This window comes from Medicago sativa, chromosome 8, assembly GCF_051527215.1.
Source record: "Medicago sativa cultivar Bolivia chromosome 8, Bolivia_mono, whole genome shotgun sequence".
NCBI lineage: Eukaryota > Viridiplantae > Streptophyta > Magnoliopsida > Fabales > Fabaceae > Medicago > Medicago sativa.
Window position 1 is genome coordinate 76,339,073 of NC_140756.1, and position 142,107 is coordinate 76,481,179.

The window sequence follows — 142,107 nt, forward strand, 5'->3', positions numbered from 1 at the left end:
CCCATACAAATGTTGTTGCGATTTTTTATTTCGGTCATAAATATAAGGAAAATTTTTTAAATAAAGCTGATGTATTTGATTAAGGTTTAACTTTTATTTATTTATTTACTTATTTTATATTTGAGATTGGAGGAAATAAGAGTTAAGATCGATTGTTACTCTTAAACGGAAAGAAATTAAGTTGCAGTTTCAAAATTATTAATACAAAATAATTGAGATAAAATGAGTCAATTTTTACAACAACTTGATGATTCAATTTTGAATTCAAAAGTTCAATATTCACATCAAAGTAAAGAAGTTTGAGTCAAAAAAAATAATAATTCAAAGAAAAGAAGTTCAATTTCATTTTTGTTTAGATGGGTAAAATGGTCACACCAACACACTCACGGCATCCATTTTGGTCAAAATAGTTTCTTGCTAGCAATAGTTCATTTGTTTAATAGTACTAATAAAAAAGAATATTTGAACATGCGACTGAGATAGAGCATTATTTTATCTTTTCGTAATGAATTTATAATCTGAGCTGTGCTCGATTCATCGCATAAAGTCTCACCGTTGATCAGGTAGCAATATATACAATATTGTCACGTTGAAACTAAAGTGTCCGTTAATTTATTGTATATTGTATATTTGTATATGGGGTCCAATCAAATATTGCAATGTTCAAACACGCAATTGTGTGTGGTTTGCATTGTTTGTTTTGTACCCTAGCTAAGTCTCTTGATATTTTTAGGGATTGGCCAGCTTGTATTTTGATGCCGTTGGTCCATCGATCGTAGTCAATAATTATATATATCATTTATAACTAGCCCACTACCGTGTAACAACCAAAGTATGTGGTCATGTCCATGACACCAACATCAGTGGAAAAGATCAAATATCACATAAAAATATTATTTATTTTTTAAAAAACAATCATATAAAAAAAGACACTACTCATCTTAGTGACTAATTTTATAGAGATGAATCGGAAAAATATAAAAAAAAAAAAATCTAATAAACATAGTGTTAGTAGTTACCCAAGTTATTATTAGCTACCTTCAACTTGGGAAGCATGGTTGCATGAACCATGCCAAACATGTCTGTCAATTAGTGAAGGTCCCATCAAAATTAATAAATATCTATTTGTTGATGATAGCTTTTTGTTTTAGCCCATGTTTCTGTGTTTGTTTTCTTGCAATATTATGATGATGATAGTCTTGTTTTATTTTGCTGTCAATTTATTTGAAATTTTGTCACTAAATAATTAAGCTATTTTTTTGGAATGTGACAGACAATTTCAATTGAGAATGGAGCAAGAGAAAAGGAAAGATGATCCCAAATGGAAACTACTAGCAAGGAAGGTTGCCTCAGCTAAGGTTATGTTTTCCTTGTCTCTCCCTAAGAGAAAAAGAGATGAAGAAATGAGAGTGACCATAGACAATCGTGGGATCAGATGTTTTGGTTACAATGAATATTGTAACAATAATGTCTCGGACAATCGATGTGTTTCATGTTGATAGTGCCTTATCTTATTTTGAAAAGGGGTTTCAATTGTGTACGTAAGGTTATTGTTAGTGTTAGTGGCTCTTCAATTGAGGAATTAGCAAATTGAGTGTTTGCTTGAAATGTAAATTTTGGTGATTGTAGTTGTGCGCAAATTGAACCTCATTTTGCCCTCTCATAAGATTCTAAGGAGGTTCTAAACTTGTGTTACATTTGATTGATTATCTATGTAAAAAAAAAAAAAATCAAATGATCATTCATATAATTATTATAAATTTAGTGATTATTCGGCTTCTATTATATGTCATGACATGTATTTCTCAATTAATAACTATGCATGAAGACATTCTTATTAAACTTTTTTTTCAATCGATTTTTTAAGAGGATTAACATTGCTCTTCACTTCCTCTTCATAACTCGAACCCACAATCGTTTGAGTGTAGATGAAATGTCTTAACAACTAAATTGTGCTTCATTGTCTTGTCCCATTGATTTATTTTTAAACAAAAAACTTTGTTTTCTTTCTTTCTTTCTTTCTTTTCCTATTTCCTTACTAAACAACTAATAATTATTCATTTTAGACCCTATTTTATATTTCCTTCCCTTTTGGTGCTTAAGTGGGTTTGGCCTTTTCACATATCCCTGTTTATAATTTTTAGTGTTAATCCTTTAAAAACATTCAATTTTTTCAAATTCAACACCTCAACTCTAAATCATTATATTTATTCAACAAAAAAATAAAAGAAAATCATTATACTTATATATTTAATAGAATTTATAAATGAAACCTGCAAAATAGTTAAAAGAGAGAGATAAATCTTCAACAAACACCATTATATTGGCAGCACAACTTTTTATTCAACAATGAGGTCAAGCACCCTCATCGTGGACACTCCAAAAAAATTCCTATTTATACCTAAAAAAGAAAGATTTTGACATAATTATGAAAAGTCTTGCGAAAGGATCTTAAATTTGGGACACTATCATGGTGTTTGGTCCTGCATAACAGCACAAGAGAGCACAGTATTGTTAATACGATGATCACACTTTATTGTGAAATCTAAGCATTAGGCATTGACCTGCATAATAATCTAGTCCCACAGACGCAGACAATACTTAGTGGTATGAAAGACATAAAAGTGACATTTGTTCAGTGGAAAGAAGCACTTTGAGGCGTTTGTCAATTCTCCTTCACTAAGCATTAGACATTAAACAAAGAATCTTCCTTCTTGGAAATTTTCTTTTTCGTCCAAGTCCCCACAGATACCGTTCACTCCTTCAGAAAAATAGAATATAGTACATAAAACATTAGTAAATACTCATTACCCCCCTTAATAAATTAAATTCAATACACCAAAAGATTGGATGTTTTGAGATTATCCAAGGATTTTTCTCTTTATCTTTGTTGTGGGACTTCAAATAAGACCAACCACTGTTGAGGTTTAGTGCAAGTGATTGGTCAAAGTGTGTGAGTGTTATATATCTGGAAGTATCAGATTCGATTTCAAAGAATAAAAAAGGAGAATTCCACCTTGAGGTAAAAATTATTTCCATTTTTTTTAATGTGATATTCTCATATTAGATTTTAAATTGCTTTTATGCATAACTAGTTTAACATTTTTCATAAAAATGCTACAGAGAGACAATATTTTAATTTTTTTAATATTTAAAACATAACAATTATATAAAATATGAGCAAATACTTGTGAATTAGTACTATGCAACTACTTGCATTGGAAAGCCTTGTTGTTTGAAACTTAGTTTATCTCAATTGTGATGATGAAGCCTAATTGCTTATAAAGAAAGGTCAACATGGGAATCTATTTGCTAGAATTCTTGGCCTTTTGGTCCCTTATTCAATTAAAAATTCATCTCTACTTTTAAACTTGTCACCACTCACCAATCGATTATCTTCCTCCAAGCATATATAGGACTTTATTCTTTCTTTCTTAAATTTAGTCCAATTGTCCAACTTGGAAGAATTAACGGAATTTATTACCAAAACATGTATATATTATAAGGTTTGGAAGGCATACAAATCCGAAACTAAAGTGACAAATGGTTTCTTAATTGAAGATGACAAGCCAATTTTGTCGTGCTAATAGTTCTACATTCAATTCAAAATCACACAAGTGTAAGTTGTACCATGCTCAAGTGGGTGTAATTTGAATACCAACAAGTGGTTTGTCTAGTGGTGATGGACACTGATCTCTTTAATAAGAGTTTTATATATTTTTACTAAACTTAAATAAGAGTGTTTGAATCATGATCTATATGAAAAAAATGTGGTTGGCAACGTCATGTATATTCCTTTCATTACAATATTCATATAATAAAATGAGTGTTTGAATGTGATTTAAAATACACATTCAAAAACTAGATGTCCCACTGTTACTTTGATGATTAGTCTCATAGCTGTTTCAAAGGACATAGAACGTTGAGATACTTTGGAGCGCTAAAGAACCTAATTAGGGTGGATTAGCAACAAAAAACTCATTTAAAGATGCAAAACAACTCATGCTCTTAATGACCATTAAAAACCAAGGTTTTCAAAAGAACAACCTCTGAAATTGATCTATAACCGGGATCAAGAGTGTTCGAGCCACAAATCGACAAAAACAACAAGATGAAGCAAGTGAGTGAATGAATGTATGCGCGACAACCAACAAGCGAGAGAAAGATGAACGTTCTTGTTCAAATATCAAGTGAACCAACTAGATGGAAGAAAAAAGAAAGTGTTTCTATTATAATCTTCTTTATCTTGTATCCGTAATCCTATAAGCACCGAGAGAACCAAGAAGCAATTTCATAGTATCATTAACAAAACCAAAGCAACCCAAACATTAATAGCAGATTCCCAACAAGCATGAACAAAAACTATCAAGGCTCTTGTTTAAGGTTGAATGCAAAACCAGGTAAAAAGGGTGTTCAAATTTAATTAATAATAATTTTTCACATTGGCACATACAAGACAGTATCAAATAGCAAATCAGTGACACTGTCAAACTTGCTGCCCGCTAGTAACTTACTTCAAAATTCAAATTATGTAACTAGTCTATTTTCTAATTTATAAAAATGTTGCAGCTGGCTAATAACTTGTATAAACTCAATAGTCCCTACAGGGCCGGCCTAATAATTTTTAAAAATAAGCGGGGCCTAAAGCAAGGTTGAATGTATGTGACCTTTTTTTATTAGAATATGAGGCCTTTTTGCTTGTAAAATCTAATAAAAAATGATTTTTTTTGTTGGGAGGCCTAAAGCTAGGACTTTGGTGGCTTTACCCTTAGGCCGGCCCTCAGTCCCTATAACTTTGGTCTAAAATTGGCTTTTTTCAAGTCTAAACATGCTGCATCCCTAAAAAGCATGTTGCACCCTCACATTTTTCAAGTAAATGTTAGATCAAACTATGATCTATATGCGCAACATAAGTGCTTTTTCAGATAAGCTGTTTTAAGCAAGATGAGAAAATAGCAAACAAAACGTCAAACTGAGAGAGAAGAGAATAGAGAGAGTATGCTTGCAATGTGAATCTCATTGAGAAGTGAATGTACACATTACAAAGCCTTTTATAGGCAAATATAACACTTGCTTGTAGCACAAGCTATCTCACTAACTAACAAGTTTTGTAACAAGTTTTGTAACAAATTTTCTAACTAACTTGCTAAGTGGCCGTTATGGATTAAATCTTAACAGTAAAAACATGTAACCACCTTCCCCATGGTGAGATATTTAACACCTCCCCAAGACAAATTAACAACCGCTTGAAGTCATGTTCATTTCCTTATGAAATTCATATATAAGAAGTTTTCTTACCTTGACAGTATCGTTTGAATTTGTCGATGCTGCATGAATCGAGTATGTTTGTAACATCGCACAATAACAAATTTAGACATGCAATCAAGTCTTATTTGTTTACATGAATTAAAACAATAATACCCTTTCAACCCTGATGATTCCACCCTCATGCCTTATTAGAAAAAGAAGCAAACTCATAGCATACACAAAAAGACTTGTTCCAGTAGTATAGAAAAGAAAAATAATAACTTATGTTCCATTATTTTCATCTTAAACCTTTTTTAAAAGAAATTTCAACCTTATTTTATAAAACAGTGAATTTTACTGTCCAATACACTTTCTTCTGACTACATAATCACCTTATTCCAAATTCCAATTTGCATACAAGGCAGCATATTAGAAAATCAAAATACTTGTAACCACATGTTCAACCAAAAATCTTATACCGGTACTGATGGGAATTCCTTTTTACACAGATTAAACTTTAACAAGTTATGTTAAAGTTGGTCAGTCATCTTGAGTTACCTGCAAGGACAGTGAGCTGCTTATCGGATTGTGCGCAACCACCTTAATGTCGGCCATGATGCAAGGGGGAAATAAAATACATTGATGCTGCTAGAATGTGAAATGCAGCGTTACAAATGACACATATTTATAGTGTTGTGCAGAGTTTGTAGTGAACAGGTTGGATTCCATACTCTCTTGCCATGGATTTCTTTCCAACTTTAATGAGTGTTGGACATATGGTAGTGAATTCAAAACCTCTTTAAAAGTTCATGCCACATGGACAACAAGCATATAGGAGCCAGTTATTTTTCCTGTTTATCCAAACTTATATTTAAATATTCAGGAAAATGACTAACAAATAAATGATTACAAGAATGTTTTAAGTTTTGTCTGTGACTTAAAAAATTAGAGATGAGGAGAAATTGATAATATTCAATTCCAAACACCGTTCTATAGTGAATTTCAACATGTGTGTGTTTGTTAATTGTTCTAGTTCTGAACTAATGTTGACAAATCTCATGGCTGTTTGTAGCTATAGTCCTCCTAGTGACTCTCATCAAAGGGTGTAGGTATATATAAAATGCATATGGAATTGTGACAAATCATTAGTAAAAAAAAAAATAGCTGTATAACTATTTCAACAATGTTTTTTTTTTTTTTTTCAACAATGTTATGACCCCTGATTCGCAAATATCCTAAATTTCCATTGAAAAAAAATATAGAAATAGGAAAATAGTAAAACCAATAGGAAGGAAATGAAAGCTGATTCTAATATATTAGCAAGTGGCAGCAACAATATGAACCCAAAACTGATGGTTCAACTCGCGAGTCCAGTGTCACGCTGCATGGTGGAAACGCCACAAGCTGGCAAAAATGACTTGTGAATCCAGCGTCACGTTGCATGGTGGAAATGCCAAAGCCATGTTTCATCGAGCCGCCACTTAAGTCACAAGCTGGCGCTATTCAACTGAACAAACAATTAACATGTTAGACCTTGAAAAACACTTATGTCATATTCTAGCCAATGTGGGACTTGATGGATCCAAGATTTTGTGTATTTTGGAACATAGTTCCTTAAATGGTTTACTGTGTAATCTTCAGCCACTTTTAACATGTTATGACACACTAACGAAATATTATGTGGCTGATTTCTCAACAAGATCATTTGTTACATTAGCTTTTACACAATAGTTACAAATAATGGCTCTCGATCCTGCCTTTGTCCATCAGATTAGTCCCATATCTCAACCACTCACTCAAACATAAAGTACATTCTTTAATTTTCAGAATAGACTTTGTCTATCATGCAGGAGTAAATTAGTCTTACACCATACACAAGTTAATAATTTCCACCATTGGATCAATAAATCTCCGATAAACTTGGCCTTAAAAATAATTTTGAACTTCATATATACAACATGATATCTCAAATAATGTACATATAATAATTTCTTGACCATACAGAGGCCTAGATTGCTAATACCATTGTTATCATATGCATACATTATTTTGAAGTACCAAAGTCATATTCAAAAGATGTATTAGATCAGCTCCAAATTTTTAATGTAACATCAAATTCCATAACCATAAGCCAACCTTGACTAAAATATGCCTCCCCAATTGCATGTATTGAGCATGATAAGATATCACTAATCTAAAAGTACTATAATCATAAATATTCAATGAGGTGATTCATCATCTCACCAGAATTTTAATGCAATATCAAAATCCAGAATCACATCACAAGCCTAATCTTGATCAAATAAATATCTTGAACATGATATGCTAGAAAAGATCGCAAAGTTATTCCAAACCATCTATCTAATTCTAAAAAAAATATTAAAAAAAACTTTCATTTATAAAAAAGAAACATGAAGAGCACAAACTTTGCCACTCTTTTCTTTGGATGCTTTTGACCCAACCTCACATGAAGCTTTATCCACAAATAGGAATGGTTTTTGACAAAAAGAGCGTTTGTAAAACTAAATAAGAAGATAAGTTGGATTTGCTTAGAGTGGATTTGATGGCAATGAAAGTGCAGAGTCGCTAGTGACCGCTAGTGGTGGTACATACAGACTCTGAGACTCACATAGTCAGTGACATGGTTATTATGCAAAACTTTGATTTTTGTTTTGAGCTCTATGAATTCAATTGTTGAGTTGTGGAAGAAAAAGGGTGAGTGACTCCAATATCCATCCATTATTACAATATACAAATCAGAATATGGAGGAAAAAGTATAGACTGAAGAATGACCGTGTCAGATGTCCCACATCGGTAGCTATGCAGAGAGGAGCTTTGGTTATAAATTAAAAAGCCTGTAGGCCTTTTAACTAACTCTAACTCACAGTCCAATATGATTTGATTAATGATTAAATGGACTAAGCCGCATTTGTTATCGTTAGTCATTCATAATGTTGCATTTCCATTTATAATAAAAATGCAACATTATAAATGATTAACGATATTAAATTCATCTTAATAATAATGTAGTTGAAGCTTGAAAACGTGAAATTGAGACAAAACAGTAAACCAATGACTTGCATTTCTTAATAGAAACCAGTGATGAGTAATACAAACAATCAAATGAAAACACACATTATTTCTATTTCTATGCGACACAATCCTAACTTAAGAACATCGATGGATACTTAAACATAAGAAGCATATATGAATTACAAACATTATTATTTCTTGTGGCAAAGGCATCATTTATAGCTCATCTTTCGGAAGTGAACTTTTTGTTGGGTTTTCAGATGACTTTTTGATTGGATAACAAGCCTCCATAGCTATGCCACATAGACCTTGCTTGTGAGATATGGCCCTTTGCATTCTAATGTAACCCTGTTCTCCCCATTCACTTCCCCAAGAGTTCTTCACTGTCCAATATTTTGTTCCATCTTGAGTTGCTCCATACCCCACAATTGCTACCCCATGATTCAGCTCAGTACCACAGTGTCCAGTAAATACTCCCTGTAATTATATTTTTGTAATTAAAAGTGGGATCAAGGTGATATACAAATTTATACAAAAATATATAAATGTGTAAGGGATAAAAATATATAAGTTTTACCTCTGAATAAAACTGGAAATCAGATCCACCAGCATCAATAGCTACAGAAATAGGTTGGTTGGCAGCAGCTTTCAACAATGATGCTTCATTGTTGGCAGGGACATTCTCATGGCCATCAATTGACACTGCTGGCTTATTCTCCTACATCAAGTGAAAATGTGTTAATACTTAATAGGATCTTTAAATTTTCTCATAAGTCAATCAAAATAAAATTTATTAAGTATATATTTGGTACTAATTATAAATAGACTAGTGTGTGCACCTTTTGTATATTACAGGTTCCCTCTTTTGCAGCATAAGGATAATTAGTTTCTGTTGTTATGCCATTTTGCTTGATGAACTCGAATGCATTTTCCATTAACCCACCGTTGCATCCTTGATTCACTTTAGTGTCGCAATCCACAAGTTCTTGCTCGGACAAGGATACTAGTTTTCGTGTCTTGATTTGGTTAATACCTTCAACAGCTACAATTGTTGAGAAAGCCCAGCAACTACCTATACAAGTTAGAAACAATTCAAAAGACCAAATCAATTCTACTTCAGAACAATCAAACATGTTAAAATCAATTTCACTTCTCCAGTTCTCCAGATCAATTTTGGATCCAAACGTATAATCAAATACAGACTAAGTGGAAGAACAAACTTAACTATCAAACTTCAAGCGATTTAACTAACATGGTGAGTATTTTGTAGATATCAAAAAACATGTTTTACGCAAATTATAAATAGTATGTGATTACTTAATCAACAAGTAAGCTTACCGCATTGGCCTTGATCCTTTACCCCGGTGACAGCACCTATCTTCCTCCAATCAATCGAAGAAGGAACATCCTCCACATTCTCATACATGAACGGTCCATTGTCATGTAACATGCCACGGAACATTCTATGATGATTAACCTTAGAATCAGCATAGATGCTCCTAAATTCATAATTTGTCATGTCAGCAAACTTATTCAACTTAAGCTTATAAGGCTTATCTAATTTATTGGTATTGTGGACATGCATAACATTGGCTTTGAACACATTAAAACGATTATTCTTCTCATCAAGACTTCGAGTAACTGTGTGGTGACTTCTCCATCTCTCGTACAAATCCCACAAACTTTTCTCTGATGCTAAGTCATTCTCCTGGAAATCAAAGCTCTTAGCTATTCCTAAAATCAAAGCTAGGGATAAGGAAACAAACAAGAGCTTCTTCATTTCCATTTTGATATGTTGTGTGACTTTTTTTGGTTACACTATGTTGTGTGACTTGTGATGGGAAAATAAGAAAGGCTTGGAATGCTTTATATAGAGAAATGAAAACCGACTTGGTCTAGGGAAATTAGTTAAAAGTATAAATAGAAAATAACTTAAAATTAAAAAGTTCCTTATGGGCATCAATAATTTATGTTGGCACTTGGCATGCTCAATATATGAAAGCAATGAATTCAATAATTGAGATCAATTCTTTTGCACATAAATAGATTCCGTGTTGTTATTGTGTCACACAATTATTAACATCAACTTCTACTTAAATTAATGGTCGAGATTATAATGCTTGTAACCGATTTAATACATCTATAATTGAAACTGTATGATATCAAACCAATATTTGAGATTGACTAATAACCGAGTGTGTGCTTTTAATAATACAAAGAATCCGGATGTGTTGATTTCAAATATAAGAAATGTTTGTGTAGACCGACTATTGTGTGATTTAGGCTCTATTTTGGCAAAAATTAGCAGATAATAGATAAATTAGTCGATAGGAATGAGATGACTTATAACGGCTAAATGATAGTAAATATGTTAATTGAAGTGTTGCATAAAATTAAAATTAGCGGTTCAACAAACAGATAAATATAAAACGATATAAAAGACATTTTAAGTTAATAATAAAATTTATATCAATTAATTGCTAAAAAAATAAAATTTATATCAATTAGTGTTAATGATATTTAAAAAAATTGACTCAATATATTTGAAGTTAGTAATTTAAAATTTATCAATCTAATATATATTTTATTTATGGCTATTAAATTAATTTTTGTTTGTTTAAGTTTTATTTAAATTTTTCTTAAATTTTTTTATTGCTTTTTTCAGGGTACATACTCCATTGATTTAGTTTTTACTCTGTGTCTTATTTTTATTTTTGTAACAACGCTAGCTGATCTTTTTTTTTTTTGAATTCTGGTTGATCTTTTGTATGCTTATAATATTAATATTTTGATTTTATTTTATTTGAAATTATAAAGAGTAAAAAGGTTTTTAGTTAAAATAAAAAGGATAAAATAGAGATAAAAATAATACGCTATAAGTTTTTTTTTTGTATGCTTATAATATTAATATTTTGATTTTATTTTATTTGAAATTATAAAGAGTAAAAAGGTTTTTAGTTAAAATAAAAAGGATAAAATAGAGATAAAAATAATACGCTATAAGTTTTTTTTTTGTTTTTGTTTGCTATAAGTTGAAACGCTGTTTAAAAGAATGATATAAGCTCCTTCAAAAAAAAATGATATAAGCTAGTGAAAAAATACTATAAGCTCATAAGATAATGAAAAATATCAAAACATATATATTTTGGTCACATATGAGTTAATAAGTTATAAGCTATCCACAACAAACTTAAAAATTTGTCTTCTCAATCATACTCTTAAAGGATATTCATCTTTAAATTATATGTCACACGCAAGCCAATACCTTAACGAGCTTGATACTCCATGCTTGGAAGACGGTGACAATGTTGGAAGTGGAGTACTGCAACTATTATGATAATAATTATTATTAACTGCATTTATCCATAGCTGACGAGATGATGGCTAATGAAGTAATGTAGTTCCATGTGCAAAGAAAGATGGACAAAAGTGTTCTACATCCCAACTGAACTTGTGTAGTTTCCCATAGTGCATGAGGACTGTAATAAAGGTGATGACGAAAAAATTGGTTGTATTTTATATACAAGTAGTTTTGCTTCAGTATACCAATATGATACCAATGATTCTGTTAGATATATGGACAAGACTATGATATACTCCTATTTGTTTTTAATTTTGAAATATTAAAGAATATTTAATCCTTATACACTTACTGTGTGTGTATTCAAACCAATATTGCTGAGCTAATGTTAAATAAGTTTGTTACATAATGTGCCAAAAGCTAGGATTTTATTTCTATGTATTGTGGAAAATATTGGATTTGGCAAAAGGAATATGAGAAAAGAATTTTGTAATCTTCAGTGTTATAATTTGATTTTTGACTCCAGTGTGACGTTCTAGCTTGCTTGTTGCTTGTAGTAAAGAGTTACATTAGCGTAATGCATATTGGGTTCTACTAATCATTACTTGAGAATGAAAAACACAAATATTAGCAATTCCTAATGAAGCATTATATTATATCACATTAGTGGATGAAGAACATCAAGTAGGGCATGGTTACCTAGTATGGTCAATTATGTGATGATCTATTTCATTTTATAAATTGATTAGAGATCGGTGGCGTGCCTTAATTTAATTGCATTGAAAGAGATTTTATTCAATCCCTTTTTCTTAGCCATATTGGAGGAGCTTCTTTGATTATACTTTGTCTATGACTTGAAAGTTGAAAATGTCTCTTAATCCACTTATATTATTGATATGGGGTTTTTTGCTGTAGCTTGGAAACTTAAATGTGAAAATTAATAATGGCATTTGTGCGAGCAGTAAAGGAGACATGTGGTGACAATGCCCTCTAAGATACTTGTACATTGAATTACTAATCATGTGTAGTAATTCATACTCAGTTCGTGTGTGTCAATAGTAGAATATTTTTTGGATAACAATGTCGTGGTGCGAAGTATCGACAGTCTATATGATGATTAATCTTTGTCAAGTTGGCCATCTTTAGTAGGATATCTAATGCCAACCATATTTTATGGATCCACACACAAGACTCGAACCCAAGATCGTGATCGTGCTCGAGTTTAGTTCCAGCCGAACTAACATGATGTTGGTAAAGTATAAATGCAGTGAGACTTTTTTTTTGTGGTGTCCGGAATTCGAACACCAAACCTTGAATATATTATACATTATCTCTACCAACTGATCTAAGCTCACGGGGATACGGTAAGACTCTTCTAAAATGAGTAATTTATAAAGTAAGAAAAACAAATATTATTTTTCAAACAAACGTGTGATCTCTATTGATGTACTTATAATACCCACATTTGATTTTCTTTAACAGATGGTTGAAAATACCCACTTTTACATTTTGCAGTTGTTCACTTTAAAAGAGTCGAACTCATATGGATATTAACAACAATTGCTAGACTTAATGATTTGTTTATGTCAAAAAAGCTTAACCCATTTGTTCGACTAACTTACCATAACTCTCTTAAACTGCCTAGACTTTACTCAGTTCCAGATTTCTATGCTAAGATGATGATTCAAATGAAATAAATAAATAAATAAATCCATCTTCATTTCATCCATCATACTTAAATGATAAGTTGTTAGAACTGGTATAACAACAGAATTAATATTATCCCCGAGTAATTATTCATTTATTGAGTAATTATAAGGAACACTTCCAGAAAACGGAGTAGTGAATGAAACATTAAAACAGAGTCCTCTGTTTCGGGAAAGAAAGGAAAACGGGAAGGGAAGTTACAACTGACTTTTACTCATGCAAGGCAATTCCTATCAAGAAATTTGAGAGTCTTGACCTCTCCCTTCTAATAGAGTTTTGGTCTCTCCTTCCCATGATCACTCAATAACTATCCCACAATCATTTTTCCCTTTCCTTTCTCTATTTATTCTTAAAAATAAACAACATAACTGGCTTAATAAATAAACTGGACATAACTGTTGAATAATTTATGCCATCTCCTCTTATATTGTTATCTAAAATAAGAAGTCTAACATAAATTAAAATAAAATCACTTTAGGAATTAGCTGTGGACTAGATACTTTGTGAGTATTAATTTCCAACTTCCTGTATCTCCCCATGAGTGTTAATTAACCTACAGATACTCGCAGTGTATGCAAGAGGTTACAGTTTAACAAAATGTCATCCGATGAGTGTACTTGTGTACACGGATGAAGCTAGCTATACGTAGTTACATTTTATTTTTTGAATAACTATGTGACAACTTGTAATAATAATAGGTAACAAGACCTGGTGATTTTTTTTTTATCAATACAAGACCTGGTGATTTATTAATATTAGTTTGGCCGCTGTTCCTAGGTTAATTACCACCTGCCAATGGCATGGTTAGATAAATTTTGTCAATTCAATATTTGTACTACAATATAGCTTCATTGCACACTAGTGCTATTCATGCTTCCCTTTAGATATTAAGTAAGACTGGTCTAGATGAAAGTAATTCGCTAAAAAATTGATATATACATCATTCAAAAAATTCAATGGTGTCCTGTCTAAACAAGGAACAACTTAATAAAGATTTCAGCCAGCCAATTTAAAAACTGTAAAATAGAACTTTTTTACCACACCGTCACTATGACCAGATAGAAACAATCTCATACCTGTTAGATTTTCTTAAAACTGTAACGTTGATCTTTACCACACAGCCATTATGACCAGATTGAAACAATTCCATTCCTGTCAGCTGAAGCTAGGGGTTTTCCCATTCCACTCCAGCTACAACAGAGAACAGAAGAAGTATGCTCCTTCAGAGTACTGATTATTTCACCTTTAGATATTGACCATATATGCACAGATCCATCAGCAGACCCAGCGGCAACATGATTGTTGTCTGGACTGATACATGAGCGACTCCAATTAGAAGCCACTCTGTTAACTGTGGCTCGTAATGTACCACAAACTTCCAGAGATCGCACATCAAACAAATTGTGCAAATTATCCCTTCCACTGGTCAATGCAATATTTCCATTTCGAGAAAGGGATATTGACGTGACGGCGTGTGAATGTGCAGCAACCTCACTTAGCAGCCTTCCACTCTGAATGTCCCATAACCGAAGATTACCATCGACATGTCCAGAAAATATGGTCTGTCCATCTGTGCTGAAGCAAAGAGCATTGCAGTTGCTGGGAAACATGATTGTGTTTGTGCAGTAACCTTTCATCAAGTCCCAAACTTTTATAGTACGGTCGTAAGCTGCACTGACAACAAGACGACTCGAAACCTTGCTAACATCAACCGCACAAACTTTATCCGTGTGTCCAGTAAGGGTATGACGGACTCGACCTGAGCTAAGATCCCACACATACAAGTTGTTTGAGCTGCTCGCAGCAATAACAGATCGATTATCATTGGTGATAGTGAGATCCAATACTGAGCCAAGGCAGCCAGTAAGACTTGAACTTAAGGATCCTGTATTTGTATCCCACACTTTAACTGAACGATCCTGTCCCCCAGTAATCAATCTACTAGAATTGTACTCGAACAATAAGGAAGCACAACCTCCTTCATGTGCATTTAGCCTGTATTTGCAATTGGAAGGGATGTTTGACTCTGAAAAGAATTCAGCACCTTCTTCACTTCGACGAACAATTCCATCCACTTGTTCCCTTGCAAGTTGTTCTAGACCACTAGCCCTTAGCCGCTGAACCATGTCTTCATATAGCGCATTTGCCTAAAGAGATGGGAAATGTATTATTAGTTGAATCGGCAACATAAGTTGTTATTTACAAATTACAATTATATGCAACTAGAACTTGTTCACATCATAGTCTTGTGAGGAATCTACATGTAAGAAATATAATCTACTAATGTAACTATCACAGTGATTCAAATATATTATGCACTACAAGTTTTGAAAAGAAAAAGTACTAACTAGTAATATTAAATGAAACTAGAATTTGTTCACAACACAGTCTCGTTAGGACTCTACATGTAAGAAATATAAACTACTAATGTAACTATTACAGTGATCCAAATATTATGCACTATGAGTTTTGAATAGAAAAACTACTAACTAGTAAGATTCAAATTTCAAAACATAAAAAAATTAGAAGTACATCAAATCCAATGTTGGTGTGAAATTGCTGAGCAGGTAAATGACACTTGCCAGTGGCAGGCAAACTAAGCTTCAACCTTGTAGGAGCTTCTCAAATAAGATAAATATTCAACATTTAATTACTAACTTATGAAAAAACTCTTATAAGTTTATAGGTGTTGATGCATAATTTTAAATACAGAACCTTCTGAAAAAATTGAGGTACAGAAACTAATTTCTACCTACAGTCAAACAACTATCTTTGACAAGGCAAATAACCATTGCAAATTCATTTCAACTTTCTTCTCCTTCAAGTGCTGATAAAAAAGTTCGATTAAACGGGCTCTAAGAGTATTTCCACCAAGATTGCACAACTTGCCAAAGCCAAATCCATTCACACGGAAAATGTATAGAAAACTAATATCTAGTTCCAAAAGTTGTATACTGGACGAGAATATGAAATTGTATTATACCTCATTTAGGCGTTCAGCATCCTTCATCTTTTCTAACATCAAGCGGTCAATCAACATCTTATTTTCAGCTTCAGCTTCATTGGCTTTAGTAGTCATCTGCTCCAGTTGTGTTTTCAGTTCTGAATTCTCGCTCATAACTAATTCTACTTCTTTAATCTTTTGTTCCAAATCCGTCTTTAATTGAGAGCACTCATCCCTGCATTTTGCAACATTAATTTAAGTAAAAAAAATCATTTATCACAAACTAAAAATGTTGGTGGCCGTTCCAAGTTCCAACCAATGTTGTCAATTGAGAATAGCACAAAATAGTGGATTGTTAAAATTCCGCTACACAATAGTTCTATAGCACCTATAACCGCTATTTGACAACATTTTGTACTAAATAGTGTATCTTGGAACTATAGCGGTTTGTCCAAATTCTGCTACGGTATAGCGGTGCTATAGCTGCTATTTAACAAGATTGGTTACAACACAGAAGAAACATCAAACAACCTCAATTCTGTCAACTCCTTCTGCATATCAGAAATCGCATTTTCTTTTTCTTGAAGCGAAGCTTTTGAAATTCTAGACTCAGCTACTTCCACAACAAGTTGCTCGGATAACCGAGATTGAGCTTTATAGCATTGCTGAAGTTCCACTTCCAAGTTCTCTGCTTTCTCTTTCCACTCAAAACCCTTCAACAACATAAATACATCACTTAATCAACAAAACAAAAATACAATTGTAACACATAAACAACCATCAACTATCCAAGCAACCAACTTAACACCAATATCGAGCAACATTCTGAAATATGACATCATCAAAAGCCAATAACTTTCCACAGTTAAAAATAGGTAAATTTGTACACAACTTATGAAACACAGACACTCGCGAGTTGACACTGATAATAATTTGAAAAAATGACATAATTCAATGTGATCACATATGGAGTGTTCGACACCCACACATGTCAGACACTGACACACATTCAATCAGAAGTGCCGGCGCTACAAGAGTTAATAACTATTAACTACTAAGCACTATTCTTTTGGAACTCATGACTGAACTAATTTCTTACGGACCCACAATAAAGGAAACAATAAAAAAAATGGATATTCATGTGTGATAAATAAATAAGATAAAAATCCCTAAAAAAAATGAAAATTGTTAATGAAAGGGTACGTACCTGAGAAACGATGGGTCTAGAAAGTGCGAGAAAAGCAGGAGCATGAGCGCCTTCTTCGAGAAGATGGCGTTTCTTGAGAGCTTTCATAGCATAATTGATTGCATCAATCGCAACTTGTTCTTTCGGTCTTCCAGTTTTCACCATTGTTGTTGTTGTGTTTGGTTTCAGAATTGATCACTAACTTGATTGAATTAGGGTTCTGAATTCTGATTCGAATGATTTTCAGGTGGAGACTAGAGAGACCGGAAATAGGTCCCACGTACAAATAAGTAGATCATTTTTACGATGAAATATTAAAAAAAAATGTCATTTATTCTATCAAATTTTATTCATCTTAAGGGTGAGGACGATTTTTTTTTTTTTTTTGTGGTAGTCTCGTATCATGCATATATTATGTATTGTCCAAACTAATTGAGCTCACGAAGACGGTGAAGACAAATTTAATAATAAATGTAAAGATCAAATTGATTTTTTTTTAGGGAATAAAGATTAAATTGATAAAAAGTGATTTGTACCCAGAAAAAATTGATAAAAAGTGATAAAAATTGATATTAAAATTAAATCGGTGATAAAGGGTTAAAATATAGGGATTTAATTCATAATAAGTGATTAAGTATAGAGGTCAATTTGATAGTTTAATGATTTACTCGATTTATATTTATCATTCTTTGATAGAAAATAATTATCTTGCTAACCCTTTTAAATTGTAAAATTGAGGTAAGAAAAAAAATAAGGATCATGACTTCCGTAGAAAGGACTTCTTACAGGATTTCGCCCCTCAAAATCCAAAATTCTATCGGTTTTTTAATTTTTCATATTCTCAGAAAAATCTAAAAAAAGTTTGCATTAGTTTTATTTGATTTTTAGATTTTTTTTTTTTGGTATTTTTATATTTATTTGACATATTTTTATCATTGTTTACTATGTTTTTTTGTTGTTTTTAAAATGAGATTCGCAACTGCTGAAATGAGAGAGATTCTGATTGGTGCTTATATATAAACATATTTCATATTACATAATTTGAACACATCTAAATTGTGTTGTGCTTGGATTATATAATCTAAAATTCCATGGATATTTTTCGTAAAATAAATAGAATGCGCGAGAAATGGATAGAGTGAGAAAAATAATAATTGTGTTTGTATGCATGAGAACGAACTGCTACCAAAATTTCATGGTTTTTTGGTTAAGAAAATGTCCATAATTTTAACACCCATTATTGTTGACTGTAATTTATGTGAGTTTTACTATTTTATATTTGAATTTTACTTAAATTTATAGAATTTCATAAATATTTTTTTTGAAGAAGTCAAAATGGAATATGTGATTCAACAAGCACAAGATGTGCCAGAAACAACCACCCAAAAGTAGTACAAAGTTATGAGTCTGTTGCCGTAAAACACAACGACGAAGAAACAAATAAAATTAGACTACTCCCTAGCACCCATACATAATAAAGGGCTCCGCCACCAGTCATTGTAACTGAAGGCAGAAGTGAGCAGCTTAGCTTTTAACCAAGAGAAAGACGTAAACTTAACAACATCTAACAACTTAAACACATCTTGAGCTTTGTTCTTAGAAAACCTGTTATTTCGTTCCTTCCAAATGATCCAAACAGTAGTGTGCCAAATCACTTGGAGATATGAATGAACATGTCGCGAAAAGCCTGCTAAACGGCCAGACTAATGGAAATGGTCGACCACCGATTCAGGGGATATGAAAGAAATACCAACCCACTTGTAGACTAGGTGCCAAAGAATGCTAAATATGTCACAACGAAAGATGAAGTGGACCACCGATTCCTGACTACCGCAGCCTCCTACACAAGCCATATCGTCCTGATGAAGTATCATCCTACGTACTAGGTTGTCTTTTGTCGGCAATCTGTTGCGAAGAAGTCTACATTTGTGACAGTTGTGGGTTTTTAAATTGGGAATTTTCTGTTTCTCCTCCTAATTCACACAATTATTACATTCCCTATTCTAATCTACGTCCATGGCTCACATAATTTTTTGACATAATACGTTATTTCAAACACATAGGCTGTGTTTGGTAACGCCGAGAAGCTAGCTTATAGCTTGTTGAATTAGCTTATAAGTTTGTTGGATCAAAACATAACGGCTGTGTTTGGTAACACAAACAAGCTAGCTTATAGCTTGTTGGACTAGCTTATAAGCTTGTTTTGATAGAATAGAATGTGTTTGGTAAAAAGCTTTTTCCACTAGCTTATAGCGTTTTTTGAAAAGCTATTTCAAGTAGCTTTTGAGCTTTTAACTTGTAGCTTTTTATATTTTCTTCCAATTTTAACCCTATTAATTTAATTTAATTATATTTTAATAAAACTAGCCACACCCATGTACCTATTTCATAACTGCCACGTTTTTCCCTTAAAAAAAAGAAAAACTGCCATGCTTTGTTTTTTTTTAAGGAACGACTTTATATATATATTTTTGAAAGAAATGCTTTATATTTTGTTATAATTATGTACGTTGTAAAATTTTATACATTCTTGCTCACATTTTTTTTCCACCTTGCTCTTATTTTTAGGATTCATTTTTGAAACCAAAAGAAGATATCATAAAAACATATTTATGCATAAATTAAAATATTAAAAATAAATACATTAGAAAAAAATGTGTGCATGTGTGTTTATGTGTGTGTGTCTATATATATATATTTTAAAAAAAAAATAGGTGTTTTTATGTCATTTTATACTTATTAGCCACTTCAACAACTAATTTTACCAAACACATTATTTTTAATAAGCGAGTTTTTCAGCTATAAACTACCAGCTATCAGTCATCAGCTATATGCTAGCTTTTCAGCTATCAGCTATCAGCTAGCTTATAGCTTCTTTTTACCAAACAGAGCCAACGTGTTTGGTAACAAGTTTTTCTCACAAGCTTATAGCTTTTTATGAGAAACTAATTCAAGTAGCTTTTGAGCTTAAAGCTTATAGCTTTTTATATTCTCTTCCAATTTTACCCTTATTAATTTAATTTTATTTATTTTTTAATAAAAAAAAAACTACCCACATTTATATGTAACTACCCACTTTTTCTTTAAAAAAAACGTAACTACCCACTTTTAATTAAAAAAAATAAATAACCACCAACGCCAGTATACGGTTACCATTTCTCATGTTGTAGTTTTTTTTATATTTTGTATGTTCCTTTTCTTATTACCTTGCTATTAGTTCATATAATATAATTATAATTTTAAATAAAATATACAATAAACATATTACCAAAAAAAAATATATACAATAAACAGTAAAGCAAATGTTTAGTAAAAAAAAGTTAATTGAATTCATAAAACCCATTTATCATTTTGGAGATGAAAATAATTTGAATATTTAAAAAGAAATAAATTAAGTAAAAAAAAATTGGATGTATATAATTTATAAAAAAATAAATAAATAAACATGTCCTTTTATGTCATTTTATATGTATCAGCCGCTTCAACAACTAATTTTACCAAACACATTATTTGTAATAAGTGAGCTTTTTAGCTATAAGCTACTAGCTATCAGTCATCAGCTATAAGCTAGCTTTTTAGCTATCAGCTAGCTTATCAGCTACCTTATAGTTTGTTTTTACCAAAAGCCATATATAATTTGTATTTGGCATTGATTTTTTTAGAACTTTTACTTATCTCGAATGTGCAATTTTCAAACAATTTTTTTTTTTTTTTTACAAAAACTTTTACGTATGCCATGTTTTGATAAGCATCTTAATTAGGTGTTTTTTTTTTTGAGCAAATCTTAATTAGGTGTTTGTAGTGTAATATAAGTGTATATGTATTAGCTTCTTTTTATGAAGTATTTAACGCTATGCATTTAACGGAAGCTAAAATCAAACTATGTATTGGCTTCTTCTCATTAACACTTAATGCTAGTGCTTAAACTAAAATAATCCCATTCAAACTGACTTTAATTTATAGAATTGAAAATCGCATGCAACATAACAAAATAATATCCCCTTAAAAAAACAAATTAATATTTTATTGTTAAAGAGTAAACAACCCATTGATCTAATATGTGAACATGATCATCAATTAAAAAGTATACACTTTTTTATAAGAGAAAACAAACCTTTGATAGCATAATTAAATATGCACAACCTTTGTGCTACATCCTAGGAACACAAAATAATACTTCCAAGCGCAATTTCATTGGATTCAAGTTTTGTCTAGCTCATTTGTGCTACATCCTATATTAATGACACATATTCATTCATAAGTCATAGCTAAACTAGTAGAAATATTGGAAGTGTAATTCATTTAGTTAAGATTCAGTTTTAATATTTGTTTTGATAGTTTGTTAAATAGCTTGCAGATAAAGTAACAACTCTAGGTTACTTGTATAGGAAGAAATAAGTTCGTTAGCATGTTTGTTATGGTATTGTTACATCACCTTGATGTATATATATACTCCATATCAGTTGTAAATAACACAGATTCATTCATTCAATAAAAACTTTTTAGAATTTACACATTCAACTTCTCTCTCTGAAAATCTCTAAAAACCATAGAAACCCTAAATCATAATTGTTTCAGTTGTAACAGCTTTTGATCTCAATTTTGATCAAGTTTTTCACCATTGTTCCATCAAATTGGTATCTTGAGCCCGGTTCGTTCTTTGTTGTTAAAGAATTCGTGAAGAATGGCAACTCATAGCAACAATATTCCTGCGCATTTATCGGTGTTTGAAGGCAAGAATTACGATCAATGGATCGTGAAGATGAAGGTTATCTTCAGGTTTCAGGATGTTCTTGAAGTAGTGAATGATGGTGTACCAGCACTAGCAGCGAATGCCACATATGTGCAACAAACTGCAAACAGGAATGCAAAGAAGAAAGATGGTAAAGCCATGTTCTTAATGCAATAGAGTGTAAACAATGAGATCTTTGAGAAGATTATGCGTTATGAAAGTGCAAAGGAGACTTGGGAAGCATTGGAGAAGTTATATTCTGGAGATGGTAAATTGAAGAAAGTGAGACTTCAAGCTTTGAGAAGACAGTATGAAGTTTTGACTATAGAGGAAGAAGAAACCATCAGTAAATACTTTGATAAAGTTGTGAATCTGTCAAATCAAATGGCCAGGAATGGTGAAAGTGTTACCGACTTGATGAAGGTTGAGAAAGTTCTTAGAACACTAGCACCAAGATTTGATCACATTGTAGTTGCTTTGGAAGAATCCAAAGATTTGGATTATATGAAAATTGAAGAATTACAAGCAAGTCTTGAAGCGCATGAGTTGAGATTGATTGATAGAATCAAAGCTAGAAGTAAAAGTGTAGCTTCTGATCAATCCTTGCAAGCTCAATATGAGAAGAAAGGAAAATTCAAGAAAGGGAAGAAACCCTGGATTGATTAATCTCATAAGGACGGTGAAGGTTCTAGTAAGAATGAAGAAAGGAATGATGCAACAAAGTCTGACCAGAAGAAGAATAAAGATAAGAATGACATTCAATTTTATTATAATTGTTAGAAAATGGGACATTATGCATCTGAATGCAGATCATAGAGAGTACCAAGAAATAAAGATGGTGCTCAGTTTGCTCAAGGTGAAAATTCAGACTCTGAAGAAATGCTTCTGATGGCAATAATCAAAGAAAAAGAAGAAAAGAGTGATGAATGGTATTTGGATACGGTGTTCTAATCACACGACTGGTAAGAAATCTTGGTTTGCTGAATTAGATGATTCAGTAAATAGAAAAATAAGGTTTACAGATAATAGCATGGTGAGTGCAGCAGGAATTGGCAAAGTGTTGATCCATAGGAAAGATGGGAAGAAAGCTAGCATCACTGATGTGTTATATGTTCCAAACATGAAGAGCAATCTCATTAGTATTGGTCAACTGCTGCAAAAAGGGTATACTATGAAGATGGAAGCACGAGCTATGAAGGTTTATGATTGCAAGAACAGGTTGATTCTGAAAGCTCCACTGTTAAAGCAAAGAACTTTCAGAATCAACATCAATGTAATTGGCAAAGTGTTGATCCATAGGAAAGATGGGAAGAAGGCTAGCATCACTGATGTGTTATATGTTCCAAACATGAAGAGCAATCTCATTAGTATTGGTCAACTACTGCAAAAGGGGTATACTATGAAGATGGAAGCACAAGCCATGAAGGTTTATGATTGCAAGAACATGTTGATTCTGAAAGCTCCACTGTTAAAACAAAGAACTTTCAGAATCAACATCTATGTAATTGAAGACAAATGCTTGCTATCAGAAACTGAAGGTGAAAACTGGTTATGGCATCAAAGGTATGAACACATTAACTACAGGGACTTGAACATGTTAAATGAGAAGAAAATGGTGCAAGTTAATTACCAAAAATCAAGTTAATTACCTAGTGAAGTGTGTGAAATGTGTTGTACTCGAAAGCAGGCCAGAAGCTCATACAAATCTCAGGTACCATTCAAGGCAACTAGGAAACTTAAGGTAATTCACTCTGATTTATGTGGACCCTTTGAAGTTAAATCAATAGGTGGTAATAGCTACTTTGTAACATTCATTGATGAGTTTACAAAGAAATTATGAATTTATTTGTTAGCTAAGAAAAGTGAGGTGTTTAATGTGTTTAAGAAATTCAGACTGCTAGTTCAAAATGAAAGTGGTGAAGTAATTAGAAGACTAAGAACAGATGGAGGAGGTGAATACACTTCTACTGAATTCAATGATTTTTGCTCTTCAGATGGCATAAATCATGAAGTTACTGCACCATATACACCTCAACACAATGGTATCTCAGAAAGGAAGAATGGAGCCTTGGTAAACTTGATAAGAAGTATGCTAAAGCAGAAGCAAATGCCTCATTATTTGTGGGGTGAAGCAGCAGCCACTGCAGCATACCTCATAAATAGAAGCCCTACAAAGAAGTTGCAGGATAAAACATCTGAAGAAGCATGGTGTGGAGTAAAACCAAGTGTTCAACATCTGAAGGTATTTGGCTCATTATGTTTTAAGCATGTGCCTGATCAATTGAGAAAGAAGTTAGATGATAAATCTCAAACTATGATCATGGTTGGATATCATTCAACTGGTGCCTACAAATTATATGATCCAAAGAATAAGAAAATAGTGTTCAGCAAAGATGTGAAATTTGATGAATCAAAATGCTGGCATTGGAAAGACAAAGCATCAGATAAGAATGCTAGCAATGTTTTATCTATCAGATTCAGAATCAGAAGCATATGAAACTGAAACTAAAGAACAAATAGAAAATGTTGAAACTACAGATGAAGGAGGTGCTGGAAGGCCAACAAGAAATATTCAACCACCTGCAAGATTGAATGATTATGAAAGGTTTCCAGATTCAGTAATTAATGATGAAGGTGATATGGTACAACTATCTATGCTTGTAGAAGCTGAGCCAATGTCTTTTGAGGAAGCACTTAGACAAAAACACTGGAAGAAAGCAATGATTGATGAGTTAAAATCAATAGAGAAGAAAGAAACCTGGAAACTAGTACAGTTACCCAGTATAAGAAGTGTATTGATGCCAAGTGGGTTTTCAAGACTAAACTCAAGCCAGATGGTCAATTTGCAAAGTTCAAGGCCAGGCTAGTAGCAAGGGGGTTCCTACAAAAGTATGGTGAAGACTACTATGAAGTCTATGCACCAGTAGCAAGGATGGAAACAATTAGATTGATTGTTGCAGTAGCAATCAAACACAACTGGTCAATGTACCAGTTGGATGTGAAATCTGCATTTCTCAATGGTGAGCTTGAAGAGGAAGTTTATGTGAGCCAACCACCAGGTTTTGAGATAAAGGGCAAAGAAGATTATGTATATAAGCTTGACAAAGCTCTATATGGTTTGAAGCAAGCTCCAAGAGCTTGGAATAAGAAGATAGACAAATTTCTTATTCAACAAGGATTCACAAAGCGTGTGAATGAACATGGGATCTACTGCAGAAACACCACTAATAAGCTAATTATATGCTTATATGTGGTTGATATGATCATTGCTGGAAGCAATGAAACTAAAATGGAAGATTTTAAGAAAAGTATGATGAATCAATTTGAAATGTCTGATTTAGGTAATCTCACTTACTTTATGGGTATTGAATTTGAAATGAATTCACAAGGTGTGATAATTCATTAAAGGAAGTATGCTTTAGATATTTTGAAGAGGTTTAAAATGTTGAATTGCAAACCAATTTCAACACAAATTGATGCAGGCGTAAAACTTTCTCTGACCAATGATGAGAAAGAGGTTGATCCAACACTATTCAATCAGTTGGTTATTCTAGGAATCAGAAACCAGTTGATCAGATGATAGCTGGTTATTCTGATTCAGATTGGAGTGGTGACAAAGATGACAGATTCATTCATTCAATAAAAACTCTTTAGAATTTACACATTCAACTTCTCTCTCTCAAAATCACTAAAAACCCTAGAAACCTTAAATCATAACTGTTTCAGTTGTAGCAGCTTTTGATCTCAGTTTTGATCAAGTTTTTCACCATTGTTCCATCAAAAAATACCGAAATTGTTAGGCTAAAAGTTGTGTACAAAAATGATGATAGTTTTCATCATAGGCTCAACCCTACGACACAAATCATAATATGTTTAGAATATATACTTCTTAATACTGTTGAGACCTCTATTTATTTAATGAACCTAAAATGTGAATTTGAATTGTCACTGATAAAAAAGAACGGAGGTAGTATTAGTTTGATAAGATTCTCTCATTAATACTTGATCCCATTCAAACCGACTATAATATTATAGAATTCAAAACCGCATGCAACATAACATAGCAAAATAATATTTTATCCTTAAGAGTAAACAACATATTGATCTAATGTGTACACATGATCATTAATTAAAGTATACACTTCTACTAAACTAAATATGAAAAATAATGTCCGTGGAAATTACCATTTTGCCCTTCTGAGGGGCATTTTGGTAATCCTGTAATTTGAGAGAAGGACATTTTGGTAAAATCAACAGGCATGTTGGTAAGAGAAAAGAGAAAAGAGACAGAGAAACGTGAACGAGAGAAAGAGGGGGTCGAGGGAGAGAGAGGGAGGAGTGCCGGAGAAGAAGTCGCCGGCGGTGGGAGGGAGTACCGGAGAAGAATTCGCCGGCGGTGGGATTGGATTCCCCACAACAAATCAGACTCCCTCCCCTCTCTCATTGTCGTCCCTTTCCCTTTCTTTTACAATCTTCACCAAAACTTCCCTTTTCCAACAAGATTATCAACATGCAAGTTCACAATCCTTTTAGTTGAGTGCTTTGGAGTGGTAAGCATGCATTAAAACTCAAATCTTTTTCCTCTTCCCTGTTGATCGATCCATTTTCATATCAGAAATGTCTCTCTTTGAATCGGTATGTTTCATATCAAATTTGTTTGGGTTTTTGTTTGATTTGTGATTTTTTTTGAAATTTTGTGCTGGGTTTTGATTATTGAGTTTTGATCGGTGGAAAAAATTGAGAATTGGTTTAGTGGGTCGGTGAAAGTTTGTTTTGTTGTTTGTTTTTGGATGATTTTGTATTATCGGTGTTGATTTGAATATGAATTTGGTTTTATGGGTTTCATATGTTTTTTTGGTTTGTTTGTCAGATTTGATGAAATTAAAAATTTGTAGCTTAAATTTTGAATTGGGTGTTCTTATTGAGGTTCAGTTGTTTGTTAGATTTGATGAAGATTAAAATGGGTTTATGAAATACACTATTGATAATAGTTCAATGTAAACTGAAAAAGATTTGAGTAGGCAGATTATACAAACTAAATTTTGTTGACAAGTAGTTGTAGATAGTGATCCTATGATAGAGGTGGTTTGGGTGGCTTGGATTTCTGACTATGTTATTGGGTAAGAGTTCATTTTCCAGAGGTTTTAAATGCTCAGCTTATCTGCAATTGTAAATTTGTGGTAAGGCATTTATTGTCATTTCTGCAGGTTATCTAAAATGTAAAGTGCATACAAGGATTGGTTATAGCAAGTGAAGAAGCTAAAAGCTAAATACATTGTAAAGCTGGGATTTTTTTTTCTGCTTCTGCTTGCTAGAGACAAGGGGTGTGTGATATATTCTACTATTGATGATTTGGTGAGCATACAAATTCTACTGTCATGTTTTGATGTAAACAATTAGGCTAAGTAGCGCTGCCGGCTCAAAAACCATAGTTGATGTCTATTATTGAACTGCGTGAATAGAAAGTATGACTAGGAATATAAGATGGTTGCCATTTAACTTGAACACCATAAGTGAATGACTGATGCTTTTGTAGGTGCAATGTACAGAAATGAATGAAAGCACTAACTGATGCTTTTGTTTTGATTGTTGAGTTTGATTGATCTGTTTTTATAGGCTGCAGTTGCACATTTTCTAAATAGATATAAAAATGTGGCATCGTAATTGGATTTGTTTTAGGTTTTTCTTGATGAATATTTGGGTTTTGTTTGTGTTTCAGTACCATCCAGATGAGTGCAAAGGAAGAGATTGTGGGGCGCAGTTTTACTTGATCAATGAGGCTTATGATGTGAGTTTTCCTAAAATTTCACTAAATTATCCTTAATTTTCATTGCATAGTTAATTTAGTTGTTATAATTAATTGGGTTGATTACTATTTTTAGATCCTTAAATATATGGACATTGATATTAGAGATTTAAGATCAATCGGTTCACATTTGAATTTGATCTTTACTAAATAGTAACTTTTAAACAACCTTCACCATTGATTTGAAATACACTATTGAAACCACTCACAGTCATGTTTTGTTCAAATGCGCAATTTATTTGGATGAACTACGCTATATCATGATATCAGACTTGAATTTTTTAGTAAGTGGACTAAAGTGCCCAATATAATGGATTAATATTTTACTGAATAAGGGTTTTGAAGTTTGTAGGATTGATGGTTCAGTGAGATTTAAGATCAATCGGTTCACATTTGATCTTTACTAAATAGTAACTTTTAAACAACCTTCACCATTGATTTGAAATACACTATTGAAACCACTCACAGTCATGTTTTGTTCAAATGCACAATTTATTTGGATGAACTACGCTATATATCATGATATCAGATTTGAATTTTTAGTAAGTGGACTAAAGTGCCCAATATAATGGATTAATATTTTACTGAATAAGGGTTTTGAAGTTTGTAGGATTGATGGTTCAGTGAGATTGGAACTATGATATAAAAGTGCAGGTCAGTACCAATGTTTCATTTTTTTGGTGACTATCATTATTGTTTCTTTATTTTGTTGAGGTTCAAAGTTTTTGCCAAAATTACAGTGGCACATTGTGAATCCAAACACGTGTTTAACTAATAGTGTGGATCAGTTGAAAACCTAGATATTAATGTTTTGCATTTTTGTGATTGGACTGTCAGATGAGTGGTGATTCTGGTATATCTGCTTTTCCTGAGGAAGACAACATATTCTTGTGGGAGGGAGTACCGGAGAAGAATTCGCCGGCGGTGGGATTGGATTCCCCACAACAAATCAGACTCCCTCCCCTCTCTCATTGTCGTCCCTTTCCCTTTCTTTTACAATCTTCACCAAAACTTCCCTTTTCCAACAAGATTATCAACATGCAAGTTCACAATCCTTTTAGTTGAGTGCTTTGGAGTGGTAAGCATGCATTAAAACTCAAATCTTTTTCCTCTTCCCTGTTGATCGATCCATTTTCATATCAGAAATGTCTCTCTTTGAATCGGTATGTTTCATATCAAATTTGTTTGGGTTTTTGTTTGATTTGTGATTTTTTTTGAAATTTTGTGCTGGGTTTTGATTATTGAGTTTTGATCGGTGGAAAAAATTGAGAATTGGTTTAGTGGGTCGGTGAAAGTTTGTTTTGTTGTTTGTTTTTGGATGATTTTGTATTATCGGTGTTGATTTGAATATGAATTTGGTTTTATGGGTTTCATATGTTTTTTTGGTTTGTTTGTCAGATTTGATGAAATTAAAAATTTGTAGCTTAAATTTTGAATTGGGTGTTCTTATTGAGGTTCAGTTGTTTGTTAGATTTGATGAAGATTAAAATGGGTTTATGAAATACACTATTGATAATAGTTCAATGTAAACTGAAAAAGATTTGAGTAGGCAGATTATACAAACTAAATTTTGTTGACAAGTAGTTGTAGATAGTGATCCTATGATAGAGGTGGTTTGGGTGGCTTGGATTTCTGACTATGTTATTGGGTAAGAGTTCATTTTCCAGAGGTTTTAAATGCTCAGCTTATCTGCAATTGTAAATTTGTGGTAAGGCATTTATTGTCATTTCTGCAGGTTATCTAAAATGTAAAGTGCATACAAGGATTGGTTATAGCAAGTGAAGAAGCTAAAAGCTAAATACATTGTAAAGCTGGGATTTTTTTTTCTGCTTCTGCTTGCTAGAGACAAGGGGTGTGTGATATATTCTACTATTGATGATTTGGTGAGCATACAAATTCTACTGTCATGTTTTGATGTAAACAATTAGGCTAAGTAGCGCTGCCGGCTCAAAAACCATAGTTGATGTCTATTATTGAACTGCGTGAATAGAAAGTATGACTAGGAATATAAGATGGTTGCCATTTAACTTGAACACCATAAGTGAATGACTGATGCTTTTGTAGGTGCAATGTACAGAAATGAATGAAAGCACTAACTGATGCTTTTGTTTTGATTGTTGAGTTTGATTGATCTGTTTTTATAGGCTGCAGTTGCACATTTTCTAAATAGATATAAAAATGTGGCATCGTAATTGGATTTGTTTTAGGTTTTTCTTGATGAATATTTGGGTTTTGTTTGTGTTTCAGTACCATCCAGATGAGTGCAAAGGAAGAGATTGTGGGGCGCAGTTTTACTTGATCAATGAGGCTTATGATGTGAGTTTTCCTAAAATTTCACTAAATTATCCTTAATTTTCATTGCATAGTTAATTTAGTTGTTATAATTAATTGGGTTGATTACTATTTTTAGATCCTTAAATATATGGACATTGATATTAGAGATTTAAGATCAATCGGTTCACATTTGAATTTGATCTTTACTAAATAGTAACTTTTAAACAACCTTCACCATTGATTTGAAATACACTATTGAAACCACTCACAGTCATGTTTTGTTCAAATGCGCAATTTATTTGGATGAACTACGCTATATCATGATATCAGACTTGAATTTTTTAGTAAGTGGACTAAAGTGCCCAATATAATGGATTAATATTTTACTGAATAAGGGTTTTGAAGTTTGTAGGATTGATGGTTCAGTGAGATTTAAGATCAATCGGTTCACATTTGATCTTTACTAAATAGTAACTTTTAAACAACCTTCACCATTGATTTGAAATACACTATTGAAACCACTCACAGTCATGTTTTGTTCAAATGCACAATTTATTTGGATGAACTACGCTATATATCATGATATCAGATTTGAATTTTTAGTAAGTGGACTAAAGTGCCCAATATAATGGATTAATATTTTACTGAATAAGGGTTTTGAAGTTTGTAGGATTGATGGTTCAGTGAGATTGGAACTATGATATAAAAGTGCAGGTCAGTACCAATGTTTCATTTTTTTGGTGACTATCATTATTGTTTCTTTATTTTGTTGAGGTTCAAAGTTTTTGCCAAAATTACAGTGGCACATTGTGAATCCAAACACGTGTTTAACTAATAGTGTGGATCAGTTGAAAACCTAGATATTAATGTTTTGCATTTTTGTGATTGGACTGTCAGATGAGTGGTGATTCTGGTATATCTGCTTTTCCTGAGGAAGACAACATATTCTTGTGGAAAAGAACAATAACCGGAAGCAAAGATACAGTGTTTGAAGCTAATAGAGTTTCCTCTTGAAGAAGCAAAAATATATATCCATGAAGGTCAAGTGTTTCAATATTTGTAATCTCTTTTTAGTGTTTCCGGTGTTTGTGTTTTTCAATTTCCAGTAGCAATATATGATGGATCAAGTGATGCATTTAGTTGATAATTGAAATGTAAATTGGAAGAGTAAAATTTAGTATCTGATTTTCTCAGCTGCTTTGGTAACTTCATAGTATCTGAACTTTTAGGATTGCTTCAATGAGGTTTAACTGAAATGTGTTCTTCATTGTTGCCTAATTGGATACTGTTGTGAGGAGGAGCAGAGGCTTTTGGTGTATGAGTACATGACAAGAGGGAGCTTGGAGAATCAATTGTTCAGAAGTATGTTGCATTTACTTTATTTTTACCAATACTATATTATATACATATATTAATCATGCTGTAAGGTCTGATTTCTTATTTTCTTTGTTGTGATTCAAGCAGGATACTCTGCTACATTACCATGGTCAACTAGAATGAAAATTGCATTAGGTGCAGCTAAGGGACTAATCGAGCTCTTTATCCTCAGCAACTGCAGCTCTCACAGCAGGCTCTGCTTAACAATCAACAGGTATGACCCAATTTGGATTAGTGTGCAGTTTATGCTGTTTGCCAATTAAAATATGTCTATGCTTCTTAAGTTATGAAAAAAGTCATTATAAGTTCATACGTGTTTGTTGAAACGTTAGAGGAGAAAGTTATAAAAGATTTGACATTTCTACCTGTACGAACGTATACGAGAAGCCATTATTTTAAAGTGTTTATAGATGTTATCACCCAAGCTTTATATGTTTTGATCTTATTTAAGGAGCAAAGAAGCAATTATGCTTTGCCAATCTTCATCTAGGGTAACATGCATATGCCGACTTTTTTAATCAAATTAATTAAAAAAAAAAGGATTGTGGCAGAATTATATATTTTATCTTGAGTACTCTGATATAGGTTGATGTATATATTTCCACTAGGGTAATTTTACGTTGTATGTTGTCATGTGACTGTAAGGTCACGGGTTCAAGTCCTTGGAAACAGCCTCTTGTGTAAAAACAGGGTAAGGTTGCGTACAATACACCCAATGGTGGGACCCCTTCCCGGACCCTGCGTATCAGTGCACCGGGTTGCCCTTTTTTATTCTTCAAATGTTTGCCAGGTTTGTCGTATTTTTTGCATAAACTCAATTTTATGTTTACAGTTTTAAAATCTGCAGGGTGATATGATCAAAGATGGACAAGTTATAGGTTATGTGGATCAATGGGGCACTTCACTCCCTGTTAAGGTGATCTTGCAATTTCTGTAACTATACATCCTTCCTAAGTACAGCTCCTGACTTTCTTTTTCTTTCAAACCTTGCAGTCAGATGTGGATGGAGGTATAATGTTTGTGACTTCTAATAAGATACATCAAATTGTTTGATATTTGACTTGAGTAGTTTGGGTCTTCTTTCATAAAAAAAATAGTACGGGTCTTCTCAAATAAGAATATTATAAGTATGCTTCCATTAATTAAGAGTGGAAAAAGTTATTGACGAAGATCAAAGAAAATGGTTTATTGAAATGATAGTAATTTCATTCCTGCATACATATGTAAAATAGAAAGAATTTCTATGTCCCAACTACTATTATATTTTATAGTAGTTGGCTAATCTTCTATTTATAGACTAATTTGAAGGCTATGGCCTTACTCTCTCATGTCCTGTTGATTTAATTTCTGTTGCTCTTTCTTAGCATGGTTCGTCATTATTTTCTGTATTCTGTGTCCAGTTGCAAATAGTTACTGCTTGAGCTATATGATCAAATGGCATGCTATATGTGATTATTTGATTCATAGCAGGAAAATCAGAATAGTGTTTGGTTTACATTTTACGATCTTTTGCTCGATTATTTAGATTTACATTTCATTTACATTTCAAATTGTGCAGGTTGAGATTGTGATGGGACTTGAGGTGGAATTTGGCATTAGTGTGTAAGAAGAAAGTGCCCAGACCATCACCACCGTTCAAGAAGCTGCTGACATGATTGACAAGCTTCTTGAGACCAAGGCTTAAACTAGCAAAGAGGAGGCCTTACATGTCAAAAGGGTAAATATCGTTAGACTGGAACGGGAAATTTTGACTGGCAATACTAATCCAAAAGCGTGTGTTGTGTGTGTTGTTAGAAACATTAAATATGTTTTTATACTAAATTTCAAATTTGAACCTACTCCAGTTTATCACTTGGTTAGTCAACCATTTTGATAATATTTTGATCCTTTTGGTATGCTTTTGGTGTTCAAAGTTGTTCTTTAGCGAAACATATTATAACCTTTAAGAATCATTTTAGATAATGTGTAATTATAAGTATTTGAATGCTTGATGTAAATCATCAATCCAAGAGTTTGTGTTGTTAGAAACATTATTATGATAGTTATGTTTTCAACTGGGTTAAAGGATCTTCATGTGTGTCACCTTCTCTGCCTATACTTTGTTCCATATTTTTATATTAATCAAGCCGAATTTTCCTTTTGGGTTAGCAACATAATGCACGTGGCCAATTATCTTGAACCATTTTCCGTTCTACATAATAATTTTGAAATGAATTTCCAAGATGATTAATATCTGCATTTATATGAATGAAAAGGTTATTTGAATTGTACACTATCTTGACGAGGAGATCTTCCTACATTTTGTATTCTTGCAGAGTGTTGCAAAGATGGGCTGGATATGTCATGCACAGCGAACATGGTATCTGGAGGTACCACTGTTTAATTTATCCTTTTTATCTTAACTCTACCACTATTCACTCCAATTTAACTCAAATGACCCAATGCAGGGCTCTGATTTTGTATGTTGCCGCTGGTGCACTACAAGAAGCATTGGCAGCTCTTCGTGAGGCTCAGCTACCCGATACAGCTGCAGTGTTTATCCTTGCATGCCATGAAATCCATGCAGAGATTGTTTCTGACTTGGGTATTACTGGCGATGAATCAAGTTCATCGGTTAATGATAGGATACTAAACTTGCACGCTTTACATCCTGAAAATGAAGATGTAGTTGCTGTTGATGAATACTTTGGGCAATACCAAAGAAAATTGGTGCATCTATGCATGGATTAAGGCTTCCATAAATATTTTGATACGAAAATTGTGTTGATTGTCTTAAAATTATGGCTATGCCCAGCCGATTTCCAAAATCTAGACCATGGGGGTGAGGGAGGTAAAGAGCTCAACGGACATTGACTGACTTCTAAACATTTTAATGAATAAAAAATCAGTTCACTTTCAAACTATTAGTGTGTGCCATTTCATGTACTGTGCATTTGCAGAACAATATCATTTGTTTGTTCAGTTTAATAGCTGGGTGCCTGATACTATGACATCTTAAAACAAAACACTTATTATGTTCCTTTAATAAAAAATAACAGATTGAAGCAATAGTTCAAGGAACCACTGCAGATGGTTTTATCTCCAGCATTGATGCTCTCAATCTTAATTTGGAAAGCAAGGTTATAAACTTTCACCTTTGAGAAAGGCATTAGAAAATATGATATGACTGAACAGTTGAATAAGTTGAGCAGCTTAGACATGAAAAGTTTTATTCCATTAGGCCAATTGGAGTATTTTATTTGTTATGTTTGGCATCTTGGACATTTTTCTGATTTTGTTTGTTGTTGGATGTTTTTGTTCTTTGGTTTTGATGATTAAACTGATTTGGGCTGTTTGGGGACTGTTTTTGGATGAATTTTGACATGTTTCATGCAGGGAAATTGAGTCAAATCTGCAGAATTGTAGATGACCTTGCTGTTCGACGGAATTCGCTTCCGCCGCTCCGGGTTTACAATCAGAAGGTAAGTAACTTGAAATCCCCAAATTTATGTCATCACAATCACATCAATTCGTTATTTGATTTTTGAAAATTGGATTTTGTCGTTGATGCAGAAATAGTTGCTATGTAATACCTTTGCCTACACGTTACAAATTTTCAATTTAGACAACCTTTATTTACATATTTGAGAAGGGCAGCAATGTTCCATGATTTCATTTGCAAAGAAAAACTCAGTCATTGATTATAATTGATTATCTTTTTGTATGCAATGAAGGAGATTAGTGCAAGCCGACAAAGACATCTGAAGAGAAGAAAATTGAATGTATGGAATTAATTGTGTAACAGAAAAGTTAAACTTTCAGTCATTTCTATGAGAGCTTGACAGTGCCATATTTTTTGTTCTTACAGTTGCATTTAAACTGTTTGACCTTGGGAAGACTGGATACATTGAGCATAGCGAGGTGAGTATCCTTTAACCTTTCCATTGTTCATCATTTTCCCTTTAACATTGAGTAATGCAGCTTTGGCAAAATCACATGGCAGTAGAATTAAATTTGTTGACAATCTGTGTTAATTTACCCTTTAGGAGATAGAGTGCAGGTTTGGATTCACGCTGAATTTGGCAAACTCACATTGATTTTGGTGAAATTTTAAAGTGTAGTTTTAGTTAAAATCGCCGTGATTCTGCCAATGCTGTCCCCAAAACCAAACCTGCATAGAATCAATTTATGTCTTCATCATAGTATTTATTATATGTTTCAGATAAAGATTGACATAATTATGGATATGTTAGTAAAGAAATAAATAATGCAGTTGATATTTAAGGACACAGAAAGTAGTAGTTTTTTGTGTGAATGCTCCTTCTCATGTAATTGTAGTAGTTATAGACTACGGTTAAATTTATGCATTTTATTCTGACTTTTTGAGTGTCTTATGAACCTTTTTTGTACATAATGGCATACTGAAGTTGAAGGAGATGGTCTTGGCTACTTTAATTGAATCAGAAGTTACAGTTTCAGACGATATTGTTGAATCCATTATGGAAAAGGTTCTTAACCATATGAAACCATACATTTATCCTCCTTCAATTTCTATAGTTTCCTCAGTTTCATTCTTTTCTCTTATACTTCTTCCTTGGCCTCATCTTTTTTAGACAATGAAGGAGGTTGACTCAAAAGGAGATGGGAAGATTGATATGGAAGAGTGGAAAGAGTATGCATCAAAGAATCCTTCTCTTCTTAAGATCATGACTCTGCCATATCTAAAGTAGGTTTCTTTTCTATTCAATGAAACTTAATCTTTATATATTGTACAGAAGTTGAGGAGTCTTCTGCATTTTCTCCCTTATACTGAACTGTCTAAATCCTTTTGTCATAATAATATGTTCAATTAGAGAACTTCAAGTTATATGCTTGACAAGTAAATTTGGTCTCTACTTTATGTTGACAAATGATTTTATCTTTAAAAAACTTTGATTCTACATTTGTGGTGTGCATGTAGAGATGCAGATTTAGTTCAAAGAATTGGAGCTGCAACATCACTTGAACTTAGAGCAAGTGGAACTCACTATACTTGTGCTCCTTATGTGGTTGTAAGGCATCACAACCAACTTCTGAATTTATTATGCTGATTAACTACAACTCTCTGTTAATAATTTTTTCTTATTATATTGTGCATAAGTGCTAAAGCTTGCTTGAAAGAAAGACAGGTTTTATGCATCAAGTTTGAAAAGAAAGTAATGGATGACAATCAATTTGAAGGTATAATTCTGGTTTTTAATCATGGCTTGAATTTCTAAGATGTATGATTTTCTATTTTGATTTTCATGCAGTAAAAGGTGGATAAAAATTAGATTTGTGGAATTTTGTACAAATGAGTGTTGTGTTAGTAGTTTTGGATTGATTTTGCTTCAGTTTTGTTTTTGATATTTTAAATATTTTGTCCACCGGTATTCGGGTTTTGTTTTGGTATTTGATAGTTAAAAGAAAGATTTATTTTGGTAATTAAGCGCTTTGATTTGGTCATGTTGTGTGCTCTGATATGTGAAGGCGGATTCACAATGCATCGACAAATATTTTTCATGTCTGTTTCTACGCCTTTCATTGCTTTGTTGGTGATAAGAGTTTTCCCACTGTAGTTTCTATGTCTGCTTTGGCTCATGTTTTGAATGTCATTTTATGTTTGATTGCAGCATTGGCAAGTTTTGTTGCGGTAGGATAAATGTCTTATAGGACTTGATTGGGATCATTTTTGTCAATCTAATCACTTCCAGCCAGGAGTCATCCGCTTCAAGGTTAGACTTACTTTCTTGCAATATCTCATTTATATTGATCAAAATGTCATTTTCCAGACAACAATATATGAGTAAATTTAATGGTGCTATATATTCCATACTATAGTGTAGCAGAGTTTGGACAAACCCGCGATACGCTATATAGTACAAAATGATCATCAACGAACAAAAAATTTATCTCTCTTTTATCGTGAGTATAGCTGAATCAAAGTGTGTGAGTGTGTGCAATATGAATAGTGTTTGTTTTTATATACCATATTTTCTGTTTTTGGTCATTTCTTAGTACTGGTATATAATCAAGTCTTGTGCAGGTATAATTCTATTACACTAGCATCATGCTATTGGTTGAATTTCACACTAGCATCATTCTATTTCATTCATTCATTCATTCATTCAGTAACATCTACTTTTTCTTATCATTTCATGCATACATTACATACATACCCTTTTTTTCTAATTTAAAATTTAAACAACCTGTTATTTTTTACAATATACCTTGCATACTATGTCTTTTGATCCAAGTAAATTCATAGTCACTTTCTAGGCTCTCTATATTCTCTTCCCTTTTCTCTTCCCTTTTCACAAATTTAAAATTCCTTGATTTATGAATACATCAAGATTGAGTATACCTAGACTTGGTTGGTTGTTAGCAATATATTTGTATCAAGATGATTATGAAAGTTAATGTTTGATCTTGGTATTTATTTGAGTGTTGTGAATAGTTCATTAGTTAAGTTAAACTTTTACTGAGTCTATGCTTGAACTATAAAATATTAAGAAAATGTAAATCATGTATGATGATGACTATACACATTATTTGACTTAAGAAAGAGTGCATGCATTAGGAAGTGAAATAACTAAGAGAAGAGCATAGGAGCTCTTTGACTCTATTTGGATTTTGGTTATCCCTTATGAGTTTTTGAGATTTGAGAGTCAGTTACGAAAATTTGTACACATATTTTAAAAGGATACAATCTTGTGGTGCATTTGAAAGGAAGCAAGTAAAACATTGAGTTTATTTGCTATATATAAACATTTTCTCTGTGTTTGCATGTGTGTGTATAGATATATTTATATATATCAGAATGTTAATATAGCCCTTTTATCATAAAGTGTGCTGATATTTAGAATCTAAGTCATTTTGTTTGGACTAATATATAAGTTTTCCTTTGTGTGTTCATCTTCAAATATTTGTTCTGTTATATGGGTAGCATCCTGTGTTCAAGTTTATAGAGACCTAAGCCATGCTTTGGAGGGTGAAAATATTACTATACATTTTCTACATACATATATAATCTTTTATTTGAACTGGCAAAAAGAATTATTACCAAAAGAGGAATACACTACTGTTGATGTAGAGTTAGGTGCATTTGTTGATCCACTCAAGTATTTTTCAACTTCCACCTTCCTGGTTCTTGGCGAATAAGTTTATTTTGCTGCTATTAGTATACTTGTGTTAATGCTATGATCTTGTGTTCTTTTATCATCATATGGTTTACCATAATTTAGTTGATCTTTTTGGAACTAGACCATGGCTATTTCTCTTCATTTTAGACAACTTATTTAATTTTCAACTTTCCTCTACACCTCTTCAATAAACTTACCCTGTCTATTTGGCAAGAAGGAAATAATGCTGACATTTTGTATGAAGTATCATTTGTAATTGTATTTAAAAGATGGTCTCGGATGATTTGCTGATACTTTGTTCACTGGAGACAGAGAGAGAAAAATCAGTTAGCTGAGTAGTCACACTTTTAAAGGCTGTCTATATGCTGTAACTCTTTGCCCATTGCAAATTGTTTAGGTTCCTTTTACAGATTCTGTTATTGCCTCTTCATTGATATTTGCAGATTCTTCTTTGCCGAATATCATTTGATATTTTCTGAGATTTTTCACATAACATGTATACTGTTTGACCACAATTTAAACAATTTCTCTCTTCTTCTAGGTCCACGAAGACGCCATAGTAATTCCAATGATTCTCAGGTATTTTCCTTGAAGTCTCCTTGTGCAGGAAATAGTTAAATGTTATGAACATCTAATAAGTTTGTAAGGATATCTTTAGCTATATATCATTGAGAAGCACGATATATGATTATCTAAGCTATTTTTCTATGTTTTGCAGATCATTTGGCAAGACAATATTGATCCCGACAACATGACCTATGAGGTTAGATTGAGAACCTTGGATTCCTTCTCTTTCTAAGGACCATGTAGTACTTCCTCAAAGTACATCTACTTTATATTTGATTTCCTTACAGTTAATCTTCTAGGATAAAAAAACTAAATCTTCTATATACATTATGTAGTATTTGATTATACTTTGCTTACTCCTTTATTTTATTTTTTTGGCACAATCTTACTCCTTTATTTCTATTATGTTGTTTGTTGTCTTGGCCAAATCATTTCACAAAACTCTTCACAGCTCATTATATGTGTCCTCATGATCCTGAAGGAAGAATAACCGTCAGAAATTTACATGGTAATGGTTTGAATTAGTCCTTTGTGTGACTGATTCATGTCTGTAACTTTTAACAGATTTCAGGAATGCTCACCTCAGTTCAATATCTCACCAGCATGGACAAAATGTGTCAGAGTCGACTGTCTAATCAGCCAGTAAGTCATTGAGTTCGCGCATCATTTTGCTGTATTTTAATTGTTTTAGGGAGCCTAGAACACAATGCTGGGGTTGAGCCTTGCACACGAGGATCAGAGAACTTAGATGCTTTTAATTTTTAATCTTATTTGAGATGTAACTTTGCCTTTTTTCTTTATTTAATTTTAGTACGCTAGCTCAGTGTTGGGCATGTTGATTATGTAATATGTATGGTATTTCATGTGACGTGGTGTGGTCCATGGATGGCATACTGACAATGTTTATGATGTTCGTGCTCATCAAAGCTTTGTTCTTTTATATACACTAATAATAGTAATAGTAATACACACAACCTTTCAAAAAAAAAGTAATACACACCATGTGCGAACTATAATTTAGTGCAAAGTAGCACTGGGGATAAAGACTTGAGAAATTTCTTTTTTTTTACCAATTATTTTTAATAATAACAATTTCTAATGATACACTATAGTACTAAATGCATCACTACCAAAAAAAAAAAAAGGCTGCAAATAGGAAAATATCGTAAAAGTAGAAACACCAAGAAAAGTTGTTCTGTCCGAAACTTTATATCAAAATCTCTTTATATATTATTATACATTGGCCAGTCAGATTTCACTTCCAACGTAGCAACCATTGGCATAGGGGATGTTGTTTCTTTGGTTCATTTTGTAGGATATGAATATTGGTGTTAACCCCTTTTTGGTAACCCTAGCGCTCACTTTTATAATTTTGCCTAATATGTAATCATAATTTACACATTATTGGTTCCTTTATTGGTTCCAATTAGTTTCATCTTAATTATTATGTTTTTTTTTTTGTTCTCATGAACAAAATATATCATCTTTTCATGAATCAAGACTTGGTAAAGCTTTCGTAAATATTTTTATAAAGATTTATAATGTTTGTGCAATATTCACTAATTTGCTATTTTTCTTTTGGAACAATTTTTTTTACAAGGTACATTATTCAATCCGTGCGAAGCACGGGTTTGGGTGTTTCATTATTGGTTCCAATTAGTAATTTCATCTTAATTATTACGTTGTTTTCCTGGTCTTATGAACAAAATATATGCTCTTTTCATGAATCAAAACTTGGTTAGGCTTTGATATGCTATGGATCATGGTTTTTATATTTATATGCATGTAATATCTATATTTGGAATCAGTTTACTTTTAAGCGTTAACAAATATGTGTTTGCAAACAAAATTATCCGAAAAAAAAAAAAAGCAATCCACCCCGTGCGAAGCACGGGTTTGTAACTAGTTTTTATAAGAAAAAAAAACATTTGATGGAATAATAAAATATGCATAACCTTTGTGCTCCATCCTTTGTGCTACATCCTATGAACCCAAAATAATACTTCCAAGCACAATTTCATCTAGAGAATGACACTTTTCATCCTAGGCCTGACCCTACGGCACAGATTATAATAGGTTCAAAATATATATTGACCACCCTTGCTTAATGCTCTTGAGATCTCCATTTACATGTTTGTAATATTCCAGGACTATATGATATAGTTTATTCTTCTTTGGTGGGATTCTACTGTATACACCAAACTCGTGTTCCTTGCGTAGGAATCCTAATGATGTCTAATGAAGGAAAATGATTCTTAGCATGCTATTATGTAGAAAATGGACTCTGATATAGCGTTAGTCCCACACCCCAGCACGCATATATGAAAGAGTATCAGCAGTGCGATTTTTTTTGGTTTAGATGATCCATTAGAAAAGTCTGATCCACTTCATTTATATGTGTGATTTTTAAATAATTATTGTTATTTTATCTACCTATAAAATAAAAAATCAATCTGACCATATCAAATTAAATGTGGTGGTGGTGGTAGTTTTGTAACCAAAAAAAAAAAAAGGATTAAATGTGGTTTAAATTGTTCTTAAAAAAATGTGGTTTAAATTGAAACAATTTTTTGAGTGATCCAATTCACAATTGTAAAAAATTATAGTAATACTAGGATTATTCCCTCAAAAAAAAAAGTAATACTAGGATTATAAAGTCATGATAAACTTACAAGCTCGATGAACTATATAACATATAATTTACTTAAAAAAATATTATTTACAGAATAATAATGATTGATTATATGTAAAACATAGGAAATAATAATAATAATAATAATAATAATAATAATAATAATAATAATAATAATAATAATAATAATAATAATAATAATAATAATAATAATAATAATAATAATAATAATAATAATAATAAAGTATACTGATAAGCATGAGATATGAGAACATCTTCTTTTATCGATTGACTCAAGTATTATTGTAGTAAACTTTCTATGTTTTTTTTTAATCGATTGACTCAAGTATTATTGTAGTAAACTTTCTATGTTTTTTTTTAAGTAGTATAGTGACTAGAATTTTATCCGTTAAGATAAATAAGTGGATAATTTTAGATTCAAACTACAATCTTTACATATTTTAATGTCCCTGCTAACTCAGTTATGTTCACGGGACCTTTCTATAGTTTTTCTTAACCTTTCATCTATACTATATATAAAGAAAGTAAGGGGTTTCAGGGAGATTTTGCGCTGACCTTTTTGTTATTTCAATTATACCCTTAAATAAATTTTTATATAATAATATCATATCGTCGGTGTTATTAAAAATGATAAAAAATTGTTATATTATTGTTGTCATTGAAAAATATAAATATGGTTTGTTGAGTTTGTTACATTTGAAAGTCACAAATATATATACTTATAATTTTTTTTATCTATATCAATAAAATTATATAAAATATTGTTTGTAATTTACACGCAAAATTTCTATAAAATATCGTTGATAGTCTACAAGGGTTAGCTTAATAAAAAAAACGGAAAGACGGACACGTAGTTACTATAGCTTTTAGCGCATAAATATGATTGATAAATTAATATCACTCCTTTGAAATGTGCGGTTTTATATCATTTATACACTGAAAAAAAGCTATAGTAAAAAAATCATCAATTTTTTAGAAATTGAGATCTCTACTCTAACTGTACAATGCTTGCTAGCTTCCTTTTGACACTCATTACATTTTGATAGACGTCTTTAAATGTTTAGAAGAACTAATTCGCAATTTTTTTACTTAGTAACTTTTTAACCTTTTGTCAAAAAAAAAAAAAATACTTTAACCTTTTTTGTGTGTGCATTTCTTGCTCTTATCAAAAAGAAAACACATAAATAAATGAAAAGCACTTCTACCAAAAAAAAAAATGAAATGCACGCAAAACCAATAAAACTGAGAAATAAAAGTCAACCAATTTTTTCAGAGACTTCGATAATATTTTTACCTTATGGGTACAAAGACTTCAATTCTTTTATGCATGCAATATTCTACAAGTTGGCTTTTAGAAATATTACATGAAAAATTTACTGAGAATAATATTCATCTTTAGTTTTGGACCATATATTTAAAATTTATTGTTTTTATGTATTATAGGGAGAGAATATAGTAGAAAATAAAGTCGTTATACTTTAATAAGAATTGATAGAATTTACTTGGCTGTATATTATGTTTGGTTCCATTGTTGGGAATAATGTGAGATTTCAATGAAAACGATACCATGATGTAAAAAGAGGCTTCCCGACGGGAGGAGAAATGGAGCAATAGTATCTATGAGAAAGGGAAAGATTTGGAAATACTAGTAAACAATGAAAAAGGTTAATGTTTGGTTCCATTGTTGGGAATAATGTGAGATTTCAATGAAAACGATACCATGATGTAAAAAGAGGCTTCCCGACGGGAGGAGAAATGGAGCAATAGTATCTATGAGAAAGGGAAAGATTTGGAAATACTAGTAAACAATGAAAAAGGTTAATTAAAGTTAATAAGTGGTAAAAAAGGGCAACGCATCAAAAATTTATTTTGATGTAAAATAGTAAAAAAGAGAACAAATCTTCACACTTTTAAAATAGAATAGTATTTAGCTCGTTATCATTACCGTGTCCATTTATATTTGAAATAATAGTGGATGGCCTATGAAGCTAATGAAATAGACATCAAATGAGGGCATTGTAATGCCTTAGCATTTTTGCAACTTCTTTTTGGTATACATTGTCAGCAGATATAGTCATGAAAACATTATGTCCGTTGACACAAATATATTCTCTCCCATGTTTTCTCATGTTCTTTTCTATTGTTATACAAAACAATTTTACAATTCATCAGCTAATAATTCAAATACACAAAATTATTCAGTAATCTAGAATTACTAGTGTGTTAACCCGTGCAATGCACGGGTGATAGACTATTATTTTTCAATCTAAAATTGTTTTATTTTTTTTTATTTATTGATGAAAAGCATCTACGCACCGTGAATTTTTAAATATGTTAGTATTTTTTTGCCGCAATGATGACAAATATATGTCACATGTTTTTATGTATATATGAAAAATATATTTATGGTTTCAGATCGTCGTCGATGAAGCGCCGCAGCGGCTGTCCTTTCAGAGTCTTGGTGTGTGTTGATTCTATTGTGGTCGTTGGTTTCGTTCAACATCGTCGTTGTCTTATAGAGCTATGGTGTTGACGCGATTATGAGTTAGTCTTGGTCTGGTTTCTGCAATTTTTTTTCATTTTTGTTTATTGGTGTTTGTTTTCGTTTTGTTTCGTGGAAATGAAGATAGATGGTAACTTTGTTTCAGCTCTGTGATTTTGTCTGAAAATCTTGAATATGGTTTTATGAATTGAAGGTATGAGTTCTTTAGTTTTGGTGTTGTTCTGTTGGATGCATATCTCGATTCAACATGACTGATTTTATACTGATGTTGCTCGAAATGGCTAGGTGCGTAGATGCTCCGTATTGACGGTAGTAGTCATTCATTATACCTAAAATATTGTATCCGTCGTGGTTGCTTCTAGCATCGTTGGTGGACAGTGGTAGATTTATGCCGTTAGTTCATCCCTTGATCTGGACTGCGACTGAAGTTTCAAGACCACTACCACTTTGTGGATTCAGTTTGTAATTGGTTGTTTTGACTCGAAAGGGCGTTTATTGTCTTCTGATACTTTGAAGATAGTTTTTGGAACTTGGGTCGTTTCTGTGTTGGCAGACGATCGTTGGATCGTCACGCCACTACGTGGGTTCACTGGATTGTACGTGGTAATTGTTGTTTAGGACTGTTCTATTTTATTACCATTTTAATACTGAATTGTTGGGTTTTGCTTTTGTGGTTTACTGGGTCAGGTCATTGGCCCCCAACCCAAGTCTTGTATTTCCTTCTCTTGATAAAATAATAGTCTCTTGTTTATTTCAAAGATATCTATTATTATTGAAAAATGCTTTCCCTCGATGTTTTTTTATATTTATCGGTGATGATATTTATCTCGTATTTTTTAGTTTTTTATTTTGACAAAAAAATTTCATATGCAAGAAGCAATGTAGTCATTTGAGATTGTAATTTTTCAATCAATGCAAAATATATCTTATAAATAAATAATTTTTTTTTACAGATTTAGTAAACTATAATTCTAGTTTTTCAATTTTGAAATTATGTCATTTTATATAATTATTTATTTAGATTATTTTTTAAAATTTTGTTGTTGAAGATTTTAATTTTATTGTTGGTTATACTTTGTTACTTTAGTATGTCATATGGTGTCATTAAAAAAAAAGTTTGTCTTAAATGGTGTAATTGGACTATGACTTTTATGATTCAACCTTACATTGCCACATGTAACTTTTCTTTTAAATTTGATTTTGATATGCCATGTGTATTGTTCATTTTAAACATTCTCAAATGTATGTATAGAGGATGTATGGGAGTCCCAGGTGAATGTCAGGGTAACAACGAATCAATGCTCTAAGACCATTAAAGATATATACCACATCTCCACTTCAGAAATTAGATATACTGAATATGGATTCGTAAGTAATGTGAGAACTCACAATTAAATCTAATGGTTTTGGAGTACAACTCACATAAACCATTTCCACAACAAAATGGTTTTGGAGTCCAACTCGCAGAAACCATTTCCACAGCAAAATGGTTTTGGAGTCCAACTCACAGAAACCATTTCCACTGCAAAATGGTTTTGGAGTCCAACTCACAGAAATCATTTCCACAACAAAATGGTTTTGGCATTCCGGTACAGTGATGATGATGAACGACAATGTTGATGATGAGATTGAAGATTCTGGAAACCATTTCCACAACAAAATGGTTTTGGAGTACAACTCGCAGAAACCATTTCCACAGCAAAATGGTTTTGACATTCCGGTACAGTGATGATGACGGTGATGAGATTGAAGATTCTGGCATAATTTACAATATTCAAGAGAGCAATATTTTGAGCTAAAACAAAACCAAAAGTTATGGCTAGGTGTTAATGATCATTCAGCCTTGGAAACATCGAGCTGCAATTCTTGTTATCATTATCACCATGAACTACTTCTTCATTTGTATCATATGTAATTATGATTTCCAATTTCTCGCAATCAATTATTTCCAAACTCTCCAACAGAAGTGGACAAGTTAAAAGCAGAAACCAATATTGGACATGATTTTAGCGTCACGTTCTTCAAATTGAAAAGATTTAGGCTGCTTTTGAACAACCTTTGTAAATTTTGACAACACTTGATGGTTAGCTCCTCTAAATTGTTCATAAAGTCAAATGAGATGGGATCATTGCATAATTCTTTTAAATTTTCCATTCCCCAAGATATAGTTCAGCTAACTTGGAGAATACATGTACACTTGGTACTTGAGAATCAATATGTTCAATGTATATGAGGTACTGTAGTTGTGAATCATATTTCAAATGAAGCTAAGTTAGATCATTCATACCATGATCTATTCAAGAGAGCAATATTTACAATATTTTGAGCAATATTCTGGGGTGTAGAAAGCAATTCTGTTGGATTAAGTGTTAATGGGCTGAACTTATGCAAGACTTATGCATGATGCATAAGTTATGGCTTATGCATGATAACCACACCCGTTGAAAAGATGTTTGCCAGCACTCTCAGTCGTACCTCAATAAACTTTCATCAATTAACAAGTGACACGTTGACCAATCTGATTCTCACGGTCCAACAAATCTTATATGGACCCCTCCACTCACTTTGTGTCCCACCATGTTTCTCCTCGTAGCATTCCTTTCTTGCCACGTGTATAAACTTCTGAATTTTCCACGTGCCCTTACGAGAATCCAGCCCAACCGCTACTTATGTTCTCTTCCTCAGCTACCCCCCTTTGTCTCCCTTCCCTTCTCCATTCTCCATCCATTATTTGCCTCACATCATCACTCACTCACTCTTTTTGCACTCTCTGTCTCTTCACCATAATGAAGAATGACTTCACCATCACCACCCTTCTCCATCTTCAACACAAACAAAACCCTATTTCCATTCTCAACTACCAATATCTCACTTCCATCAAAACCCTAACACCCCATATTACATGTCTCGCAGTCCACCGTAACCTTCTCTACGCCGCATCTCTCAACCTCATCAACGTCTTCGATGTCTCTTCCTCTCATTACACCCTCATTGATACCTTCAACGAAACCTCCACTTCAGGTAATAACCCTAATATAAAAGAGAAAATGAAAAAGAATAAGTAAGTAAGTAACTTAACTATTTTTAACAAACTTTATCTCTAATATAGGTTTTGTCAAGTCCATCACCTTCAACGGTTCAAGAGTCTTCACTGCTCACCAAGACTGTAAAATTCGCGTCTGGCTTATCACATCTTCACAAACACACCGTCTTATCACCTCACTTCCCACCGTCAAAGACCGGTTGCGCCGCTGCATAGTGCCAAAAAACTACGTCAGCGTTCGACGTCACCGGAAGAGTCTTTGGATTCAACATAACGATACAGTTTCTGGTTTAGCAGTAAACGAGAAAGAGAAACTCATGTACTCGGTTTCCTGGGATAAAACTTTGAAGATTTGGGACTTGTCTTCAGGTAATAACTGGTGTTTGGAGTCTTGTAACGCTCATGAAGACGCTATTAACGCTGTTGTTGTTTCCGATGACGGTGCTGTTTACACGGCGTCAGCTGATGGGTGTATCAAGGTTTGGAAGATGATGGATGATCAGGTGAAACGCTACACGTTGGTGAGTATGGTGGGGAAGCAAAAACCAGCCGTTAATGCCTTGGCATTGAACGGTCATGGTACAGTTTTGTTTTCAGGTGGGAGTGATGGTACGATTTGTCAGTGGGAGGAAAAAGAAAACGGCATCGTGTTGAAGGAAACGTTGAGGGGTCATAGGGGGGCTATACTATGTTTAGTCAACGTTAGTGATTTGTTGGCGAGTGGGTCAGCTGATCTAACGGTGAGGATTTGGCAGAGGGGAAAGGGTGATAGGTATTGTTGTAGGGGAGTGTTGGAAGGACATGAGAAACCGGTAAAGTCGTTGGTGGCGGTTTTGGGTGGTGGTGGTGGTGATAGTGATGATGAAGAGGTTGGGGATGGGGTTGTTACGTTGTTTAGTGGAAGCCTTGATGGTGATATTAGAGTGTGGGAAGTGTTTGGTTTGGTTTAAAACTTAATTGATTCTGCTTAATGCATGCCATGTCCACTCTACCCGTTTAAATTTTTAAATCGTGGTGTTAATTAATTATAACTAGATAAGTTGAAATTCTGACACTAACGTCGTGGGCGTTTACAAGGAAACCGGACGTGCCAAATAGAGCTGAAGATTAAGTTAATGCAAGCTTATATATAAGATATGATTAGTCTATAATTCAGCTTTTCGTAAGAGCTTAAAATCACGTTTCAAAGTTGATTAGTGGCTAAGCCTTAACTTGCTCTTGATCACTACGTAGTCGTGATAAGCAAAACTGTAACTAAAATAATAATTATAGATGTAAGTATGTATATTTTTGTGTTATCACAAGCTTTATTTGCTCTCCTTCCTCTTTCTCTTTTCTGCACTGGCCCATGTACAGAACAGGTCGTACAAAAATCATACAAACTATTGCACAAATACGATCAGTATTCACAGGTCATATCAATGTCTAATATAGATTCTTACCAAAAATAAATCTCTAGTATATATATTCGAAAATAAGAACGCTATTTTGCCCTAAAAAAAACCAAGCAAAAGTAGTTGACACGTGTGATGATTACATGATATCAGCATTCTCTCCACTAGCTCTAATAATAAAGTTTCTCTACAATCAACGGTGAATTTGTCATGAATTTGGACTAAAAAATCACACCAATAAATTTAAGAAAGAAGTAACTAATATTAAAGTAACTTCAAGCAATAAGGTGTTTACAAATGTTTTTCAACTTAAGGAACTTCTCAAGAGAACCCTCACCAAAAACGCTCAACTCTATAGTTATCTTATTTGATTCTCAAATTTTTCTCTCTTGTAGCCTACTCAAAACATGAAGAATGAAGTCTTGTATAACGCTTAGATCTTGAGAAAATTGTGCCCCGATTTTCACTTTAGTACACAATACAATACTAATGTTATCCACAAAATCATTCCCCGATTTCTCCAAATTGTGCCCCGATTTTTGTCAAATCAAAACTCCAAATTTTGAACCAAAATCGTGCCCCGATTTCTCCAAATCGTGACATGATTTTTGTCCAACCGTCAATCATAAATTTTGAGACAATTTTCAACAGAATTGATTCGAATTATAAAAAAAAAAAAGTAGACTCGTTAAACAACAAATTGCTAGAAGTTGAATCCCTCTATTCTTATGTATAAAGAAAATTCAGTCGAGAGGTGAGAGGACCTATATTATGTACCCACACATTCTCTGGCGGAGATTAAGTAATAATAGTGGAAATTTGTACTATATATGTGCCCAACACATTCTTCGACAGAGATTAAGTAATAATAGTGAAAATTTGTACTATACAAAGAAAATATATGAATTGTGTTATTTGAATAAAAATACAAAGGTGAATATGACATCACGCGTATATAAAGAAAGTATATATAGAGATATAATTTGTGAATCTAATTCTCTCTACGCGTTAAAATTCATCAAAGAGAAAGTTTTGCATACCCACCCATATGATGTGATTGCTGATTACATTATATCTCTGTTGACCACTGACTACAAAAACATTGTTCTTGTTCACACCTTGCAGAAAGGAAACTCTTGCGCCAATCGGTTGGCCAAATTTGAAGCTGCTCTTGATAATGAGATTATAGTTTTTGATTTTTGTGCCCCTTTATTGGCTTGTATCTACTTAATTGATATTATTGGGGTATAACCTTAGTTTTCTTTTATGTTTTGTCTTTTTTTTTTTTCCATTGATAGAAAAAAAATGTTAACAAGTGTCGACACTTGTTTAAAAGTTAAAAGAAGAAATTTTTTCTTGAAAGTTGTGTATTCAATACGTTGAAACTTCAAAAAGGAACTTTTTCTACAAAAAATCTTAAATTATTTCTTCTTTTGAATTCGCAACAAGTGTCATAAGTCTTAACAAGTGCCCTAAGGTCCTGTTTGGTTTGAGCTTATGAAAAATAGCTTATGTAAATAAATAAGCTTTTATTTTAATTTATAAACTCTCACTAACGAAAAGTGTATTTTCATAAACGGTTTTTTCATAAACTACCTTAAAAACTTATAAATAATACATAAAAACTTATTTATTTGCATAAGCTGTTTTTTATAAGCTCTAAAATAAGCTAATCGAAACAGACCCTAAATGCATAAGACAATTGTTAGCATAACCCATATAGAGACATATCCAATGAAATAACTTGTTATAATGAGAGACGAGAGTGTTAAATTATTACCGATAAATTTAATCTAATGGGTGAGATCTTATTCCTTAAGGTGCACCTCTTTTAAGATACAAATTTTAATTAAAGAGGTTGAATATGATAACTTTTAATATTAACTAATTTTATGGTGTTGTTCCATGAAATCAAATATTAAATTAAGACAAGATGTACCATACAATTATATTATTCTACTTTTTATTCTCAACACCAAATTGATACAAAATATACAATTTTTTCTTAATATATTTGAAATTTTTCAAGAAATACTACTAAAAATAGAGTTTTATTTAAAAATTAAGTTATTTTATTTTTAATTCTCTTTTTTTAAAAAGCTGTAAAAACATCGAGGAAAACTTCCTAAAATGATTTTTTTTATAAAACAAAAAAAAATGATTTTTGTTATAAAAGAAATCAAAAATAAAATTTTATTTTATTTTAAATCCTTTTTTGTAATTTAAAGATTATTATCTTTTGCCCGTAACATTTTGGTAAATTTTGGTTTATCTCGTCGTAACCAATCAAAATTTTTGAAAGGCCGTTCCTTCCTTCAACTATTGTGGCTCCTTTGTGTTTGGCTGATATGGAGTGAACGTAATAACAGAATTTTCAAAAATATTGAAACTCCAATGTTTCAGCTATTAGATAAAGTGAAATTTCATTCATTGTGGTGGTTGAAGGCTAATAAGGCCAACTTTGTGTATGGTTTGCATAGCTGGTGGTCGGACCCTATGTCTTGTTTGGGTATCACTGACCTGTTTTCCTCTTGTATATTCTTTGTATGACTCTTTGTTCCTTGGGGCGGTCTTCTTGGTACACCTTGTACTAAGGAGTACTCGCCGCCAGTGTTAATATATCTCATTTTTATGTATTCAAAAAAAAAAAAAATTTTTTTGAAAGGCCTAAAAAAAAAAACCTTTTATTATTACAAAATTAAAATCTAAAAAAAAAGTCTTAAAAAATTAAATCAAAACTCGATTAAACCACAAAGGTAAAAGTGCATTTTTTTTCTTCGTTTTTTTATAGGAGGAGTCAAGTGAAGGGAGTTTATTATTTTTGTTATTTTCCCTCCAAGCGAGTATCATTTGTTGTGTGTGAACTGTGCTCAGCGTCGTTTTCCTTTGCTGCAATCACAAATGGAAGAACCAACCTTCGAATCTGTGCGGCTATCCTATAACCCTTTCTTCTCTAATTCCACTCTTCATGCTAATTTTCTTTGTAACCTAATCTTCAATTTCTTCATTTAATAACAGGATCTAATCCATTCCATCATGAAGCGTATTTGGACATTGCGAACCTTAGGTCACACACTTTCTCTTTTACTTCTCAATTTATCTGAAATCGCTAACTATATCAATTTCTTTAATGAAATTATTTGTGTTTCTATTTGCAGAGCGTGAAAATGTTGCAACCAATGATGCTTTGGATTCCGAGGTTTTCAAATTTTTTGTTTTCGCAAATTTCTAATTCATGCACGCTATGTGTTTGTTATTTGGCTGAGCTGAAACCTGAGATGATATTCATGTCAATTTCTTAATGCTACTTGTTGTTGAATTCGGGGATTTTGGGTTAAGAAATTTGGCTAACAGGTTAATTAAGAAATTTGTGTGGCCTTGGAGCTTTTAGAGTTAGGTTTAGTGTATGCTTTATAAATGGAAGCGGGTTTTGTGTTGTCTTTTGTTATAACACCGACACTTCAGATTGGAAGCGGGTTTTGTGTGGCAATGTATTTTTATATCACATCCCATGTTACACTGACACTTCAGATTGAAGGTGTGTCCGGTATCCGACACGACACCGATAGCGACACATGTAGTTACATTAAATTACTTATATTTTTTAATTTACTACCTGTGTCACTACCGTGTATGAGTGTGTGTCAGTTCCAAACTGTTTCCATTTCAATCTTTTTTCTTCATTACTTAGGTATTGCAACATTTGTTTTTATGGTATGCTGGTTCTCACTTCTCAAACCATTTTACAGAAAACTTTATCTACAATATTGTAGTTTATAACTGGTTGGGTGCTATCGATAGGAGTAGCATATTAAGCATCCTTAATTTTCCCTACATTAAATATTTTAGCTATTATTATCTTTAGTTATAGAATAGCTCCTACTTAATTCTTAATCGTTGCACTGTCTGTATTGCAAATGGGTTTTACTGCTACAGGTAGCAGCTGGATCGTCCAAGAAGAATCGGACAACTTCTGGTATTTATGTGATTATCATTCTGTTGTCCGATTTCTTATTTGGTGGAGATTATATTATGTGATCATGTCACACTGTAGTTGTCTTGGCATTGCAAATTGGTCGCTTACTGAAACTCTTTTGTCCGTCTTTTCCCATGCAGCTAATGCCAGTGCTTTGAAGCTTACCTGTGAACTTCTCCGGGTTTTTGTTACAGGTTCACCCATATTAAACTTTAAAAGAGAAACACATTGATACTTGCTCAAGACTATAAGTTGCACATGTTCCATGCCATATTGACATAACCTTTCTGTTGATGCAGAGGCTGTTCAGCGTGCTATTGCTATTGCAGAGACTGAGGGTGATGGTCAAATTGAAGCTACTCATTTGGAGAGCATTCTTCCTCAGTTGCTTTTAGATTTCTAAAGCATTTGATGATTTGAAATACTCATGTGTAACTATTACTCTCCCTGCATCAACACATTGATTTGCCTCTTGGTATGAATGAGCGATTTTCACTTCCCATTCATTGAATTGATTAATGAAGACACTAAATTGATTGGCGGTATTTAATTTCAGTAATTAATTTGTCATAAGTTTGGAAGATGAAATTGTCCAAAGGGCCATACCTCCATCACCCCCCTTCAACCTATTATAGACCATGCTCCTTATCTTCTCAGTCTGGTAGACTGGAATCCCTTAATTCATCTGATTAGCCGTGAGGTCAATTAATGTGCTTAATGCTTGCTTCTAGAGAACATTCTTCTTCCTTTATGTGGAATACTTTTGTTGATGCTTCTTCTCTTTTATTCATAGCATTATTAGCACTGACTGATTTTAGGTGAGAGCTTCTTTTTTTTGAAGGATTTTAGGGGAGACCTTGTTCCCCTGTTGGTTCTGGCTCTTGTTAGTTTACTTTTTTTATTAACCAAAAAAGAAAGTCTCAACGTGACAACGAGTAATTTTATTTGGACAGTGCTTGAAGAGTGTGGTAGGAGCATTCATTGACATTTCTCTTTTTTTAAATAGAAAAAAAAATGTGTTAATTTTTTTTTGTATTATAGATTGTAATCGATAACAATGTCAATAAACGGTCAATTTAATACGCATACTATTAAAATCAACTAAAACATCTATAAACTATAAAAAAAAACAACTAATTTTGTTAACCATCATACTCAAGGAATGTTTGAATTGATTTATTTTTAAGCTTATAAAAAATATTTTATGAAAATAAATAAACTTTTATATTAATTCATAAGTTATCATTAACAAAAATTATATCTTCATAAATGAGTTTTTCATTAACCATCTTAATTACCTTATAAATAATATAAACTATTTTGCATCAGTTCAAAAATAAATCAATCCAAAATGACGTTAACGTCTTTAAAAAAAAAAAAGGTTAGATGAGAGAATGATCTAAAAACTTTTTAATTGATTTAAATAATTTATAAACTAAGGAGGGTGTATTGGATTAGGATTTCAAAGGACAATTTTTGTTTAAAAATGTCTTGAGGATTTTAAAAGACTTTGATGACTTTGATGATTTTAAAAGACTTTTAAGGATTTCAATAGATTTAATTCATAAGATTTTAAAGGATTTGAAATGACTTTATGGATTTCAAGAGATTTCAACAGATTTTATGAATTTTAAGAAATAATTGAAAAAAATATCATAACACATTCTCTTTCACAAAATCTCAATAAAGACTCTTTTATTTATTTTACTTTATTTTTTACGGGAGAGCTAGAGCTAGAGAGAGAGAGAGAGAGAGAAGGAAGGCGAGAGAGAGGAAGAGAGAGAGAGAGAGACAGAGAGAGAGGGGGGGAGGAAAAGAGAGAGTAAGAGAGAGAGAGGGAGAGATAGAAGGGAGGAGAGAGAGAGAGGGAGAGATAGTAAAATCTTAAAAGAAAAAAACAATCCTAAGAAATCTCATGTTTTCATGAAAGACTTTTTTATGCTAAAATTTCACTAGAAAATCCCACAAAATCCATCAAAATCTGATTTATTAAACAATCCTTCGAAATTTGAATGATTTTGAATACCACTAGACTTTTTTTAAGTGATTAAGAGTCTTGATTGAATACCACAAGACTTTTTTTAAATGACAAAGAATCTTGATTGAATAACACAAGACTTTTTTTAAATTGGAAAGAGTCTTGATTGAATACCACAAGACTTTTTCATGATAAAAAAGTCTTTTAAAATCCCTTAGAATCATGATCCAATACACCCCCCTAAATTAAAATACCAAAAAAAAAAAAGTATAATAATCGAATAAAAGCAAAAGCGTTTCCCATAGCATTTCCGGTTACAGCATCTCTGCGTAACTTTCACACAGCTGATCCGGGTCAACAAAGTTCTCTCGCTCTCTATAATGGAGGTAACCTCTCCCATTTATCGTAGTAATTTAATTTTCTTTCCGATGAGTTGTTATGGAATCCTTATTGTTCCGATCCTTACTTAGGTTTTAAACTAGCAACAAAGCAGATAATCATAATAGATACATCATGAGCTAATTTTCCTCAATTTGCTTTTAATTTGTTTTCAAATATAGATTTTAATTTTTGTTTAAAGTAAATGATGAAATTACTCTACTAAATCTGCTACTGGGATCCCGTGACACAATACTGACACGAGAGACAAATAATTGAAAGTAACCACATGAGCCGGTCTCGGTACTACATAATTTAGTACCTTGCAATGAATGAAATTTTATGGTATTATTTACAAGTAATTTAATTATTTTGGTTGTATAACTCTAAATGAAATAATGTTGCAAATAAATTACAGCAATACTGGTCTGGGAGTGCGATCAATAAAAACAAAGGGATGGTGGCGAATTTGCAGAGGTGTGGAATAATTAAATCTACAAAGGTAGCTGAAGTAATGGAAAACATTGACAGAGGTTTATTTGTACCCAACAACGGGGCCCAACCTTACATTGACAGTCCCATGGCTATAGGCTACAATGCCACTATATCCGCACCACACATGCATGCAATCTGCCTTCAGTTGCTGGAGAATTATTTGCAACCTGGAATGCATGCTCTCGACGTTGGCTCTGGTATACTCTCCATCACACTACACTTATCAGAAAATAGTGCGTGTACTTGCTTTGTTGTTTTCGTAGTTGTGAACGAATGATATGGATACTAGATAAATTGTTGAAATTATTAAGCAATGTTTGATAAAATTGATGGCAGTAGTATTGATACCATTTCATTAGAACTGCAATAATAAGGGTGTGCACAAAGAATGGTGCTTTGTTTCCGTTGCTTGACGGAGTTTAGGTTTTTCTAATAGATTTGCATAGCGGATGTTAATGTGAAAAAGTAGTTTTAAGATGTGCTAAACAAAGTTAAGTGATGTTCTGTTTGACTGTTTGACAATGTCAAGAATTTTGCTGAAGTTTTTCTCCATTTTCTCTGAATGTGATACTCACAATCTTTATAATTTGGGCCACTTTGCAGGGACTGGGTACCTGACTGCTTGCTTTGCCTTGATGGTTGGATCCAATGGTCGTACTGTTGGCGTGGAACATATTCCTGAATTGGTTTCCTCTTCAATCAAGAATATTGAAAAAAGTGCCGCAGCTCCACTTTTGAAAGATGGTTCCCTTTCTGTGCATGATTGTGGTATGATTTCTATTATCTCCATGAATCTGAAGGATTGAAAATTTTATACTTCTTTCTTGCACAACAATAGTACTGTTGCATTTTACCATGATAAGCCACTCAAGAATTCCGCAATCCTCCCTTTAAAGCTATGTATCGAGATTCGAGAGAGAAGAACTAAGGCATTTAAGTACTCTGCCAAACATCTTATGATACTCGATCTAGGGTTTAGGGCACCCCATAATACCAAAGTCCTAGCACCACCGCCACCGCTGTGAGCTAACGTCTCAACGGCTACACTCTATGATGCTTCGCTTAGCTTTTTTCAGTCATCCCCTCCATTGATATCCCTTTCAAAGACACCGTCAACACTCAATCAGGCATTGATACCATTTAATATGCACACAACTACTTGCAGAACCCTTCCATAAAAGCTAATTATCAAGAGGAAGAACCAAGCCTAAGTAGTACTTCACAAAACATCTCATACTTCTCTATGTAGGACTTAGGCACTTCATAGTATCCAAGGCACTATCAAATCATGACAGTTTAATCTAGTCCATATGTCTGTTGCGGGGGACAAAGAAATATGAATGATTGAAATTTTGATGAGCCCTTCCTTCAGATACGCAAAAACCATAACCTAGTGTCAGATTTGTGATTTTCATGAAGTGGTTGAGTCGGCGTAAGCTCAAAGTAAAGTTGATCCATAAGCATTCTTCATGTTATGTCCATCCAAGATATTTGTGTGTCTACATTTTCACTATCTGACGGTCTTTCTTCTGGTCCCTTGCAATATCTGCATTGTTATATTATTTCAGTTAAATAATAGCTATTGTAAGTTAGTGGATATTTAATTTCAAACATTTGTACGATTGATGTAACCAAAAAAACATTTGTACGATTGTTGTGCTGACAGACGGAAGGCAGGGTTGGCCTGATTTTGCTCCTTATGATGCCATTCACGTTGGAGCAGCGGCACCAGAAATTCCTCAACCACTTATTGACCAGTTGAAGCCAGGTGGTCGAATGGTTATTCCTGTTGGAAATGCACTTCAAGATTTAAAGGTTGTGGATAAGAACTCCGATGGTTCTATCAGTATCCGGACTGAGACTTCTGTTCGATATGTGCCTCTCACGAGCAAGGAAGCTCAACTTAAAGGAGAATAAGGGTAGCAAAGGGGAAGCAAAATCCTCAATTAGTGTGGCTTATACTTTCATGTGTCTTTGGTTTTCTGTATCACATGCCGCGTTCTGAAAGAATTTGTATAGTTCAAGTTAGTTTTATTTTCTTACCCCCAAAACAGGAACCCAATAAAACTATTTAAAATCTTATATTTATCCTCCTTTTTTTATGTCTTAATTATCGAGTATGTTTGAGGCTAAAACATGTAATTAAGTAAATTGTATCAATACAATAAAAAAAAAAGTAAATTGTACTCGATCAGTGGTATATATGTGCAACTTATATTAATTTTTATATTGCCAAAAATTAAAACAATGGCAACATGACTACTTGGAGAAGTTACATGCAAATACTTGAGAGAAAATATTGGTGCAAACCAATATCAAAAAATCACAATGATGCTTAATACTAAGAATAAACATTCAATTTGGTCCCTAAACTCTCACTCATTCACTCATCAATTTTGTCCATAAACTACTCAAATCAACTAAAATGTCTCTAAATTATTCTCTCATCCAACTATTTAGTCTCTCAGTTTACAAATTTGATTGTTTCTCATCAATATTGAGTTTTAGGCACTAAACAAAGGGTGGACACCAACGAATATCACTTGGGACATGTAACTGCATGGATATAGCCTCTTGAAGAGAACTTAAGACCTTGTGTTGTAGAATCAACAAGCTCGTTAATCCTCTCAATAATATTCTTCAACAAAATAGGGGTTTGGTCAAAGATAAATACATTCATCCTATACCAAAGAACTTCCAAGGTGATTCCAAAGATTAGAGTGCGGTCTATGGAGACTCCAATGTTGTAGCGGAGATTCTCCGACAACCAACTGTGAAATCTATATGCATGAAGAAACTTACTCCCAGGGTTGGCATATACTTTATGCCATAGAGAAGTAGCGAGAGGACAATAATGGATAGCATGAAAAAGAGACATTGAAGACCCGTTGCAAATAGGACAAACACTGGGTTGGAGCAGACCACACCAACCTCTCTCATCGTTCGTCAACAAGGATTTAGAAGCGACACACCAGAGAAAAATATGGTTCCTTTGTCTGATAAGGTTCATTGGCGATCACTTTTTTTGTCCGATGAACAACACCATCAATATTTCCTTCCAAAAGAATCATGATTGTTTTTCCAACGTGACATTCACTTTTTTTCCAAGTCTTCCTCTAACTAATGATAACTGCATATTTTTTTGTTGAAGAAGCTGATAACCGCATATTTTTAAGATAAATTAATAGTATTAATAAGTGGTATGTTTGGAAAAGGAATAATAAATACATTTAATAATTTGCATAGAGACTTATTATTTGAGAGGAAATGACAATTTAACTAGTCACTAGATGTCGATTAGTAAATGTATTTGTTTTTACATGAAGCCAAGTTATTAAATGCACTCGTCAGTTTTTCTAAAAGTCGTTTGGTTGAAAATTAGCTCTTCAACTTTGGTGATCATGGTTTGAGACGCATGTTGTTAATGAGGGGGGAGTACCAATTTACCTTAGAACATGAAAAATCAACATTAAAATCATTTATATATAAAGAGTAATTTATTTATATTGATATACAAATTGAGCAAAAGGTCTTATAAAGAAATCATACAACACTCACTTTAAAAGTAAGATTTCTTGAACTTATTACAAGTTACGCGATAACTCAACAACTCCCATGCTGGTGTATGCCCCTTTCTGCATTAATATAAAAAAAATTAATCACACATTTAGTCTTTCTAATGATTCAAATTTAGTAGTACTGGTATTACCATAAGGGTCATGCTAACAACATTCGTGTTGAAAAGACAAATTTTCTTTTAAAAGGAATTATTTTTCGACTTTCAAAACGTTGAATACACAATTTCTAATTTCCTTTTTTAATTCCTTACAATAAGTCTCTAGCTATACCAACATCGTTATTCTCAAAAAAGAAAAGAAAAAAAGCTAGCAACATGTTTGCTTCAGTTCAGCACATTTAATTACCAATACATGTTATGTTACCAATGATAAGTAAGAAATTAATCACTTGTTGCTTCAGTTGAGCAGATTTAAATGTATGTTGCCAATATTTACCTGACCGTGAAGAGCAGCAATGACATTTTTCATATCAGTCTCACTAGACATTGTAACAAATCCATAACCCTGTGATCAACCTGAGACTTTGTTACAGATTAACTCAGCACTCTCAACCTTACCATGTTTGCTGAATAATTGCTCCAAGTGTTCATTACTCTCAACACTCCGTGGCAACTGAGTAACATAGACACTAAAAGGAGAATCAAATGCGCGTGGCCGTTTTGGGAGATCAGGTAGTGTTTTTCTTATATCATCCTTACTAACAGTCAAGAAATTTCCAGCTAATTCCTGTCACACAAAGGATGAATTAGATCCTAAACAACTACACTACAAAAATATAAACAGGAAAACTTACATAGCCATTGAACTTCTTCATAGCCTTCTCAACTTCTTCAACGGTACTCATGGTTACACATCCAAACATTTCGTATTGTGTCCAAGTATAAATTACCTGAAATCATTTTATTAGGGAATTTACCTGAAAACATTTTGTACTGCGTCAATTAATTTAACTTTTTTCATTTTCAATGGTCAAATTTATTTGTCATGGATGTTAATTTATGCTATAGACTTAACCATTTTATTAGGGAATGCATATATAGTAATGTGATTAACAATCTTTCTTAATATACATAATTTGATTAACTTTTGCTTATAGTTTAGTCAGGAGAAAGTATAATAGAATGTAACACCAAAATATATTACACATAATCTATGTAATGAAATAAAAAAAGTTAAGGACTACTCACCTCAGCATGCACTACAGTCCCAGCCTGCCCAAAAAGTGTTTTCAATTCCTCAACATCGGTATCTTGAGTCAAATTCCCAACGTAAATCTTCAAATCTTCAGAAGAATTTCCAACATCACCAACCGCAAATGTGAGAAGAGAAGAATGGCGGGTTCTTCTCCTTCTGGCGGTGAGAGAGAGCGAGGGCGAAAACCTTGAAGAATTATCATATGATGAAGGGTTTTGTAGCTGCTTGAAAGGCTTAATAGCATTTGAAATAATAGGGAATGTGGTTTTGGTGTGCAAGAGTGAATTAGGTCGAGAGAGTAAGCTTGATCCTGTCATTGTGATAGACATGATATAGCTGAATGTTGAGAGAAGGATGAGAAGGAGAAAGGAACACCACAACACTAGGGTTGGATTTGCATATTTACACATTCTAATACTAGCATTGTCTTGTGGATAAGGCGTAGATCTAGAAATGTGTATAATTGAATTGAATTGATTAAACACGTGGGAGGGTTTTGTCTTGGATTTGGTGAGATATTAAACAATAAAAACAAAAATAATGCAGATATTCATATCATGATCATACTCAGGTGGGTCTAGCGCTACATGTTATGGGCCATGCCACTGATCATAGAAAATTAAGATGGAGGTGATAGAGGTTTCAATGAAGAAGATGCTATGGTGAAAAAGATGAAAAAGATGAAAGAGTAAAAGCTGGTGGTGGAGACTAGAGCTGGAGATGGCGATAGTGGCTCTGTTTTTGGAATAGGCTATAGTTTTTGCTAACCAAGATATCCAAGCACTCAATGCTTGTTTCGTAAATCATTACAAAGGATTATATAATATATCGTGTAGTGTATACTAGAACAAACTTAGTGTATACTTGGTATCATATGCTTGGTATCATACACGCCTTAATTTTGTTGAAGTAGTGTATCTTTTGCAAAATTTTGGTTGGAATAGTCCGTGCTGTCTATCAACATAGTATCTTAAATAAAGCCATTGATCAGAATCGTTAAATGAAGGTAAGATCGTTGATATTCTAAGCATGAGAAATGCTACTGTCACACTCTCAAACAAACTCCTATGACACACTCCAATAACATGAAGCCACATCACCCCTTTTTTCAACTCCTTTACCTTGTAACCGGTTCTACAGGTTGGAGGACAATAACATTTATTTATTTTTTTTCATTCAACTGTTGCTTCTTTTTCTCTATGGTTCCCATGACTGATCTGCCATGAAATCATCATAGTCATTCGTCACCGTTCATTGCACACTCTTTGGACTACCCCTTTTGTTGGACCTTCATTGTGACATGAATTTTGTCCATTCTAAAGAACCATTAAATTAAATCATGATATGGCGTTTTTGAATGCATACTGGTTTTATACATTGAAATCTATAAATGTTCGGCGGTGGTAATTTTAACAACCATTTTACACTTTCTTATACTCCATTTGATTTCATATCTTAAATTTTTTTATAAGTAAATTCACAATACATATCGATCCTCTATATTTCTTTTTCCATCTCTGTCACAAACAGATCTAAGAAGGAAACTCAAATTTATAAAGATAGTATTAAAATATTGTGAAGCTCTTGTGTTGTTGAGGGATAAAATTGAAGAGAGAGAAGCTGAGGAACACTTTGCATTGACAGGGGAAGAAATCCATGGACCCATTTGCAGATCGTGCGTTCTTTTTAATTTTTTCATTAAAAGGGGTGTTATGTTTTTGTAAAACAGGCAGATCCGGTAACTGGTATAGGATTTTAAAATGATGATGACATGGACCAATAGATGAGAGTGTGTTCAATAGAGTGTGACAGAGAGTTTGTCCTTAGCATTGCTATTTTAAGCAATTAAATTTGGTATGAAAAAAAAAAAAAAGTGAGTCATTAAATCTTTTATCCTAATGTTCTGATTTACGAATGCAGTGACATCAGCTTTGTGCTTAGCATAAAGTTTAGGATTTTCTTGCATGAATCGGTGAAGAATTATGCACATGTTTGGGTTTTTAAGCCAAATTTTGTAATATCCTCTTACGTGAAACTAACATTAAAAGTCTATGTACCTAAACAAGCTGTAATTTGTTTTAAGAAAAATAGCTTGATTTAGGGTGCACTTAACATATAACACTGAAAAGAATATTAATTAAACGTGTAATTGTTTTGCTTAAACTAGTACTATGTAACAATTTGACACTGCATCTTGGCCTGTGTTGAGACTTGAGAGAATAATCATAAGTTCAATGAGCCAAGTCATGGATTTTAGCGTTAATGAGGAAGATTATGATTTAAGGGCACAAATAATCTAACAATAGATTTGCTTTCCAATTCAACCGGTTGGACTTATCATTGTTTAATTTGACCGGCAAAAATTGTTTACAAGTCAGCTTAAACCTCAACCCATGACTGCCCGGTAAAAAAAAAAAGGGGAAATAGGGGGATTGAATATTGACAATTTCTCAGAATGTTCTCTTTATGTTCAAATCTACTAAAATACACTACCGGAATCGTACTTCCAGTAAGCTGCCTGCGTTTTGGAGAGGCGGATTGAGAAATTATCTTGACATATCACCCCAAAGGGAGAAATAAAGGGTTTAGTTGCCCAACTCAATGACAACTCTGGTGGTATTTTCTCGATGCCAAGTCTCGAACAGTGTACCAAAGGCTGAACGGTTAAGTTACAACTAAATGACCTCGCGAGAAACAGGCTAGGTGACATTCAAAAGTTAGACGGTAATAATGTAACAACTAACTGGCCAATTCCACTGCTAGGTGACATTCAAAATAATACAATTTGAACTTAAACTTTATAAGTAGGCAGATAATTTATCCGAATATATATCTCAAAACAATTACTATTACATTAAAATATGCAAATCTAATGTGAAACCAGCGGCCAAAAAGGAACATTTGAAAATAAAATAAAAAAATTGAAATTGTATCCTTAGCCGTTAAAAAGAAATCAGACAACACTCACTTCAAAAGTGAATTTCTTGCACTCAGAAAGAGCGCCTGGGCCTTTCCTCAGCAACATTCACTCTAATTGCCCTTCCATCCAAGCTCTGCAACATAAAAATTAATCGCACGTTAGTCCTTGTAATGATACAAACATATACACCTCTTCATAACATTGTCTCAAAAACTTTACCCAAGCCATACCAACGCATGGTATGTTACGAATGAACAAGTACGAAATTATTTCAGTCATACCTGACCGTCAAGAGCAGCAATGGCATCATTCATCTCAGCCTCATTGCTCATTGTAACAAAGCCAAAACCACGTGATCGACCGGTCTCTCTGTCATAGACTACCCGAGCACTCTCAACCTTACCATGTTCGCTGAAAAGTTGCTCCAAGCTAGAATTGTCAACGTCCCATGGCAAGTTACCAACATAGACTCTTAACCCGGAATTAAAGGCACGTGGTGGGCGCTCAGGCCGTGGTGCTCCTCTTGGAGCGGCCTTATTAACCGTCAACAATCTTCCATCTAATTCCTGTCACAGAAAGGATGAATTAGATCCAAAACAATTACGCAAACCACATAAAGAACAATTAGAAAAGAAATATTAATAATATACATGGATTCCTTCATGTTACTTTTCTGCATTTGTTTGAGAAAAAGAGAAAAAAACAAAACACTTTTGTACATGCAGAAAGGATTCCATCTTCAAACAAAGTGATAGGAACAAAATTTCAAAGACTTGGTTTTTTAATTTATTCTGTTCTGCAAAAAAAAGAAATGTACTCACAAAAATAAAATTGCATAATAATAGATACAGTAGCAAAGTATTCTAATCATCAAATGTCCAGAGGCAAAAACTACCAATTACAAGTTTTAGTCTTAACATTTTACCAACTCATGGCCACCGTTAAAATCTTGAAGCATTGTACTACGATTAGAGCAAGGCATTGTTAGAACAGGAACAATGTACAAAGACCAGCCTCAAAATGACTAATAATGCATTTCCCTTCTCATGAATACATCACAGCATCAATTTAGAGGCAGTTACAAGCTGTGTAATGCGCCAATATAAATGTAAATGACATTCTTCTTCGTAAAAGGATGAAACGTGATTGAAAACGACTACAACTCTAAATGAAAGAAAACTATCAAACTCTCAGATTGATATATTTAGTTTCCACTTCAAAGTATGTGTAGGATAAAATTCTCATGTTTTGTTTCTGTTGGCGGGTGGGAGTGAAGTTAGTAACACGCATTGCAGCTAGCAAATGCAACTTAGGACAACAATATGACAACCATGTACAAATTTATTTGTTTTTCAAAAAATTAAGGAAGCAATTATCATTTGTTAAAGTGATACTACTAATTGTCATTTTACAAAAATCCCCGAGAGAATTTGAACTTTGTCCTTAAGGTTATAATACCAAAGTTTTATCAATGAAGTCACACATCATGAACAACTATTATGCACACATTTGTTCACGCTTATCAGCGCTGATTCAGTCAAACGGTAAAACGATATAAAGGGGAAAACTTACAAAGCCACTGAATTTGTTCACAGCTCTCTCAACTTCTTCAGCTGTACTCATTGTGACAAATCCGAACCCACGACTTCTGTCAGTGTCCCTATTATAAATTACCTGAAATCACAAAACAGTTGTCAAATTACAAATTGCAATTCACACAATATAAGTTTAACAAATCTCTACAACAGCATCAAAACCACAATTTAGAGTGTTTTTTTTACCATAATTCAACATAACATCAATAATACACAACAATTACACACAATCTATGTTATTCTGTCAAACATGTTCAATGAATTAATTCTCTAACAATTACGAAATGGAAAAAGATAAGATTTTTTTCAAAAAAATAAGAACTGACCTCAGCAATCTCAACAGTCCCAGATTGCTCAAAAAGCTGAGCCAATTTCTCACTATCAACATCAAAAGGCAAATTCCCAACAAAAATCTTCAAATCTTCAGAAGGTTCTTCAAAACTGGCAACTTCAACTTCACTCTCGTTACTTTCAGTTTCACCAACCCATGTAGCATCCGCTTGATTCTCCCATGTAGCACCATCTTCCTTCTCTTCCTGTTGAGCCCAGTCAGATGTCTGTGCAACAAATGTAACGAAAGAAGAATGGCGGGTTCTTCTCTTGGCAACGAGTGAGACAGATGATGAAAATTTAGAAGAATTGTAAGATGGGTTTTGAAGTTTGAAGGGTTTGGTGGAATTAGAGATGAATGGGGATTTGGATTTGGTGTAGAAGAGTGAAGGTTGAGAGAGTAAGCATGATTCTGCCATTGTGAGAGATTTGAAGGAAGTGATAGACATAGCAGGTTAAGGGATGAGGAGAAAGGAACAACACAACACTATCGTTGTTTGTGGATAAGGATAGCTTTGTAGAAATGAAACTGAATGAACAAGTGTTAAGGGTTTTGTGTTGGAAATGACAACATAAATACTGCAGATATTATCTAAATTTTTTATTTTATTGTTGTGCTTTTTACATTTTTTTCATTGGGCTTTTTACCTTTTTACATGGGCTTCTATGAAAGTTGCTCTATGCCTCCATTGAATTGCTCATAACCTCCCTAATATTTTAAAATTCCACTTTATATTAAGCTCGGGAGCAGACCGTTTTTTGGGGAGTGTAAAGAGCTCAACCGAGCAGGGCCTCCCAAAGTGATGGACCTCAAGAAAAAATTATTGCTCAATATCTCCACCCGCACTCAAAAAAGAAAAATAAACATGTTTCATGTTTCAATTTCTAAGTAAAAAAATCATGTTCCATGTTTCTATTTCTAAGTTAAAAAACACTTCTTTAATAAAAAAAATTTGCTAATTTGTACCAAAAAAAATTGCTAATTTTGATTTCGGTGGCTAATAATCATTATGCGAGTGTTATTTTCAATTTAAATAGAAGATTAATCTTTTAAAAAATTTGTGAATTATTTTTATTAGGGGCCTATTTTTATTATGAGAGTCGAGCCTCCAGTTTCATAAGGACGGCCCTGCTCGGGAGTTACAATTCTCTCGATCTCTTTACATTGGAAGTTATGATCCGACCTGACATATGCCAAAACAAATGCCTTGTTCTCATATACGTCCAATTTGAATCAAAACGTTAAAAACTTAAGGTCTTGAAATTCAAGTATTCTCCTTACTTTAACGAGTTCAGGTATTGCTCCGTTTAGGCAATGCTCCATTTAGGATCTAGATACAAGACATGTAGCAATAAAACATCCAACGGTTGAGATCTAAAATTTAAAAACAAGTGTTTGTTTAATAAAAAAACAAAATGCGTCCTCTTGTTCTCGTTCCCTGTTTCTCTCATGGCCGCCATCAACCTCCGTCTACCACCTTCAATCACAGCGCCCCCTCACCTTCTTCCTCTTATTTCTGATCCCGTCGTCACTCTTATCATCCTAGCGTCGTCTCAGCGCCGTCGTTACTGTTTTGGTACGACCTGTTATTCTTTGAATGTCGTGGTTCTAACCTCCACCATCGTGCATTTTTAATCCAACAAAATTTGATACGAACCTCTGCAGTTTGAACAATCGTGGCTTTAAAAGTGATCTGGAATTTTGTTTAAAAGTCATCATTATATCAATTACATTTGGAAGTTGATAAAAGTGTCCCTTGTTTATGTAATTAGGCTAAGTTGTTTTGAGTTATGTCTTCTTAGTTGTTTTTGTGTATGCACCCTTCGCCTTGAATCATATCATGTAATGATCTTTGAAATATCTCTATTGCATAAAAACTATAGGTGGAAAGTGACTTGGACCATATTAGTATCGTAAAGCACGTTAAAAATCACTTTTATTCTATTTTGATTCCAATAATTTTTATTATGTGAAATATGATTCAGGTCCTTTTTCCTTCTATTATCTATGTGATTGTACGATTGGATTCATTTTTATAAAAGACAAAATTATTTGAATCATTATGATTCACGTCATTCAATAACAAAAACAAAATGATTCAAATCATTCATCTTCTAAAATTTTATGGTGTGGGGAGATTGAAATCAAATTACGACGATTTGAATCATTCTTCATCAGAAATGTGAAGATTCAAATCATTCATCATGTGTTTCGGATCATACTTCATGCAAATCCAAAATTCATTTTTTCACATATGATTTGAATCACAAAATTTATGATTAGAATCATACGAGACTTTTAAGTTTATTGTGAGCTTTAACTTGGTCAAAACTCCCACATCCATGAATACTTCTCACTACTCACTTTAACACTCACTGAAACAATTGTATACTCACTCTCTCAAAGTTCTCTCCCTCACTCCCTATTTCAAAAACTCTTACCGTAACACTTTCATGAGAATCATTGTATAGCTTTGATCTAGGTTGACAGAGTGGAAGTATGATTTGTAACAACTGTGTTCGTTCAAGGATTTTGATTGTTGAATCAAGGTTCCAAAGCAAAATAATTGGATATTTTCTCCTTTAAAGGGAATTGTGGGATTTTCTCAAAGTATCAAGGTTGAGCGAAATTAAAAGAAGTTTCAAGTCATTAAAAGATTTTTGATGAAGAATGCTCATGAAAAGCTTGAATTATATTTGAAAACCGAAGAAAACGCGACGCCACGGCAGTCCCTATTTCCACAACCCCAGATGGGGTGTTTGGGTGATGCAACCATGAGGTAAGAAACCACACCATCAGCCTCCAAATGGTAACGATAACAAAGAAGTTTAAATTAAAAGTGAGAACTGATAAAATAATTTTATAATTAAGAATGGTAACGATAACAAAGAATATTAGTCGGTCAGAACAATGGATATGGTCAATATTCAATTTCAAGCATGGGTGAGTCGCAAACATGGCATGGTGGTTGCTCATCGTTTCATTGAGCAGTGTCACGGTGGCTCTAGGCTACACCATGTGGTGATTTTGAAGCAAACTTTCAACAAAGAAGTAACACGACCTGATTTGTTTTTTTATTTTATTTATTTTGTATTATTTAATGTGTTGGATGCTTTTGATTGGGTGTGTGCAAAAATGAAGTGCTAGTGTTAGGTGCATTTCTATATAAGTATTTCTCTAACTATAAATAAACGATTTGCTGAATGCCTGAATTACTTTCGGCACTATCCATACCTAGACTTTTTTTGTTGAGGAATCATCAACCTTAACTTTTAATTTAAGAAAAGTTTATACTAATTTTTTATCAAACTATATTCTGTAAGTGTTGGACACTAAATGTAGACAAATCTCTCGGTCAAATTTCAACTAGTCGTTCGCATATTATAGGTATCTAACCTTCTTTGGCTAGACCAAAAGCGTGTTGCTGCGTACACCGTATTGTTATTAAAAGGCAATGATTTATAAGGTTTTTCTACATTACTCTGATAAATTGAGGATAATTTCATCAGATGATTAGGATCTGATAGATGTGCTATATCATTATTGTGATGATGATGATAAGGAGGATAAGTCATTTACTCCACATGTTTCAAATAGGCGGAAGAAGAAAAACAAATTGCAGAATCCCAAAGGATCGAAAAAATAGTGCATTCAAACCCGTGTTAAGAGTGGAATATCTAAAGCTTATAAATCATGATGTGTATGTCCTGGTTTAGGCTTTAGTTGTTATCCGATGTTCTTTGTTTCCTTGCTTCTTTGGATTTGTGTCATTTTAAAGTGACATTATACTATCCTTAGTAGCAGGGTATGTTCAGTGACGGATCCAGAATTTTTGACTAATGGGGACATCATATAAAATAATTATCTTATACTATTTTTTAATATCAATAAAAATATTTTTCTCTATATAAATAACTAAAAAATCATTTAACTGGTCATCTCCCACTCAATTTCGTATTCAATTCTTGATAATATAAATATTATCAAGAAAGGATTTGAGATATATGATGATAGGTGTAGGCCAAGAAAAAAAAATTTGTGATAAGTGTGAGCAATTTTGTCAAAATATCAACTATTGGTATATTATACAACTAAAAAAAGTGTTACTAAAAATTTTGTGTAGGCACAACCCACACCTAAAACAATATAGAACCGTCCCTGGGTGTGTTTTTCTTTTTATCTTTTAGGTAGCTCTAGTCATCCCTCCTTAGAAGTGGTCTTAGGCTACCTAGGAAGTGGTCTTAGGCTACCTGGGAAGTGGTATTTTTATTTTTTTCTTTTTTGTTTAATTTGTTTTGGCGTAGTCCCCAAATATTGTACTTTTCCTTTTATTCTTTTATTGCATTTTTTTGGCTTTATAAAAAAAATTGTATAATAAAATAATAAACCCCTATCAAAGAAAATCTTTCTTTTTCTTTTACCTATTTATTCTTACGATCAATTACTATTTTCATCTCAAGAACATCAAACTTCTTCATCATTTTCATTCAACATGTGATTTTCATCTACTTTGTTCCAAAATTGAACCCTACTTGTCATTGGCAGTAATTGTAACACCCTATTTCCGAAGAGTATTTTGTATATAAAAATACAATTTAAAATTATACACATGAGGGTGTCATACACATCATCGTTCAAAAATCACTTCAAATTAATTAAAAATATACAATCGAAAATAAGTTCAAACATCCTCGCATTGTCTTAATAAAATTAATTGAGTTCAAATAATGAATTCCAAAACAAAGTATAATAAATGAAAATAAACCCCAATCCCTAGTGTTGCATAATCAGAGCTTGACCCAAAATAAAATAAAAGACTCCAAGTAGTGAAAGAAAATGTCGAGAAAGGCTTCTCGTCGTCCTCCAACTCATGACTTCTACAGTTATTCACAGTTATTCGTCATGAATATCTACATCACAAGGGCGTAGGCGTCCAATCAGCAATCAGGGTGAAAATATATTCAAAATAAGAATCGCATAATCATAATGAATAGAAACAAGGCATAAAAGTCATCAATCATATATAAATTATTCGCATCGTTAGATAATCATATTTTCACATCGTTAGATAATCAACTTCGCATTGTTAGATAATCAACATTCACATCATTTAATAAATCACAATGAACAAATATCACTTAAACAAAGTCAATCATCAATTAAGGAGTTATCAACTCATCAACGGAACACAATAATGTATGCAATGCTCCTAGACTTACCTATATGCATGTGCTACCAAATTTACCATCATCATCATCAAATATTTTGGATATAAGAGATATGTTACTAATTTATATCCACGCCATCGTCAAATACTACATCTTTAAATACACACACTACATCTTCAAATATGCTTGACAATGAATGCATGAATGTCAAGTAATTACTTATCAATACACATCATTTAATGACTCGACGTTATACATCTTTAAATAACTCATCATTAGAATAATTAGATAACACATATTCAAATAGTTTAACATTTACACATCGTTAAATAATACATCAATTACAGATTGTCAAATAACTAATCAATTACATCATTAAAATAACACATCAACACACAACATCAAATAATTCATCATTATATCTTATCAATTTTATTCATCATCTAAAACATATTATATTAACAAATGTAAAAAAACATTATAAAATGACATTAAGATGTGATCTTACATTAAGGCTATTGCTCTTTCTCAAGGTGTGTTTGTTTCAAGTTTACCAAATTTTTTTCTTAGGAATACCATTTCTTGGAACATAAAGATGAGAATTTTATGCCAAGGTATATAGAAAAAAGATGTTTGTTTAACATTATAATATTTTAAGGAACCATAAAAATAGGGATTATAATAGGTATTTACATATGAAATTATTCTCATCTTCATGAAAACTTTATTCCCACCCTTTTCTTTGGGAAAATTTTTCTATTCCCAGGAACGTTTTATTCTCGGGAATAAATTTTGTAGTAAACTTGTAACAAACATAGGCATACATATTTCTATCATTTTATTCCCGAGAATCTACGAATATAACTTGAAACAAACGAACCTAAAAATAACTAAGACTAATACAAACATGAAAAATACTACTAGCATATCTTCGCTAAAACAATCGGTGATTTCCTAAAATAACGCCGAATACACAAATATTGCTAAAATAATAAAAAAGTCATTTTAACTACTCCAATAATATCTTGGTAAACTGTCCCTTCGGGGACATCCGATAATATCTTGGTAAACAAATCCAAACAATCATTAATCTGTTATAAATTCAACTGATCTGATCAGGTTACAATCATCAATTAACTTAATAAAAATGTGTACTAGATAGACACGGCAAATATCGTGGACAAAGCTATACCGCCCCTAGAAATATTTTCTGATGTACCAAGAAACGTTTTTATTAAAGAAAAATAGTTCCTTTTCCCCTACAAAAAATCAAAGAGAAACAGTTGTTAAATATAAAAGTAAAAGTAATAATAACATAAAACGAGTTTGATAAAATCCATATTTAAAAATGATTTTAAAAAATTATGCTACCAATCAGTTTACCAGTTTTTGTTTTAATTCAACCGTAATGGTTATTATTTATCAATCATATTAATTCAACCGTTAATATAAAAGAACACTAATTTAACAAAAATTCATCAAATGAATTAAAAAAAAAAAAGAGTCTGTTACATGAGGTTACCATAAAGTTGTAAGCACCAGTAACATTGTATTTTGAAGAGGCATGAAGTTGTCAAATTCATCTGTCATTCACATCAGCATGCAAAACAATAGGTAATAAAAGCGCACAACACTCACTCTTCAATTCTTCCTCCCACGCCAACAACCTCCTTTGCCATTTCCAAGCCTCGCCTCAACAAAAACATATTTGTCACGGTTGCCAATTTGTTATCAGAAAGATCATAAAGGCGATTGAATCTATCCTTAAAAATACCTCCCTCCAACGAAGGATCCCACCAAAATAAAGTTCCTTACTCCATTTCCCACCTCTCTCTCTCTAAGTGATCGATAAACCAACTACCAACCCCCTTTCCTGCACCACCCTTAATGCTAAGCATATTCTTCCACCACACTGAAGCTAATCTTCCCTCATCGCCTATAGACCCACCTTCGTTGCCATACCTTGCATGCATCTAAAGCTCTAGTTTATCTATACTGCCTTTATTAATCCAATGTCATTATCCCAATTAGCTAAATAACCCCACCCAAACATGCCAAAAATTGATTTAAGTCAAATAAAAATAATAATAAAATAAGGGAAATGTTAACCGGTGTCCCCGGGGCACTGGTTAAGGAATCAAATGTAAAAAGTATTATATTAGAATTTGTGTTGTCAACTCTTCAAAAGCATAAAAAATGTTATTTTCACTTCGAAATTTCCTTTTTTAGTTTCCTTAACTAGTGCTCCGGGCCACTGGTTAATATGACCCAATAAAATAATAGTGTCAAACAATCAATTAGGCTAATCCTTTTAGAAATATGTTTTTTTTAAAGCTTTTTTTTTATTGCAGCACCTTTATTTCCACTTACGTAATAATCTTATTTCATTTTATTCACATTATGACAAATTTACTATTAAAATGTCACCGGTTCATTTTTTTTATATAGAAAAATGTCTGAAAAATATTTGCAATTTGCCGGCATTCAATATTTTTCATCGGGGAATTTCTTCAGTTATTTTAATAAATTATGAACATTTGATTTGATCAATACTTTATTATTTGTTTTTGTGCAAATGATGGATATGCTCAATGAAATTATTCTGGCTGATGATCGCGTCCAGAAATCATCTTGACATTCGCCGTTTAGTCATGTGGTTATTATTATTGTGATGCTGAATTGGTCATACTCAATAATCACTCGGTGACATTAAAGTCTATATGCATGCGGGGTGACATTAAAGTCTATATGCATGCGGATATATAGTAATATTTTTCCTTTGGAAAATGTTTATGTTTAATCATAGCCAGTAACGGATTCAGAAATTTTGAAAAGTGGGGGCACTATTGTGTTGTTGTGTCAAGTGTGATTTAAGTGTGGGTCAAAAGAGAAATATTGTGTTATAAGTGTTGGTTATTTGGTCTAAATGTCAACTATATTACTATATTTTTCTACTTAAAAGTAAAAATTTAAAATATTTTGTGTAGGCATAAGCCCACACCACAACACACATGCATCCGTCCCTGATCATACCCTATAGGAGTGTCTACGTCTTTAAATAAAGAGAAAAAAAAGCGCGATGTTGTTAAAAAGTCTCACATTGAATAAAAGATGATTTGAACATATGTTTATATAAGTGCGGCCAATCCTCATAGGATGATTTAGACCCCAATTTTAATATAGTATTAGAACATTCATTAGACCACATGCTATGTTATCAGGTGATAAATATAATATGTTTAATAAAAAAAATAAAAATAAGATGTTGAATGAGCTTGTGAAAAATTAGGACATTCAGATATCATTGTTGTTTCTCTGTAGGGCCTCAGTGACATAGTGACATGATAATTTCATCGTATATATTTGTCTGGAGAGGAATGCGTCCAGCTAATAATTGGATGGCTGTTTCAATCAACAATAACAGAATTGAATGGCTGCTATTATCAAAATCAAAATCAGTAACCACTGAATTGCTGTCTTTTTTTGTTTGAAAGAGCCTTCTTTTACCAGCAAAAAGAGATATTTGGATAGAGGATTTGTTTTTTTCTTGACAAAATAGATAGAAAATTTGAGTAAAAAGGATACCACTCTCCCAATAACAAGGAATACGTGAATGGCTGCCTTTGGTAGTTCACCTAATCGTATATTTTTACGGGTACCTAAACGTATTATTTTGATGACAAAAAATGAACAATAAACCTTATAAATTGAACACAAAGATCAATTGTATGTTACTTTATAGGGTACTATTTATGAGGACTTTTTAATAATTAAAAGAAAAAAAATTAATTGTAATTTTAGTTTTTATTTTTATTATTTTGCGGAATTGATCCTCTATTTTAAAATTCATCTATCATATTTGAGTTTAATTAAGGGTGTTGTTTTAGGATACTTGTTAAGAAACATAAAAATGACAGCTTTATATTGAAAATAACATTTTTTTTAACTTTTAAAGTATTGATTATATATGTTCTAAGACATAATTATTATATTTGATTCCTTAACAAGTTTTATTAATGCACTTGTTACTTCTTCCGTCTCACACTAGGTGTTTCATTTGAGTTTTACACAATTATTAAACAAATGATTAATAATGTTGATTTTATTGACAAAATATGTATCATTTACTAAAACACTATTATTAATTATAGTTAGTGGAGTAGTTATAAATGATTAAAATACAATAAATAAAAGTGTGTTACTAGAAAAAAATAATTAATGTTGTATTGATAATATAAAATGGACAAATAATTTGAGAGAAGAAAAAATAAGTAAGATGATAATGTGAGATAGAGGGAGTACGATAGATGATTTTTTTTTTTTTTTGTGATGTCCAGGGTTCAAACCATGGACCTTGCATATATTATAAATTATCCTTACCAACTGAGTTAAACTCACGAGGACATACGATACATGGATTTTAAAATAGGGAATCAATTCCTATAATTAATAGAATTTGAGTTTGTTTTATTTATCTACCTTATTGTCCAAAAGATAAGCACAAATAAAAGATTAATGAGCTTCATTAATGAAGTCCATTTATTCTATTTTTTTGTTGATAGACGAAATGACAAAATCATTATAAACTTACACACATAAGTGGAGGTACCGGGGTTCGAACCCCGGTCATGGCATCCAACCTAACAATTTTAGCATTTTACCAGTTGAGCTAGGACTTCTGGATTCTATTTTTACAAATACAGTAGAAACTCTTTAAATTAATACTCGGTAAATTAATAAACTCTCTAAAATAATAAATTTGTCCGGTCCTGACTTGGGCCAATGTAAAAAATTGAAAAACTCGATAAAATAATAAGATAATAATTTTTCGGGAGATCCCTTTATAATTTTCGGTCCCAAGAAAATCATAAATTAATAATTCATAGAATCTGAAGAAAAAAAAAATAGGAAAATGTTAACCAGTGCCCCCGGGGCACTGGTTAAGGGTCAAATATAGTAGGATTTGCATTGAGAGATGTGTAATCAGTGCATTAAAAGCTTAAAAAGTGTGTTTTTTTTATTTAAAATTTCCTCTTTTGGGTTCCTTAACCAGTGCCCCGGGGGCACTGGTTAACAAGACCCAAAAAAATATTAAGAATACATTGAACACATTTGTTCCTCTTGTTTACATTTACTGTACTTCAAAAGTCATTATTGATTTCCAATGCATATGAACACAGTAGTTAATAATTTACGTTGAGTCCCAAGGTTCGCTGCAACGTAATTCTAAGAGGCATAGATTAATTTGCCTTTTTGTTTGGTATGTACACTATAATTACTTTTTTTTTTGAGGGAATACACTATAATTACTTAAAAACTCTTTAAATTAATAATTATTAATTTATCGATAAATTAATAACTCTCTAAATTAATAAATTTCTCCGGTCCTAACATTATTAATTTATAGAGTTTTAACTGTATTTCTACAACTTTAAATGCATTAGAAACACACCAAAACTAAAATCGACATAGGATTTACCTTGGTGAAAAATTCGCTAACGTTGGTGTGTGGTTTTGCATATTTTGCACGTGAAGTATCGACAATTTCTCATGTCGTAAACCTATCATTTACTAATCATTTTGATTGAAACTCGTGTCATGTGAAAGTTAGCACCAATCGACAATCAATACCTACTGTTATGAAGATCTAGAAATTAAATACTTTCAATTTGAGCTTTATATGATTGTTAAAAGTGAAATCATTCAGTTGTTTAGAAGTCTCATATTTAAGAAACACTTCAACCTTGTGAAAGTTCCATAATGGGAAAGACTAATCCCTTCCGTTTCTCCTTTTTCTTTATATAGTTAAGGTTTTTTACAACTTGAGAGATCCAACAACAATGAATTGTATTATTGCGACAAGCATAAGATTCTTTTTCTTTGGGAAATGTTAACTTGTGCCCTTGGGGCATAAGTTAAGGAACCAAATGTAGAAATTTTTTCTTAAAACTTGTGCATTCAATGCTTTGAAAGTTTCAAAAGTTATCATTTAAATATAAAATTTATTTGTTAATTCTATTTTAAGCTCCTTAGGGAACAAGTTAACATGACCATTTTTCTTTTTTTCCCTACTTCTCTAGAGTCTATTTTGGATTATTGCTATTTATATGAACTTCAAGTTAGAAACTCACGGACCGCCGTATATTGCTCTTGGAACTAATTCAAGAATAGAAGGGCACGTGGAGCCCTATGCATCATGTCTATAAAGAGTAGTCAGTAGTCACCTAGTACTCTCTCTCTCTCTCTCTCTCCATATATAAAAAATTTAAAATTAAAATTAGTTGTTAGTAGTAATAATTTTAGATGTACTAATTTTTTGTTTAGTTATCACGACCAGCCTTATATTTTTAGGACATTATAGTTGCAACAAATGTAGGGATCCTAGGTTTTTATTTATAAAAATTGGCTTATTATATGAAATAAAACGTCTAAAATAATGATGAACAAATAAATCTTTAATTTAAAAAAAAATTAAATTAGTTGTTGGTAGTAATAACCATTTAAATGTACTTTTTTGTTTAGTTATAACTTATCACGAGAAACAATTATATCTTTAAGATATCATAGTTGCAACAATTAAGTATATCCTACGTTCTTTTTTTTATAAAAAAAACATTATATAATTAATAAAATATATTAAAATGATACGTGACGTCTTGTTCAACCTTTTCGTTAAAATGATACGTGACACCAAAAAAAATAACTTTATGATCTGGAGACACACATCTTCAGTTTTGAGTTTGTTCTTGGCTTTCTAAATCACATAATGAATATTGATATCATAATATGGATGGAAAATGTTCATGGCATTTTAATTGCATTATCTTTCTTTCCCCTGTTGTGCACGACGACGTGCATCCTGGAGCAGAGCGGTTGCATCAGACATTGCGGGAGGAGTTGAAGAACCCTACGCTTTCTGATGTCACTGTTACGCTTTCTGATGATGTGGAAAACAATCGTTCGAGCCCCTGGGAGCTGGTGGAGAGTCCCAAGGGTTACCACGAGCGTGTACCACATTCATCCCTTCATGAGCACAATGAGGTGCATGAGGTGTCTGTAGAATCAGTTCAGGTTCAGACAGATAATGTTGTTGAGCAAGTTGACGTGCATTCTGGGTCAGGCCATTCCTTGGTGTCACCTGCTATTGTAGAGCGGTCCCTTGCTATAAGTGCTAGCATTCCCACGAGAATTCAAGAGGAGCAAGTGGTTACCGAGTTACAACAACAAGAAGTACATCCCAGCAAGAATATTCAGCACGATCTAGATTTGTGGGCCAGAGTTCGTGAATATGATGAAAGATCAGCTGCTGAAGACTTCACACCGGTTCTAACAAGGAAGCAGAAATAGAAAATTAAAATACAACAGGTCTTAGCAAAGCAGCCTACTAAAACCCGCTCTCAGGGTGGTAATCTTTTGACTGCTTCATGAATTTTCTCTATTGGAATGTTAGAGGTATCAGTAATTTTGATACTCGGATTGCTTTAAAGAATTTATATCTGTCTCATAAACCTTTCTTTCGGGATAGATGTGGTTTACCTAACTACAAATTTCCTTAATCTGTTTTTTGGTTGTTTTTGTTTTCTGCTTTTTTTCCTTTATGTTTTCTTTTGAGGGTTTTGGCCTAGTCTCCCCTCCTTTGTAATTATTTTTCCCCCTTTTTTAATAAATTCTCTAGAGTTTGGCGGCAAGATGGAGGTTTCTCTGGGTACCAACCTAGTTGGGATGTTGACGTTGTCTCTTAATGTCTGTCCTCTCTCTTTGCTTATAAAAAAAAAATTAACTTTCTCTTAAGAAAACATGACAGTTTTGAGATCATGTGAGAGTATATTGGAAATCAATTAAACTAATGATTTGTGATCAATTGTTTATTGGAAAAAACTTATGTACAATTTTATATGTTTTTCGTATGATTTTTACTAAAAATACACTATTTTTTTAGATATAACAAACCTTGAGAAAATTATAAATTATAAGAAATTATAGGAAAAACATTTAAGAAAATGTCCATAATTTTTTTTCTTTTACTTATATATGCGATTCGATGGACGCCTAATAAGTTTTAAACTGGCAACATATCAAAAGAGGTGTGTTATTTAAATAACTATGAGACAATCATAAATTTACAAAAAAGAAGTAGTTATTGACACAAAAACTAAAACAATAGAGAAATAAAATAAAAACATAATATGAGTATGAGAAATAAAATTATCATAAAATGGTTGTATAAATATCATTTCTGGAATTTTCGTATCAAAATTACTCCATCTTTCTTATACGTCCGCTAAAAACAAAAATGTTTCACCCCTTTTAGGCAATTATTGTAATCGACATTTGTTCATGGATTGAGAATCTTGTAAAGACATAATAATTTAATTATATATTAGATAAATTACGTCTATATCATCTCTCAATTTTATTTATAAAGATATATTTTCACTAACCTTTTTTGCACCACTAACTTTATTAGACCCCCCTTCAAAAACAAAACTTTATTAGACCACAAAAAATGCAGTCAAATTAGTCCCCAAGAAATAAAATACTGAAAATACTTTCATCTCATCTTTTCTTTGTTTCTTTATATTTTTCAAATCTAAGTTTGAATGTCTTCACTAAACGATAAATAATCCCACTGATTATTTATCTATCGAAATTATTTGAGTCTGACATAGACTTCCACTTTAGTGTGCTCCAACCTTGTAGATATATATGAGTACCAAACTCTTGTGTTTTTGGAAATTGGAATGAGTTAACATATTCACCATGGAGGTTGAAGGTAGAGCAAGCAATGATAACTCTCTCACTCTCAACCTAGAAAATGGTCAAGAAAACAAGAATATCCCAAATGATTCTCATGACCTTTCTACTGCTCATACTATTGACAAAGGTATATTACTCTATTCTCAGCTAAATTCTGTTTCAACTTTTATGTTTCTTTTAATTTTTTCATGTAAACTATTGTCTTATACATGATTCATACGTTCTATGCTGTTTTGTTAGTAATTGTTAACATCATTCATGAGTGTTTCATTCAATTTGCAGATTCATGGCAACAAGTGGGGTTGATGTTGGTAACAGGCTTCAACTGCGGTTGGATATTCAGTTTCTCTAACCTGATAATGGTTCCATTGGGTTGGACATGGGGTATCATATTGCTCTTTGTTATTGGACTCTACACAGCTTATGCTAATTGGCTCTTGGCAGCTTTTCATTTCATCGATGGTCGAAGATTCATTAGATATAGAGACCTCATGGGATTTGTTTACGGTCAGTTTTTCATTATTTGTTCATTACTATTAAATTCTTTGTCCAAAATTCTATATTGCAGAAATTGAGGCCACATGATCACGTCACAATCTTTAATATTGCAAAAAATTCCGATCATATGCAAAGGATGGACAAAAACATAAAATATTATGATGGTATGGACTAAATCATGTGACCGATATCTAGAGACATAAAAAATCATGATGTCATGGCCTAGATTATGTGACTGATGTGTAGATACATAAAAAATCGTGATGCGTATGACCAAATTATGTGACTCAAGTGCATAGACATAAAAAAATCACGAAGTCATGACCTAGATCATGCAACTTATGCGTTGAGACATAAAAAATTGAGATCTCTATAGCCAAATTATGTGACTGCATAAAAAATAGTGATCTATATGGCCAAAATCATGTGTCTGATGTGCATACAAAATTAAGGTTTCGAGACCTAGATTAAGATGAAATTGTTTCCTAAAAACACGCCTTTCTTTTTAAACTAATTAACATGTTTTTTTTTCTTAATTTCAAACTTCAATCATATATTCCTCTTAATTGAAACTATGAAAGAGATTCTTAATGGAATTATTACTCCATGATTTCTCTAGGAACGAAGATGTATCACCTAACATGGACTTCTCAGTTTTTGACCCTTCTTCTTGGAAACATGGGTTTCATCCTCCTTGGAGGCAAGGCACTTAAGGTAAATAAAATTTACAAATTATAAATGATTGGATCAATTAAATGAGTAACTTTTTAGATAAAGTGGTTGTTTTTTGTGATAGGAAATCAACGCAGAATTTAGTGATTCTCCTTGGAGGCTTCAATACTACATAGTTGTAACAGGAGCAGCATACTTCATTTTTTCTTTCTCCATTCCAACAATATCTGCTATGAGAAATTGGCTAGGAGCTTCTGCTGTTGTCACCTTAGCATACATAGCATTTCTTGTCAGTGTTGCAGTCAAAGATGGTAAACTAATTAAACATTATATATTCACCACCTTTGATTTCAAAATATATTTTTGTCCCTAGTCAAACCATAGCATTAAATTAAGCAACCTTATCCATTTATGTTGGCAGGAAAATCAAATTTGGACAAAGATTTCAACGTTAGTGGAAGCAAAGTGAACAAAGTGTTCAACAGTTTTGGTGCTATTTCTGCTATCATTGTTACCAACACCAGTGGCATGCTTCCTGAGATACAGGTCATATATCATATTCTATACTTCCATAATTAATAAATACTCCCTCTGGTCATTATTATAAGCAAAACTCCACTTTCTAGGTACATTGAATAATCAACGTATCTAGTCTTTATTATAGACAGAATACATTAATTATTCAATGTATCTAAAAAGTGAAGTTTTGCTAATAATAGTGACCGGAGTGAGTATTGAACTATTTTTCTTTAATTTGTTTCCATCTTTTGTAATTAATTTTTAGTGAAGTTGAGTTATTTTTTTGGTACAGTCCACTCTACGTAAGCCAGCAGTGAAGAACATGAGGAAAGCCTTGTACTCACAATATACAGTAGGAGTCTTGTTTTATTATGGTGTTACTATTGTTGGATATTGGGCTTATGGGTCAATGGTATCTTCATATCTTCCTGAAAACTTAAGTGGACCTAGATGGATCAATGTGCTCATTAATGTCATCGTTTTTCTTCAGTCTGCAGTTTCTCAACATGTAAGTATATGAAGCACGGACACTTCTCAGATTAGCTGTGTCTCGATGTCCGATACGTGTTGTGTCGTGTCCGACACCGACACATATAATTATATTGAATTATGTGATTTTCTCAAATTATTAGCGGTGCCGACGTGTCCGAGTCGTGTCTAGTGTCCGTCCTCATTTTTTGAGTGGTTAAATTGAATTTGAGTTTGAGTATATACATACACTTTTTTCAGCAACTTGAAGGGTAATTAAGTTTATTATTTTAACTTTTTTGTAATGCAGTTGTTTGTGGTACCAATTCATGAGGCTTTGGACACTAGATTTCTAGAAATTGGCAAGGGTATGCATTCAGGGGAGAATCTGAAACGCTTATTTCTCCTAAGGATGTGTTTCTATACTGGAAACACATTCATTGCTGCAGCATTTCCTTTTATGGGTGACTTCGTAAACTTGTTAGGCTCATTTTCACTAGTTCCTCTCACCTTCATGTTCCCAAGCATGATCTTCCTTAAGACAAAGGGAAAAACAGCTAGAACAGAGAAGAAGGTGTGGCATTGGATCAACATTGTCGTTTCATTTCTACTTACAATAGCGACCACAATTTCAGCTCTTCGGTTCATAATCAACAACGTTCAAAAGTATCAGTTCTTTGCCGATGTATGATTGTGGATTTTGCTATTTCATCAACTATATGCATTGCTATTTCATCAACTATATGCCTTAATTTCAGTAAGAAATAGAATTGATCTTACATATACATATGATGGGAAACCATTACAGAATTGAAAATGTAAAATCATTGTATCGTTGTGGTTAAATCCACCATAACTATTGTTATAAGGAAAGTTGTCGAGCAAAATTCATTTTGTTTTTATCAAATGTATAATGTACTAGTATTTGCACCCGTGCAATGCACGGGGGGAGAAAAATAATATAAACACACATATTATTTTTATTTACGTAGTTTGTTATACCTAATATAAAATATAATTACATTAAATAACATAAGAATTAGTAGAAATGTATAACAAAATGTCGACATTAACACAAAAAAAATTATATTTGATTTTGATATCATATAATATATCCTATAGCCCCCGTGTTTTTGAATGCATCACTTACATTAAAATTCCATAGCATATCTAAACTAATATATTTTTTGTTATTAAACCTTAGTTTACTATCAATGGTAATATAAAAGGAAGCAGGACAATTTTCTTTCCTTGTCAAAAAAAACAATTTTCTTTCTGATAAAAAAATGAGTTTGGGCCATGTGTTAATCTTCCTGCTACATTAGACATAAGTTTTAGTAGTCTTATGAGGAAAGCTACTAACATGTCAAGAAACTTTTATTAGAACAAAAAATGTCAAGGAACTTCTCCTGTTTTGTAATTGTTTTTAGTGTGAGCACGCATGAATTTCGTCATATGTTTTATTTGTGAAGTTCATTATATGATTTAGTTGATCATATGATTTAGTTTGCATGTTTTCTTGTCAATTCAAAGTCTTCAAATTTGTCGAGGAGCTAACCACATGTAAAATCCGTAGAAAGTCTCCGGTCACAAAAAAATAAAATAATGATTGAATAAAATTTGGAAAGCTTAAGAAAGCACTTGAACAATATATAGAAGCTCTACAAAATAATGTCAATAATATCAGCATACCATAATGGAGATACTCTCAACTAATGTTGTTGAAAAATGAAGAAAATAAATGGAATAAAATGGAACTGTCACACACAAGATACAGTGAATGCTTCCTCTTAGGTCTCTCCATTGACATAATGACAATGTGCTTGTCCAACGTCTTGAAATCTTTCTCAGATTTGTCCACTGAAAGAAAAAATTGCAAAGGTAAATAAAACATGAAATAATAACAAAACACCCCCAAGCAAAAGTTGTGCACATGTGGCTACATACAAACAGAAAGTTCACATAACATAATCAAACACCTAACAAACGCAATAAAGAAACCACACAACCAAGCAAAAATGCACATCTCATCTCATATCATCTCATTATGGTAAAGGAGAGTAGCTCAGGCTGAACCACATATGCTATAATTTATCATCAGCAAAACAGTGAGATTGAAGTATACACAGCCATGAAAACACCAAAACAAATCTATTCTAATAAAAAGGCAAGCTCAAACAATCTTAATATGGTTATCGCTAACCCAAATTCAGGCCAAAAGCAGCAAATTTTTATCACAAATCTTCAATGTATATTACATCTAATTTATGGCACATACAACTATCCTTCTAATACGTAATGAGAAATGTGTCTTATTAAGTAATGAGTAAATAAATTGATGATGTCTTTGAAATTCAATTAGTCTTTATTAAATATCAACTAATAAACAATAGTAAAATGTCAACAGAAGAGTGTGGTTAGTAAAAAAAAAAGTAGAAAGAGGGGGTAACTTGATCCAATTTGAATTGTGGAGGTGAGGAATCTTTCACAGACAAATAGGTGAGGTTGAGGAATCATACAACCTGTTTTTGTTGTACAGCTTTGAGGTGTATATGGAGAAAGATTCATGAAAAAGTAGTAGTAGCTCAAATACAGGATGTATGGAAAAGATGATCTCTAATTAAGTCAAATTGAGTCTAACTTGTATAATATAATTTGGGTTGTAATTGAAATGCAATCAGAGCCTCTTAGTAAACAATCTTTTCCTTTTTAATCCATTTCTTTTGGGTTAAGTAACTGTTGCCATTCATATTATGAAGACTAATCATCCAATACACAATTTACCATACTTTATGAGGCAAAGTAAAACTATCTTATATAAATTCATTATCATAAAATTATATACTAAAATGTGGTCACTATGATAAAAGGCTCATGTTTCAAGTTAGATTGACACCTGCCAAAATTGCCATACGGGTTAATGCGAACATGTAGAACTACTTTCCTTGTCCTAGTAATTTGACAGTAAGATCTCCAAGACATGAGAGTTTCATTCTAGAGCACATGAGCCTTTTATCATAGTGAAATTTTATTAGATAGTTTTACATGTAATTTATCATTCCAAACATGGAGTTCAAGCATATAGGCAAATAATTCATATATTATAAAAGATCGTTCAAGCATATTCACATTTATTCAAGGACCAATCCCAATTTATAAAACTCCAACATAAAACTGATTAAAGGAAAAATACCTTTGGTTTGATTGATGTCTGCTACATGAATTGATGTCTGCTACATGAAAAAGTAGAAAGCAACATAGCATCAATGGGATTGGTAGCAGAATAAAATCAAACAAATAAAGAACAATAGAAAGCTTAATCATTAAGCACGGACACTCCTCAGATTAGGCGTATCCCGGTGTCAAACACGTGTCGTGTCCGACACCGACACGACACCGACGCTTGTAATTACACTGAATTATGTGATTTTTTCAAATTATTAGCTGTGTCCGGTGTCAGTGCTTCATACTATAACCCTTTTGATTAATTGTCATTACAACAATAGAAGGCTTATAATTACAGAATGACATTAATTCAAATTTCTAATCAAAATCTGAGATTAATCATTACAAATATTATTAGGCTTCTCTACTGTGTTGTAAGTGAGGAATCGCTCTTTGATTTTTAAATTTAGAAATTTAGAATCATTATAAAACTTAAATATTTTATATTATTGAATATTTCTAATGTTAGCTACCAGGTTGGTTCAACTCACCAAGCACATGTCTGAATCACCTACCAAACATTAATAGAAAAAAATTAATGAAATAAAATTTAAAAGTATCCAACTTGAATTCAATGAGGTTAAAAAACATATGAATTATCAAAGGTTAGAGAGAGTTTGAAAAAAGGGTGGTTTGAAGAGAGAGCATGAACTTTGAGTTTTGAAATTTATTATTTCTTTTGATTCTTTGCTAATACATTATAATCAACAACCAATTACCAAAAGAACTTAAGACCTGAAACAAACAAAATTATGGTAAAACAAATTCAGTCAAGAATAAATATATTTATGGAAAATTCACCAACCAAACAAACAAATCTTTCAAGTTCACTCTAATCAATAATAGTGGCATGAGCAAATCGAAACATAAACACATCAAAATGGCCATATTCAATTATAAATTTGGACTAAAATCTTATATATGACAGCCACATCAAATACAATTTTTCCGTCAATTTCCAACTATAAATTAGATAAAAAACTGTAAAAAAAAAAAAAAAAAGACTTCTAATACCATGCTTTAAAATTAAGCCGGTAACAACAACAAAATAAGTCAAAAATAGGAAACAAAATTACCTCATGGTCTTTATTTCAAATACAAATATCTCATACCATGCTTTAAAATCTGCCAAAACAAAGAAAAAGAAGAATCAGAACACAAAAGGCAATGTCAGTTATAAAACAAAAGGCAACAATAAAACCCCCCTTTTATAGAATCTTTCTCTAATGATAGATCTTATAATTTCTAATAAAAATATAGAAATGATAATCTCCAACAATCAACAGTACAAAACAAATGTCCTTCAAAGAAGCATATTAAGGATCTCTTTAACAAAACGTGATACCATAAATCACACATATAAAGACCGACCTTAACAACATAAACTAAACTCAAAATCTAAAAACAACATAGCAGAATATGAAGTTAGTGACACATAAGATTCAAAACAATATAAAACTATTACTTCGAAGTAATAGTAGTAAGTAGAGTTATCGTTCCGCTAGGGAGTTGTTCAACTTAATTAACTTTTAGTGAATGATTAGAGGAGAGAAAGTTAATGAAAGAGAGTTTGATTGCTGAAGGTAAAAACAATAATAATAAAGGGCCTTAGGATCATTGGTTCATCATAATGACTAATCCTTCACTAGATAAAACCTAAACATCTAATTTCATGATTTACACACTAATTTCTAAAGACCGGTTTCCCTTAGCCCCTCACCTTTCCGATGAAAGTCCGGTGAGAGTTAACTTCTAGCAACCAAGCCTATTTCACTGACATGATTACTAGAAGATGCATAGAGGATTGAAACTACTCTTTGTCTCAATAGTTGCAAAGACTATTTCACTGTTTTGCAACTATTGTCTAGATTCACTTGTTCCAACATCAAGACTCCGCTCTCGCTTTATGAATTGATGTTTGGGATGATGGATTAACGATTATCAAACCCTCCGCTTTCGCTTCCACAGTTTGATAATTGTTAATCCACGTTAAGACGGTGAATCTAGATTAGAAATTAGGGTTACATAGAAATTAGGGTTTAGACATGTTTTGTTTAGGATTGAGTCATTAGACTCCCCAATAATCCCAAGACGAAGAAGTCTACTCACTCATGTTCATCGTAGACATGGGGGAAGAAGAGAGAAAATAACTGTAAAGTAAATTGCAAAGAAAGTAAAAGGGAAAATAAAGACTTTTATTAAAATAGCAATTGAAATAAACAAAGTAAAGCATGATTGTTTATAGTGGAGAGCTACTATATTTATAGCTTTACATCTGACTTAGAAACTAAGCAACTAAAAGGATAAAACGGTAAAGCTGCAACAGGGTAACTTGGGATTGAAGAAAAGCAGCAAAACAGGTCCTGGAGACGGGCATGGCCGTGCCACATGTTGGCACGGGCCATGCCAAGCTTCTGACTTTGGGGGGACATATTTTTGTCCCGTATCTTCGTATTCTTGCGCTGTATTTGTTCCAGTCCTCTTTCTTTTGCTCCAAGGCACCTTCCACCATACATTTATTCCTAAAATAAAATAAAACATAATTTGAAGTAAAATATTCTAAACTAAAATAAAATGCAATAAAATAAAATCAAATCTAAAATAAAACTAAACTAAATAAGGCAATAAATAAGACTATCTATGACTCATCAACTAATCTAAGAAATTAGTGTTTTATTTATAAATTGTCTAATGCTATTCCAAAGCTATCCAAAATTCTACTGCAGTTCCAATACTTGGAAGAAACAGGATACAAAGCAAATACCTTTTTTTTTTTTCTCTCCTGTACAAATAGAGACATTGAATCTGCAAAATAAAATGAAGAAATAGGGTTATCTTTCCATAGAAATCAAAATTAAAATTTTTTATTGTTACTGGTAAAGTGAATGCAAGGAAAATAGAGACATGGAACACAAATTGTTGCAATTGTTAAGATTCCTGAAATTTTTTTATTGAGACATTTCCTCAAACACTTGGTGAGTACTAAAATTTTTTCATAAATAAATCAAATAAGAAATTGCATATCAGTTTCAATGTTGAGACATTTTCTTAAACACTTGGTGAGTGTTCAATTTCACAAAAATAATTCATATGAAATCCAAAAATTAAATTACATGTAAACCATTAAAAACAGGGTTTTCATTTGTAAACAAAACACATTCAACCAAATAGATTCATAAGCAGAAAACATTAAGCAAAATTTCTGAACAAAATCAAATCAAAAGGCTAATAACATAAAACATTTGAATTAAAATGTATACCAAAAAGTTGTACCTTTGAAAAGAATCCCTGCTAACTCAGCAAATGCATCAATCACCTCTAATCATGCCTGATTAGGAGAAAGAAAGAAGATGTTCATGAAAATATAGCATATGATTTCAACATCAAAGAAAAAACCCAAGACAATAAAAGTTTTTCATGAGATTATACCTTAGTGAAACTTTCTGCTTCCTAAATCTGTGTTTCTGTAATCTGCTTAATAAATCTGTGTTTTCGTAATCTGCTTCTTTCAAGCTCTCGTTTGCGGCAATGAATGTGATGAACTCTCAGATTTAGGTTAGATTGAACAAAGACGGTGTGAAAGGATCAGAGAGACTGAAGGTTGAGAAAGAGAAGAAGAAAGAGAGAGTGAATTGAATATGAATTGTGAAAGAGAGATTGAAGGTGGGAGAGAGAAGAGTGGAGGATGAGTGATTCTAGGAACAGAGAGAAAGGGGTCGTAAGAGTGAATGAGTGAAGAAAGAGAGAGAAATAAACTTTTAATAGGGAGAAAAAAAAAGTTTGGAATGAATGAGAGAGATAATGTGACTTGAAAGTGATGTTTGTTGGGATAAGAGAAAAAGTAGGAGGGATGGAAGGATTTGAAAAATTTTGAAATTTGAATTTTGAATTGAAGAGGGAAAATGTGTGATAATGATATTTTATTATTTGTATTGTGTGAATGTTTAAAGTGGCAAAAATAAAATTATTTTTTAATGATGATGTGACATGAAGAGGCTTGAGGATGTGACACATTGGATTGATGTAAAAAAATTTGCTATTTGTTGTTCCATGCTTGTATATTATTAAGATTAAGATTAAGATTTATCATAAAAAAATTATTATTCCTCTCAAAAAAAATATTACTTTTTTTAATTAAATCGTAAAACGTTGTGTTCCCCACATATCCCAACGTAGGTCAATCATCTCTAAATCGTTAAATTTATTCTTATTTATTTGTTATATGTGTTATTTATATTGAAAATTGAAGGTATTTTTGGAAAGAGAAAAAGCCAGCCTAAAAGAATTGAAAAATGTTGTTTTCTTTATATGTATTATAGATGATAATATGCGAACAAAAAAGAGGTTAATTTTTTTTTTTTATAGGTAGCAATGTTAATAGTTATGTAAATTTTCAGATATCAAATTAGATCTCCTCCTTCATGTTGGAACAAAATGTGTTTAACAATGAACCTTAAAGAGTTTTGATGATAACAAGGTATTAAAAATTGTAAATTGGACTAGCTAATATTTGTTCAAGTGTACAGAACCACAGTTAAAAAGTTACATCATTAATTGGTTCTGAATGAGCAAATAAAGAGCAAAAGAAAATGAAGCTTAGACGCTTCTGAAGGCAATACGCTCTTGAAGACGGAAAGCGCTCTTGAAGTCAAGCTGCTCATGAAGAGAGTAAAGCGCTCCTGAAGAAATGGTGCTCCTGAAGATTACTGCTTCTGAAGACAAGAGGTCCAGAAGCCACGTCATCAGAAGCTGCGTTATCAGAAGCTGCATCATCAGAAGCTGTCTCATCAGAAGTCATTTCACCAGAAGCTAAAGATCAACTGGATTTGCAAAAGATTCAAAGATTGAAGAATCAACACTGCAAAAGTTGTCTATTGGATTCGAAAACATAGCAGAAAATTAGTGGAACATTGCAACGGTCATTTCAAAGGTGTTTGAAGGCATGTGCTTGCAATTTTGGACGAAAGCGTTGACATTGTACTTTGCACGAACTGTACAACCACCTTCTCCACTACTCTGTTTTGTGTCTACGCTACAAGACAAGAAAACGGCTCCAGAATACGGCTTCGCCTGCATAGATGTTCCTTTGGATAAGGAATGGATTTCAAATTGGTTCTTCATAGGACAACAACCAAATCAGGCAAAAGATTATTGGTGAAAGATCAAGCTTCAACAACGACTCTTTGATGTGCTGGCAATTTCACAACGTCTCTTTCACACCTCTATATAAAGGAGTGAAGACTTAGAGAATTGGTAATGCAAGAACGTTAATGCTAGAACGCTGAACGAAAGACTCACAACATTTTTACAAGTGCCAAACCTCTGCTGAAATTGTTCTGCATTCACTTAGAATTTATGTGTCTCAAAGTCATATCTTAGAAATTCTTAAGTCATTGAGTCTGTATCTGATTTGTATTATGAGCACCTCTGATTGTATATCAAGTGTTCAACCTTAAACAATTTTCTGTGTAATTTTGTTTAATTAGAAGTCTCTTGCAGTTGTGCTTGAGCAGGGAAGTCTCTTGATTGTGTTCTTGAGCAAAGGAAGTCTCTTGCTTGTGTGCTTGAGCAAAGGAAGTCTCTTGCTTGTGTGCTTGAGCAATTGTAATCAGATATTACTCTTAGTGAAATCTCCTTGGAAGTGCAAGGGGGACTGGACTACTTCCGGATTGTGGAAGGAACCAGTATAATTGCTTTGTGTCGTTCTTCTTCTCTCTCTCTGTGTTTTATTCCGCTGCATTTAGATTCTGATTACCACTTCAAAAGCTGTCTCACTTAGCTTCTGATCAAGTGTGTTCAGTTTTAGGAGAAACGAAGAATTTTTCAAAACACAATTCAACCCCCCTTCTTGTGTTTTTCTCACCTTCAATTGGTATCTAGAGCCTTGGTCTGTTGTGTATCACTTAACCGTGTAACAGTCAAAGATCTGAGAAAAACATGTCTGGTCCTATTCCAACTCCTACTCCTAATGGAACTAGCTATAATAATGTCTCACATGATTATAGTGATAGTAAGAGATCCAGCGTTGGAAAAGTTCCAAAGTTCAATGGAGATGCTGAAGAATTTTCTTGGTGGAAAACCAACTTCTATAGTTATATCATGAGCCTAGATGAAGAACTATGGGATATTCTAGAAGATGGTGTTGGTGACCTTGTCCTTGATGAAGAAGGAGATGCTTTGGATAGAAAGAAACATACTCTAGAACTGAAGAATCTCTACAAGAAGCATCATATTACCAGAGTAGCCCTTGTCACTGCCATACCCAAAGCAGAGTACATGAAGATGAGTGACAAATCCACTGCTAAAGCAATGTTTGCTTCTCTCTGTTCAAACTACGAAGGCAGCAAGAAGGTCAAAGAAGCTAAAGCTCTCATGCTTGTACATCAGTACGAGTTATTCAAGATGAAGGATGATGAAACTATTGAGGAGATGTACTCAAGGTTTCAAACCTTAGTCTCTGGGCTACAAATTCTAAAGAAGAGTTATGTTGCTTCTGACTAAGTGAGCAAGATACTCAGAAGCTTGCCTGCAAGATGGAGACCAAAGGTGACTGCCATTGAAGAAGCTAAAGATTTAAACACTTTAAATGTCGAAGATCTTGTTAGTTCTCTCAAAGTTCATGAGTTAAGTCTTAATGAACATGAGTCTACTAAGAAGAGTAAATCAATAGCTCTTCCGTCCAAAGGCAAGTCATCAAAAGCTCTCAAAGTGGTTGAATCTGAAGAGGAAGAACAATCAAGTTCAGATTCTGAACCAGATGCTGCTGAAATGGCCATGCTCTCAAACAGACTTCAATATCTGGCCAAGAAGAACAGAAAGTTTCTAACCAAGAGGAGTAACTCCAGAAGCTCAAGGAAAGAAGATCAGAAGGGATGCTTCAACTGTAAGAAGCCTGGACATTTCATTGCTGAATGCCCTGATCTTCAAAAAGAAAAGACAAAGGACAAGTCAAAGAGGTCTACTTTCAAACCAAGCAAATTCAAGAAGCAGATCAAGCAGAGTTTAATGGCAACCTGGGATGATTTGGGAAGTGAATCTGGGTCTGATAAAGAGGAAGATGATGAAGATGCAAAGATAGATGTTGGGTTGGTAGCAACAGCAACTTCAGAAGCTGGATCAGATTCAGACTCAGAAGATAAAAACGAGGTATATTCCAAAATTCCCAGAAATGAACTTGTTGAGTCACTTAAAGAACTTCTTACACATTTTGAAGTAAGAACTAATGAGTTGAAGGATTTAAAAGAAAAATATGTTGAGTTAATGAAACAACAAAAATCAACTCTATTGGATCTGAAAGCTTCTGAAGAAAGACTTAGGGGCTTTGACTTCATTTGTAAAACATACGAAGACAAGCTCAGGTTCTTATGTCAGAAGCTACAAGAAAAGTGTAATGAGAAACCTTTAAGCAACCATGAAATTGCTCTTGAAGATTTTATCATATCTGGCATTGACAGAAGCAGAGTGGCTTCTATGATATATAGCATTTACAGAAACAATGGCAAAGGGATTGGTTTTTCAGAAGGGAAACCAAATGAAATCAGTCTCAAAGCATGTTGTGAATGCATCAAGGAAGGTCTGAAAACAGTTTTTGTACCTGAAGGTGCTGAGTTGGAAACTGTTGTTCAATCAGAACCTGAAGCTTCTAGTTCTAAGGCTAAGATTACTTCAAAGCCAAAGAACTCTAAGCCAAAGGCAATGATCAAATCGGATTCCAAGACTTCAAAGATCAGGATCCTGAAAAGATCAGAACCTGTACCTCAGAGTCTGGTGAAACCAAAATCTGAGGTTCTGAAGTCTAAGTTTCAGAAGAAGACAGTTACTGCTTCTGAAGTACCAAAACCAAAGGTAATGATTAATCAGAAGCAACCCAACTCACAGCACAAGGTACAAGGAGTGAAGAGTAAAGCCTTAAGTACTAACCTTTCAGGACCCATAGGACAATGGGTACCTAAATCTGAAAATGTCAATGATGCAGTATGTCTAAGAGCAGCACCAAAGCAAAGATCATGGTACCTAGACAGCGGTCGCTCAAGACCCATGACAGGAGAGAAGTCCAGCTTCCTCAGCTTAACAATGAAAGAAGGAGGAAGTGTGAAATTTGGAGGCAACCAATCTGGCAAGATCATAGGTACAGGAACTATTGGTAATTCCTCTACCTCAATTAATAATGTATGGTTGGTAGATGGTCTTGAACATAACCTTTTGAGCATTAGTCAATTTTGTGATAATGGTTATGATGTGCTTTTTGAGAAAACCAACTGTACAGTAATCAACAAGGAAGACAAATCCATTGTGTTCAAGGGAAAGAGAGTTGATAATGTCTATAAAATCAATTTTTCTGAACTGGCTGATCAGAAGGTGATTTGCCTTCTATCAGTGAATGATAAGAAATGGATGTGGCACAGAAGGTTGGGACATGCTAACTGGAGGTTAATCTCTAAGCTTAGTAAGTTACAACTTGTCAAAGGGCTACCAGACATTGACTATCATTCAGATGCACTCTGTGGTGCATGTCAGAGAGGGAAAATTGTGAAATCTTCTTTTAAAACCAAAGACATTGTTTCAACCTCAAGACCATTAGAACTACTCCATATTGATTTATTTGGACCAGTGAGTACTGCATCCTTATATGGAAGTAAATATGGATTAGTCATTGTTGATGATTACATCAGATGGACTTGGGTGAAATTCCTGAAAAGTAAAGATAATACATATGATGTATTTAGTAACTTCTGCACACAAATTCAAACTGAAAAAGAGTCAAAGATTTTGAAAATCAGAAGTGATCATGGTGGAGAATTTGAAAATGAGCTATTTGAAGCTTTTTGTGAAAAACATGGAATCATCCATGAATTCTCTTCTCCTAGAACTCCACAACAAAATGGGGTTGTAGAGAGAAAGAATAGAACTTTACAAGAAATGGCCAGAACCATGATCCATGAAAACAATTTGGCTAAACATTTTTGGGCAGAAGCAGTGAATACAACATGTTATGTTCAAAATAGGATCTATATTAGACCTATTTTGGAGAAAACAGCATATGAACTCTTTAAAGGAAGAAAACCCAATATCTCCTACTTTCATCAATTTGTATGTACATGTTACATTCTAAATAACAAGCTCTACCTAAAGAAATTTGATGCCAAGGCCCAAAGAGGAATCTTCTTAGGTTACTCTGAAAGGTCAAAGGCATACAGAGTGTATAATTCAGAGACACTCTGTGTTGAAGAATCTATGCACGTTAAATTTGATGACAAAGAGCTTGAAGATAAAACTTCAAAGCAAGGTGAAAGTGTTGCAGAGATACAGGTTCCTGAAGCTACTCCAGAACCTGATCAGATAGCTGAATCTGAAGAAAGTCCAGAAGCTGAACCCACATCAGAAGCGCAAGATGAAACTGCTTCTGATGAAGCACAAGATGGCTCACATCAAGAAGATCCTCCCAGAAACACTTTCAAGCACAAGTCTTCACATCCTGAGGAGCTAATCATTGAAAACAAAGATAGTCCAAGAAGAACAAGATCATACTTCAGATAAGAAGAGTCAATGATTGGACTGATCTCAATGATTGAACCTACAACAGTTGATGAAGCACTTTCAGATGATGGATGGATCTTAGCTATGCAAGAAGAGTTGAATCAATTTCAAAGAAATGATGTGTGGGATCTGGTACCCAAACCTCAGCACAAGAACATTATTGGAACAAAATGGGTATTCAGAAACAAGCTGAATGAGCAAGGAGAAGTAACAAGAAACAAAGCCAGACTTGTTGCACAAGGGTATAGTCAACAAGAAGGCATTGATTACACTGAAACATTTGCTCCAGTTGCAAGATTGGAAGCAATCAGGTTACTTCTTTCCTATGCAGTTAATCATGGCATAATATTATATCAAATGGATGTCAAGAGTGCATTTCTTAATGGAGTCATAGAAGAAGAAGTGTATGTCAAGCAACCTCCTGGATTTGAGGATATTAAATATCCTGACCATGTTTTTAAACTGAAAAAATCACTATATGGCTTGAAACAAGCTCCCAGAGCTTGGTATGATAGACTAAGTAATTTCTTAATCAAAAATGATTTTAAAAGAGGACAGGTTGATACAACACTCTTCAGAAGGACCCTTGGGAAAGATATTCTTGTTGTGCAAATATATGTTGATGATATAATATTTGGTTCTACTAATGCATCTCTTTGCAAGGAATTTTCTAAGTTAATGCAGGATGAATTTGAAATGAGCATGATGGGAGAGCTGAAGTTCTTCCTGGGCATTCAAATTAATCAATGCAAAGATGGAGTCTATGTTCATCAATCAAAGTATACAAAGGAGCTTCTGAAGAAGTTCAAGCTTGAAGATTGTAAAGTGATGAACACTCCAATGCATCCTACGTGCACCTTAAGCAAAGAAGATGAAGGAGCTAAAGTTGATCAGAAGCTGTACAGAGGTATGATTGGTTCTTTGTTATACCTCACTGCATCTAGGCCAGATATTTTATTCAGTGTATGCTTGTGTGCAAGATTCCAATCAGATCCTAGAGAATCTCATATGACTGCTGTCAAGAGAATCTTCAGGTATTTGAAAGGAACAACTAATCTTGGACTCCTTTATAGGAAATCCTTAGATTATAAGCTAATTGGATTCTGTGATGCTGATTATGCTGGTGATAGGATTGAAAGAAAGTCAACCAGTGGCAATTGTCAATTTCTGGGTGATAATCTTATATCCTGGGCTAGCAAAAGACAAACAACTATTGCTATGTCTACAGCAGAAGCAGAATACATTTCAGCTGCAAGTTGTTGTACACAACTACTTTGGATGAAACATCAGTTGGAAGACTATCAGATAACTACTAACAGTATTCCCATTTATTGTGATAATACTGCTGCTATTTGTTTGTCTAAAAATCCAATTTTGCATTCAAGAGCTAAGCATATTGAAATCAAACACCATTTTATCAGAGACTATGTTCAAAAAGGAATTTTAGATATACAATTCATTGATACTGAAAATCAATGGGCTGATATATTTACTAAGCCTTTAACTGTTGAAAGATTTGATTTTATAAAGAAAAATTTGAACATGCACTTTGTGTCTGATTAAATGTTTGCTTGCTCCTGAATAGGATTTTAGGTTCTGAAGTTAGTTCAGAAGCAGTAATCCATCAGAAGCTCTTTATTGAGGTTCTAAGGAAAACTCGCTTCTGATGATGACGTCAGCATCTGAAGTCCAGAAGCTGGATTTTATGCTTCTGAATAGTGGAGTTAGTGGAAACGTTGGGAGTTACTTTTTATGGTAACTTCTGGCCCACTAACTTGGTAGTTACTCTGAGAACTTCTGACGTGGCATATATGTATTGGTGTATAACTAAAACGGGCAATGATGATTTAATAGCTTTGAAAGTACTTTTCACGCGCCCCCAATTTTGTCATTAATGTTATGTTTGTTTGTCTCTTTTGAATTGCAATTGTTTTTACTTTTAACACTTTGTCAATTCACACATTACTCACTCACAACAAACACATTTGCTCTCAAACCTCTTGCGAAGTAAGCGCAAAAACCCTAGAACCCTAAAATCATCATCTTCTTCAAATCTTCTTCAATCATCAAATGGCGTCATCAAGCTCACAACGAAAAGTTTCAGAATCTACTTCTAGCATGCAAGGCGCATCAGAATCTGGGTCCGTGTACAAAGAGAAGACTATGGATATTCCATGGAAATCCTTAATAGTTCAAATAGAATCACCGGTGGATTTCGCTTCACTTAAGAAGTACGAAGTGGACATGGAAGGTTTGGTAGATACTCAGAAGCTATCTGAGTACTTCAAGATGTTGAATGGGCCAACTTATGTGAACTTGGTCAAGGACTTTTGGTTAAGGGCTGAGGTGTACAATGGAAAGCCTGCAAAGGTCGTAAGTAAACAAGCTGGGTCAAAGAAAGGGAAAATGACCGTGGATTTGAATCCTACCTCTTTTGATAGCTTAGAAATAAGGTCTGAAGTGATTGGCATTCCTATAACCATCACTGAGGATGTTATAACTAAAGCTTGTAGAGTGGATGCAGAGGGAAGATTCCAAGAAATAGTCAAGAAGGGAGATGTCATGCTAAAGAGCTACTATAACACGCTTCTGGGTGGTAACAAAGATGCTAAGCCTTCTGAAATGGATATTCACAACAGGATGTTGGTGAAATTCAATAATGATTGCTTCTTTCAAAGAGCAGGAGGGTCTGATCAACCCAACAACCAACAGAAGCTAGCAATTTACTTCATGGCTATTTTTGATAAGATAAATTTCCCAAGATATGTCATGGATCATCTCTGCTGGGCTATAAATGAAGGCACTGTTAAAGGAAGGAAACAAGTGCCCTATGGAAGATTGCTATCTGAAATCTTTTATCAAGGAAGGGTGCTGGATTTCTTGAAAAAGACAAGGGGTGCTTCTGACAAGTGCTTCAAAGTTTCTACTGCTGAAAGGACTATCAATAGCAGGAGCTTATTTTCTATGAACTTTATCAAGAAAACCCCTAAAGATGAGAAGTGGATAGAGATGACTACTGCAGAAACTGAGATTATCAGGGACTTTCCTTCAATCTTTGAGGAGAGTAATCCTGAAATCTTGGCTAAATCAGTAGCTGAGTATGTCTTGGAGGAAGATGCGAGCCCTTAGGAGGAAGCTGCTCCTGGTAAAGGAAAGAAAGTTAAGGGTGTTACTGCATCAGGAACTGCTACCGATAAGGACAAGCAACAGAAGGTTGCTAAGAGAAAGAGAGGGAAAGCTGAAACTGTTTTCCATAAAGAAAAGTTGGATGAAGCTCTGGATGAGCTAGAGAAAGAAGAAGCTGAACCCAAGCTGAAGAAGAAGAAAGTACCTTTACAGATGGAATCTTCTATGGTTAAAGTAACTCCAGCCATGAAGAGGATGGCTAAGGAACGTTCTGATGATTTTTTAGTCAATAGGCAAGAAGTGAAAGCTATGAAAGAATTTCAAAGAAATGAGGAAGGAGAAATGATGATAATCGCGGAAGAAGTTGGTGTTGAAAATATAGAGCAAGTTCAAATAAATCAGGAAGAGAATCTTGGAACTTCAGAAGCAGTAGATAACTCAGCAATGTTATCTAAAGTACCTCAAGTTTCTCACACATCTTGTACCACATCCTCTATTCCTTCTGAAGACACTTCTCTTTTAGATCACCTAGAAAGTCATTATCTAGGTGAACTACCCCAATCTAGCTTTAACTCAACCTCAGAGAAAGCCTCTGAGACAACCCCAGAAGCATCCGCTTCTGATAAAGTTGTTTCAGAAGACCCCCCACAACAACAACCAGAACCAGAAAAAGCTTTTTCACCCCCTCAAACAGAACCTACAACTTCATCACCCCCAACTGTTCCTGAACCATCTGCTCCTGAACAAGTCACTCCTCAAAAGACCGTTCCTGAACATATTGTTCCTGAACAACCAGTTACTAAACTCATTCCTGAACCTGCATCTGGAACTGCTGCTCCTGAACACATTGTTCCTGAGCCAACCCTGCTTCCATAACTCCTTCACCAGTACAAGTCATCAAGATCACCCACCATACTGGTGTATGTGATATGGACACAGACTCTAAGGATGATCAAGATGATCATGCCTCTGATATGGTAGTTGACCCAACTCCTGACCAACCATCAACTAGCCAATCCTTAACTACAAATGACCAATCATCATCAAACCTACCCATTGTACACTTAGCCCCTCCAAAACCCTCTAAACAACCTTCACCTCCCACCATTTTCCTGGATTCTCAAGTGCTACAAGATGTGTGGGAAGATATTGCTTCTGAAGTTCTCAGACTGATAGCAGGAAGAAATGACTTGGGTCATCAAGTTAACTATCAGAAGCAATGGAGAAGGATCAAAGAAAGGGTCATCAACCTGATTTCAGCACTGCATGATTCCTGCATTGAGGCTCAAGAGCAAGCCAAGCAGAAGCTGGAAGATTGGTTGAATGGAATGGAAGAGAATACTGGAGATGTAGAAATTCTTGGTACTTGGGTGAAGAACCCACTCAGTATCAGAGGTAGAGAACCTGGTGAATTCCTGCCTAAGGATTTGCATCTAATTATCCCTTCTGAGATCCTAGCGAAGAATGATGCACCTAACCTGGCTCTAGCTCAGGAAAACAAGGAGCTCAAAGAAGAAAATGAAAGGCTTGAAACAGAGCTACTAGAGCAGCAGCTGAAGATATCAAAATTGGAAGCTGATATGCAAGAAGCCAAGATAAGAGAAGACAACTACAGAAAAGAGATGGACAAGAAGTATGCTGATGTTCAAGAGCTTCTGAAGAAGATTTTAGAGAAATAAGCCAAACCCATAGTTGCCCACTTTTAGCTTATTTTTGTCTCTTTAGGCTTTTAATATTCTATGATCATCTCTGCTTCTGATTCAGTTCTTTTCGCTTCTGATATTATATGCTTCTGAATTCAGTTCTTTTAATATCATTAACTGTTTATATCATGTGTGTTGTTATTTGCTCTGATAATAATGCTTGTTATGCCCTGTTTATTTAATTTTTGAAGATGGTTAATATGCTTTAAAATAATTTGAATTATGCTATGAACCTTTAATCTTACGTTTTTCTCATCTCTTCTTTTTGTTTATGTCTTTTTGCTAATGACAAAAGGGGGAGTATATGTGATAGTATTTAAAGGCTCTGAGCCCCATTAATGATATTTGAAAATTTTGAAAAATTTCTATCTTTTTGTTTTACCTTTAAAAGGGTGTATCAAAAAGGGTGAAGTATCAAATCTCAAATAAAAATTAATTGAACCATTCTTCTTATCTCTAAGTCAATTCTTTCAATTATTTTTTTAAGCTCTGATATTATTGTGCGAAAAATGAATTTAATTAACCTGGATAGAACTTAGGGGGAGCTTACAAACCTCACCTTAAAGACTATCAGACTCAGGGGGAGTTAGAGCTTATAAACCTCAGACTCTGAGCTTACAAACCTCAGAAACCCCAAAGTCAACTCGTTAATTAGATTAACAACAATTGACCAATTTTAAATACTATTGTTTGTCATCATCAAAAAGGGGGAGATTGTTGGAACAAAATGTGTTTAACAATGAACCTTAAAGAGTTTTGATGATAACAAGGTATTAAAAATTGTAAATTGGACTAGCTAATATTTGTTCAAGTGTACAGGACCACAATTAAAAAGTTACATCATTAATTGGTTCTGAATGAGCAAATAAAGAGCAAAAGAAAATGAAGCTTAGACGCTTCTGAAGGCAATACGCTCCTGAAGACGGAAAGCGCTCCTGAAGTCAAGCTGCTCCTGAAGAGAGTAAAGCGCTCCTGAAGAAATGGTGCTCCTGAAGATTACTGCTTCTGAAGACAAGAGGTCCAGAAGCCACATCATCGGAAGCTGCGTTATCAGAAGCTGCATCATCAGAAGCTGCCTCATCAGAAGTCATTTCACCAGAAGCTGAAGATCAACTGGATTTGCAAAAGATTCAAAGATTGAAGAATCAACACTGCAAAAGCTGTCTATTGGATTCGAAAACATAGCAGAAAATTAGTGGAACATTGCAACGATCATTTCAAAGGTGTTTGAAGGCATGTGCTTGCAATTTTGGACGAAAGCGTTGACATTGTACTTTGTACGAACTGTACAACCACCTTCTCCACTACTCTGTTTTGTGTCTACGCTACAAGACAAGAAAACAGCTCCAGAATACGGCTTCGCCTGCATAGATGTTCCTTTGGATAAGGAATGGATTTCAAATTGGTTCTTCATAGGACAACAACCAAATCAGGCAAAAGATTATTGGTGAAAGATCAAGCTTCAACAACGACTCTTTGATGTGCTGGCAATTTCACAACGTCTCTTTCACACCTCTATATAAAGGAGTGAAGACTTAGAGAATTGGTAATGCAAGAACGTTAATGCTAGAACGCTGAACGAAAGACTCACAACATTTTTACAAGTGCCAAACCTCTGCTGAAATTGTTCTGCATTCACTTAGAATTTCTGTGTCTCAAAGTCGTATCTTAGAAATTCTGAAGTCATTGAGTCTGTATCTGATTTGTATTATGAGCACCTCTGATTGTATATCAAGTGTTCAACCTTAAACAATTTTCTGTGTAATTTTGTTTAATTAGAAGTCTCTTGCAGTTGTGCTTGAGCAGGGAAGTCTCTTGATTGTGTTCTTGAGCAAAGGAAGTATCTTGCTTGTGTGCTTGAGCAAAGGAAGTCTCTTGCTTGTGTGCTTGAGCAATTGTAATCAGATATTACTCTTAGTGAAATCTCCTTGGAAGTGCAAGGGGGACTGGACTACTTCCGGATTGTGGAAGGAACCAGTATAATTGCTTTGTGTCGTTCTTCTTCTCTCTCTCTCTCTCTGTTTTATTCCGCTGCATTTAGATTCTGATTACCACTTCAGAAGCTGTCTCACTTAGCTTCTGATCAAGTGTGTTCAGTTTTAGGAGAAACGAAGAATTTTTCAAAACACAATTCAACCCCCCTTCTTGTGTTTTTCTCACCTTCACTTCAAACTCCAACGTCATCTTATAGCTCACCAATTGATCTATGTTCAATCACCTACAAAAGTCGTCATAATTTTTTGATCTAAAATATAAGCAAAAAGTCACCAAATTCAATTCAACTCCACTTTATATCATTGTCCCACCCCCCCCCCCCCCCCCCCCCCCCCTACTTTTTAAAGATGAGTCCATACTCCCAATGCAAATTTAATACGATAGCAATTATAATAAATAATAGGGTGGAATATTCTAAATATACCGACTTTCTTTTTAATCCCTCTAAAAAATTCTTTCAAACTTTGGTAGCTCTAAATATTTAGTTACTAATTTTTTTTTGAAAGATTTTGTTGATAATTTTAGTCACCTTTGTTTTTACAAAAGTTCATGTCGAATGTTCAAAGTGACTTTATTGATAAAATGTTATCGTTAAGGTCTTAAAATATCATTAGATTAATAATTTAACTATTTAATCTGTATTGATGTATCTCTAACTTTGAATTGAAGGTTAAATTGTTGAATTAAATATTAAATAGTAAAATTATGAAGTTAATAATAATATTTTAAGATCTTAACAACGTCATGTCATTAAAAAGTCACTTGGCACATGAGACACGGACTTTTGTCAAAAAGCAAGGATTAAACCGATAACAATAAATTTAGAGGAACTAAAGTTTGAAGGAAATTTTTAGAATGACAAAAAACATAGTCTACTTGGACAACATAAATTTAGAGGAACTAAAGTTTGAAGGAAATTTTTGTACTTAAAAATAATACTTTTTAAACTTTAAAGAATTGACGACATAAATTTCAAGACACATCTTAAAGTTTGTTAGCATTTTCCTTAACAAATCCCTTAGACCGTGTATAGTGCAAAACCATCAAAGCTATAGCCAATTAGTCCCATAATTTTATGAGAGGATTAAATCATAGTCCTTTAGATCAATCTTTAGTGATGTGTAATTTAATTTTTAAAACTACAGCTTATAATCTTTTCAACGCCATCATTCCCCTTATGCATGCGTCTTCTCCCACCTTCTCGCCGGTTGCTGTTGTTGTTTCTTCTTTTCTTAAAACGTGATTTAAGTTTGTAACAATAAAATGTTAACTAGTTAATAAACAAACTTGATTTTCTTGTTTTACGTGCATGTTAAGAAATTCCTTATATTTACTAAAATATTATTTAGTTAAAACATCCTAAATAAAATTTATAATCAAAGTCAATGGAAAAAAGAAATTTGCATCTCTGCTAAATAAAGTCAACCTAGCAAAAACGTTCCAATCTGGTATTTTACTAGTTAGGTTCCTCAAAAAAGACACATGAATACAAAAGTAACAAAAAAAAGTCTCATTATTGGTACACCAACTTATTTTACTAATTTTTATCATTATTATTTATTACTACAACAACTTATTTTACTTATATCTGCCACTATTAGTATAACAAAACAGTTCCATTATTATCCCCTACTCCCTCATTTAGTTCTTGTTAGGGGTTGCAATTGCCATAAGAGGAATCTTTCTATGAACTGTGAATCCAAAAGATTCAGACATGTCCAATCCTTCAGCACCACCAGGTAATTCCCAGTTAAATTGATGTACTAGGTTGGCTAACACAAGATCATTGACAGCCGTAGCATACACTGCCCCAGGACAACCCCTTCTACCAGCTCCAAATGGAATCACTTGGAAATCTTTTCCTTTAACATCTATTGAACTACTCAAGAATCTCTCAGGCTTGAACTCTTCAGGTTGATCCCAATGTGTAGGATCTCTTGCAATGGCCCAAGCATTGATGAAAACTCGTGTGCCAGCTTTGATGTGGTAACCATTTAGTTTGATATCTTGTCTGCTTTCTCGAGGTATACTAGTAATGGAATTGAGGGATGTAAACGTAGGGTTTCTTTAACCACTGCATTTAAGTATTTCATGTGACTCAAATCTTCTTCAGTTATGTGTGTTCTACCATTAGCCACTTTACTTACTTCTTCTTTCAATTTCTTCATGGTATTTGGATGCCTTAAGAGTTCTGTCATTGACCACTCTAGCAAAGTGGATATGGTGTCTGTACCTGCAATAAACATGTCCTGAATAGAAACAAATACAAGATCAATAAAGTTAGCATGATCAAATTATAATTTATCATCATTACAATTAAAACATAACACCGCCTAATGACATACAACATTTGCAAGCATGGAAAATCATACAAGTTCCTAGAGGTGTCTCAAACATTATATTAATATGATGCGCAGGGCCAGTCCAATAATTTTTAATTGTGAGTGAGGCTTAAAACAAGTTTTAATATATGAGCTTTTTTCGTTTGCATAAGCGGCTTTTTGTCTATAATATCTAATAAAAAATAATATTTTGTTAGTAGACCTAAAAGGACGACTTTAGTAGCTTAACCCTTAGGTCAAAGATTCCTTTCTTTCGTCAAAGATAGATATAACCGGCTAATTAGTGTACGTCAAGACGATACTAATATGTCCATCTTCTTCTATCATACTTGAATGAATATTTATTTTATTGTACTTGGTTATAATTTTTTTATTGGAATATACCATGATCAAATAAAGATTTAATTTATATTATTCCTATTGTGATGGGATTGCTCATATTATAATAATATTTAAGTGATTTTTTTTAATTAAAGATTTAAATAAGATTATAAGCAGGATAAGATTGTAAATAAAAACAATAATTTTAACGAATGTTATAGTTGGAAGAAAAGTACTACACCAAAACACTTATGTATAAGTGTATTAATTTGGTATAATATTTTTTAAAAAATATACTACATATCAACAAACTTATACTATAATTAAACATGATTAGATAAATGTACAAAAAGACCCTTTAATAAATTTTTTACTTCTCGAAAAAAAGTCCATTAAGCTTCAAAGGATGATAGAGATTTTAGTTTTACACTTACCAATAAAAGAGCCTTTATGACCGTTTTGTCAATAGGAAAGCCAAGTGATTCTGTTCTTTGGATCCAAAGCAAAACTTCAACAAAGTCCTCATGCTCGTTACTATCTCCTTTCGGATTATTGATATGATCTTCAACAACACCTTCCAAAAGATCATCAAATTGTTTAGCCACTTTTTTTGCCCTTGCATAATATCCAGAAAGATGGGAAAACCAATCAAGCCAAGGAACATAGTCCCCAACAACAAAAGCACCAAGTAACTCAGTAAAATCCATCAATAACTTTGAAAATCCCTTCCCATTTTCACCACTATACTTTCTTCCCAAAACAACCCTACAAACTATATCATTCGTAGTTGTTGCCATTAATTCACTTAAATTCACTGGTAAGGAAGTGGAAGAAGAATAGTGCTTTATTTTCTCCATCATTAAACCCGTTTCTTCCTCTCTCACAGTGCGAAAAGATCGAACGCTTTTAGCACTAAGAAGATGTAACACACATATGCTCCTTAACTGCCTCCAATACTCTCCATATGGAGCTGATGAAACATCTCTGAAATTATATAAAAGTATGTCGTAATTTATTTTGGGGGGTCTGTTTGCAAAGACATGATCATGTGTTTTCATTATCTCATGTGCTGCATCAGCCGAAGAGATCACGAGAACTGGTACACGACCAAAATTGAGTCGCATGAAAGGGCCATATTTTTTAGCTAGAGATTGAAATGAGCGGTGAGGGAATTGGCCAAGTTGATGGAGATTTCCTATTATAGGTAATTTTGGAGGTGAGTTTTTGGTTTCTGTAGAATTGGAATACCATTTTATTAGCCAAAAAAGGGTGAGAAAGATGGAAGAGATTATGAGTAGCATCGTGTTCTCTTACTTTTTCCTTCCAATGTGGAGGAAAGGCACTGCTTATATATATATATATATATATATATATATATATATATATATATATATATATATATATATATATATATATATATATATATATACACTCACGGCACTACGTACTCTATATATATAGTCATCTGGACAAGTTTTCTGTTTCTAGATCATTGAATCGGCTTGAAAATATAGAAATGTCACGCAACTATTTTTTAAAAATAAAAGGTCATTCTGATTAATTTCCGTTTGCTCTGTGAGTGTGACATGCATCCAATAGTATTTTTTTTGTTGGTCAATTAGCTTAGGGCTAATATTCTAGAAAAAACCCTTTTAGCAACGTTTTTTTTCAACTGTTACTTTGACAAATGTATCGTTGCGTAAAGTCAAAATGTTATACGGATCCAAAGCCATAAGCATTAAATGCTTGGTTCAATATCTTCAAAGCTTGGTGCACCAATTTTTTGAAACTTTGCCTAAAATCAAAATAGAAACACTTATTGGTACGACATGATAGAAATAAACGAAAGTGCACGGCAACATATTGCCCTTGAATGAATCAATTCATTCACCAATATAACCACAACAGGTCTTCTTCCTCTAAAACCAGACTTTACACAAGACATTCTGTCATTTTTCCCATGCGTTTGTTCGCACTATTAGCATATGGCAATGCTAAAGTCAAGGTTTTTTTTTTTTTTGCATGGTTGACCAAAGAAGTTACGACATGCATGCACAAACAAAGGTGTAGAAGAAGGAAAATGCTACTTCTCAAGAAAAATAGCTTCAAGAATTTTTCAAGACACAGTTGGCAAATTTTAATTGGATGATTTATTTGCCCACTTCCTATTTTTCAGTCACACCTCCTTGAATTGTGGCAACTAGTGCATTGTGATTGGCTACTCTTTATTCTTGAAGAATTCTTGATGTTATTTTTCTAGAGATATAGTATTGCTCGTAGAAGAATTAGTCGGTATTGAGTTGCACGGAGCTGCTATAAATTTTTTTAATAAGTTAAATTAACCACCTAAATTGGCATCGGCCAAGAGAGTATATGAACCTCGAGAAGAATATACTCTAAGGTCTCAAGCCAGCATCACCAAACCAATCCAAGTGGAATGCTAGGAGCTGCTATTGAATTCTTAGCAATCATACATTCTGCTGCTATTAATCACAACCATTCATTGGCATCTGCTGCTATTGGTTAATGCCATTCGACGACAGCAACAACTCAACGCCAGTCGGCGGCCCACATTCAAATATCTGTATATGTGGGATATCTCCGTTTCCGTCATTACTATTGTCGCCATTGCTTACTCGTCCCCTCCATAACCGTTTTTGCTTGAATGTACTCTGGCCTAACTTGACAACGTTAACCTAGTTAAAATTTAAAATAAACAAAGGTAAAACATAAAATAAAATCAGATTTCTCAAACAAAAAAAAAATGCATTATCACATCATTTATTGACTTGTCAGTTTATTTCTTCAGCATATCCCATTAATTAGTAAAGAAAAACTTCAAAATTTAGTGGGAAGTTTTACTTCACACCCCAACAATTATACTCCTACCCCTACAATTCATCAAAAATACCAATTTTGTCCTTTTTAACAATTACACCCATTCACCCCATCATGTTCTTCGGAACTGAAAATAGGTGACATGTTTTTCATTCCTAAAAACTTCGTTTTAATTCTTGTATATCTTTTTGTTTCAAAAAAAAAATAATAATCTTGTTTCTCTTTTATTTAACAATATCGTGCCTAAAAAATAATCTTGTATAACCTTTTGTCATTTTCTCACAAAAGGACAAAAGGTTAATATTGATGAATCTGTCATTTTTAGATTTCTGGAAATCGAATTGGGGATATGATGAATCTGAATCGTAAGAGGAATGGTAGGGTAGAAAAATGATCGGATCTGATATGACTGGCTGTTCATCGTTGTGGATCAACAGATTAAGTTAATATTGAGAGTCGATGTTGACTAAGGTAGTGATACTGTGATAGTGCATAAAGATGAGTATTAGAAATGAACATTCATTATTGTGCAGAAAATTCATAATATCAATTTAAGTTTAACGGGTTTTTGGTTTTCCAACAAAATTTAGAATTAGATAAGTGTATTAGAAAGGAAATTTCAGAATTTGCAAAAGTTTTATGAGCAGGAGATGCTTTTATAAAAGTTATACAAAAGATCCCAAATCGCTTTTAAGAGTTTTTCAGAAAAGAAAAAAAAAATACACACAAGAAATGTCAATAATAGTTTTCCGGAAAATACATATTTTTGATGTCATGTGGGGGTGAACTATTCTAACTTGGAAATGAAAGTGAGGGTGAATACTGAAAGGGCAAAATTGAAATTTTAAGTAATTTGTAGGGGTGAAGGTGCATATGTAGGGGTATAGGGTAAAATTTCCAATTTAGTGGGGTGGAAAGTTTAAGAAATTTGAAAAATTATATGATTACCTTTTTCGAATATAGAAATTGGAGAATCAAATTTGTGACTCAAGGAAGTAAGTGATCATAATGCATCGATCCATTTGAAAAAGAGACAAAAAAATTATTAGAATTATGAGTTCCCTAAACATAACTTTAATCTTAGAACACTTGTTAGCATGACGTGAAAAAATAAAATAAAATGAAGCAATAGAAGTATATCACTCAATTCAAAAGTCTAACATTTTTTTAGGACCGCAACTAAGAATACCGATCAAGAAGAAAAATACCAATAATCACAAACTGGCGTAGGCGATCCATAATTAATTTGGATTGAACACATGTACGAGAATTGACTTTTATATGGTCATTATGTTTGAACCTTTTATGCTGACTTTTAAATAATTTACTGTATCTTGTATTTTACGTTTTATTTCAACTTAAGTTTTTTTTTTTTACTTACTCTCATTTTTGGTACAAAAGAGGAAAAACCCAATATAAAAAACTACGAAATAAAACAGACATTTCTATACATGCTTTTTTGGTACAAAAGAGGGAAAACCCAATATAAAAAACTACGAAATAAAACAGACATTTCTATACATGCAAGCCTAAAAAATATCATAAAAAATAAGCTTTTGAAGCTTACTAAGAGGAGTCTTCAAAACAATCAAATTAAAATGATCCACAAAAATGTTAAAGTTAATAAGCCATGCACTTATATTTTCTTCGCGCCAAATATGGTTAATTTGCAAATGCCAATTAATTATCAGCAGCTTCATGATAAGATGAACTAAAATAGGGATATTTCCATTAAACTTGAAATTGTTAGAAATCATGTCGATCAATATCCTAGAGTCACTTTCAACTATAAGATGAATGCCCCCTCCAAGCCATGTCTATGTCTAAATACAACCCACACATCTCAACATGTAAGGCATCACAAGCTCCAATCTTCTTAGTGTAGCCTTTAATCCATTTACTATCTAAATCACGAAAAAGACCATCACAACCAAAAATATGACCCCTACCCTTGCAAGCATCATTGTTAATGAGCTTGATCCAACCTTCATGTGGTCGCTTCCATCCCATGTAAATAGTGCCATTCAACTTATGAAATTAATTATTATTATTTTACTTATTCTAAAGCTTTGAATGTCGATTTCTTTATTAGAGGATATTATCCGCGTTTATCTAAAAGACTTTTTTATCGTCTTGTAAGTTAATCTTGATTGATAGTTTTATGCGCATTGGCATGCATGGTTTATGATTCAAATTCTGAAATCTCCATTTTTTTCATATTTATCTTGTGAGTATAGTCACTATGTTATTTGATCAAAAAGATTTTTTGATTGTATCATAATCGGAGAGAGTATGCAGTGAAGCAAATTCTAAGTGATGATTTTATGACACACTGAAAATAATGTTTTATTTAATAAATTTGTTTTCATATTTTGACCAAAAAAGTTTCAATTGTATTTTAAAACTTATTTATTATTAACATTAATACATATTGCTAGCGTGCATGAGAAATTAATTTGAATTCAACACATATGTAAGCATTTGATTTTTATGGTCGGTGTGTTTGAAATTTTATCTTGATTTAAAATTATTTATGAAAAATTGAAAAGAATGAAAAGAAAAAAAAACCTAAATTATTTATTGTATCTTATATTTTGTAGTATTTCATATTTGAACTTAAGTTTTTTCTACACATCTATTTAAAATTTGAATGTCGATTTCTTTATTAGAGGTTGTGATGTCACTGTTGGAACAAAATGTGTTTAACAATAAACCTTAGAGAGTTTTGATGATAACAAGGTATTAAAAATTGACAATTGGACTAGCTAATATTTGTTCAAGTGTACAGGACCATAGTTAAAAAGTTACATCATATAAAGGTTCTGAAGAACAAAAGAGAGCTAAGGAATCAAGAAAAGGAAGCTTTAAAGCGTCTGAAGAAAAGTGCTCCTGAAGTCAAAAGTGCTCCTGAAGACAAAGTGCTCCTGAAGATGATGACGTCATCAGAAGCTGAAGTTCATCAGAAGCAAGTTACTCAGAAGCAACCTCATCAGAAGCTGAAGATTCAAGATTTAACACTTCAAAAGCTGTCTATTGGATTCGAAAGCAATGCAGAAGACTGGAAATACAAAGCAACGGTCATTTTGTGAAGATTTGAAGGCATTGGATGTTTATCTTCAATAAGCGTTGACAAAGTACAAAGTGTACGAAGTGTACAACCATTATCTCCACTACTCTGCAGTGTCCACGCTACAAGACAAGAAAACAACTCCAGAATACAGCTCTGCCTGCAACAATGTTCCTTGACAATAGGAATGGATTTCAAGTTGGTTCTTCATAGGACAACAACCATATCAGGCAAAAGATCATTGGTGATTGATCAAGCTTCAACAACGACTCTTTTGATGTGCTGGCAATTTCACAACGTCTCTTTCACACCTCTATATAAAGGAGTGAAGACTTAGAGATTAGTATACGACTCAACTACAATTTACAAGTGCCGAAACTCTGCTGAAATTGTTCTGCTTTCAAAGTCACTTAGAATTTCTGTTATCAAGTTCATATCTTAGAAATTCTAAAGTCTTAAGAGTCTGTATCTGATTTGTATTGTGAACACCACTGATTGTATATCAAGTGTTCAACCTCAAACATTTTTCTTTGTAATGTTTGATTAGAAGTCTCTTGCAGTTGTGCTTGAGCATAGAAGTCTCTTGATTGTGTTCTTGAGCATAGGAAGACTCTTGCAAAGTGTGCTTGAGCAAAGGAAGTCTCTTGCCGTGTGCTTGAGCATTTGTAATCAGATATTACATTTTAATGAACTCTCCTTGGAAGTGCAAGGGGGACTGGACTACTTCCGGATTGTGGAAGGAACCAGTATAATTGCTTTGTGTCTTTCTTCTTCTCTCTCTTTGTTTTTATCCGCTGCATTTAGATCCTGAATATCACTTCAGAAGTTGTCTCACTTTGCTTCTGATCAGTGTGCTTCAGTTTAGGAGAAACGAAGAAAAATCAAACACAATTCAACTCCCCCTTCTTGTGTTTTTCTCACCTTCAGTCACATCTTTCAGTGAAAGAGTTTTTGAGCGTATAATTTTTAGCGATTAAACAAACTCTCCAAGAGTAATCCTAATTTCTACCATTTTCTCACATATCTTCCCGTGATCAAGAGACTCAATGATTTCACTAACGAAGATGTTTACAATTGTTTCTCAAAAGTTCCTTCCTTTCGTTACATGAGACTACTCATCAAATGGGTCAATTAATGCTTATATTGTGCTTATATGCTGAGAAAATCACGCCACAATTTGCGTTGATCGCTTCATGATTCATTGTTTCGTATACAGTGCAAAGTTGTCATCACACCAAATCATGCCACAAATGCTCCAAATCTCGCCTAAATTTTCTAGAACTTACAACATCAATTTTGAGTCACTTTTCAACAAATTCAATTGTGAAAAGGACCATAAATTTCGCCATGTTCAGCAAGTGAATGTCAAAATCATAACAAAATAAAATTAAACATTTTTTACCCGCAAGACTTTACAACCACGTTTCTGGGTGCAATGAGTCTTATAGTTGGAACCATGTGTGATGGGGTCAACCTCTTCTTCAAGACAAGTCTGTTTGGTTTTCATTCTTCTCTTCACCAGACTTACTTACATTAATATTCATCTTAGCAAATACATCAATAAGATCGTCATTAAGTTATTCTTCCTCTTTGTCTTCATCGTCCTCGTCAGCGTCATTCATGATTTGGTCACCTCGAACTGCTTTGGAATAGTTCGCCTCGACAAATTTTTCTCTAGGCACTATACTATCACTATGGCCTTCTAGATTTCCACTTTGAAACCAGAGACACATGCGACAACAACCTTTACCTTAAGTTCCTTGGACTAACTTCTGTGCGTCAGAAACTATATTTTTTGCCTCTTCAATATTATTTTTCAGCAAGACTTTACCTTTCTTAAACTTGTATTCCAAGCCTTTAATCTAAAGCGTCAAACCCTCGATTTGTATTTTTGTATCAAAAGCCAGTTTTAAGCCTCATCACGAAACTTACTTTCAGACTCCGACTAAGTACCATGATCCTTCACGAATTTATCACTTGTGAATGTTCTCTAGCTCGACTCCCAACCTCTTCAACTCGGAGGCATCACCTATAGAGCTATCAAAGTGGGTTTGGCTCATCGTGCCTTTACTTTATCCAGAGGTGGAGCCACGCACAAGGTTGTGTGGGATTCTGCCTTCACAAATTTTTGATAATTATTTTAATACTAGATATTGATATTAATTGTCAAAATTAGAGGTGATTGGTTATATTAGTATAAATATGGTGGAGACAAGAAAACATATTGTGTATCCATTGGTATATTTGTTTTTAGAATTATTTTTGATATTACATGTGGCAACTGGAATATCTAAAAGAGCTTTCTCAACTATGAAGATTATAAAAAATGAGTTGTGAAATCGCATGGGAGATCAATGGTTAAATGATTGTTTAGTTACTCATATAGAGAGGGATGTCTTTTTTTATTGATATTGAATATTAGAAAATTATGCAATATTTTTTAAAAATGACAAATTGTAAAGAATAATTGTGATGTATGTTTCTAAATGTAATGTATATTTAATGCTACAAATTATATATATATTGCCTCCACTATTCAAAATTCATGACTTCGCTACTGACTCTATCACGAGCCGAGCTGTAAAAAAAAGCACGAAAAAACAGTTTTATATTTTTGAGCCAGCCCTTTGCGCCCGTATATTGCATGTGCCCATATGGGTTGGGCCATCGGGCTTTCGAGCCATTAAAAATATATATTTTTGTTTAAAAAGTTGTTTTGAACAAACATTTTTAAAAAATAAATGGCTCATGCTAAAAACTCTAAGCCCTTCCTTATTCCCTCACTCAAGGACTGGTAGTATGGGTGTCACTCTTATTTCTTCTTGTTCGTGCAAGAGAACCTACGAGTGAGATATGGTTTCTACTCTACAAGAGCGAGAGATCTTATGTGTGTGTTTGTGTACGTGTGTTTTTGTGTCAGAAAGAGAGAGAGGGGGAGCCAGGGGGGAGAGAGAGAGAGAGAGAGAGAGAGAGAGAGAGAGAGAGAGAGAGAGAGAGAGAGAGAGAGAGAGAGAGAGAGAGAGAGAGAGAGAGCAAAACAAGATATAGAACACAATGTTGTAATCACCTTTCATGTTTTCTCTCTTCGTGCTTTGATGAGCTTGTCTTCTCTGAATGTTACGACTACTCCATCGCTTCAATCACTCTATATATGTTTTTTGTGTATCGGTATATATGTTTGAGTTCAAAGATTTTTCTCATATTATCATGTATAAAGAAATCAATTTAAGGATGGTGTTATTTGATGGATAATAATTCATATGGTATGTTTTTGCATTGATTTGCATGTGAGTATAATGCTCGTTTATTCCTTGTATAGCAAAGAAATAATTTGTATCACTTTCTTTTAGTGCGTGTGGAAAAAAATATGGGTTTTAAATAAAAATTGTAGTATTATTCAAATATGGGTCGGACTGGTCCAGTGAGTCGTATAACCTACTAATATTTGGGGCCGGCTCAATTTTGGTGGCTCATTTAGCAAATGGGACGACCAACTCCAATCCATTTATACGTGTTGGCCCACTGGACCGATGTGAGCTGGGTAGATCAACACCAACCCATTTGACAACTCTAATCGCCCGCTTCTTCAACCTTTTATTTTCCTTTTTAAGGAGAAACGTGTCACATTATCTTTTATATACTTCCTTCGTCGGTGAATAGAATTGTCGCGGCTAATCATATGCTCCTTCTTCGTAAAGAATGAGGGCTCCAGAAGACACTCTGACGCCCAAGTCAAATTTGAACGTGCTAGCAGGTAGCAAAGTTAGTAAGTAAAAGTGTAGTGTGATAAGGTAAGGTGATCGTACTGGGGGCGAGTCCCCCTGATTATATGGATGGATCCGGTGTGAGACTCCTTGGTTGTTGATATCTTTTTTCCATTGTTTTGTTACAATTTGTTATGAGTTAAATCTGGATGACCAGAGTATCTGAGCTAAGATAGGCGAGGATGTCACTCTAGTTCAATAAAGGGTTAGTGGTTCAATTTTATAATCTACTTCAATGTTAAGAAAATGAGCTTTAAACTAAATGATTAATTGGACAACACAACTCAAACCCCCACATTTATTGTGTTTTCTAGTTTTTTTTTTTTTTTTACTTTGTTTCATCTCAATTAATCCTTTATTTTTCAAAATGAGATTTTTTTTTTGTTAACTAAGTTGTGTTTGGTTTTTCTAAACTTTAGAAAGAAAAGATTACCGTATAGAAGGTTATTTGAATTTTTCAAAACGAATGGAAAGCTAATACTTTACATGATCATATATTTGAAACTCTTTCCTATTATAAATATTTTACTTGTGAGAATATTTATTTCACGAAATTCTTTTGAGTTTCATTTTTTTATTTTCTAAAAACTTAGACCATCTGCAACAGAGCTCTCCATTTTGGGTGCTTAAGTGAGCCATGCATGTACACATCATCTATTTTTTTAATTTTCAATGATATTACTTAATAAGCACACAATCTCTCCAACCCAGTACCTCAGAAAAAAGTTAATAAATAGATCCTATTAATAACTCATTGTCATTGTATTTCAAAAAAGTTTATTGGTTTGTGTACAATTTATTACATATGCCCCATGAAAATTAAAGAGAGAGAGGGTGATTATATAGCCACCATTCTATAAGCACCAAACATTTTCTCTCCACAATGAGGGTGCTTATTAATTACGGTGCTAAATAGGTGAAGCACCCATCATTATGGATGCTCTTATGTGTATTTCTTCAAGTTTCTTCAATGAAAAATTTATAACATATGTATGTGACATGATCTACAACAATTGTATAAAATAATATCCAATCTCAAATGCAATTTATTTAAGTTATCTTTTACATTATTATATATAGTCACATATCCATGTTCAAATATATATCATTGATAATTTACCATTCAACCAATTAAAATTAGCCAAATGAGTTAATATGCAAGTGATACCCACAAACTAACTCTCACTTTACGTACAAATTTCTTCATGCGGCTAATTTTGATTGGTTGATGAATAAATTATCAACAATCCTTCGACGGTAACCTAGAAAAAAAAGCCACTAGCTAGTTATTAGTATCATTACAACTTTTTTTTTTCATTTTAAATTTCATTATTGCCAAATACTCCCTCATTTAATTTACTTCTTATTAGGAGTTGCAAGTGCCACAAGAGGAGTATTTCTATGTGCAATAAAGCCAATTGTTTCAGACATGTCTAATGTCTCCAATCCTTTAGCACCATCAGGTAATTCCCAATCAAATTGATGTATAAGATTGGCTAACACAATTTCATTGGCAGCCATAGCATACACTACTCCAGGGCAACCCCTTCTCCCTGCTCCAAATGGAGTCAATATCAAATCATTTCCTTTAATATCTATTGAATTATTCAAGAATCTCTCTGGCTTGAATTCTTCAGGTTGATTCCAATTTGTAGGATCTCTAGCAATGCTCCAATTATTGACAATAACATGTGTGCCAGCTTTAATGTGGTAACCGTTTAATTTGATATCTTGTGTGTTTACTCTTGGGACTAGTAATGGAAATGGAGGATGTAAACGTAGGGTTTCTTTAACCACTGCCTTTAAGTAGTTCATGTGACTCAAATCTTCTTCAGTTATGTGTGTTCTACCATTAGCCACTCTCCTTGCTTCTTCTTGCAATTTCTTCATGATATTTGGATGCCTTATGAGTTCTGTCATTTCCCACTCTAGCAAACTGGATATGGTGTCTGTACCTCCAATAAACATGTCCTAAATATAAACAAATACATGGTCAATAAAATTTGCATAATCATTATTCATTACAACTTAAAACATAACACCACCTAATGACATAAAGCACTTACAAACATGGAAAATTTTATAAGTGTCTAGAAGTGTCTCAAAAATCATATTAAATTTGTGTGACTCCTTTCCATGATTAGATAAATGTACAAAAAAAAAATACAGTAAGCTTCAAAGGGTAATATGGAGATGTTAATTTTACACTTACCAATAATAGAGCTTTTATAATTGTTCTATCAATAGGAAAGCCAAGTGATTCTGTCTTTTGGATCCAAAGCAAAACATCAACAAAGTCATCATGGTCTTCATCAACTCCTTTCTGACGACTGATATGATCTTCAACTACATCTTCCAAAAGTTCATCAAATTGTTTAGCCACTTTCTTCGCTCTTGCATAAAATCCAGAAACATGGGTCACCCAATCAAGCCAAGGTACATAGGCTCCAACAATAAAAGCACTAAGTGACTCGTTAAATTCCCTCAACAACTTCTTAAATCCCTTTCCACTTTCACCATCATATTTTCTTCCTAAAGCAACCCTACAAACTATATCATTAGTAATTTTGGAGGCTAATTCACTTATATTCACAGGTAATGATTTAGAAGAATAGTGTTTTATTTTCTCCATCATTAAACCTACTTCTTCCTCTCTCACGGCACGAAGAGATTGAACTCTTTTAGCACTGAGAAGATGTAAAACGGATATGCTCTTTATCTGTCTCCAATATTCTCCATATGGAGCAGTTGAAACATCTTTGCAATCATATATAAGTATCTTGTAATTTTTCTTTTGGGGTCTGTTTGCAAAAACAAGATCATGGGTTTTCAATATCTCACGTGCTGCATCAGCCGAAGAGATCACAAGAACTGGTACACTACCAAAATGGAGTTGCATGATAGGGCCATATTTTTTAGCTAGAGATAGAAATGTGCGATGAGGGAGTCTGCCAAGTTGATGAAGATTTCCTATTATAGGTAATTTTGGAGGTGAAGGTGGTAAGTTTTTGCTTTTTGTAGAATTGGAATACCATTTTATTAGTAAAAAAAGGATTAGAAAGATGGAAGAGATTATGAGTAGCATTGTGTTGTCTTAGTTTATCTTTCCAATTTGGAGTAAAGGCACTACTCTAATATAGATAGTCGTTGGACAAGTTTTCAAGTTTTGTGTTTCTAGATCATTGATTTGGTTTGTGGTCACGCAACTATTTTTGAAAAATAAAAGGTTATTTTGATTATTTTTTATGGGGAGTGTGAGTGTCATATGTTGAATAATATGATGTGTACCCTTCGGTCTCTTATAAACAAAACAAAACAAAAAAAACTAAATCTATGGAGATTAAAAATGAGTGGTACTCCCTTGAATTTTATGTTAAGGTACTGCTCTAAAAAGTCATTCAAATCATGCATGGTACAGGGTCATTTGGACGCATTTTTTGTCTCTAGATAATTGAATTGGCTTGAGGTCAACGCAATTAATTTTTAAAAGGCTACGTTTGGATTTACTCCTATGAATAGTTGAATAATAACATGTAAAGTCACATCAGTATGTGACAACTTACAAACTCATGTGTGATTTTTTTGTTGACAATACATGTTATAGATGAATTAAATCTTATTTTCAATGCTATAGAAAATGTTAACTAATATTCCGAATCACTAGTTATGGAAATAAGTATACTAAGAATTTTTTAAAACTTGTATAAACAAATATTACAAAGTGTAGAAAATATTGTTTTAATGTAAAACTTACTTTTTTTTTTCTTAACTAGTATTCTAGGAGCATTGGTTTAACATGACCGAGTATTTTGTTAAAAAAAAAAAAGGAATGATGATGTGTAAAACGTTCACAAAAATTAGTTTTCTCACAAAATATGTATCATGTATGGTCATATCACCGATGACCCGTTACTTCATTTCTTCGACATCTCTAATTAGAAAATTAAGTATTTGAGAAAATTTCGGAAATTTGAAAAATCATAGGATTATGTTTACGAATTAAGTTGCTCAAAAAAAAATGTTTACGAATTAAGAAATAGGAGAAACAAAATTGTGGCTCAACAAAAATAAGAGACTAAAAATGCATTTTAAAAAATAAAATAGAATAAAGAGGGTATTAGATTGAGATTTCAAGAGATTTAAAAGAAAAAATTATATTAAAAGAATGTTATAGTATTCAATCAAACCTTTTATAAAATATAAAAAATTCTCATGATATTTAATTAAAACTATAAAAAAAATATTGAGAATGATAAATTCAATGGTATTTAATTGAGATTTTTCACAACTTATAAAATCTACAAAAGTACAAAGATTTTGAGGGATTGCTGTGTAGACTAAATTTTGTAAGATGAAATATACATTCATGAAACAATCAAATCAAACCCACACATTTGGGACTTTCTCACACTCTTCTCTTCAAAGACTTTTTTGTCCATCATCCTTGAAGTCAAGTTATTTTTCATTTCTTTCTATTCAGTTAGGGAGACTTTTTGAGAGATAGTGTACCGGACTGGGACTACCTGCGATTTTCAAACCAATGAACTTTTTTAGCTTTGATAACGTTATGGATTGAAAAGGTGTTTCAATTTGAAAAGTATTATAGTATGTTAATTGAATGAAGCACGGTCATACTCGTGGTGGCCGGGATTCGAACTCCGAACTTTCATATATTATGCATTATCCATATTAACTGAGTTAATCTCACGAGAACAGCACGGTCATACTCTAGTATGAAGGACTGACATACTTGTATATTAATTGAGTGAAGGACCGCCAATACTTGTGTGGTGATAGTGCATGTAGACTTAATAAAATTTATTCATATGATTTTACTAGTAAAACATCGACAAAAATTAGACTTCTAATAAAATATTCATTTCTTCAACATGTCAACTTAGTAGAAATAAAATTAAAATACACAGTCGATAAAATGTCAGAGAGACAACGTTTTTGTAAGACCGTAACTAAGAATACAAATCACTAAACGGAAAGATAACACATACGTAATTCGTAAAAAACAACTAGTGTAGATAATGGTTGATGTTTTGCTTTATGATTTAAAATATATGATTAAAAAATTATTTGGAAAAGGTCATTCGATTCAGTTGTTCTTGATTTATAATTAACTAATGTATCGTGAACCTTAGAAGAGGAAGAAAAGTACCCGTAAAAAAAAGTTGATGGCAGAATTTTCAAACAAAAAAACAACAGTAAAACAGAAAAGTAGATTGGAATCACTATTTTTTTTAGGAAAATGATTCTTATAGCATTTCATTTATATAAAAAAAGTCAATACAATCCAAAATATCAAAACAAATGGTAGGACTAGCTCATAAAGTAGTTTCGCTCGAAAGAGCATATAAGTTATCATATTTGCTTGTCGTTTATTAAACTCCATCCTAAAGTTTGTAATGTAAGAAGAAAAGAGATTCCGTTATATCATTCATATTGGAGTTGAAAGCATCGATCGTTAACTTCGAATCAACCACAAAATCAACGTTATTGAATTGCATGTCCTGCCGTCATTGTAATGCATGGAACACCAAGCACTTCACCCACTTCAACATGGTAAATCGAGGAAAAGCTCGTGGTTTTTGCGAGCTTATATGCATCATCATCGTGTAAACATATACCAATTCTAGTACGATTTTAAATAGATGAAAAGGAAGCATCATCTTCATCAATCTTCAAAAAAAAAAGGAGACGGTCTATATTTGTTGTAAGAGTTTGTATGCGGAATTATCACACTCATTGTTGATGGTGCTTTCAAGGGGAATAGCTACAACATAGGGTGCATAGGACTTTTTTGCAATTCAGATGGGAGGTGGATCAAAGGCTATGTCATGAAGATTGGCTCGTGCGACGCTCTTCATACGGAAATGTGAAGCTTATATTTAGGCTTGGATGTGGCTAGGAGAGATCGTATTTTGCATCTCACCAATTGATATGATTAAGGAAAAATTGCACTGTTTGGGGAGCAATTCTCATTTTGGTTAAGCGTATTCGCAACATTTTGGCTTTGGATTGAGAAATCAAATATTGTCATATTTGACGGGAGGAAAGCATAAGTTTTGACTGAGTTTCTAGTTGTAACCCCTCTTTGAGTCCTTTTTTTTTTTTTTTTTAGTGTTTCAGTTGTGGAGTATCCTCTAAGTGAATTCCATAGCTTACTTTTTGATGATTTGTCAGAAATGTTAAACTAGCTTTTTAGTAGAGTGAGTTAAGATTTTGAATCTGCCACCAATAGTTGGGCTGCTTTGGCTAACAACTAAAAATGAGACGGGTTGATTCGTCGGGTTCAGATCAAAAAATAAAAAATATAATTTTAAGTCACAATCAATTTTTCATTTTTCTCTCCATAGAGGAGATAGGAAATCCACTAAACTTAATCATTTTTGTTTCATGATTTTAATCTCATATCCTTAATAGTTTGTGAAATTCTAATTTTTTGTGTGAGATGTTGTTTTTATGTCCCTAACATGCCTGCAAAAAATCGCGGAAAAATTCAACCTCTAGGTCACATTTTCGGGACTTTATGCCTGCAGGGAAAATTCACCCCTTTTTCTACAAAACTGGAAATGGCACATCAGACATATATAGGGGGAGCACCTTGACTGGGTATGGCTGGGCATGGCTGGGGGACTGTCTGGGGCGCGCCCAGGCACCCCCAGGCCCCTGGTAACAAGCTGCTCCCCCCAAATCTGCCCCATTTTCATCAATTTGAGCTGTTTTCATCAAATTTTTTTGATAAATTCAGATCTTTTTGATGAATTTGGGGCAGATTTGGTGGGAAATAGGGGGAAATCTTGCTGTTCTTGACTTGGGCAGGCACAGGCCAAACATGCAGTTCAACATTTGTTCATGCCTCGTCTTGGCCAAAGTCAAAGGACATTTAGTAGAGTGAGTTAAGATTTTGAATCTGCCACCAATAGTTGGGCTGCTTTGGCTAACAACTAAAAATGAGACGGGTTGATTCGTCGGGTTCAGATCAAAAAATAAAAAATATAATTTTAAGTCACAATCAATTTTTCATTTTTCTCTCCATAGAGGAGATAGGAAATCCACTAAACTTAATCATTTTTGTTTCATGATTTTAATCTCATATCCTTAATAGTTTGTGAAATGGTGAACTCAAGATGGATGTCTTTTTTTTAAGGAAACTTAATTTTGGATGTCTTGTTGGCCTATAATAGATTTTTAGTTGATGTAACTTGAATGTTTGAATGATAATTATCATATTTTCCGTAGAGTCATGTGTTGATTTTACAATGTTTTGTTAAATTAATAGTTGGTGTAGTTGTATAATTGGTCCCTCTATTTTCATCGCTTTGTTGAATTGGTCCCTCTAATTTAAAATTTGACAGTTTTAGCCCCTCTACGAAATATTTGGTCTAAAAATGGTTATGTGGCATGTTTTATATGAACTTTTTGAGGATTTTTAAGAGGATATTCTATCGATGTTAATTTTTTCGAATCATTAGATCATATACTAAGTCATTTAAAAAATATTAAATTACAAATTTTGAGTTAAAAAATATGATGGAGAGATCAAAAGTGTCATATTTTAAATTAGGGGGATCACATTCGTTAAATAGCTAAAATAGAGGGACCAAAGTTTCAATTAAACCTTAATAGTTTAACGGATTTATTTTTAGGAAATTAACAACATATGAATATTCCTAGTTATTTTGTTAGATTTGGACTGCATCTTCATTCTTTTTAAAAAGAAAGGTAATGTTATTGAGTGTCCCCGAACACCTTTTAAGCACCTTAAATAATAAGTTTTTATGAAAATTTGTGTATTTGATACATTGAAAGTTCAAGTATTTAACTTATTTAGTTTTTTAGGTTCATAAAATTGGTCATCCTTCTAATCATAGTGTCCATTACTTCCATAGATTTTCCTATAAGAGTGGTTATATTTCAAGTTCCGACACAAATTCTACTCTGATGAAGTAAGTTCTTTACCCACATCCGTTCAAGAAAATATGGGAACCCTTTCTTATTTTTCACCGCATCTAGAAAGCAATGCAACAGTCTTGCTCATTTGACATTATACCCATTACTTCCATAGATTTTCCTATAAGAGTGCTTATATTCCAAGTTCCGAAATAAATTCTACTCTGATGAAGTAACTTCTTTAACCACATCCGTTCACGAAAATGTGGGAACCCTTTCTTATTTTTCACCGCATCTAGACAGCAATGCAACAGTCTTGCTCATTTGACATTATACTCGAGCTATATAACAAATTGCTTCCAGACAACAATCTAACTTTCGCACTATTGCGTAGTTGATTCATTTCATAGAGATGGGGCAAAATTTTCATTTTACAAAGTGAATCATGTCCCAAAAATTGACAACACCCCGTAACAGCTTGTGAGCAAGAATAAGTTCCTATATATATCGAATCCTTTGATGAAATTCTGAATTTAGTGTGTACTTTGCATATTAATTCCAACTTATGTATATAAATTCCCTTCCATAAAATTCTGATTTATCCTATATATTTATATAGACAATTAGCCATACCACTTTCCAGCCCGTTCCTATTTTGTCTTGTTGCCTCTTGAGATTGTGCTCAAAAGTAAATTTATGCAAGCAGAAGTGCACGAACACTAAAAACACAAATTTAAAAGGAGTATAAAACAAACATATATCATTTGCCATTTAAAAAAAAATAACCCTCTACACCAACCTCACCACTCATCCCAACTGATAAATAACCCCCTACAGAACATGTTCGCCAAATAAACATGTTTATTAGCCACAAAACCAGAAATGCTACTAAAACTCTAACAAAACAAACCTCCCTCATTTACTTATTATTAAGGGTTGCAACTGCTAAAAGAGGAGTCTTTCTATGCATGGTTAAACCAAATGTTTCAGACATGTCTAAGGTTTCCAATCCAGCATTTCCACCAGGTAATTCCCAATTAAATTGATGTACCAGGTTGGCTAACACAAGTTCATTGGCAGCCATAGCATAAACTATCCCAGGACAACCCCTTCTCCCTGCTCCAAATGGAATCAAATGGAAATCATTCCCTTTAATATCTATTGAACTATTCAAGAATCTCTCAGGCTTGAACTCTTCAGGTTGATCCCAATATGTGGGATCTCTTGCAATGGCCCAAGCATTGATAATTACTCGTGTGCCAGCTTTGATGTGGTAACCCTTTAGTGCGATATCTTGTCTATTTTCTCTTGGGACTAGTAAGGGGATTGGAGGATGTAACCGCAATGTTTCTTTAACCACTGCTTGTAAGTATTTCATGTCACCCAAATCATCTTCAGTTATGTGTGTTCTATTGCCAGCTACACTCCTTACTTCTTCTTGCAATTTCTTCATGATATTTGGATGTCTTAAGAGTTCTGTCATTGACCACTCTAGCAAGGTGGATATAGTGTCAGTACCTGCTGAAAACATGTCCTGAACATAAACAAAATTGATGGTCAATACAAGTAGCATAATCAAATTAAACTATAGTTTATAATCATTACAATTTAAAACACTATACAGCCTAATGGCGAAATGTTTTAAAAATCGGACGGGTGAGACTACCAGATCATGATTTAATTTCTTCAATGTCCAACCCCGGTTGAAGTGGTTGACAAATAAAAAAAATTCTAAAAAGAATTGAGCAAAAAAAAATTTAAAAATTGAAAATTGGTCGAACGAACCAACTATGGTTCAATTTGGTTAAAACCATGCTGCAATATAACTGAAATCAAACCAACCATTTGATTAGTCGGTCTCTAGTGCATGCGGATTCGATATGATTTTTAAAATATTGCACGGAGAAGAATCAACCAAACCAAGTGTCTAACGTGTATCAAAAATCAAATTGAGTTGGGTGACCGCTGTCTGTGCAACACAAGGGTGATTTTTGAGTTAGGCTTAGCATAATAACACACCATCACTCGAAATGATAGAGTTTAGTTAAGTATTCGCCAATAAGAATTAAATAAATACACGATGATACAAGTGGTATTTAAATTATATTATATAGTCCTTCAAAAAAAAAAAAAAAATTATATTATATAGTATCGATGTAAAGTTATTTTCACATGCATCAAATTATATTTTTGCCCCAAGTCATGTGTTTAATTAATGAGTATTATAAATTATGTATTTTCAAATAAATCAAATAATCCTTCTTTAAAAAAAAAAATTAGTACCAATTTATTATATTATTTATTATATTATTTTTAAAAATTAATAAATGTCTTTTTTTAGTGGTGGTCAGGGTTTGAACCCCAGACCTTGCATATTTTATGCATTGTCCATACCAACTGAGCTAAGCTCATGAGGACAAAAATCAATAAATGTCTATATTCTCCAATTCTATGGGAGGACGTGTGGCCTCTGCAGAATGGCACGCAACTGACTTGGTGATGGACGATAGTAGGATTGGTCTTAAAGCTTCTTTCTATGTTACAAACTTTCCAGAGAATCTGCCCTTATTTCGTCTACGTCAAGCTTTTGAAGTGTGCGGGATTCTTTCAGATATGTATGTGGCACGTCATAGAAATTCTCGCGGTCAGGAGTTCAGCTTCGTAAGGTTTGTTAATGTTAAGAACAATAGTAAATTGTTACAAGCCTTGAATAATGTGTGGATGGGGGAATGTCGTGTGGTTGCAAAGGAGGTGAGGTTCAATAGGTTTGCACACAATGACGCTGCTTTTTTGAAGCCGAAGGTGGGTGTGACGAAGGATGATAGGGAGCATGAGGCGGTTCAACCTAGGAAGAGTGTGAATGTTATTGGTGTAAGCAAGGATGAGACGGTGCCGGTTCAGAAGGGTGTCGTGAAGAAGGTTACAGTTGGGTCGGTTAGTGTGCCAGTGAAGGAATTGGAGAGGAGGAAGAGGGTTAAAACGGTGAAGGAAGGTTCAGGGGCAGTGTTAGGGTTTTCGAGGGAGGAAGGGAAGGCCAGTAAGTTGAGGGAGAAGGAGGTTGTCAGTGTTGGCGGTGGCATAGGAAATGTGCGGTTGGAGAAGAAGAATGTTGCTGTAAAGTCAAAATCAGTTAATGTTAAAATAGAAACACCAGCAGCACAGTTTATTCCGGTATTTAACTCTTGCGACGAGGATCGAGCATGGGCGAGTTCAGGCATGGTTGCTCACATTAAGGCAGGGGATTGAGCATTGTCTTTTCAACAACGAATCAAAGATGTCGGGTTCCCCAACGTTACTGTTACTCCATTGGGGGGTGATAGAGTTCTTTTACATTCAACTGGTGGAGAAGATTTTTCGACAGTGCTAAAAGGGGCATCTGATTTTTTCGGTATGTTATTCTCTAACTTCCATAAGTGGTCTGAATCATTCATCCAATATGAACTTGGCGCTTGGCTTCGTGTTTACGGCATTCATGTGCATGCTTGGAATGATAATTTTTTTAGGCTCACTGTATCGGGTATTGGACGTTTTCTTTATGTTGATGATTGTACAGCGGAAAAAGCACGCCTAGACTTTGCCCGTATTCTTGTAGTCACACCTGAAATTGAGATAGTGAACAAGTTGTCTCATTTTATTATTGATGGGAGACATTATGCTATTAAACTTGTGGAAGAATGGGGGTGTAATCTAGGTGAGGATGCATTCATGTCGGAAGGTGAAGCGGATTCAACGCCGGAGGTGAGACCACATAATAATAATCTTGAAGGGTTGGATGAGGTGCAAGGAGAGTGGGAGCTGGACGATCTTGTCACTGACTTGCAAAATGAATGGTGCAAACATGAGAAAAATGTTGATGTGTCTTGTAAAAATAATGAAGCACCGAATACTGAAAATGAATTTTTTGAGGTTAATTTATCTCCTATTTTGCAACCGGTGCAAACAGTAACAGGGTTAGATAAAGACATGTTGGAGACTAATTTTAATGACTCTTTGGTTAAACCTTGTAACAAGCAGGGACCGTGGAGCATTGATTGGATTGAGAACCAGAAAACAATTTCAGAAGGAAGGGTGGTATTTTCTTCTTCTCGCAAGGCAGACCCGGTTGTTAAAGGCAAGTCGAAGTCAACAACAAGAAATTCAGCAAAGTCTTGTACGCCTTCAACGGTTAAGAAAGGTGGAGTGGCTCTACATTCATTCGGGTTTATGAATAAAATAGCGCGTATGCCAGCTTGTGATCGAAAGCAAATTATTCGTTTATTAAAGAAGCAAAAACGAAAGAATAGTGTGCGGGCAGCGCAACATACTTCCAAGCCGTTAGAAGCTTCTGTTTCCAATTCATCTAAAAACTCAAATACCACAGGGTCTGTTTCAGGTACTAATGATTGGGAGCATTGGCTGCATTTAAATGGTAAGGCAGACAAGGTTAAGGAGGATGTTAGGGAGTTGTTAAAGGCAGTGGGGGTGAAGGTTAATTGTGATATTTCTAATAGTTTCAATTTGCTTTCGAGGGAAGGGAGGAGAGAGTGGAGGGCAGGAGGAGGTATCGAGAAGCAAGGAGGGCCAGAGGTGGGTTTTGAGGGTGTTGAGGGAGAGCTTTGAGGGTGTTGGTGGAGTGGCGGATTAGGGGAGGGAGGTTTTAATGAAGATTATTACTTATAATGTGAGGGGGTTGGGGGTCGTGAGAAGAGGGCGGAGGTTAGTGTTTGAGAAGAAGCCATTAGTGTTGTGTCTCCAAGAGACTAAAATGGAATTCTTGAATGAACAGTTAGTTAAATCGTTGTGGGGCGACAGCGTGCATAATTTTTCGTACCAACCGTCAGTTGGAGCTTTTGGTGGCCTGGTTATAGTGTGGGATATGTCTCGGGTTGATGTGACGTCTTCTTTTAGTTTCAGTCATGTCTTGGTTATTAAGGGTAAAGATTTACTTACTGGTGAAGACTTTGTTATTTTCAATGTTTATGCACCGTGCGACTCGGAGGCTAAAAAGGTTTTATGGGGAAATTTATTGTTACATATCCAAAATAATAATGATGTCTGCATATGTGTTTGTGGGGATTTTAATTCCGTGCGTAGTGTTGATGAAAGGAAGGGTCGCGCCATGTCTTTTAAACACACGGATGCGGAGGTGTACAATAAATTCATCAATGATAGTCTGTTAATTGATTTGCCTATCTGCAGAAGACTGTTTACTTGGTATAGAGGAGACGGTGTCTCTATGAGTCGTTTGGATCGATTTTTGTTGTCAAATAAGTGGTGTGACATTTGGCCGCATTGTATTCAGGTTGCTTATCAACGGGGTCTCTCTGACCACGTCCCGCTGATGTTACATGTCGTTGAAATCAACTGGGGGCCTCGGCCTTTGAGGATGCTGAAATGTTGGTCGGATCTTCCGGGTTATGCAGATTTTGTTCGTGAGAAATGGGCAACCTTCAACTGTCAAGGGTGGGCTGGTTTTATGCTACAACAGAAGTTAAAGATGATTAAGTCCAGTTTAAAGGAATGGCATTCGCAACATGTTCAGAACATGGAAGGTAGAATGAACGAGGTAAAAGCTAAAATGTCTGTTTTAGATGCTAAAGCTGAAATTGTGGATCTTCAGGAAGCGGAGACTGTCGAGCTTCATGATTTATCTGTTTCGTTGCACTCTATGGCTCGTTTGCAAAATAGTATTAGTTGGCAGAAATCTCGGATGAATTGGTTGCAGGAGGGGGATGCAAATACAAAAAATTTTCACAACTATATGTCTCATCGTCGGCGTCATAATTCAATTCATTCAGTGTATGTTAATGGCGGTCATGTTGAGGGGGTTCATGCTATTCGTACGGCTGTTTTCAACCATTTCTCTAACCACTTTCGATCCAGTGATGTAATGCGGCCAGGTGTAGAGGGCCTCAATTTCCGTAAATTATCTTGTATAGAGGCTGGGACGTTAACTAAGCCTTTTTGTATCGAGGAAGTGAAACAAGCAGTCTGGGATTGCGACAGTTATAAAAGTCCGGGCCCTGACGGTGTTAGCTTTGGTTTCATCAAGGAATTTTGGAGCTTATTGAAAGATGATTTGTTACGGTTTATGGTCGAATTCCATCGGAATGGTAAGCTGTCAAAAGGCTTAAATTCTACATTTATTGCTCTTATACCGAAGGTCATTAGTCCGCAAAGGTTGAATGATTTTCGACCTATTTCTTTGGTTGGAAGTCTATACAAGATTCTTGTTAAGGTTCTTGCAAACAGATTACGGTCTGTGATCGGTAGTGCCGTATCTGAATCTCAGTCAGCTTTCGTAAAAGGGAAACAAATATTGGATGGTATTTTAATTGCTAATGAAGCAGTCGATAAAGCCACTCGATTGAAAAAAGAATTACTTTTGTTTAAAGTTGACTTCGAAAAAGCATATGATTCTATTGATTTAACTTATCTGGACTCGGTAATGGCAAATATGAATTTTCCGACGTTGTGGAGGAAATGGATCTTTGAATGTGTTGGCACGGCAAAGGCGTCTGTTTTAGTGAACGGTAGTCCGACTGATGAGTTTCCGTTACAGAGGGGTCTTCGTCAGGGTGATCCCTTGTCGCCTTTTCTATTTTTGTTAGCTGTTGAGGGTCTCAATGTGCTAATGACATCTGTCGAAAGTGCCCATCTTTTTAATGGGTACGGTATTGGTGCAAATGCTGAGGTTCGGTTGACGCATTTACAGTTCGCAGATGACACGTTAATCATTGGTGAGAAGAGTTGGTTGAATGTCCGTACACTGAGGGCGGTATTGCTTTTATTTGGGGAGCTTTCCGGTCTCAAAGTGAATTTCAACAAAAGTATGCTGACTGGTGTTAACATTCCTGCTTCCTGGTTGTCAGAGGCTGCTTTGATGATGAATTGTCGCAGAGGTACCATTCCATTTGTTTACTTGGGGTTGCCTATCGGAGGTGATTCTAGAAAAATCTCTTTTTGGAAACCTGTTGTTGATCGCATTGTCTCGCGCTTGTCGTCGTGGAGATGCGGTTACTCGGTTCGGGGGGCTTACCGCTTCCTTACTACCGCGGCTGATACGGGGGATAGGCACCAGGTTGTCGACATTTGGCATCAACAGATTCCTTCTAAGGTGTCGGTGTTTGTGTGGCGCCTTCTTCGCAATAGACTTCCAACTAAGGACAATTTGGTTCAGAGGGGGGTCATTTCTCATGAAGATGCGGCTTGTGTGACTGGTTGTGGGAATCCAGAGACAGCAAATCATCTGTTTTTGGGATGCGACATATTAGGCTCTCTTTGGTCTCAGGTTTGGCTTTGGATGGTTATTTCCTCGGTTTCACATGGTGACATTATTCAACATTTCACACATTTTATTAAAATGCCTGGTATGCATAGATCTTCACATATGTTTTTCAGAATTATCTGGTTTACCACTGTATGGGTTCTTTGGAAGGAGAGGAATGACCGGGTGTTTAACAACACGGCTTCCACACCTTCTATCCTCATTGAAAAGGTTAAATTGACTTCTTTTTTATGGTTAAAGTCCAAACATACAACTTTTATGTATAGCTATCATGATTGGTGGAAGAAACCGCTCCATTGCATGGGCGTCCACCTGTAATTTCTGTCTGTTTGTTTATTTCGACGGTACTTTGCTATGGCTAGCATTGATTCATTGTAAATACTCTTGAGTGGTTACCTTTTTAGCACACCTTGTGCCGGGATAACTACTGTAGTTTTATTATATACACCATTTTTGTTTGTTCAAAAAAAAAATGTCTATATATTGAAATAAACCAAAAATACATATATACATACATACATAAATAAACACACACACATATATAGTAAAATAGATTAGATATACGTATAAAACATTTTTATGCATGTCTTAATTAGCTCCACAAAGCAAAATATAGAGATTTTAGTTTTACACTTACCAATAACAAGGCCTTAATGACTGTTCTGTCAATAGGAAAACCTAGGGATTCTGTCCTTTGGATCCAAAGCAAAACATCAACAAAGTCACGTTGGTCTTCAGTATCTAAACAAACTTGCTCATCACTAGCTCCTTTCTGACGATTGATATGATCTTCAACTACATCCTCCAAAAGATCATCAAACTGTTTAGCAACTTTTTTTGCTCTTGCATAAAATCCAGAAACATTGGTCATCCAATCAAGCCAAGGAACATAGTCACCAACAACAAAAGTACCAAGTAACTCAGTAAAATCCATTAATAACTTTTTAAATCCCTTCCCACTTTCACCACTATACTTTCTCCCCAAAGCAACCCTACAAACAATATCATTGATAGTTGTGGCGAGAAAATCACTTATATTCACCGGTAAAGATTTGGAACAACAATGGTTTATTTTCTCCATCATTAAACCAATTTCTTCCTCTCTAACGGCTCGAAGAGATTGAACTCTTTTAGCACTGAGAAGATGTAAAACTGAGATGCTTCTTATCTGTCTCCAATACTCTCCATATGGAGCAGTTGAAACATCTTTACAATCATATAAAAGTATATGGTAAAGTTTAGTTTGAGGTCTGTTTGCAAAAACACGATCATGAGTTTTCATTATCTCACTTGCTGCTTCAGGTGATGAGATTATAAGAACTGGTACACTCCCAAGATGGAGTTGCATTAAAGGGCCATATTCTTTAGCTAGAGATTGAAATGTGCGGTGAGGGAATAGGCCAAGTTGATGGAGATTTCCTATTATAGGGAATTTTGGAAGAGAAGGTGGTAAGTTTTTGGTTTTTGTAGAATTGAAATACCATTTTATTAGCGGAAAAAGGACGAGAAAGATTGAAGAGATTATGAGAAGCATTTTGTGTTCTCTTAGTTTTTTTTCCAATTGTAGTAAAGGCATATGCATTACACTGTATAGTCAAAAGAGTATAGGGAAATTTGGACATGTTGACAAATTTTTTTTGCTTCTAAGATCTTATGAATCGGCTTGGGTCACGCATGCATTTTTTTTTAGATATCCAACAATCAAAAGACAACAATATTGTCAGATTGCAACTAAGAAACCAATCACAAACGAACATTTGTAGTCAATGGACAATGTCATTGCTTTATGATTAAAAATATATAATTAAAAAATTTCTTTGAAGAGTTCATTCCATTAAGTTGGAATTAATCTTGATTTAAAATGATCTATAGATGTCACGAATCTCAGAAAGAAAAAGTAGATCACGTGTTGCATTTCGTGGGGCGGCCCAAAAGTAATAGTTTATTTTATTTTATTTTATTTGACTATTTTTTACTCAAGTTTATCTTATTTTATACTCCCTCGTTTTAAAATGAGTGTCGCTTTAGCCAAAAAAATTTGTTTCAAAATGAGTGTCGCTTTCAGTTTCCAATGCAATAATAACTTTTTCTTTTCAATTGTACCCTCCAATTAATACTCAGTACACTACTTCCAAAGTATTACTTTTAAAACTAACGAATAGTTAATAAGGATAATTCGGTAAAATAACCATTATCTTTCTTTTAATTATTGCATTTCTTAATATGTGTGTAAACACCTAATACGACACTCATTTTAAAATGGAGTGAGTATTTATAGGTTATACAACCGATAATCTTATTAAGACCATCCCCAATGGTAGGGTCTTTACCAATTAAGACCTGGTACCTAATAGGTACCTCTATTGGGGAATTTTTTTTTGGGGGTCTCTTAAGACCCAGGGTCTCACTTAAGACCCCCAATCTTAAATGGGCCCCACACCATATTTTAATAAAATAATCATTGTTTCCAATTACAATTTACCGTTGGCTTTTTTTATGTTATTTATTTATGACCCTTGCAATTTAACGTTGGCTTTTCATTCTTGTTCCATGTAATATATATATTAACTTCCAGAATGCTACTGCACTCTATCGTTGGCTTTTCCTTCTTGCTCTCATTTTCTCAAAGTCCCTAAAAATTATTCATCCATTCCTATCTTATTTACTCATAATTAAATATTGTATCGATAAATTATTTTGGACAATGGATCCAAACCAAAATAATTTCTACAATTTCATGTCTAATTATCAATCTCCTCCTAATCCTAATCCAAATTTTCAAAATCCTCCAAAATTGTAGAAAATTAGTTATTGTTTGTTTTAATTATGTAATTTTAGATTTTAGAAAACTTGTTATTGTTTTAATCATGTAATTTTATCATCATTTTAAATAATTTGTAATTTTTAATATTTGGCAATATTATTATTAATTATTTTTCAAACTTTAATTATTTTTCAATCTTTTAATAAACTACGGTTCATATAAATTTTGTAACTTTACATTTTAATCAATTTAATATGATAAAATAGATAATAGTGTCTTAAATAAATAGTTATTGATGAAACCCATTTAAGACCTTTTGTTAGAGGGTCTCTATTGGAGTGGTTGAGTACCTATTAGGTACTATTATTAAAAAACAATAAAAAAGTGATGTGTCAACGTGGGACCCGTTTAAGACCTCACAATTGAGTGTCTCCATTGTGGATGCTCTAAGGGAGATGTTATTTTGTATTTCGTAACATATTTTAAGAATTTTAAATGATGAGATTTATAAAATTTATGTATTTGATGCATTAAAAATTAAAGTATTTAATTTTTTTAATGAATATTTTTTTAGTTTAGAATCCTTTAAAAAGTATTTTAAGAGATTTGTTAACAATACCCTTTTATTATATATCATTGTATTGTCTCGACAATTTTTTTGTGTCAAATGGTCTAGAATTCCATCAAGTGTGTAAATCCTCACCTTTAAAACCTCATCACTCCTTGGTCCTTCTTTTTTTAATATTTTGTGAACTCTCTTTAATGTGTTGTGGAAATTTCACCGGATGGATTCCTAAGTACGTGAGAGAATCCACTCGCGTCTAATAGTGAATTGATTGTAACATCCCAGACGACTTTAAGTATTGTCGACTGGCCCTACAAACCAACACGAGTCTTTTCAGCGTGTTTTGTTCTCATTCGCACGCTTACCGGGAAACTTCCCGGTAGGTCACCCATCCCAAAGTTGCTCTAAGTCAAGCACGCTTAACTGTGCTTAACTGTGGAGTTCTTATGGAATGAGCTACCGAAAAGAAGATGCATCTTGTTGATATAGGTAGTACCAAACAATTCTTATAAGCCTTCCTTCAACCATGTAGTCTCATACCTACACGGCCTCAGGATCCCTCTCATTCTGATGTGATTTGGTTCCTCTAGAAGCTGTCGGGAGCCGCTCATTGTCGCACCTTTTGCACCGACGACCACTCCCCCGCTCTCGTCAGTCGTGGGTGTTACATGCCCACCAGCTTCCGCTTGGTTCGTCCCCGAACCACACCGTACTGGGAGAGGTCTGCTCTGATACCATTTGTAACATCCCATACTGCTTTCAGGATTGCCGACTGACCCCACAAACCAACACGAGTCTTTTCAGCGTGATTTATCCTCACTCGCATGCCTACCGGGAAATTAGAAATATGTTTGAGGAAATGCTATAAAGATGTTGACCATCGATCTCCTCATTATCAATGATTAAGATTTTTGTGAAGGAATCAATGATTAAGATTTTAACCATTGATAATATGTGAAGATCAATGATCAAGATCTCCGCGTGATTTTCTAAAAAGAAAAACAATTGACAGAATCTATTTTTAGTTTAGTAGCAAAAATCATACACTTTAGATTTGGAAAATACGAATTTAAATATGCACTCCAACATATCAAATATATTTGCAACTATCAACAATGTTGGATTGAGGGAGCTCTGGTTGATTTTACTCGATTTACACACCCTACACATTAACTATTTGTGCTAGACTTCATCGGTCAACCAATCCATATTGGAAGGATGTAAGGTTGCAATTGTTAAAATATTTTCAATAATCTAAGCATATGGGCTTACACTAATTTTTTTCATATTTAAATGTATTGTTATAAAATAGAATATTTAAAATATGCATGGTATCATGAAAAGTTATTTTTTTTGAAAAATGTTTTTTAAATATCAAAATGGAGTTAATCTCATAGATCTATTAATTAGTTAATTTGTTAGACTCACTACCAAAAACAAAAATCAGCCATGGAAATGTGAGATCTCTCTAATTTCGTAGAAAATTTTGCAACGAGAAAATTAGTGAGATATTTCATTTTTTATGTCACTAATTTCCTCCATTGACACACTAATTATTTAAAATCATTTATATTAAATAGACTTCTAATTAGACTAATATGTTATACTTATACCAAACTTTTTTTAGTCAAAAAAAAATGGGTATACCAACCTTTTTAAAATATCAAACTTAGGTATAAAAATAAGACAATAACAAATCAGGTCTAGACATTAAACCTTTCAACAACAAAAAATTTTGGTCACTTTTACAAAGCCTAGCTGGACAAATTAACTTATTGTTACGTATACTGATCTTTAACAAGCTAGTAGAGACTGAATCTCTACTGTGTATTAAAAAAAGACTCAAAATCTCTTGATGCTCAAGTCAACTTTATTAGAAGGAAAAAAAACCCTGCATGACAATCAATTTTATATTTAGTAGTGTGCACAACACGGCGGACACTGCATGAATTCGAGCTTGCTAAACGTCATCACGCACAAAAACTGCTCACTTGTCCTCAAATATAAAAAACTTATGGATTAAACTACAGGGATTAATAAAATTTACTGTAATATATGTTTGTTGACAATTGATATTGTTTTCAAATTTACCATTCAAAAGTTTGTCAAAAAAAAATTACCATTCAAAAGAAGATAATAATTACTTTATATTTTTTTATAAGGGTGCAGTAGTTTATATTTCTTTTATCATAGTATTTATTTCAAGTTGAATAAAAAGATATAGAATAATTAGAGATATTTTGATAAATCAATATTAATGTAGTTGACAATTTTGGAAAGAACCTATAAAAAGAATTAGAAAAAAAAATCTTAAATCCCATATTTGGTGAGGTAGACAGTGAATGTTAGTATATGGTACGATTAATTTCATGTACGAAAACTGGCAAATGCATGTATGCTGGAACAATTTTAAAGGAATAAAAAACTGATCTAATAGGCTAGAACACAAATCATGATTGAAAAGCTTGGACATGATCAAGTGAATAGTACTGAAAATACTTTATAGTGAATAGTACTGAAAATACTTTATTTACGAAATAAATGGTGGAATGGCATTTAAAGTAAACAATAAACATGATTCGTTGATTTTTCGCCGTTACTTGCCTGGTACCATCCATCAAAGAATATAATTAACATCATTACAAAGACAATCTATAACCCTTAAAAAACAATCTTTAACAATTTATAAAGAGGATACATCCTCTGGAGTTAAATTTTTTCTTTCAATATTAACCTTTTATTTAAATTATATTATCATTTAAATGATTTAAAAAAAAAAAAGCGGAAAAAAAGTGTCATTTTGACACTAGTTAAAGTGAGCATAACTCACTTGGTAGGGATATTGCATAATATATGCAAGGACCAGAGTTTGAATCCCGAACACCCTACTTCTCTATATTTAAAATATTTGAGCTCCAGCATTAGGCTATCCGCCAATATTCAATATATAGCTTGGATATTTTAAGTTATTTTTTTAAGTAGATCCTTTAATATTGTAAAAAAAAAAACAATCCTTTAATTTCCATATCATTAACGACATTGATTATTGGTTTGGAGGGGGCATCAGCCCACAACACCGATTCAATAAATGACGGCCAAGTAACCTATAACCTTCTTTGTTCAAGTCAACGTAAAAGATTTCGTGTGTGTTACTCCACACATGAGTGCATCTAGATTGGGATTTTCTCAATTGAAAATTCTCTCAAGTTTTCTCATGTGAAATCTCAACCATCAATCATGAGAGAGAAAGTGAGAATTAAATTATAATGAAAAGTAGTTGTTGTATTTTAAAGGTGGAGATTGAAAATGGAGAAAACTTAAGAAAATTTTCAATGGAGAGAATCCAAATCCAGTGCATCTCGTCCAATTTGGATTGTCCACAAAATCTTTAACGATCTTCGGTATATTGTCGGATTTCGCAGAGTTAGTTACAATTGTGTTTCGTTGTATAAGTGTGACTTCACATGATCTCACTCAAGATACGTTAATATTTTCACCATTTTTCACACACTTTCCTTCCTCATTTCTCTCACCAACTTTAACGTCGGAGTGTTAACTTGTTTTCCATGTTCCTTTCCTTTTCTAAAAGACTCTCCTTCACCGCACCATATAATTACTTCCGCTGCATCGGAGATCACCTCATATGAGGACTTCCATCATTTATTCATTATTCCGGTCTACTCCATATCAACTATTGTTTTGAGTTTCCATTCAAAATCTAACGATGATAAAATTGACGTGAGCATCAAACCGTTCTAAGTAATAAAGTAGTCAGTTATCATCTCTACATTGATTGTTGTTTTCCACTCGGCAATTAGCTAAACTTATAAATAAAAAGATAATTGGGGGATTTTGGAACATTGGTTGTTGCGCAAATAAAATGTAAAGGTAGAAACAGAGTGATGATGACGATTAGAATCCTACATATGTCCTTGTTGGCTCGATCCTCTGGCTTCTACATATTTTTTCCAAGTTGTTTTGTCTTTAAATTTTCGTTGTGCTCGATCCTCTGGCTTCTACAACTTTCATGAGATGTCTTGTTTTTTCATTTACACGATTTATATATATATAAAGCTTCAAAACATGTATGAAGTTGTCTAGTTAGGGAAGAAAACGAATTACAACAACTCAAATCAAAATATTACAAAACCTTTGATAAATTACGTGTATCTGACTCTAAAACCTCTAAAAAGTCCTTAAATGACAAGAAAAATACTTGATTACATAGGAAAAATATCATACATGTGTCACCATTGTCAATGCAATATGTTATAATAGTGTTATATGTCTGTTATGGTTAGAGATGTAAATTGATATCCGCATGCACGAGTTGTATATATGATATACATGTCTCCCATATTGGATATATATGATACGTGTGTTTGTTTCATATCCACACGGGTATCCACAAATTCTTTATTATTTTTCTCTTTCTCTTTTCTATTCTTTATTTTATTTATCCGTTAATATTTTATAGCTAAATTACACCAAGAGTCCTTTAAGTTTGAAGTTTGTAACAAATTGGTATTTTGAGTTATTTTATGTTTGAGGTTTGTAACAGGTTAATCCTTTAAATTATTTGGGTCACACATAAGTCCTTTATGTTTGTAAATGTTTTCCATTTAGTCATTCTATTAACCAAACATTACAAAAATGATGATGTGACAGAAGGACTAAATCGAAAACGTTTACAAACTTAAAGGACTTATGTGTGACCAAAGTAACTTAAAAGACTAATCTGTTACAAACCTAAAACTTAAAGAACTTACGTGTGACTCAAAATAACTTAAATGACCAATCTGTCACAAAACTCAAACTTAAAGGACCCATAGTGTAATTTGACCATATTCATATCTTTTTTTTAAGAAGACAAAATTAATTATATTAAACTACTAAACCACACTCTCATCGACACAAGGTGTGCTAGAGAAGAGAGAGAAAAAAACAATGTCTACAGCATTAAGCAAAAAAACAAAAAGGAAAATTGAAATTAGGCAATACCCAAACACAACAAAGGGTTAAACCACCAACTATGATAATCAAATGCGGTGTTTGTAAAATTTGTCGTTAACCATAAAATAGAAAGAAGTTTAACATCATCTGAAAGCTTAAGTGTCAAGCATGATTTGTGATTAAAATTTCTGTCATTCCTTTCCTTTTAGATAATCCAGGTGCAAGCGCACCAAATCAAGTTCATCATTGAACGTTTGGCTTTTGTAGTACCAACTGAAGTACCAAATTGAATTATATAATTTAGGGTTAAATATGTTTTTGGTCCCTATAAAATTGGGACCTTTTAAGTTTAGTCCTTACTTAATTTTAATAGTTCTTTTAGTTCCTAAAAAGAATTCTGCACCTAGTATTAGTCCCTCCTCAATTCAAATTTGTTTAATTTATGCTTAAACTCTTGAGTTTTTGAACAATTTTTTGCAGATGTGTTAAGAACATTACTAAAAGTTCCTCTGCAAAAATTGTCACAAAATTTGATTTCTACGTCCAGATTTTGTTAATTTTATCTTTAACTTTTGCCGTTTTAAAAAATTCATATTTAATTCGTTTCATGTTAAAAAATTCTAAATTTTAGTAAATGAACATTTCATAGTGTTCTAAACTTGTCCCAAAAAAATCGTTCAAAAATTTAAGAGTTTAAGGATTGTTGTAACAGGGACTAAAATTAGAAGTAATATTTTTTGTAGGAACTAAAAAACCTATTAAAATTAAGTAAAGGACTAAACTTAGAAGTTCCCAATTTTATATGGATAAAAAACATATTTAACCCTATAATTTATATTATATTCTTTATATGTTCATTTTCATCAAAGAATGTTCAACATTTTATCAAAATTTACTATAATAACATATATATGCAATTTTTTATAAGAGCATATATGATCGTTGTGCATGATCAGTGAAAACTCAAAGGACTTGATTATAATTTATAGGAAAATGTTAACGAGTGCTCCCGGACACTGGTTAAGGAAGCTAAAAGAAGAAAGTGAAAGTCAACAAAGATACTTTTTAATCTTTTAATGCATTGATTACACAGTTTTCAAACTTTGTTATATCTAAAAAATTTGTATTTTTAGTTAAGAACCATATTAAAACACCTAAAGAATTGTACCTAAGTTTTATCCCATTTAAAATTGTTAACGTAAATGATAAATTTATGAACAAAGTCACAACATTCAAGTAACAACATACAATGAAAAAATTGTTAAAAACAAAAAAATGGATCTGTAAACAAACACGTAACGTTCAAATTAATAGCATACAATGGGAAAATTGCTAAAAATGTAGAAGATGAATCTGTAGAAAAACTCGCAACATTCAAGTTAATAGCGAACAATAGAAAAATGTCTACAAATAATACTATGATAAAATTAAAGTGACCAAAATATTCATGCCTGTAGATCTATAACGTTGACACTCAAATCATTTATTGATAAACCATCTTCAAACATAAATCAAATGAACATCACAACAAGATGCTAAATCAAATACAACATCACAGTGAGAACAATACTTTTTAGTTATTTTTTAATTGAAGTTTGATACCTTTCTTTAGAGTAAATAGGCAGTTACCCTCCTGAAATTGTAAGTTTCGTCAATTACCCCCCTGACATTAACAAAACTTCAATTACCCCCCCGAAATTGTACAACGTTAATCAATTTACCCCCTCCGTCAAATTTTTCTGTTAGTCAACATAACGTTTTGCAAATACCCCCCTGAAGTTTTGCAATTATGTGCAAAATGCCCCCCGAACTTGTAAATTTATATTTTTTTTTCTTATCCCAATGATTATGATCAATAAGTGAGCAACAAATGTGAGGAAGTCTCAAGAATTATAACATAAGCAACAATGAGTCCAAAATCTTATATTTGCACCAATCCCAAGCCAATTATTAGTCCAAAATCTTATATTTGCACCAATAGCAATGATCTTTAGAGTATTATCTTGAATCTCTCAGTAATACACTGTTAGAACTTAAAAGCTTTCAACAAAGAAGTAAAATAGTAGAGTCATTCAAGTTGAAATATATCCACTTCATATGAATTTTGGAAACCATTGATCAAGTTGCTTCGAAAGATGTACATGCCATAGGTAATTGCAAAAAGAAAATGTGAGCATACCATGAATAACAAACTTGATGAGTCGAACTCTACTCATCATAGACAGAAAAATTATCTTCCAAGTAGCAAGCTTAACTTTAATTGCATCACATATATCATTAAAGTAACTGATCTTAGGTTTACCTTTCAAAATGTGGACTCCCAAATATTTGAAAGGTATAACAGCCAGGTTAAAGCTAATTAGCAAGCATTGCACTTCTGACAGGGTTAATAGATCCAGTATAAAAATTATTCTTTCTTAAGTTTACATGCTAAAGACTTTCACCATATAGTTTAGAGATTTTCTTAATGCATTTGATGTTCCTATTTGATCCTTTGCGAAAAATTCAGATATCATTAGCATATAAAGATAAAAAAAATTGGGAGCAAAAGAATATTTTTTTTGTCACAAGGACCAATTTGCTTGATTATTATAAATTTCAGGGGGCATTTTGCACATAAGTGCAAAACTTCAGGGGGTATTTGCAAAACGTCATGTTGATTAACGGAAGAATTTGACGGAGAGGGTAAATTGATTAACGTTGTGCAATTTCAGACGGGTAATTGAAATTTTGTTAATATCAGGGGGTAATTGACGAAACTTACAATTTCGGGGGTAATTGCCTATTTATTCCCTTTCTTTACATGGAGGGATTTGAAGATAACGCGAATGTAAGATGAACGGATACGATTGAATCAACTATCGGATATCCATTATTCCATTCCAGCTCCACCAAACCTAACTAAACTAAACTAAACCATAGTTAAAACCCTAGTTCAAAATTTGACAGCACAATCCACTCAACTAAGATCTTCCTCCAATCCACCACGTGGACGGCTAGATTTCTTTTCAACCGTTTCCACGGTTCGTTATTATCATAACCAACATTAAAATTAGGGCTCAATCGTATCAAATTCACAAATCTTCTCTAAATCGATTTTTCCCCAAATTTTCTGAATTTTTCGCACCTCTTTGAATCATGGAGATGGAACGCGTCTTCGAATTTCCCCACACTCACATGGATCGTCGACCAAGGAAGCGAGCGAGGTTGGGTTGGGATGTCCCTGAAACCCCAAAGGTAGTTTTTTCTCTCCAATTCCCAAAATCTTAGTTCTGATAATTTTTTCGTGTTTTTTTATTTCTATGGTTGTAGATCTGGTGGAATTGTTGAGGTTCGGTATGTTTGATTGAGGAAAATTTGATTTTTTTTTAATTTCACAGGATTTAATTGACGATTTTTATGTTTTAATTTGATGGATCTGTTAGGTTTTGGTGTTTTGATTAACATTACAGAACTGGTTATTGCTGTATAACACGGATCTAGTTGAATTCATTGATTTTGATTAATATTACAGAACTACGGATCTAGCTGAATTCATTGATTTTTTTATCGTAGTTGAATTCATTGATGTTATCCACGGTGTTTGCATGGTTTTATATCACCTGTTACAATTAAATTTGTTAATATTTTTCGAAGGTGTTTTCGAAGTTTTGTGTTTACATGATTCCTTTATATAATTTTATGTAATAAATTAACTATTTTGTGATTTATTTCGTTGGATCCTTAGATAATATACCTTGATATTAATTTTTAATATTGATAATTTAACTTTTCTTGTGCTGTCATTAATTATTGTGCTGCCATTAATTAATTAATATTAGATTCGATCTCTGGTGTTTCCTTGTTGATGGATTTTTAAGAATGAATTACCTGTGAATTCTGATGTGAATCTTTTGTACTTGGTTTGAATACCTTAGTTTTTGTTGTGTTCGTAATGATTAATTTGTTAATTTCTTGAAACAATCTGAGATGATGGAGAGGTTATTGGTAGGGTTTTTAGTGGGAAAAAAGTTTTTTTTTTTTAACTGTTAGTGGTGCATGAATCGATGGCTGTGTGTAGGCTCAGGTAGAATTGTTTTTTGGACAAGAGCTTGGGAATATTTCAAGCTATGCTCCTTCAGGGGTTCCCTCGGAACACACCACTAGTTCTCTATCTGTTAAGGGTGTTGCTCGAAATGGTTCTCCCCCTTGGCGAGATGATGACAAAGATGGCCATTACACTTTTGCTGTTGGAGAAAATTTAACTTCCCGCTGTAATTACACTTTGCCATAATTACCAAATTTACCTTTATATATATGTCTTGGGTCAGATCCTAGTTCATTGTTTTTTCTGTAGGATCTGCAATTTTTTGCTCTCAAAACACAGCATTTTGATGCATATGCATCTCCGTTACCATGTTATTTTTTAAGTTGTTAAATGAAGACTTAAGTTTATGTATTTAGATACATTAACTATTAATGTTTCGGATGTATGAATCTCATCATTGATGACCATTTTTATTTTAAATGTTTGTAGCTGTAGACTTGTTTCGAGCATCATGTAATCAATACATATTTGATTTTCTTGTTTAGCTAGGCTTGCATTGTTTACACTTATTTCTAATTATATCTAATGGTTACAGATAAGATACACAGCAAAATGGGAGAAGGAACTTTTGGGCAGGTATTGGAATGCTGGGACAGAGAAAGGAAGGAAATGGTTGCCATTAAAATTGTCCGTGGAATAAAAAAATATCGTGAAGCAGCCATGATAGAAATTGAGATGTTGCAACAGCTTGGTAAACATGATATAGGTGGCAATCGGTAAGTGGTTTTAGCTTTATTTTATAATAATCAACACCAGCATGATGTAAATATTTGATTCCATTGCATTGGTTAAATTATTTTATTCCTTGCAGTTGTGTGCAAATACGGAACTGGTTTGACTATCGTAATCATATATGTATTGTAAGTATTTGATTGATTTGTGATGGGTTGATTTCCCCAATATACAAATAATGTGGGGGTTAAAACGAAAGTGAATTTAAATGGTTTTAACAGGTCTTTGAGAAACTTGGACCAAGCTTATACGATTTTCTTCGGAAAAACAATTATCGCTCATTTCCCATTGATCTTGTCCGTGAGATTGGCAGACAACTGTTGGAATGTATAGCATGTGTGTAGTATTTACCTAAACTATCATTCCTTTATTCTTCCATATATTTCATTCTGAGTTGTGCAAATTATTGTGCTTTATCATATCCTCCGTGTGTCCTTATTTGTATCGTGTTTGTTGTGATGTGGTAATCATCAGAAATTTTTGTT

General features: G+C 33.3%; 16 protein-coding genes, 1 long non-coding RNA gene and 1 pseudogene across 65 annotated transcripts in view; 10 read left to right on the forward strand and 8 right to left on the reverse strand.

Annotated features, from left to right (window-relative positions):
- LOC146901638 (BTB/POZ and TAZ domain-containing protein 1-like) overlaps positions 1-1,760 on the forward strand; it is a 3,433-nt gene extending 1,673 nt beyond the window's left edge. Inside the window, exon 5 of the mRNA XM_085738185.1 lies at positions 1,274-1,760. Within this exon, the coding sequence (XP_085594311.1) occupies positions 1,274-1,499 (226 nt within the window). The 3' untranslated portion in view covers positions 1,500-1,760. The remainder of the gene's footprint in view (positions 1-1,273) is intronic.
- Positions 1,761-8,313: 6,553 nt separating this feature from the next.
- On the reverse strand, positions 8,314-10,120 carry LOC146901639 (vignain-like). Its single transcript, XM_085738188.1, has 4 exons — positions 9,620-10,120; positions 9,121-9,353; positions 8,859-8,999; positions 8,314-8,758 (listed from the first exon to the last, which is right to left on the reverse strand). The coding sequence occupies exons 1-4, from the start codon at positions 10,065-10,067 to the stop codon at positions 8,498-8,500; spliced, it is 1,083 nt and encodes a 360-aa protein (XP_085594314.1). The 5' UTR covers positions 10,068-10,120; the 3' UTR covers positions 8,314-8,497.
- Positions 10,121-14,192: 4,072 nt separating this feature from the next.
- LOC146901640 (autophagy-related protein 16-like) lies at positions 14,193-17,675 on the reverse strand. The gene is made up of 4 exons (XM_085738187.1): positions 17,441-17,675; positions 16,765-16,946; positions 16,273-16,468; positions 14,193-15,436 (listed from the first exon to the last, which is right to left on the reverse strand). Exons 1-4 carry the CDS (start codon positions 17,582-17,584, stop codon positions 14,414-14,416), a joined length of 1,545 nt encoding a protein of 514 aa, XP_085594313.1. The 5' UTR covers positions 17,585-17,675; the 3' UTR covers positions 14,193-14,413.
- A 4,683-nt stretch (positions 17,676-22,358) lies between these two features.
- LOC146901641 (uncharacterized) lies at positions 22,359-22,817 on the forward strand. The gene has a single exon (XM_085737070.1). It carries the CDS (start codon positions 22,359-22,361, stop codon positions 22,815-22,817), a length of 459 nt encoding a protein of 152 aa, XP_085593196.1.
- Positions 22,818-26,418: 3,601 nt separating this feature from the next.
- LOC146901642 (uncharacterized) lies at positions 26,419-34,508 on the forward strand. 26 transcript variants are annotated; one of them, XM_085738197.1, is made up of 17 exons: positions 26,430-26,701; positions 27,208-27,271; positions 27,359-27,506; positions 27,871-27,939; positions 28,568-28,611; positions 28,795-29,035; positions 29,542-29,605; positions 29,693-29,840; positions 30,205-30,273; positions 30,902-30,945; positions 31,129-31,271; positions 31,461-31,593; positions 31,696-31,822; positions 32,456-32,524; positions 33,167-33,325; positions 33,924-33,977; positions 34,056-34,508. In XM_085738197.1, the coding sequence occupies exons 15-17, from the start codon at positions 33,315-33,317 to the stop codon at positions 34,336-34,338; spliced, it is 348 nt and encodes a 115-aa protein (XP_085594323.1). In that variant the 5' UTR covers positions 26,430-26,701; positions 27,208-27,271; positions 27,359-27,506; positions 27,871-27,939; positions 28,568-28,611; positions 28,795-29,035; positions 29,542-29,605; positions 29,693-29,840; positions 30,205-30,273; positions 30,902-30,945; positions 31,129-31,271; positions 31,461-31,593; positions 31,696-31,822; positions 32,456-32,524; positions 33,167-33,314; the 3' UTR covers positions 34,339-34,508. The 26 variants fall into 26 exon arrangements, with proteins under 26 accessions (XP_085594315.1, XP_085594326.1, XP_085594328.1 ...); XM_085738209.1 differs by having other exon boundaries at positions 31,536-31,593; XM_085738202.1 differs by having other exon boundaries at positions 26,428-26,701; positions 30,895-30,945; positions 31,129-31,593.
- A 79-nt stretch (positions 34,509-34,587) lies between these two features.
- LOC146901643 (calcineurin B-like protein 7) lies at positions 34,588-40,240 on the forward strand. Of its 22 annotated transcripts, none has more exons than XM_085738232.1 (12): positions 34,588-34,727; positions 34,984-35,069; positions 35,161-35,369; positions 35,456-35,508; positions 36,015-36,095; positions 36,201-36,313; positions 36,548-36,638; positions 36,728-36,807; positions 37,239-37,340; positions 39,289-39,326; positions 39,466-39,510; positions 39,879-40,240. In XM_085738232.1, exons 5-8 carry the CDS (start codon positions 36,024-36,026, stop codon positions 36,731-36,733), a joined length of 282 nt encoding a protein of 93 aa, XP_085594358.1. In that variant the 5' UTR covers positions 34,588-34,727; positions 34,984-35,069; positions 35,161-35,369; positions 35,456-35,508; positions 36,015-36,023; the 3' UTR covers positions 36,734-36,807; positions 37,239-37,340; positions 39,289-39,326; positions 39,466-39,510; positions 39,879-40,240. The 22 variants fall into 22 exon arrangements, with proteins under 22 accessions (XP_085594358.1, XP_085594364.1, XP_085594359.1 ...); XM_085738238.1 differs by having other exon boundaries at positions 36,210-36,313; XM_085738233.1 differs by having other exon boundaries at positions 35,322-35,369; positions 39,766-40,240.
- Positions 40,241-47,136: 6,896 nt separating this feature from the next.
- LOC146901644 (protein JINGUBANG-like) lies at positions 47,137-48,832 on the forward strand. Its single transcript, XM_085738240.1, has 2 exons — positions 47,137-47,491; positions 47,580-48,832. The coding sequence occupies exons 1-2, from the start codon at positions 47,140-47,142 to the stop codon at positions 48,461-48,463; spliced, it is 1,236 nt and encodes a 411-aa protein (XP_085594366.1). The 5' UTR covers positions 47,137-47,139; the 3' UTR covers positions 48,464-48,832.
- Positions 48,833-51,683: 2,851 nt separating this feature from the next.
- On the forward strand, positions 51,684-53,428 carry LOC146901645 (centromere protein X). The gene is made up of 6 exons (XM_085738241.1): positions 51,684-51,832; positions 51,926-51,974; positions 52,066-52,106; positions 52,844-52,883; positions 53,024-53,077; positions 53,183-53,428. Exons 1-6 carry the CDS (start codon positions 51,809-51,811, stop codon positions 53,284-53,286), a joined length of 312 nt encoding a protein of 103 aa, XP_085594367.1. The 5' UTR covers positions 51,684-51,808; the 3' UTR covers positions 53,287-53,428.
- A 1,734-nt stretch (positions 53,429-55,162) lies between these two features.
- Positions 55,163-57,955, forward strand: LOC146901646 (protein-L-isoaspartate O-methyltransferase 1-like). The gene is made up of 4 exons (XM_085738243.1): positions 55,163-55,247; positions 55,658-55,931; positions 56,338-56,502; positions 57,401-57,955. Exons 1-4 carry the CDS (start codon positions 55,242-55,244, stop codon positions 57,649-57,651), a joined length of 696 nt encoding a protein of 231 aa, XP_085594369.1. The 5' UTR covers positions 55,163-55,241; the 3' UTR covers positions 57,652-57,955.
- A 1,235-nt stretch (positions 57,956-59,190) lies between these two features.
- LOC146901647 (RNA-binding protein CP31B, chloroplastic-like) lies at positions 59,191-61,047 on the reverse strand. Its single transcript, XM_085738245.1, has 4 exons — positions 60,500-61,047; positions 60,106-60,201; positions 59,748-60,038; positions 59,191-59,369 (listed from the first exon to the last, which is right to left on the reverse strand). Exons 1-3 carry the CDS (start codon positions 60,914-60,916, stop codon positions 59,823-59,825), a joined length of 729 nt encoding a protein of 242 aa, XP_085594371.1. The 5' UTR covers positions 60,917-61,047; the 3' UTR covers positions 59,191-59,369; positions 59,748-59,822.
- A 2,235-nt stretch (positions 61,048-63,282) lies between these two features.
- LOC146901648 (28 kDa ribonucleoprotein, chloroplastic-like) lies at positions 63,283-65,897 on the reverse strand. Its single transcript, XM_085738244.1, has 4 exons — positions 65,348-65,897; positions 64,999-65,100; positions 63,708-63,992; positions 63,283-63,559 (listed from the first exon to the last, which is right to left on the reverse strand). Exons 1-4 carry the CDS (start codon positions 65,798-65,800, stop codon positions 63,497-63,499), a joined length of 903 nt encoding a protein of 300 aa, XP_085594370.1. The 5' UTR covers positions 65,801-65,897; the 3' UTR covers positions 63,283-63,496.
- An 11,350-nt stretch (positions 65,898-77,247) lies between these two features.
- On the forward strand, positions 77,248-78,175 carry LOC146901649 (uncharacterized). Its single transcript, XM_085738087.1, has one exon. The coding sequence runs from the start codon at positions 77,307-77,309 to the stop codon at positions 77,865-77,867; it is 561 nt and encodes a 186-aa protein (XP_085594213.1). The 5' UTR covers positions 77,248-77,306; the 3' UTR covers positions 77,868-78,175.
- A 1,076-nt stretch (positions 78,176-79,251) lies between these two features.
- Positions 79,252-82,321, forward strand: LOC146901650 (proline transporter 2-like). The gene is made up of 7 exons (XM_085738246.1): positions 79,252-79,404; positions 79,560-79,784; positions 80,395-80,489; positions 80,572-80,758; positions 80,869-80,993; positions 81,259-81,474; positions 81,745-82,321. Exons 1-7 carry the CDS (start codon positions 79,281-79,283, stop codon positions 82,123-82,125), a joined length of 1,353 nt encoding a protein of 450 aa, XP_085594372.1. The 5' UTR covers positions 79,252-79,280; the 3' UTR covers positions 82,126-82,321.
- A 742-nt stretch (positions 82,322-83,063) lies between these two features.
- On the reverse strand, positions 83,064-88,493 carry LOC146901651 (uncharacterized). 2 transcript variants are annotated; one of them, XR_015023759.1, is made up of 5 exons: positions 88,089-88,493; positions 87,933-87,987; positions 87,424-87,464; positions 85,736-85,784; positions 83,064-83,294 (listed from the first exon to the last, which is right to left on the reverse strand). It is a non-coding gene; the product is annotated as an uncharacterized LOC146901651 (long non-coding RNA). The 2 variants fall into 2 exon arrangements; XR_015023758.1 differs by lacking the exon at positions 83,064-83,294 and adding an exon at positions 85,106-85,170.
- A 13,944-nt stretch (positions 88,494-102,437) lies between these two features.
- On the reverse strand, positions 102,438-105,013 carry LOC146901652 (cytochrome P450 736A117-like; annotated as a pseudogene). Its single transcript, XR_015023760.1, has 2 exons — positions 104,118-105,013; positions 102,438-103,269 (listed from the first exon to the last, which is right to left on the reverse strand). The product of XR_015023760.1 is annotated as a cytochrome P450 736A117-like (transcript).
- Positions 105,014-114,375: 9,362 nt separating this feature from the next.
- LOC146901653 (cytochrome P450 736A117-like) lies at positions 114,376-116,492 on the reverse strand. Its single transcript, XM_085738247.1, has 2 exons — positions 115,565-116,492; positions 114,376-115,323 (listed from the first exon to the last, which is right to left on the reverse strand). Exons 1-2 carry the CDS (start codon positions 116,435-116,437, stop codon positions 114,709-114,711), a joined length of 1,488 nt encoding a protein of 495 aa, XP_085594373.1. The 5' UTR covers positions 116,438-116,492; the 3' UTR covers positions 114,376-114,708.
- A 5,471-nt stretch (positions 116,493-121,963) lies between these two features.
- Positions 121,964-130,078, reverse strand: LOC146901654 (cytochrome P450 736A117-like). Its single transcript, XM_085738249.1, has 2 exons — positions 129,159-130,078; positions 121,964-122,788 (listed from the first exon to the last, which is right to left on the reverse strand). Exons 1-2 carry the CDS (start codon positions 130,053-130,055, stop codon positions 122,174-122,176), a joined length of 1,512 nt encoding a protein of 503 aa, XP_085594375.1. The 5' UTR covers positions 130,056-130,078; the 3' UTR covers positions 121,964-122,173.
- Positions 130,079-139,864: 9,786 nt separating this feature from the next.
- The window catches only part of LOC146901655 (serine/threonine-protein kinase AFC2-like), a 3,875-nt gene continuing 1,632 nt past the window's right edge, over positions 139,865-142,107 (forward strand). Inside the window, exons 1-5 of the mRNA XM_085738250.1 lie at positions 139,865-140,040; positions 140,864-141,056; positions 141,426-141,606; positions 141,702-141,750; positions 141,844-141,958. Coding sequence (XP_085594376.1) covers positions 139,942-140,040; positions 140,864-141,056; positions 141,426-141,606; positions 141,702-141,750; positions 141,844-141,958 — 637 coding nt within the window. The 5' untranslated portion in view covers positions 139,865-139,941. The remainder of the gene's footprint in view (positions 140,041-140,863; positions 141,057-141,425; positions 141,607-141,701; positions 141,751-141,843; positions 141,959-142,107) is intronic.

Excerpts from the sequence above, each read along its gene's own strand:
- LOC146901648 (XM_085738244.1), bottom strand. The coding sequence starts at position 65,800 with ATGTCTATCACTTCCTTCAAATCTCTCACAATGGCAGAATCATGCTTA. Across the intron at positions 65,101-65,347 it reads GGACTGTTGAGATTGCTGAG|GTAATTTATAATAGGGACAC; the intron begins GTCAGTTCTTAT and ends TTGTGATTTCAG. Across the intron at positions 63,993-64,998 it reads TGAACAAATTCAGTGGCTTT|GAATTAGATGGAAGATTGTT; the intron begins GTAAGTTTTCCC and ends TTTCTGTGACAG.
- LOC146901650 (XM_085738246.1), top strand. The coding sequence starts at position 79,281 with ATGGAGGTTGAAGGTAGAGCAAGCAATGATAACTCTCTCACTCTCAAC. Across the intron at positions 79,785-80,394 it reads CCTCATGGGATTTGTTTACG|GAACGAAGATGTATCACCTA; the intron begins GTCAGTTTTTCA and ends TGATTTCTCTAG. Across the intron at positions 81,475-81,744 it reads AGTCTGCAGTTTCTCAACAT|TTGTTTGTGGTACCAATTCA; the intron begins GTAAGTATATGA and ends TTTGTAATGCAG.
- LOC146901649 (XM_085738087.1), top strand. The coding sequence starts at position 77,307 with ATGGATGGAAAATGTTCATGGCATTTTAATTGCATTATCTTTCTTTCC.
- LOC146901646 (XM_085738243.1), top strand. Across the intron at positions 55,932-56,337 it reads TGCTCTCGACGTTGGCTCTG|GGACTGGGTACCTGACTGCT; the intron begins GTATACTCTCCA and ends GCCACTTTGCAG. Across the intron at positions 56,503-57,400 it reads CCTTTCTGTGCATGATTGTG|ACGGAAGGCAGGGTTGGCCT; the intron begins GTATGATTTCTA and ends TTGTGCTGACAG.
- LOC146901645 (XM_085738241.1), top strand. The coding sequence starts at position 51,809 with ATGGAAGAACCAACCTTCGAATCT. Across the intron at positions 52,884-53,023 it reads GAAGAATCGGACAACTTCTG|CTAATGCCAGTGCTTTGAAG; the intron begins GTATTTATGTGA and ends TTTCCCATGCAG. Across the intron at positions 53,078-53,182 it reads TCTCCGGGTTTTTGTTACAG|AGGCTGTTCAGCGTGCTATT; the intron begins GTTCACCCATAT and ends CTGTTGATGCAG.
- LOC146901640 (XM_085738187.1), bottom strand. The coding sequence starts at position 17,584 with ATGGTGAAAACTGGAAGACCGAAAGAACAAGTTGCGATTGATGCAATC. Across the intron at positions 16,947-17,440 it reads CTAGACCCATCGTTTCTCAG|GGTTTTGAGTGGAAAGAGAA; the intron begins GTACGTACCCTT and ends ATGTTGTTGAAG. Across the intron at positions 16,469-16,764 it reads AAGGAGTTGACAGAATTGAG|GGATGAGTGCTCTCAATTAA; the intron begins GTTGTTTGATGT and ends TGCAAAATGCAG.
- LOC146901644 (XM_085738240.1), top strand. The coding sequence starts at position 47,140 with ATGTTCTCTTCCTCAGCTACCCCCCTTTGTCTCCCTTCCCTTCTCCAT. Across the intron at positions 47,492-47,579 it reads CAACGAAACCTCCACTTCAG|GTTTTGTCAAGTCCATCACC; the intron begins GTAATAACCCTA and ends TCTCTAATATAG.
- LOC146901641 (XM_085737070.1), top strand. The coding sequence starts at position 22,359 with ATGCGTTATGAAAGTGCAAAGGAGACTTGGGAAGCATTGGAGAAGTTA.
- LOC146901642 (XM_085738189.1), top strand. Across the intron at positions 33,978-34,055 it reads AGCGAACATGGTATCTGGAG|GGCTCTGATTTTGTATGTTG; the intron begins GTACCACTGTTT and ends GACCCAATGCAG.
- LOC146901639 (XM_085738188.1), bottom strand. The coding sequence starts at position 10,067 with ATGGAAATGAAGAAGCTCTTGTTTGTTTCCTTATCCCTAGCTTTGATT. Across the intron at positions 9,000-9,120 it reads GAACCTGTAATATACAAAAG|GAGAATAAGCCAGCAGTGTC; the intron begins GTGCACACACTA and ends CACTTGATGTAG. Across the intron at positions 8,759-8,858 it reads ATTTCCAGTTTTATTCAGAG|GGAGTATTTACTGGACACTG; the intron begins GTAAAACTTATA and ends ATATAATTACAG.
- LOC146901653 (XM_085738247.1), bottom strand. The coding sequence starts at position 116,437 with ATGCTACTCATAATCTCTTCCATCTTTCTAATCCTTTTTTTACTAATA. Across the intron at positions 115,324-115,564 it reads TTATAAAAGCTCTATTATTG|GACATGTTTATTGGAGGTAC; the intron begins GTAAGTGTAAAA and ends GTTTATATTTAG.
- LOC146901654 (XM_085738249.1), bottom strand. The coding sequence starts at position 130,055 with ATGCTTCTCATAATCTCTTCAATCTTTCTCGTCCTTTTTCCGCTAATA. Across the intron at positions 122,789-129,158 it reads TCATTAAGGCCTTGTTATTG|GACATGTTTTCAGCAGGTAC; the intron begins GTAAGTGTAAAA and ends GTTTATGTTCAG.
- LOC146901647 (XM_085738245.1), bottom strand. The coding sequence starts at position 60,916 with ATGTGTAAATATGCAAATCCAACCCTAGTGTTGTGGTGTTCCTTTCTC. Across the intron at positions 60,202-60,499 it reads GGACTGTAGTGCATGCTGAG|GTAATTTATACTTGGACACA; the intron begins GTGAGTAGTCCT and ends AAATGATTTCAG. Across the intron at positions 60,039-60,105 it reads TGAAGAAGTTCAATGGCTAT|GAATTAGCTGGAAATTTCTT; the intron begins GTAAGTTTTCCT and ends TTTGTGTGACAG.
- LOC146901643 (XM_085738221.1), top strand. The coding sequence starts at position 36,024 with ATGGTCTTGGCTACTTTAATTGAATCAGAAGTTACAGTTTCAGACGAT. Across the intron at positions 36,096-36,200 it reads TTGAATCCATTATGGAAAAG|ACAATGAAGGAGGTTGACTC; the intron begins GTTCTTAACCAT and ends CATCTTTTTTAG. Across the intron at positions 36,314-36,547 it reads ATGACTCTGCCATATCTAAA|AGATGCAGATTTAGTTCAAA; the intron begins GTAGGTTTCTTT and ends GTGTGCATGTAG.